Source organism: Podarcis muralis, chromosome 2 (assembly GCF_964188315.1).
Source record: "Podarcis muralis chromosome 2, rPodMur119.hap1.1, whole genome shotgun sequence".
Classification (NCBI taxonomy): domain Eukaryota; kingdom Metazoa; phylum Chordata; class Lepidosauria; order Squamata; family Lacertidae; genus Podarcis; species Podarcis muralis.
In genome coordinates, this window is record NC_135656.1 from 120,931,826 (window position 1) to 121,045,388 (window position 113,563).

The 113,563-nt window shown below is 45.2% G+C and overlaps 10 protein-coding genes and 2 pseudogenes across 10 annotated transcripts in view; 3 read left to right on the forward strand and 9 right to left on the reverse strand.

Moving 5' to 3' along the window:
• Positions 1-6,043: 6,043 nt before the first annotated feature.
• Positions 6,044-18,198, forward strand: LOC114591173 (vomeronasal type-2 receptor 26-like). Its single transcript, XM_077923454.1, has 3 exons — positions 6,044-6,798; positions 12,275-12,401; positions 16,941-18,198. The coding sequence occupies exons 1-3, from the start codon at positions 6,481-6,483 to the stop codon at positions 17,840-17,842; spliced, it is 1,347 nt and encodes a 448-aa protein (XP_077779580.1). The 5' UTR covers positions 6,044-6,480; the 3' UTR covers positions 17,843-18,198.
• Positions 18,199-22,141: 3,943 nt separating this feature from the next.
• On the reverse strand, positions 22,142-36,583 carry LOC114591174 (uncharacterized). Its single transcript, XM_077923221.1, has 6 exons — positions 36,532-36,583; positions 32,691-33,281; positions 30,215-30,320; positions 29,631-29,713; positions 28,718-28,844; positions 22,142-26,251 (listed from the first exon to the last, which is right to left on the reverse strand). Exons 2-6 carry the CDS (start codon positions 33,087-33,089, stop codon positions 24,984-24,986), a joined length of 1,983 nt encoding a protein of 660 aa, XP_077779347.1. The 5' UTR covers positions 33,090-33,281; positions 36,532-36,583; the 3' UTR covers positions 22,142-24,983.
• A 3,233-nt stretch (positions 36,584-39,816) lies between these two features.
• On the reverse strand, positions 39,817-44,434 carry LOC144326792 (vomeronasal type-2 receptor 26-like). Its single transcript, XM_077923631.1, has 4 exons — positions 44,423-44,434; positions 43,214-43,363; positions 42,778-42,904; positions 39,817-40,727 (listed from the first exon to the last, which is right to left on the reverse strand). Exons 1-4 carry the CDS (start codon positions 44,432-44,434, stop codon positions 39,817-39,819), a joined length of 1,200 nt encoding a protein of 399 aa, XP_077779757.1.
• A 7-nt stretch (positions 44,435-44,441) lies between these two features.
• LOC144326793 (vomeronasal type-2 receptor 26-like) lies at positions 44,442-48,189 on the reverse strand (annotated as a pseudogene).
• Positions 48,190-52,413: 4,224 nt separating this feature from the next.
• On the reverse strand, positions 52,414-54,455 carry LOC144326794 (vomeronasal type-2 receptor 26-like). The gene is made up of 2 exons (XM_077923632.1): positions 54,332-54,455; positions 52,414-53,324 (listed from the first exon to the last, which is right to left on the reverse strand). The coding sequence occupies exons 1-2, from the start codon at positions 54,453-54,455 to the stop codon at positions 52,414-52,416; spliced, it is 1,035 nt and encodes a 344-aa protein (XP_077779758.1).
• Positions 54,456-57,473: 3,018 nt separating this feature from the next.
• Positions 57,474-60,555, reverse strand: LOC144326795 (vomeronasal type-2 receptor 26-like). The gene is made up of 3 exons (XM_077923633.1): positions 60,529-60,555; positions 57,760-58,545; positions 57,474-57,671 (listed from the first exon to the last, which is right to left on the reverse strand). The coding sequence occupies exons 1-3, from the start codon at positions 60,553-60,555 to the stop codon at positions 57,474-57,476; spliced, it is 1,011 nt and encodes a 336-aa protein (XP_077779759.1).
• A 6,700-nt stretch (positions 60,556-67,255) lies between these two features.
• Positions 67,256-72,962, reverse strand: LOC144326796 (vomeronasal type-2 receptor 26-like). Its single transcript, XM_077923634.1, has 4 exons — positions 72,896-72,962; positions 71,742-71,974; positions 69,862-69,988; positions 67,256-68,157 (listed from the first exon to the last, which is right to left on the reverse strand). Exons 1-4 carry the CDS (start codon positions 72,960-72,962, stop codon positions 67,256-67,258), a joined length of 1,329 nt encoding a protein of 442 aa, XP_077779760.1.
• A 1,330-nt stretch (positions 72,963-74,292) lies between these two features.
• On the reverse strand, positions 74,293-76,727 carry LOC144326677 (vomeronasal type-2 receptor 26-like). The gene is made up of 2 exons (XM_077923382.1): positions 76,701-76,727; positions 74,293-75,123 (listed from the first exon to the last, which is right to left on the reverse strand). Exons 1-2 carry the CDS (start codon positions 76,725-76,727, stop codon positions 74,293-74,295), a joined length of 858 nt encoding a protein of 285 aa, XP_077779508.1.
• Positions 76,728-83,386: 6,659 nt separating this feature from the next.
• On the reverse strand, positions 83,387-85,599 carry LOC144326797 (vomeronasal type-2 receptor 26-like). The gene is made up of 2 exons (XM_077923635.1): positions 85,560-85,599; positions 83,387-84,288 (listed from the first exon to the last, which is right to left on the reverse strand). Exons 1-2 carry the CDS (start codon positions 85,597-85,599, stop codon positions 83,387-83,389), a joined length of 942 nt encoding a protein of 313 aa, XP_077779761.1.
• A 1,778-nt stretch (positions 85,600-87,377) lies between these two features.
• Positions 87,378-89,882, reverse strand: LOC144326798 (vomeronasal type-2 receptor 26-like). Its single transcript, XM_077923637.1, has 3 exons — positions 89,856-89,882; positions 88,278-89,081; positions 87,378-87,398 (listed from the first exon to the last, which is right to left on the reverse strand). The coding sequence occupies exons 1-3, from the start codon at positions 89,880-89,882 to the stop codon at positions 87,378-87,380; spliced, it is 852 nt and encodes a 283-aa protein (XP_077779763.1).
• A 10,635-nt stretch (positions 89,883-100,517) lies between these two features.
• On the forward strand, positions 100,518-107,474 carry LOC144326799 (vomeronasal type-2 receptor 26-like; annotated as a pseudogene).
• Positions 107,475-111,846: 4,372 nt separating this feature from the next.
• Positions 111,847-113,563, forward strand: part of LOC144326800 (vomeronasal type-2 receptor 26-like) — a 4,472-nt gene continuing 2,755 nt past the window's right edge. Inside the window, exons 1-2 of the mRNA XM_077923638.1 lie at positions 111,847-111,855; positions 113,119-113,358. Of these exons, the coding sequence (XP_077779764.1) occupies positions 111,847-111,855; positions 113,119-113,358 (249 nt within the window). The remainder of the gene's footprint in view (positions 111,856-113,118; positions 113,359-113,563) is intronic.

Here is a 113,563-nt window from a genome sequence, read left to right on the forward strand (position 1 = left end):
TCCCCCTAGAAAAGGGGGGGGGGCATTGGGAGAGGATCCTTAACTTCGCCGAGAGAAAGACTGTACAGGAGCAGAGCGGAAATAGGGGAAATACAGGACAAACTGTCCTGTATTTAATCAATACAGGACACAACATTTTACATAAAAATAACATAAAAATGGAATGTGGGTGGCGCTGTGGGTTAAACCACAGAGCTTAGGAGTTGCTGATCAGAATGTCGGCGGTTCGAATCCCCGCACTCCCTCTACTTGGGACTGGTCTTCCGAGATGTCCTTCCAGAGAAGGCTGAATGAAGTATCTGGTCAGGGGTGCTTTATGTCCCCAAACCTAAATTCCCTTGTGTGGTGCCTTCTGAGGTAGAAATTCTGCTGGACCCACTATCAGTAAGGCGAGTCTCACGTATGCAAGGGTACGGCTTGACTGCAAAGCTTGCAGGAACTAGTTTAAGAGGAACCTAACAATGTTATGGGACGCGGGTGGTACTGGTTGTCTAAACCACAGAGCCTAGGGCTTGCTGATCAGAAGGTTTGTGGTTCGAACTCCCCTTGCTCAGTCCCAGCTCCTGCCAACCTAGCAGTTCGAAAGCACGTCAAAGTGCAAGTAGATAAATAGGTACCGCTCCGGCAGGAAGGTAAACGGCGTTTCTGTGCGCTGCTCTGGTTCGCCAGAAGCGGCTTAGTCATGGTGGCCACATGACCCGGAAGCTGTACTTCCTCAGCCAATAAAGCAAGATGAGTGCCGTAGCCCCAGAGTTGGCCACGACTGGACCTAATGGTCAGGGTCTCCTTTACCTTTAAGGGACAATCCTAGAATCATAGAATCATAGAGTTGGAATAGACCACAAGGGCCATCGAGTCCAACCCCCTGCCAAGCAGGAAACACCATCAGAGCACTCCTGACATATGGTTGTCAAGCCTCTGCTTAAAGACCTCCAAAGAAGGAGACTCCACCACACTCCTTGGCAGCAAATCCCACTGTCGAACAGCTCTTACTGTCAGGAAGTTCTTCCTAATGTTTAGGTAGAATCTTCTTGTCCTGTTTTATACAAGATGGGTGGCAGCCCTAAACCTGACCCTTTTAAGCTTTGCTTTATTATGGGTCCGATCAGCGCTTTTTCCTAGGGAAAAAGATGCCAGAAATGCCCCTCCCCACAAGTTTTCAGAACTTTGGACTTGCCACAAGGATACCTGCTGAATGAGAACACATCAAGACTGTTGAAATTAGGGATGCACAAGTTATCAATTAAAAAATACATATACGGCTGCCTTTCCCAACGCTTCTAATATTGGAAACCTCCATCTCATTGCCTCTCTGTCTGTCTGAGACCAGCTTCCCCTGCTTTTTGCACCACGGCGAAGCAGTCAACCAGCATTTTAATAATAATTATTATATTATTATTTTTATTCTTTAAAAATCTTTCACAGGTGGGTTAGTTTTTCGTATCCCCCCCCCATTCAGTTCCAGTAAACTTCCCTATGCTCCCCACCCCCATCCCAAAATTGTCCCGTGGAAGAGTTTAGAGCTCATTGCTGAGTTTTCACAAACATGTTTTCCTCCAGTCAGGCACCTGTGTATGGCGCCGCAGAGATTTGGCACAGGTAATTCTTCCAGTTCATAATTATGGAAATCATGGTGATTTATTCCTCTTCCTGCCAAAGCCCAAGGGTCACATTTGATGCTGGTAACAGAAACATCAGAATTGGAAGCAATTTTCTTGCACCAAAATAGCAGAGAATGGTGCATAAATATATCCTGTACCTCCAAGAACTTAGGCTGGGGTTTGAGGCAGGCAGGGATGCTGCCACTGCAGTTTAATATCAGATTTAATATCAGAAGCACCGGCTAGACTCCATCTGAATTAGCACTGGCCACAACTTTGGTCTTGTGAGTCTCTTTTGACTTCTTCGTAGAGAACAGGACAAAGGAAAGTGGGTGATTGTAGCAAAAATGCCCACCCCAATATTGCTGCTGCTCCTGCTCCCCTGTGTAGCCTGTGGGGTGCTGCAGGTAAAATGCCCATTGAATTTAGTGACAGATCAATACGATCCTATGAATTATTACAGAGCAGGTGACCACCTCATCGGCGGGATCACATCTACGGTCAATCCTATTGTCCAGCCAAGCAATTTCTCCCAGACTCCTGTGATCCACATTAAAATGTAAGTAACAATGCAGTGATGAAAGGGAGCATGGCTATTTCCTGACAGGTGTCCTTGATAAATCCAAGTTTCTCCCGATGTTCCCCCTGATTTGCCAACCAGGTATGATTCTAAACACTCACAGACATCATCATCTAGTTCCAAGCATGCTTTATTCACCAGCTGGTAAGGTTTATTTAAACAGTATCATAGGCGCCGACTCCATGGGGCCTGAGGGGGCCCGAGCCCCCTCAAAAATTCATTTGGGGGGGCTCTGCCCCCCCAATAATTTAAGAAAATTATTTGGGGGGCACGAGTCCAGAGGGCCCAGCCGCGTCGTGCCCTCGGCCCGCCCCTATTGTCAGAGGCTCAGCGTGGAAGTGTTAACAAAGTTTCAGAGGGGGGAGCGAGTGGGGGGGACGCGGGGAGGGGAGGGGGTCCCCGCTTCTCCGGCCGCCTTGCAGAAGCGGCCACCGCCCGGCGGCTCTGCCTTTGCTCGCAGGCCTGCCTGGGGGCTCCCTCGGCTCCAGCGCTGAGCTGGTGGCCCCGATCCCGGGAGCAAAGAGGCGTCGCGGGAGCAGCTAGGCCTGCGCCAGGGCTCTGACCCGACAGCTTCTCCGGCTCCCCAAGCCGAGGACAGCTTCGGCTGTGAAGCTGCGCCTTCCGGGCTGGCCCCTTCTCGGCTGGGCCTCGCCTCTCCAGCTCCCGGTATGTGTGCTCCGCGGTGGTCCCCGCTCCTTCCAGACCCTTCCACCGCCCCCTGCCAAACTGGCTGTAGATACAAGAAGGGCAGCTGGGGTGGGCTATAGAGGACACTGCCTCCCCCTGCAGGGCTCATCTCTGGCAATTGGCTCAAGGAGCCCCCTGAGTTTTGGCATTGTCTCTCCGCCCCCCCCCCCCCCCCGCTTCTCTCCAGGAGCTTTATGGAGCCGCCTGGATCGGGTCTGCTTTGGAGGAGGGGAGCCTTCCTTGACCAGCATGGGCCCCCCCAATATTTTTTATAAGTCGGCGCCCCTGAACAGTATACAGTGGTACCTTGGGTTACATACGCTTAAGGTTACATACGCTTTAGGTTACAGACTCCGCTAACCCAGAAATAGTGCTTCAGGTTAAGAACTTTGCTTCAGGATGAGAACAGAAATTGTGCTCCGGTGGCACGGCGGCAGCAGGAGGCCCCATTAGCTAAAGTGGTGCTGTTGCAAGGATTTTTAAGGTACCAGTGACCAACTCAAATAGAGTCCAAGAATTGACAGACGCAGCAGTGGAGAAAAAGAAAGTGAGATTTATTGCTGAGCAATAATTGACCCAGTGGAATCCTTTCCAAAAGACTGGGCCCCGAGCCCTATCGCCCAGGGGCTTTTTATACCTGAGCACATACATCACAGATCATGACATAAAGGTAAAGGTACCCCTGCCCGTACGGGCCAGTCGTGTCCGACTCGAGGGTTGTGCGCCCATCTCACTTAAGAGGCCGGGGGCCAGCGCTGTCCGGAGACACTTCCGGGTCACATGGCCAGCGTGACAAAGCTGCATCTGGCGAGCCAGCGCAGCACACGGAAATGCCGTTTACCTTCCCGCCAGTAAGCGGTCCCTATTTATCTACTTGCACCTGGGGGTGCTTTCGAACTGCTAGGTTGGCAGGCGCTGGTACCGAGCAATGGGAGCGCACCCCGCCGCGGGGATTCGAACCGCCGACCTTTCAATCGGCAAGTCCTACGCACTGAGGCTTTTACCCACAGCGCCACCCATGACATAATAGGATACAATTGCGAACGGCAGCAAAATAAGCCAATGAGCGCATACAAGCCTTGCTCCTGACCGTACAAAGAGTTCTCTCCCAACTTCTGCTTTTTGGTTTGAACACCAGTCCAACCTTTCCCCCAGATTTTATGGTAAGAAATAGAAACTTAAGGCAAAAAGGAACTTTAACAGTTACTCCAATGCGGCCATCTGTTACTGGGACATTCTGTGGTTAGCACCTTCCTGTTTCACTGCTCAGACCTTCTGTGGACAAGGGGGGAAATGTGCCAGCACATCAGATTTATCGCTTCCCTTCTTGTTCAGTGAGATAGGGAGAGAGCAAGGAGGTACTGGGACAAAGTTCACCTTGCAGATTTAAGCAATTTGCTTTTAAGCTAAGCAGAAGCTTTCATGATTCAAACATGGATTATAAAATCATTGTAAAAATATCTGGTTATATATGGATATATATGAATATATTAATATATTGATAACTGATAACTGATTATATGGATAACTGATTATATGAAGAGCATAAGGGTAAAATTCCTCCAGGTCCTGCTTCAGTGCTTCAGGTTAAGAACAGTTTCAGGCTAAGAACGGACCTCCGGAACGAATTAAGTACTTAACCTGAGGCACCACTGTACTATGATAACAGATTAAAAAAAGAACTAGGCTATTCCCCGCCCCTAGCATAATTTTAATATAAAGGAGTAAAAAACAACAACAATGCTTCTGGCTTTCAAACAATGTAATCCAAGACAGACTAAAGTGGTTTGTCTTTAGTTAAACTGCATGTAACTGCCTAGTAAAATATTCCTGCGTCTGTTTTGATTGAAGCTGTAGGGACTGCCTTCTACCAGGTAAGAGCCCTTGGTCTATATCACCTGTGACAGTCTACTCTCACTGGCAGAAACTGTTTGGGGTCTCCTACAGTCGTAATCTTTTACATCTCCTTCCACCCAGTTCTTTTTAAGTGGAAGTGCTGTGGACGCAGCCTGGCACCTTCTGCATGGAAAAACTTGTGCTTTGCCACGGAGGGTCCCTCCAAATGGGTGCATTCTGCAACATGTCACTGATACAGTATTAGTGCTTCTCTAATGATGTTGTGTGGGACGCGGGTGACACTGTGGGTTAAACCACAGAGCCTAAGGGCTTGTCGATCAGAAGGTGGGCAGTTCGAATCTCCGTGACGTGGTGAGCTCCCGTTGCTCGGTCCCTGCTCCTGCCAACCTAGCAGTTCGAAAGCACATCAGAGTGCAAGTAGATAAATAAGTACTGCTCCGGCGAGAAGGTAAACGGCGTTTCTGTGCGCTGCTCTGGTTCGCCAGAAGTGGCTTAGTCATGCTGACCACATGACCCGGAAGCTGTACGCCGGCTCCCTCGGCCAGTAAAGCGAGATGAGCGCCACGACTCCAGAGTTGGTCACGACTGGACCTAATGGTCAGGGGTCCCTTTACCTTTAATGATGTTGCATTATTGCCATCATACCTGAAGGAGCATCTCCACCCTCACCGTTCTGCCTGGACACTGAGGTCCAGCTCCAAGGGCCTTCTGGCGGTTCCCTCATTGCAAGAAGTGATGTCACAGGGAACCAGGCAGAGGGCCTTCTCGGTAGTGGCACCTGCCCTGTGGAATGCCCTCCCATCAGATATCAAGGAAGTAAACAACTATCTGACTTTTAGAAGACATCTGAAGGCAGCCCTGTTTAGGGAAATTTTTAATGTTTGATGTATTTATCGTGTTTTTAATATTCTATTGGGAGCCGCCCAGAGCAGCTGGGGAAACCCAGCCAGATGGGCAGGGTATAAATAAATAAATTATTATTATTATTATTATTATTATTATTATTATTATTATTATTATTATCTCTTTTTTACAATAATATTTATTATTTTCCATACACAAACATAACAGAAGAAAGAACCAACAATAATAAAGAAAAAAGAATGAAACGGAAAAAGGAAAAAGAACATATAACGTAAAATACATCAAATCACCACATAAACAAAAACTTAATTAATTAATCGAAATCCATCTTCATAAACATATTACTTGACTTCCTCAAATCTCTTCCATCTGTGTTTCTTATAAATTATATATAGCAGTTTCCAATATCATTATTTCATATCACAGTCATAGTCCTATTTCCTAACTTTTCTTATCGTACATTTTCTTATTTATTTATTTAATCCCAATTTAATCCTAGGCCTAAGTGATTCTTTCTAGTGATTACATATCTTTAATATTTATTATTATCATCTCGATGGGCACCCTTGCACTATATAGCACATCAAATGTGAGGTTAAATAACAACACAACACACACACACACGATTTGTGGCAAGCACGTTACAGGGTTTCAGCAGGAAGTGACAGGACGTGCAGCGATTGGAATGGAAGCCGTATGTGTACCCCCGAAACGTTACCAGTCACAAGCAGTATTGAAGGGCATTACGTACCAATATAAAGCTATAGGGCTTCTGACTCTGATGGAGCATGAGAATCATTCTAAGATTAATCTCAAGAGGTTTCCAATCGCCTGGAAATACCCTTCATGTTGCAGAATAAGGAATAGTTTCGTTAAAGAGAGGGTGATACTATGATGCCGTGTATTCTTCCTTGCAGAAGACGGGAAACAAATTTACTCGACAATCTGGCATTCCTTTTTGCCATTCATGAGATCAACCAGGATCCCAGGATCTTGCCCAACATCACCCTGGGTTACAACATCTTTGAGAACTATTACAATGCAAGAATCACATACGATGCCATGGCAGACCTATTATCTACCGGGAATGCAAATATTCCAAACTACAGGTGTGGAAGGCAGAATGACCTGCTGGCTGTCCTTGAAGGGGCTGACTCTGAGCTATCTGTCCATATTTCAAACATGTTGGGCATCTACAAAATTCCACAGGTGTGAATTGTGTTACATTTTGCTTTAAAAGGTCCTTGGCTGTAAAGGAGATAAAACTTCTGCTCACCTCTCTAGCGCTTTCTCTCTCTCTCTCTCTCTCTCTCTCTCTCTCTCTCTCTCTGTGTGTGTGTGTGTGTGTGTGTTTTAAAGTATTCTACCAGTTTATAGGCTGTGTTGAATTTCCCTCCCCTCACAATATTGAGGTACAGAAGCTGCTACGTCTTCTTTATCAACTCAAATATGCACCAGTGTGGACTAATGAGATTAAATTCAAAATGATAATATGTGGACAAGGGAGAAAACAGCCACACTTTGTCTGATGTGATGATCTTGCCTTCTTATCCTTGCAGTGTAATAACAATAACAATAACAATAACAATAACAATAACAATATTTATACCCTGCCCATCTGGCTGGGTTTCCCCAGCCACTCTGGGCGGCTTCCAACAGAACACTAAAATACAATAACCTATTAAACATTAAAAGCTTCCCTAAACAGGGCTGCCTTCAGATGTCTTCTAAAAGTTTGGTAGTTATTTTTCTCTTTGACATCTGGTGGGAGGGCATTCCACAGGGTGGGCACCACTACCGAGAAGGCCCCCTTCCTGGTTCCCTGTAACTTGGCTTCTCGTAGCGAGGAAACCGCCAGAAGGCCCTCGGCGCTGGACCTCAGTGTCCAGGCAGAACGATGGAGGTGGAGACGCTCCTTCAGGTATACTTCAGGAATATGAATATTAAGTATTCATTCACCCTAATCACATGCACTCTTCAGTTTATTAGTAAGTTTAGCTCAACAGGTTTCTGAGCTTTGCCCTGAAAACAAAGCGAAACATTCATCTCTTACGTTCCTTACCAGGTTAGTTACAGTTTTGTCTCCCATGACCGCAATGATAAAACTCAGTTCCCTTTTTTCTACCGGATGCTCCCAAAAGATGAATACCAATACACAGGGATTGTCAAGTTGCTCCTGCATTTCAGATGGACGTGGGTCAGTCTCTTTGCCCCAGAAAATGACAACGGAGAAAAGTTCCTGAGTGCCTTGACACCTATACTTGCCGCAAATGATATTTGTGTTGCCGTCTCACAGAGATTCCCAGAACTGATTGTGCCTGACTTGTCAATGACCCTCGATTCAGCTCTCCCATGGAAAGAAGTCAACGTATTTGTTTACTATGCAGAAACCCGCTCTTTCTACAATGGGATATACCTCATAAATATAATACTCAAACTGTTTATACAGCCTATTGACGGGAAGGTTTGGATCACAACAGCTTTGTGGGACCTCACCTCAACATTGTCTGACAGCAAGTTTCTCTTCCAGCACAGCCACTGGTTTTTTTCCTTCTTAATCCATACAAAGTATATTCCAAAACATGACCATTTCAAGCTGAGTCACGTCACTCCTTACTTGAAGAAGGCGTTCCATTGTTTCTTTAAGAAGCATGTGTTGTCTGTGAAAGAACGGGAAAGATGTGAACAGAAATTGCCCCTGGATATGCTCGCACCAGCTCTCTCCCAAGACAACTACAATGCTTACAGGAGTATCCATGCCCTGGCGCATGCCTTAAATGCTGCATATTCATCCAGATTCAAGCGGGTGATGTTGATTGAAGGAAGCAAGGTGGGACTTCAGAAGCTGCAAGCATGGCAGGTATGACCTTTTATCTCCACTGAAAACGATAAAATTGCTCCAATATGGAACTATGGAGTTTGGAATCATAGTGTTGGGAGGAGGTTGTAGGCCTCTTGCACTTTGGAGGAAACTCAGATTGAGAGCATTCCCCACAGATGGTGGTCCAGTCTCACCTTGAAGACCTCGGGAGAATCTGGCAACTCTCCCAGACTCCCGGGCTGTTTACCGGTTGATCTACTCTGGCTGCCATCCCAGACAGTCCAGGCAGACCTTGATAGGCGACATTTCCCAGCGTGGAAAATGCACACCCCCTTCTACCCCTTCGCAGGGGAAAGAAGAATAGTCAGAAAGTCCTTCTACATTCTGTTTATTTCTGACATTACAGCACTACAAGAAAACATGTCCGATCACTTCAGTCTCCTTCCAGCAAGTGACAAAGACTTCCTTTACATACGCAACAGGAAGGTCTCATATTACACACAGAACACAGCTTTGAGTAGCCTGTGAACTTCCGGGAAGATTCTTTCCCACAGCTAGTCACATCATGTGATGTTTTCACCAAGCTGCCAGTCTGCAGCTGCGTTGTATCCATATCGTAACAGGGAGAGCCAGCAGTTGTAATATACAGTTACTGGCTCACACTTGTGTGCATGACAGGGCTAACCTGGGGCCTCAGCCCGCTAGCAGAGTGAGTGTGGCTTTTCAGGCTCTCAGCAGACTCTGCTTCCCCCTTTCTCAGTCTCTTTTGTCTTTGTGCTTCCTGGATCATGAAGGAGCCATGTGGACATGGCTACCTGTAAATGGACGGAATCTCTCTAAAATGAGATTTTATAGCCCGCATCTTTGCTAACCCAAGTATTGCATGATCCGTTAGTAAGGAATAATAATGAATAATAAATTTATTATTTATACCCCACCCATCTGGCAGGAAACAACGTGCTTTCCTTTTAGTTGTTTGGAACCTTTCTCATCTTCATTTTACTGCCAGTAGTCATTTCTTGTAGCTTCAAGAAGCCCTAGGAGTAAAATATTCACCTAATTGCAAAGCTAAGTCTCTGTGATTTATTCTATCCTAGGTTTTCGTGTGGATGGGGGCAGATGTAAATCTAACCATGTTTTAATATGCTTGCAGCTATCACCACTGTGCTAACTCTGCTATGAGAGAGTAATAGTCTTTCATACCTCTCTCTTAAGCTCCTCCTAATGTTCAACCAAACCTCCCTCTGCATAACTATAGTCCTGCCCTTTGGGTATGCCCTATCAATTACCTCATCATTGTGGAGAAAGATACCTATGTCACATCACCACCATGCCCACTCATAGGCAAAAGCTCTTTATACCTCTCCTCTGTTCATAATATAAAGGAAGCTGGGAGTCTGTCAGGCTTCAGGGAATTGACTTTCTCCCCACTTTGGCAGTAGATAAGCAGAACAAGGGGAGAGGAGTCTTCTTACCAGTTAGAAGCTGTAACGATCACAGCAAGAGAAGAAAGAGTCCATTTCCTAGGAATGAAGGTGCTCCCAATTAAGGTTTCCACCCACTTCCTCCCTAGTCACCCATGTCACTACCACATCTTGTAACCTGATCGCTCAACCACTGTGCTTTCTGTGCTGCCACCTTACCAGCTCTTCTTGACCTTGGGCTGAGTGGATGAACGCTTTCTAGAGAAAGTGATCCTGTTAACTCTCTCTCTCCCAGTGCTTCTCCTTCTTGTTGTTGTTTAGTCGTGTCCGACTCTTTGTGACCCCCATGGACCAGAGCACGCCAGGTACTCCTGTCTTCCACTGCCTCCCGCAGTTTGGTCAGGCTCATGTTTGTAGCTTCGAGAACACTGTCCAACCAGCTTCTCCTTCTAGCTATTCCCCATCCAGTACTTCCCAGCTTCTGCCTTCTGAACTATGTCCCTCTGCAAACCACTGTTTCAAATCTATACTGTCCTCCTGCTCATGGAAAGATTCAGGATCCTGATCAGGAGCAAGGGGGGGGGGAGGCTCCCACCATTCCTCCTCAGTGCAGCCCTCAGCACGGTCCCTGACAGTGTCCACTCTTGGCACCCAATGAAATGTTGGCAAGTTTAAGCATTAATGTTCTGCATAAGAGAGGCCTGGCCTGTACAAACAGGAAGAGTCTTGTGTGCAGTGTGAACTTTTGTGAGATATTTAATGGGCATCATAGGAAGTATTAGTAAACACCCATGGGTGCCACTGATTTGAATGTCAGCCTTTCCCAAATTGCAAAGCAGAATGTAGGGATTCAAAAATGGACCGCGGGTTGTTGTTTTAATAGATGCATATAAGCAAAAGATGGAGTACAATTCCAGAAGGATAGGACACTCACTTCTCCTTTTCTCTCTGTCATTCTAGTTTCACCATTTTCTGAGAAGCTTTGGATCTTACAATACTTCCCTGGATGGAGTGTATTTGGATGGAGACAGGGAACTGTCAGCCAATTTCGATATTCTGAATTGGGTTGTGTGGCCCAACACTTCAGTAGCTTCACGGAGAATTGGGAGTCTAGAGCGACAGGCATTCCCAGACAAAAGTTTCAGTGTTGATGAAGATGCGGCCATGTGGTTGAGGGGGCTTAACCGGGTGAGGAAAGCCATAGAATTTAGAAATATAGATTACTGTATAAAATATGTTTGGGATGGTTTCTTTGCCCCTTAATCGCACGTACTAAATGCTTTCAGAACACTGTCTCTTATTTGGAAGGGCACCTTGTGATGCTCTCACTCTATAGAAGTGAAGATCAGGGCTCATCTCATCCTTAGACACATTATAGGTATTTTGATGGCAACATTATGCTACTGACACCCTCCACCAATGTTCTACAAAATACTGGGTTTTATGCCCTGTTGCAGGGTGGATTTGATTTAAATCAAATTGATCTAAATCATGATTTAAATCACAATTTAAAACCCTAGTCAGTAAGACTAGATTTAATTCCCCCCCCCCCCAGAAAAACTCATTCTTGCTGGTATAATCTTAATATTTACAACCAGATGAAGGTTTCGTTTTTGGAATATTAAATTTTCAGAGTAGTTTTTACAGTTATATCAAAAATTACTGATTTGGTTATACTATTAGAAATACATAGACAGCTATGAAATTATTGTGAAGTTTAATAAGTTAACTGTTTGTATTTGGACAACATTCTGCTGTAATTTATCCATGTTTGTTAACTGATGTGGTTAAACAATTAAAAAAACAACTTAGACAGTTTTAGCTAAAAGGTGCAAGGAGATAGAATAATAATATATTAAGGATGGAATAACAAATAAAGTTAATAACGCAACAATAACAAAAATAGTAGGCAAAGAAGATCACACACGGGTGGAGGGAAGTACTGGGCTGTGGGGGAGGGAGGTGAAGGGATTAATTGAAATTGTTAAAGATTGGTATAGGATTTAAGAGATTTAAATTTTTATAAAGATTCTATAAGGAAAGCAGCAAGAAATATCAAGTAAAGGTATCAGAGAGGAGATCAGTGTAAATGAAAACACGAGACTTACGGTTTTGTTGCATATGCTTTTATTTTGGAGTTGTCTGTTTATTTTGGAGTTGTTTGTTGTAAAGAATGCATATTATGTGAATAAAATAATATAGGATTAAGGAAGGGGGACCCAAAAACAAACCATAGGGCTAAATGTTACCTATCAATGATTCTGGGGATGGTGCTAAATAGACATGGTTAAAGAAGGGACGAGTCACCACCACTTGCTCATGAAAGCAGGCCTGGAAGCAGAGGGGTGACTGTTTGGTTTTCAAGTCTCCGACTCAGTTCTGTAGCTTTCCAACACACCCCAAACATTTCCCCCTCAATGTTCCTTCTCTTTATGGTCAGCCGCTGCCCTCTTCAAGGTGCACCAGAAGCTGCCCTCCTGGGTACGTCAAAGTGATTCAAGAAGGGAAGCCGCTTTGCTGCTATGCGTGTTCTCTGTGTCCTGAAGGGACCATCTCCGCTCAGGAAGGTAAGCGGGGATTATTTACAGATTGTTCTCTTTTGAAAGAAAACTACATGAAAATGATGTATAGATGGTATATAACACCAGTACAGATATAAAACTGGGTCAAATATATGTTGGAAATAAAAAGAAAAGGAAGGGACCTTTTACCATATGTGGTGGGAGTGCAGAGAAGTTAAAAATTTCTGGGAAATGATATACGAATTGAAAAAAATGTCTAAAATGACATTTGTAAAAAAACCAGAAGCATTTTTGTTAGGGATTGTAGGACAAGACCTGTCAAGGAAAACAAAGAATTTATTTATGTATGCTACAACAGCAGCAAGAGTCTTGATAGCGCAAGGATGGAAGAATGAAGAAACCCCGACAAAAGAACAGTGGCAAGAGAAATTGATGAACTATGCAGAACTGGCAAAATTGACATACAAATTGCGAGATAAGGACAACTGTGACTTTAAAGAAGAATGGGAACTTTTTACAAATTACTTAAAAAGACAACAAAATGAACTGGACTCCTTGGCAGGTTTTGAATAAACATTCACAAATTTAGTGAGGGTCAACATATTAGATAGATAATACAGGGATGCATACAATTTTACAATATGCAGAGAACAACATGAGTTGAGAAATCAGAGAGAGGAGCTGAGGGAAGTCTTTTTTGGGGGGGAGGAAGGGTTTGTTGGGGAGGTGGGAGAGAGAGAAAAAGGGGGGAAATAATGAAGATGATTTGTTTTGATAATTTGTTATGTTGAAATTATTACTAAAAATTTTATATATATATATATATATATATATATATATATATATATATATATATACACATATTTGCTTTCGTAGATTTTCACGGGTACAGGAATGCAGGTTTTGGTGTCCTCGGGTGTCTTCCCGTGTAAAAGCCTAGACACCCCAACTTTTACACGGGAAGACACCCGAGGACACCAAAACCTGCATATACACATATATATATATGCAGGTTTTGGTGTCCTCGGGTGTCTTCCCGTGTAAAAGATGGGGTGTCTAGGCGACGTTTCGACGAGGTCTCACTCGTCATCTTCAGGCTGGTGCTTTCGGCTTCTTGTTACTGGAACAGAGCAGGATCTCAGTGTTTGAGTTCCTATAAATACTGTTGAGGAGGTGTGTTGTATAGCCTCCAATGTTCTGGGCAGAGAGGAAGTTCCCAGGCTAGTGTGCCTTTTCTTCTTTTGTTCCTTAATTACTTGAGGGAGTTCAAGAGGTCAAGACACAAAGGCCTTAGCAACTAATCCACACCTAATGACCCACCTAAGTGGTACTCAGGATATCACTCAAGAAATCACTCAAGATATCCCTCAAGTAATTAAGGAACAAAAGAAGAAAAGGCACACTAGCCTGGGAACTTCCTCTCTGCCCAGAACATTGGAGGCTATACAACACACCTCCTCAACAGTATTTATAGGAACTCAAACACTGAGATCCTGCTCTGTTCCAGTAACAAGAAGCCGAAAGCACCAGCCTGAAGATGACGAGTGAGACCTCGTCGAAACGTCGCCTAGACACCCCATCTTTTACACGGGAAGACACCCGAGGACACCAAAACCTGCATTCCTGTACCCGTGAAAATCTACGAAAGCATATATATATATATATACATACATACACACACACACACACACACACACACACACACACACACACACACACACAGTGGTGCCTCGCAAGACAAAATTAATTCGTTCCGCGAGTTTTGTCGTCTTGCGATTTTTTTCGTCTTGCGAAGCACGGTGTCAGGAAAGTTTTGGAAAAGCTTCAAAAATCACCAAAGTCTTTAAAAACCTCAAAAAAGGCTACCACACCACGTTCTATGAGTTGCTCCTCGAAGTCAAGTCGCAACTGTATTAATGGTGTTAAGAAAAAGGAAACAAACTTGCAAGACGTTTCCGTCTTGCGAAGCAAGCCCATAGGGAAAATCGTATTGCGAAGCAGCTCAAAAAACAAAAAAACCCTTTCGTCTAGAGAGTTTTTTGACTTGCGAGGCATTCGTCTTGTGAGGTACCACTGTATGGAAGGTAAGGGGGGATTGCAGAGGAAAACGTATGTAAGAATCTGCCTTTCACTACATCAGATCATTAGCCCATCTTGCTGCGTATTGACTGACAGCTGCTCTCCAGACCATGTGTGGAGATGCTGAGGACTGAATTGGGGCCTTTCTTCATGCAGAGTGGATACTATGGCCCTCACTCCCCAAATAAGCAGCACCAGCATGTGCTAACTGTCAGTGTTGTCTAAAAACAGACTTGAAATGATCCTTTCGTAGTTCTTATCATTTTATTATTTAATCTCTATACCGCCCTGTACCCGAAGGTCTCAAGGCGGTTCACACAAAAGACCACACACATCAAAGCAACAACCCAACAACCTCCCCAGCCCAAAAAAGAGGCAGCATTCAAAAAAGGGTATAATAATGATGATGATGATGATGATGATAATAATAATAATAATAATAATAATAATAATAATAATAATAATAATAATAATAATATTTATACCCCGCCCTCCCCGGCCAGAGCCAGGCTCAGGGCGGCTAACAAGAGTAAAATTACAGTAAAAACATAATAGGGGGAAAACCAATTTAAAATACAGGTTAAAATGCAATTTAAAATGCAGCCTCATCAAAACCATAAGGGGAGGAGAACATAAGGGTCAGACTGAGTCCGAACCAAAGGCCAGGTGGAACAGCTCTGTCTTGCAGGCCCTGAGGAAAGATGTCAAGTCCTGCAGAGCCCTAGCGTCTTGTGACAGAGCGTTCCACCAAGTTGAGGCCAGGACTGAAAAGGCCCTGGCTCTAGTTGAGACTAATCTAATCACCGTGCAACTTGGGACCTCCAAAATGTTGTCATTTGTGGACCTTAAGGTCCTCCACGGGGCCTACCAGGAGAGGTGGTCCCATAGGTACGTGGGTATGTAGATCGGGTCAGGCAAAGGCCTGGTTAAAGAGGAATGTTTTTGCCTGTCCCCTAAATGTGTATCATGAAGGCGCCAGGCGAATCTCCCTGAGGAGAGCATTCCACAGACTGGGAGCCGCTGCAGAGAAGGCCCGTTCTCGTGTTGCCACCCTTCGCACCTCTTGAGGAGGCACACGAAGAAGGACCTCAGATGATGATAGGGTACCGTATTTTTCGCACCATAGGACGCACTTTTTCCCTCCTAAAAAGCAAGGGAAAATGTGTGTGCGTCCTATGGAGCGAATGCAGACTTTCGCTGAAGCCTGGAGAGTGAGCGGACCACTGCGCTAATCCCGAAGCTTGGGGCGTGCGGAGCTCAGTGCGCCCCAAGCTTCTGGGTGCCGGCAAGGTCTCCGCTAGCCCTGGGAGACCTTGCCGGCGCCCAGAAGCTTGGGGCGCGCTGAGCTCCGCACGCCCCAAGCTTCGGGATTAGCGCTCCGTTAGCCGTGTCTAGGCTGTGGATAGCAGCCTGCTTCCCGGAGCATCGGGCGCCCTGAAAGCAGAGCTCCCGGCGCTTCGGGAACACATCCGCAGCGTGGGGAGCCCTGCAAGAGTTCCCCACAGGGCTCCCCACGCTGCGGATAGCAGCCTGCTGCCTGGTGGGTGGGGCGCCCTGAAGCAGAGCGCCCCTCGCGCCGGGCAGACATCCGCGGCATGCGGAGCCCTGCAGGAATTCCCCACAGGGCTCCCCACGCTGCGGATAGCAGCCTGCTGCCTGGCGGGCGGAACGCCCTGAAGCAGAGCGCCCCTCGCGCCAGGCAGACATTCGCAGAGTGGGGAGCCCTGCAAGAGTTCCCCACAGGGCTCCCCACGCTGCGGATAGCAGCCTGCTGCCTGGTGGGTGGGGCGCCCTGAAGCAGAGCGCCCCTCGCGCCAGGCAGACATCCGCAGAGTGGGGAGCCTTGCAGGAGTTCCCCGCAGGGCTCCCCACGCTGCGGATAGTAGCCTGCCGCCCGGCACGAGGGGCGCCCTGAAGCAGAGCGCCCCTCTCGCCGGGCAGACATCCGCAGCGTGGGGAGCCTTGCAGGAGTTTCCTGCAGGGCTCCCCACGCTGCGGATAGCAGCCTGCCGCCCGGCGGGTGGGGCGCCCTGAAGCAGAGCGCCCCGCGCGCCAGGCAGACATCAGCCAGCCCCACAAGCTCGGGGGACAGCAGGGAGGCGCAGCGCCACTATCCCGCTGTTCCTCGACCTGGTCGGTTTCCCTGACCTGCTTTTGGGGGGGGGGGGGAAATAAAGGGAATTTCCCCCCCTTTATTTCCCCCCAAAAAAACTAGGTGCGTCCTATGGTCCGGTGCGTCCAATCGTGCGAAAAATACGGTAGGTTCATATGGAAAGAGGCGGTCCTTGAGGTATGTGGTCCTGAGCCGTTTAAGGCTTTATAGGTCAAAATTAGCACTTTGAGTTAAGCCTGGGAAATAATTGGTAGCCAGTGCTCCCTCCCCAAATAGAAGAACCAGCACATGCTGTTAGTGTTGTCTAAAAATAGACTTGAAATGATGCTTGAGAACTGATGTGTACGTAAAGTATGTGTTGGGGATATTGAAGTCACTCTTGCTCTTTTCAGATGCCAACCACTGCACTGAATGTTCAGAAGATCAGTATCCAAACAAGGATCAAGATCAATGTGTGCCCAAGATTATCATCTTCCTATCCTTTAACAAATATTTGGGGATTCTCTTGGCTTCTGTTGCAATATACTTGACCTTTACCACAGGATTTATTTTAGGAATCTTCATTAAGTACAAAGAAACTCCTATTGTCAAAGCCAACAACCGGGACCTCTCCTACATTCTCCTCATCTCCCTCCTGCTTTCCTTTTTGTCCTCCTTCCTCTTCATCGGCCGGCCAAGAAGAGCAACCTGTCTTCTCCGACAAACAGCCTTCAGCATCATCTTCTCTGTTGCCGTCTCTTCTGTGTTGGCAAAAACCATCACTGTGGTGCTGGCCTTCCTGGCCACCAAGCCAGGGAACAAGATGAGGAGATGGCTGGGGAAAAGCCTGGCCAACTCCATTGTCCTTTCCTGTTCCAGTGTCCAAGTGGTCATCTGCACCATCTGGCTGGGCATGTCTCCCCCTTTCCCGGACTCTGACATGCACTCCCAGCCCCGAGAGATCACCCTGCAGTGTAATGAAGGGTCTGCTGCCATGTTTTATGGTTCCCTTGGCTACATGGGCTTCCTGTCTGCCATCTGCTTCACAGTGGCTTTCCTAGCCAGGAAGCTTCCTGGAGTCTTCAATGAAGCCAAACTGATCACCTTCAGCATGCTGGTCTTCTGCAGTGTTTGGGTGTCCTTTGTTCCCACCTACCTGAGCACCAAGGGGAAATACATGGTAGCCGTGCAGGTCTTCTCTATCTTGGCCTCCAGTGCAGGGCTTCTGGGCTGCATCTTCATTCCCAAGTGCTACATCATTATATTGAGACCTGATCTGAATACGAAGGAGCATCTGACCACAAAAATGAAATAAGGCATCTGATTTTGTATTTTTTTTCTTTAAATGAACTGTCATTGAATCTTTGTTTCAAGAAAGATAAACAGATAAAGATGCCAAAATGATATTCACATTGAGAACCAGCATGGATAGTCAGACATACTGCTTCTGTAGGACATAGTTATCATGACTGGCAGTGACTATTTGCTTAATTTCCTTCTGAAGCCATACTGTCTGTCTGTCTGTCTGTCTGTCTGTCTGTCTGTCTGTCTATCTCTATCATCTATCTATCTATCTATCTATCTATCTATCTATCTATCTATCATCTATCTATCTATCTATCTATCTATCTATCTATCTATCTATCTATCATCTATCTATCTATCTATCTATCTATCATCTATCTATCTATCATCTATCATCTATCATCTATCTATCTATATCTATCTATCTATCTATCTATCTATCTATCTATCATCTATCTATCTATCATCTATCTATCTATCTATCTATCTATCTATCTATCATCTATCTATATCTATCTATCTATCTATCTATCTATCTATCTATCTATCTATCATCTATCTATCTATCTATCTATCTATCATCTATCTATCATCTATCTATCTATCTATCTATCTATCTATCATCTATCTATCTATCATCTATCTATCTATCTATCTATCATCTATCTATCTATCTATCTATCTATCTATCTATCTCTATCATCTATCTATCTATCATCTATCTATATCTATCTATCATCTATCTATCTATCTATCTATCATCTATCTATCTATCTATCTATCTATCTATCTATCTATCTATCTATCTAATGTATAGCAAAAAGAAGAGAGATTATCTGGTGATATTCAATTAAGCTTTACTCAGAGTTTACTCATTGAAATTAACAGATGTAACTTAGTCACACTCATTAATTTCAATGAGTTGCACATTAGCTTAAAACACCTGAAATTTCAGATATACCAAATAAACCGTATCCTGTTTCTTTTTATCTTGAACAATAATTTAACCAGAAGTAGCTATCCTCTCAAATTTTGATGATTAATATCCAGCCCAGTAGCAAAACCCCCCAACCCACTTGCCTTGTGAGTGAAGGCAATGGGCAAAGGGAGTGAAGCCAAACCATTGGAGAGTTACAGCACCTGCTGTGGCTGTAGAGACCAATACAGGAGAGACATGTTTTGTTGCACCTGGGGCAGATGCAAGCATCAGGTTGCGCTGATGCCCAGATCACAAGAGAACACAGAAACCTTGTAAGATGCAGGATGCTGCTGGAGTTGGCCAAATGCAGGCGACAAAAAGCCCAACACCCCTCGTGACAACCAAATGAAAGTGATTATTGGGACATGAACAACTCTGCTTGCAAACATATATAAAAATTACAAAACAGAAGTTGTCCAAGGTTGTGGCCAGTGAAACGCCTACTGAAGAAAATTAAACCATACTGAGGACCTATCTATGCTATAAACCTACAGCACTATTTAACCATCCAGTTTTCTGGCTGGCTGGCTAGAACCCAGAAAACTGCAGCATTCTGTTGACCATCAGTCAAATTACCTATATGAATTGTGAATAATCATTCCACCCAAATATTTGTGAGGCCTTCACGGGTGACTCCCATCAGATGCTGTGATCCTCTCTTCATGGTCTGGATTACTTCCACCTACCAGGACCTTTCAGTAGTTGCATGAGCTTGTCCTTCAGTTGCTTCTGCTGAGGGAGGTTTGAGACAAGCCACAGGGCCTTTTCGGTTGTGGCTCCCCACTTGCAGAATGCTACCAGTGAAGTCCACCTGGCACCATTTTAGTGCCTGGCAAGACTTTTCTGTATTTGATGGATTAGGATGATTTGTCTACTTATGGTATTTTCGTTGCTCTTTCACTGGGCTTCACGTTACTTTTTTATTGTAATGCTTTTCAGATCTTATGCTTTCAAATTCTGTAAGTCACTTGGATATATTTTTTTTAATGTGTCAGCTGATCAGTACATTGAGTGGATAACCCCCCCCCCCATCAATTGTTCATTTCCCCCCCTTCCCAACACATCTTAGCTTTGGCCTTCCATATTTGCTCTTCAACAGGGGCACCACTGACACCCCAAGCTTGACTAAGATATTAATTCCAGAGTCAGGGAAGCAGCAAAAAGGAAGTGGCAGGTGTTGGGATATTCCGTTCCACCTTAAGGGGCAGGCATGAGACTGTTGTGTGTCACATGTCTGTTTACACTCCAGCACAGCTTGCTGGGAACTTCCGTTTGTGTATAGCTATTGCTTATGCCGGCTTGCTTTGGACATGAAAGGGATCAGACATGTTTTCCTTTTGTCCTGATGCTGAATAAACTGCTTGTAAAATGCTCATACATACTCTCCCGACACTTCTGTTGCGTAGCGTTATCTCTGCTGATTAGAGCGTGCCCTGGCAGAAATGACCGGCAGAATCCGAGACCAGGGAAGAGAGACAGTGGAAGAAGATTGGAAGAAATTTAAGGACTATCTTAAGAAACATTGTAAAATTAATGTTAGAATGACGCTGGATTAGAAAATATGTGGTTTACAGTGGTAATGGTTAAGTATAGAAATGAAAGGTTAAAAATCTAAATGGAAAATAAGGGAGAGGATTTGCTGAATTAACAATTGGAAATTAGAATACAGATAGGGGAGGTATGAGGAAGTCGGGGAAGTAAGTTACATGAAAATAAGGGTTTGAAATTATACATGTTTTTGTTTGTTCTTTTGTTTTGTTTTGTTTGTTATATAAATTTGGAAAATTTTAATAATAATCTTTAAAAAAAAAGTAGAGCGTGCCCTAGCTTTTGAAGTTTGGGTTGCTGATTCATGCGGCACCAAGGACTGGAGTTCATCCGGTACACCGGCCGGTGGGATGGAGCCAGATGGGGACCTGCCAATTGCCCCCGCTTCCTTGGTTGTATGCCAACAGCAGGGCCTTCCCTATTGTTACGGTTAATAAGAAAAGAAGTCCAGTGCCCTCCTTGGCAAGCACACCAGGGAGTCATACACACAAGTAGTGGTAACTACTATTTCTTTATTTTCATACAGCCACACCTGCACACATCAGGCAGTGGAACCCATAGATCCACACAGTGGCGTAGCGTGGGTTGTCAGCACCCGGGGCAAGGCAAGTAATTTGCGCCCTCTAACCCGTGGATTTTAGCACTCGAGTGTGAGCGCCCCCCCCCCCAGATGTTGCGGCTGGCCCCCCCTGACCCCCACACTATGCCACTGGGGCTGGGGGCGAGCGAAGGAGCCAAGGACCCCCCCCCCAAAGGCTCAGCAGGAATTTATTAAATTTATTATTTGCAGAGCCCCCGCGGGCCGAGGCAGCCGAAGCCCCCTCCCCTCGGGCGCCTCCCCGCCCCCTCCTCTCCTTGGGCTGTAGGTGGAGCCCGCGCTCCGAGGCGCTCCAGATCCGGGCTTGGCGAGCGCCTCTCCTCCTCCCGGCCGGGTCCGGGGGCTTCCAGCCACGCTCCGTCCTCGCCCCCCCCCCCACGGCTGAGACTTGCACTGAGAGCCGGAGCCAGTGGCGCCCCTTCTGCCGGGAGACCCTCGCCCGCCCGCCGGCTTCCTCTCGGAGGGTTTTGGGGAGCGCGGGGTGCGGCGAGGCCCCTCGGAGCTCTCCTCCCTCCCAGTCGGCAGAAGCAGCCGCCGCCTATGGCTGGGCCGAGGGGATGGCGTCGGCGTCGGGGTGCGGAGGCTGCCCGTGCCCGGCCAGGCGTCAGTGGCGGCGCCGGTGCTGCTGCAGCGGCTGCTCCTCCTGTGAGCAGTGAGTGGAGCGCTGCGGCAGCGGCGGCGGCGGGGGGCGCGTGCGCGCTAGGGTGCAAGGCTGGCAGTGGCGGCGGGGAGCCCGGCGGACGAAGGAACTTGTCCCTTCCCTCTGGACTCGCGCCCCCCCAGATGTTGCGCCCGGTGCGGCCAGCACCCCTGGCACCCCCCACGCTACGCCACTGGATCCACATACACAGCAAAAAGACATGAACTTGCCTTGTGAGTAGGGGCAGAGACAGCTGTATTTGTTCCTCTGGGCTTCTTCTGTCAACAACCTTTACCCCCTCCTGGGCCAGTTTCTACAGTCTATTGCAACGTCTAGCTGCCCAAATCTGGCTAACCTCATTTATTAGAAGCCCAAAGGTAAACTGCAGTCGCATCCATAGTGAAGATTTAAAGCACAGAACTTTTCCCAAAGAATCCTGGGAAGTTTAGTTTGTTATGGGTATGGGGAATTGTAGCTCTGGGAGGGGACAACGACAGTAGCCAAGATTCTTGGGGGGAGAACATGGCTGCTGAAGTGGAATAAATACGCTTTAAATGTGTCTTTATTTCATTAACATTTAAAAAGAACCCCTCAATGTGGTTTACAAAAATAATAAAACCACGATAATACCATTTTTAAACAAGTTAAAAACAACAGTTCAAACCCTTCAAGAATAACTGAGATCATGTATAGTGTATATGTGTGGCTCCCAATTGCTGGTCTGCGTAACCAACCCAAGACTGTGTCCCCCCCCCCCCCAATTCAAGATCAGGTGCCTGGTCGGAAGATGTACCCCCCAGTTTTGCATGGGGAAATGTTGGAGGGTATGGTGGCACCATTCACATAACGAAAACTACCACAAAAATACCAACATTTTAAAAAGCAGGAGGTCCGTGGCTTGGCTTTTGAAAAACGGGGGGTCCACAGCACTTCTCTAATTGGGAACCACCAGTGTATAGGTAAAGGTCCAGTCGTGGCCGACTCTGGGGTTGCAGCGCTCATCTCACTTTACTGGCCGAGGGAGCCAGTGTACAGCTTTCAGGTCATGTGGCCAGCATGACTAAGCCGCTTCTGGTGAACCAGAGAAGGGCACAGAAACGCCGTTTACCTTCCTGCCGGAGCGGTACCTATTTATCTACTTGAACTTTGACGTGCTTTCAAATTGCTAGGTTGGCAGGATCAGGGACTAAGCAACGGGGATTCGAACCGCCGACCTTCTGATCGGCAAGTCCTAGGCTCTGTGGTTTAACCCACAGCGCCACCCACGTATTTATCATGTGTATATACCACCAGCGTATATCATGTGTCAATATATGGTGTTGATGCGACCTTGGGCTCAGACCAAAACCTTCCCCCACCCCCAGAAGTGGTTCTAGAGTTTGCCCTCCCTGTTGCAAGCCCTATTGCCCCAATCCCCTTTCAAGCTTGGGTCCCCAGATGATGATGTTCTACAACTCCCACCATCCTCAGCTATCTTGGCCAATGATCAGAGATGATGGGAGTTGTCACCAAAGGCTAAAGAGCACTGCTTACTGACGCGAGAGTTTTCAGTAACTTCTTTCCTTACTCCATTTCCACAGTGAGGATCTTTAGGTATACAGACAGATACAAAGGATTTCTCCAGCGAACGAGATGAGCCCTCGATTTATAAATACATATATATATATATATGATGGAAGGCAGCACCAAAATTTGCTACGTGGCCCTGGATTTTAAGTATTGGCCTCAACTGTTACCTTCTAAGTAAAATCTTCAACTTTCCTATGTACACAGTATGAGCATATACCAATTTTAAGCATTTGGCCCCATCTCCAAGAATGCACACATACATGAGAGTCAAACTACGACCCACTACCATGGTTCAACTTGGAGATCTGTGAGACCAATGGGGTGATCGCTGTACCATTATCTTGGGCCGATTCCAAGATCTTGGGATGCATCCCCCAAAACTTCTGTCGTCCTCTTGGAGATGCAGGGACCAGAAATATATATGGTTCTCCAAAGGGTGTATTTTGCAGAGGCCCGTTTCTCCATGAACAATTGGAGGGCTCACCAACAACAGCTGCAGTCCCTAAAACTCACTGAAGATGCTTGCTCAGTAAGCTTTCGACAGCTGAAAGAATCTTCGCCAAGCCAAAACATAGATGGAGACTAGAACACAAGACACAGTTTCTCACAAGAGGAGCAGCTTTGCTGGGTCTGGTGTTGTGGCAATTGTCCATTGGACCAGATGCCCATCCAATCTTTCTCCATGCTCTGTATACAAACAGGTACACAAAAAATGCCAGTAGTCCCCCGAGCAAAACAATATGGTAGAAGTTCAAACACTGTTGGGTGGGAGTCAACTCAATGACTTGACAAAGTAGATTGACAAAGTTTCTTTTCTTTGCCCAGGACAGATTATCTTCATGGTAGAAAGGATCCATCCACCACAGGTGATTAAGTTTATTCAACAGAGGTAACCTCGAGAGAGCCTGTCCACAAATTATTTATTCAGTTTCAATCCTGCTCTTCTTCTCTGCGTAAACTGCCCTTCGCTTACCACCCAGATGCATTCCGTCCACCGATAAACTTTGATGCTACGACGAAACATTCTGACATTTTAGGGAATTTGCACGTGTAGATTCTTTGTCGCTTAGCAGGGCCTGTTTAGTTAGGAAAAAGCTCTAGTCTAGTTCACTTATTACTACAGTTATTTATACGCCATATCTCTCTGTATGCAAGGCAGCTTACAAATAACATCAAAATACATTTTAAAAAAAGAAAACCCACAGCAAACAATATACAGCGGTACCTCAGGTTACAGACGCTTCAGGTTACAGACTCCGCTAACCCAGATATAGTACCTCGGGTTAAGAGCTTCAGGATGAGAGCAGAAATTGTGTGGCGGCGGCGAGGCGGCAGTGGGAGGCCCCATTAGCTAAAGTGGTGCTTCAGGCTAAGAACAGATTCAGGTTAAGAACGGACCTCCAGAACGAATTAAGTTCTTAACCCGAGGTACCACTGTAAACATATCGTTAAGTCACCAGTATCCTTCCCTGGGGTCCATCAAATGCAGAAGAAGCTGGTCCTGAGGTCTTCTCCTCCCTCCCTCTCTCCCGGGACTCTTCTAGAGAAAAGAAGATGCTAGAGGATGATGGCATATTTTTATATATATGTATATGATGTTGTTTGGATGTGAATCATCTGAGGCAACTCCTCTCAAGTCCTTTCTCCACTGCAAACACTTCTAGCATCCAAAGCATCCTTCTGTAGCGAATTCTTTACTTTGGGAAAGAACCATTTCCACCCGGTTTTCAAACGGCTTCTACACTTCAGTGGATTCTACGGTACAAGAAACCGGTGCTCTTGTGTGGAGATCCTTCCACACGTTTCGAGCATTTGCGTCAAGGGTGGGACATGTTTTCCAGCCAGAGGGTCATATCCCCTCCAGGGCAGCCTTCTGGCAGGGGTGTCACAGGACCAGAGGCAAAAGCAACCAGAGCAACGGACGGTTTCACTTCGTTGTGGGTTCTCTGATGATAAGTAAGGCTGTTGCTGTGACTGAAGGTCCTTTCACACTCTGAGCATTTGTATGGTTTCTCCCCTGTGTGTATTCTTTCGTGTCTAGTAAGGGTTGTCCACTGACTGAAGCTCTTGCCACACTTGGAACATTCATATGGCTTCTCTCCCGTGTGGGTTCTTTGGTGGCTCGTCACGTGAATCTTCTGGCTGAAGCTTTTCCCGCACTCTGGGCATTTGTACGGTTTCTCTCCGGTGTGGATTCTGAGGTGTATAGCGAGGGTTTGGCTGCAACTGAAGCTTTTCCCACACTCCGAGCATTTATAGGGTCTCTCGCCTGTGTGGGTTCTTTGATGGTGGGTAAGACCGGTGCTGTAGGTGAAGCTCTTTCCACACTCAAAGCATGTAAATGGTTTTTCGCCCGTGTGGGTTCTTTGATGATTTATGACGTGTATCTTCTGGCTGAAGCTCTTCCCGCACTCGGGACATTTGTACGGTTTCTCCCCAGTGTGGATTCTGTGGTGCAAAGCAAGGGTTTGGCTACAGTTGAAGTTCTTCCCACACTCCGAGCATTTGTATGGTTTCTCGCCCGTGTGGGTTCTTCGGTGATAAGTAAGGCCGGTGCTATGACTGAAGCTCTTCCCGCACTCCGAGCACGAAAACGGTTTTTCTCCCGTGTGGGTCCTCTGATGGTCTGTGACGTGCGTCTTCCGCTTGAAGCTCTTCCCACACTCCAAACATCTATACGGCTTCTCGTCGGTTTGGAATGTCTGATGATAAAGAAGGTCCTCGCTGTCGCAGAAACCCTTTTCGGTGGAGAAACATTTAAATGGTTTCTCCCCCGTGTGGATTCTCTGATGATCAGTAAGGCTGCTGCTCTGACTGAACCTCTTCCCGCACACTGAGCATTTGTACGGCTGCTCGGCTATTTGCACTCTTTGAGATGCGCTAAGACTCGGTATCTCGCTTGCAATCGTTGCGTGTTGAGGGGAGGTGTTCCTTGTGTTTTTCGCTGTGTCGCATTCATCTTTTAGCTTTGGGATTTCACACACGTCTGCGTCTTCAGAGATGAAAGATTTCCCCCTCAGCTTCTGTCTTGCCTCAGGTTTCCTCCTCTGCTGTTCAGGCTCCTTCTCGCTCCAACTTCCATAACCTGAAATAACAAAGAAGGGGGCCTGATCAGGGTGGAACAGATTCTCAGATCAGAGAATACAAGAAGCAATATATTAAGTGAATACAAGTACCATCTACAGTGGTACCTTGGTTCTCAAACTTAATCTGTGCCGGGAGTCCGTTCGGCTCCTGAAACCATTCGAAAACCAAGGCGCGGCTTCCGATTGGCTGCAGGAGCTTCCTGCACTCAAACGGAAGCTGCATCAGAAGTTCGGCTTCCGAAAAACGTTTGCAAACCAGAACACTTACTTCCGGGTTTGCGGTGTTCAGGAGCCAATTTGTTTGGGAGCTAAGCTGTTCGAGTACCAAGGTACGACTGTACTGAGATTTCTGCTGTCCATCACAAAATGCCCCCCCCACTGCCTTGCCCCCACCCTCCAGCCCTAAGCCATGACTTTGAGCACAGCAGAAGCAGCTGACAAGAGAGGAGTTCAGGGATATTAAAAAAATAATTTTATAAGTTGTGTGTCCTTGTTTCTCAATTTTACATGGTGGTGTATATTTTGAGGTATTTTATGCACTGGCTTGCCATTATTTTCATTGATTATAGTTTAGCAATTCTTTATTGTAATTGCTGTTACAGGTAGGTAGCCATGTTGGTCTGCCGTAGTCGGAAAAAAATTAAAAAATTCCTTCCAGTAGCAGCTACTGGAAGGAATTTTTATCTTATAGTAATTGATAAGTGTAAACTGTTTAATTATTATTTGCTGAGATTTAACTTCGCTGTTTACTGTTACAGTCTAATGGGTGATTGAATATCACTTTATTCGATATAAGTTGTTCATTTCAAGGTTATTGTGGCTTTTTTTGGTATCAGATCAGATTGTTATCACATGTGTGATGTTCTCTGTCTGTTTTGTTGTCTGCTTGTAAGCCACCTTGGATATAGTAATACGGTGGCACCTCGGGTTAAGTACTTCATTCGTTCTGGAGGTCCATTCTTAACCTGAAACTGTTCTTAACCTGAAGCACCATTTTAGCTAATGGGGCCTCCTGCTGCCGCCGCGCCGCCGGAGCCCGATTTCTGTTCTCATCCTGAAGCAAAGTTCTTAACCTGAAGCTCTATTTCTGGGTTAGCAGAGTCTGTAACCTGAAGCATCTGTAACTCAAGGTACCACTGTATAGAAAAGCAGGGCACAAATTAAAAGTGAAATGAAATGAACTATTAAGTAGCCCCTGTTGACTAGCATTAACCGGAAACTGAAGTGCATAGAGAAAGTATGAGGAACACTGCTGGGTATTCTCACAGCTACTTTGAGATAGTCATAGAATCAGAGTTGGAAGGGAACCTGAGGATCATCTAGTCCAACTGCCCTCCAACGCAGGAATATGCAGCTGCCCTATATGGGAATCAAACCTCCAACCTTGGTGTTATCAGCACCACGCTCTAACCAACTGAGCTATCCAGGCTTGATGCTGGGGAACTAAACAGGGATCCTGAGAGCAGATACTTTTCCACTGAGCTAGGAAAGCTACCTTATTTATGCACACCTGGTCAGACGATACAATACAATACAATAATCTTTATTGTCATTGTCCCATACAGAACGAAATTGAAAAAATCTACATCAGACATTCAAAAACCAACAAGCCTGCTATCTCAGCTATCCCAGCCTGGTTAGCCCCCTAAAAACTCTGATACCCCATAATTAAATACAATATACTCCCATAAGTAAAGGGACCATTAGGTCCAGTCGTGGCTGACTCTGGGGTTGCGGCGCTCATCTCGCTTTACTGGCCGAGGGAGCTGGCGTACAGCTTCCGGGTCATGTAGTCAGAATGACTAAGCTGCTTATGGCGAACCAGAGCAGCGCACGGAAACGCCGTTTACCTTCCCGCCGGAAGTATTTATCTATTTGCACTTTGACGTGCTTTCGAACTGCTAGGTTGGCAGGAGCAGGGACCGAGCAATGGGAGCTCACCCCATCACGGGGATTCGAACTGCCAACCTTCTGATCGGCAAGTCCTAGGCTCTGTGGTTTAACCCACAGCGCCACCCGCGTCCCTATATACTCCCATAGAGACCACCTTACACTGCGTTTAAAACCAAAATCGCATTTGGATAGAAACTGTTTCTCAGGCGGCTAGTCCTAGTCTTTATAACCCTGTACCTTCTTCCAGAAGGCAGAAGCTGAAAGAGATCATTTCTGGGGTGCGCACTATCCTGCACTATGTCTGCAGCTTTCTTATGGCACCTGGAAGCGTAGATTTGATCCAAGGTGGGAAGAGTGCACCCAACTATTTTCTCCGCAGTCTTTACAACCCGGGACAGCATTGTTTTTCCCCTGACCATTGGTCAGTCCCGCTCAGTGCTCTCTAAACTGACTGGCAATGGCTACTGTTGAGTTACGAGCTTTCCTGGACAGATGGGCATAAATATAGATGAAGAGCTGCAGCAATTCCAGCGTCCCGGACCTAACAGGCAAGGCCAAAGAGGGAACCTTACCCAGAGAAGCCAGGTTCCAGTAGTTCTCCTCCATGACTTCCCTGTGCAGAGCCCTCTGGCTCGGATCCAACAGAGCCCACTCCTCCTCCGTGAAATGCACAGCCACCGCCTCAAAGGGCACTGGGTCCTGGAAAAATAATAATAATAATAAATTTTTATTTATACCCCGCCCTTCCTGGTTCAGAAAACTGGGCTCAGGGCGGCTAACAACAAATCTAAAACACTTAATTGATGCAACAAAATACAGCATAAAATGCAGTATAAAATGTGAATCACAATAAATTCAGAATTCAAAATTCAATTTAAGGGGAAAATCCATCCAATAAACATTAGATGATCACCAGGGCTAGCTGGCTAAATTAGCCCTATTTGGGCCAGCGAGGAGACCAGGGGAGAATTAGCTGTGGGATCCCAGAGCGGGTAATCTTTATAAAAAAGAAGGGGGAGGGAAGGAAGGGGAATAAAAGATCAGGCTAAGTTCAAATTGAAAGCCAGGCAGAAAAGCTCCATCTTACAGGCCCTGCGGAAGGAAGCTAAATCCTGCAGGGCCCTGGTCTCATGGGACAGAGCATTCCACCAGGTCGGAGCCATCACCAAAAAGGCCCTGGCCCTGGTAGAGGATAGTCTGACTTCCTTAGGGCCCGGGACCTCTAAACTATGATTATTCATGGACCTTAAGTTACCATGCACAGCTAAGGCAGCAACCCGAAAAAAGAGAAGAAAAAAGACTGCAGAGGCTGGAGGCTCTGTTGCAAACCCCAGAGCTTTCCTTGTGGTGTTCAGAGCCTTCAAGATGGGGGGCATCTTAAACAGAAGTGATGGGGGAAGGCAGGTTCTTTCAGGACCACGGAGAGCTGCAGAGGAGTCACCTGGGTTGTGCCTGGCTCAGTTCTCTGGTGATTCCATCTCCTACCTGGTCAAGTGACTGTGAAGCAACTGTTTCCACTCCATCACAATAAGAAGGCCTAATTGACATCTCCATGGTGGTTCTGCCACCTGTGAGGGATACAAAAGAAGCAAGGAGGCAGGGTGAATAAAAATCAATGATTTTTTAAAAAATAAATTTTAAAATCAGATTATTATTTTTTAATTCGTCCTTATTGATTTAAAATATCATCTTACATATACTTTACAAATAGTTACAGCAAAATTAAACACAAAAATATAAAAGAAAAAAGATAAAGAAAATAAAAATAACAAAGCAAAGAAGAATTAATGATAAGAGATGAACATTGGCTATAACATCCTGTAAATCAGATTTTAAAAAAATAAAATGCTTGTGGAGGAAAAATCCTTCCAAAGATAGTTTTCTGTTTAAGTTATGTTATAGCACAAAAGCTATTCATCAGGAAATAAGGTTTTGTTTTTAATTATGTGGCATGAGGCTTTATATGAAATGTTTAATTTTTTGGGTAAACGAATTACATCAATCCACTCACAATTTCAGAGGGACTAAAGAGCGACCAAGTGGAAATAATATTTTGCATTTGTTCTTACCCAGTAAGGTTTCAGCAACTGGCGGTGCGCCATTAAATGGTAACAGCCCAAGTCTGCTGCCCATTGCAGCTCCCTCTCCCTCCGTGGCTCCTCCTGCTAACAGCTCCTGAATCCAAAATAATAATAATAATAATAATAATAATAATAATAATAATAATAATTTAGTATTTATACCCCACCCATCTGGCTGGGTTTCCCCAGCCACGGCTTCCAACAAAATATTAAAATACAATAGTCCGTCAAACATTAAAAGCTTCCCTAAACAGCTGCCTTCAGGTGAAACAACAAGAAGTAGCAAAGGAAGTAGAGGACAATGGAGCAGGGGAAAGGGGTGGAGTCCTAAAAATACAAGCGGCTGCTGGATCAGGCCAGCCTCCTGGTCTCACAATGCACAGATGACCCAAGAGCAACAGCACTCTCTCTACTTGGGACTGGTCTTCCGAGATGTCCTTCCAGAGAAGGCTGAATGAAGTATCTGGTCAGGGGTGCTTTATGTCCCCAGACCTAAATTCCCTTGCGTGGTGCCTTCTGAGGTAGAAATTCTGCTGGACCCACTATCAGTAAGGCGAGTCTCACGTACGTAAGGGTACGGCTTGACTGCAAGGCTTGCAAGAACTAGTTTAAGAGGAACCTAACAATGTTATGGACGTGGGTGGCGCTGGTGGTCTAAACCACAGAGCCTAGAAGGTTGGCGGTTCGAATCCCCGCGATGGGGTGAGCTCCTGTTACTCGGTCCCTGCTCCTGCCAACCTAGCAGTTCGAAAGCACGTCAAAGTGCAAGTAGATAAATAGGTACCGCTCTGGCGGGAAGGTAAAGGGTGTTTCCGTGCGCTGCTCTGGCTCGCCAGAAGCGGCTTAGTCATGCTGGCCACATGACCTGGAAGCTGTACACCGGCTCCCTCGGCCAATAAAGCGAGAGGAGCGCCGCAACCCCAGAGTCGGTCACGACTGGACCTAATGGTCAGGGGTCCCTTTACCTTTAACAATGTTAAGAGTGAAAACCAATTCCAGATAAGGTGCAAGGAGGCCTCTGCACATATGGGAGGGGAACCCCCACTCATGGTTTGAGTAAGAGTTTCTAAGGACTGTGGTTGGATGAGAGATGGTGGCACTGCAGAAGATGGTTGGGGAGAATGAACAGCTAAGACAACATATATTTCCTACACAGGGGTGAAAGCAAATGGCTATTCTCCCACAGACTCTGTCTGGTAAGGCACTGAAGTTTGAATAATTGGGAATCTGGTTTGAGCCTGCATACTGAACCTCCAAAGGGAATTTTCTCCAATACTTCCCTCCCTCTATGCGAGTGAAATCCTTGCATTTCCACCCCCATCGTCCAGCCCTGTCACTGAGGTCCAGATCCGAGGGTCTTCTGGTGGTTCCCTCACTGCGAAAAGTGAAATTACAGGGAACCAGGCAGAGGACCTTCTCGGTGGTGGTGCCTGCCCTATGGAACTTCCTCCTGTCAGATGTCAAGGAGATAAACAACTATATGACTTTTAGAAGACATCTGAAGGCAGCCGTGTTTTTTTATGTTTGGTGTTTTATTGTGTAGTAGTAGTAATAATAATAATTTATTTATACCCCGCCCATCTGGCTGGGCTTCCCCAGCCACTCTGGACGGCTTCCAACAAAATATTAAAATACTGTAATACATCAAACATTAAAAGCTTCCCTAAACAGGGCTGCCTTCAGATGCCTTCTAAAAGTCTGGCAGTTCTTGTTCTCTTTGACATCTGGTGGGAGGGCGTTCCACAGGGCGGGCGTCACTACCGAGAAGGCCCTCTGCCTGGTTCCCAGGCCCTCGGCGCTGGACCTCAGCGTCCGGGCTGAACAATGGGGGTGGAGACGCTCCCTCAGGTATACTGGACTGAGGCCGTTTAGGGCTTTAAAGGTCAGCACCAACACTTTGAATTGTGCTCGGAAACGTACTGGGAGCCAATGTAGGTTTTTCAAGACTGGTGTTATGTGGTCTCGGCAGCCGCTCCCAGTCACCAGTCTAGCTGCCGCATTCTGGATTAGTTGTAGTTTATGGGTCACCTTCAAAGGAGCCCCACATAGAGCTCATTGCAGTAGTCCAAGCAAGAGGTAACCAGAGCATGCACCACTCTAGCAAGACAGTCCATGGGCAGGTAGGGTCTCAGCCTGTGTACCAGGTGGAACTGGTAAACAGCTGCCCTCGACACAGAATTGACCTGCGCCTCCATGGACAGCTGAGAGTCCAAAATGACTCCCAGGCTGTGCGCCTGGTCCTTCAGGGGCACAGTTACCCCATTCAGGACCAGGGTGTCTTCCATACCTGCCTGCCTCCTGTCCCCCAAAACAGTACTTCTGTCTTGTCAGGATTCAACCTCAACCTGTTAGCCACCATCCATCCTCCAACCGACATATATTTTGCCGGAAGCCGCCCAGAGTGACTGTGGCAACCCAGTCGGATGGGCAGCACCTAAATAATAAAATTGTTGCTGCGGCTCACCCGTTGCTCTGCCTCCTGGCTCATGAGGAAACCTTCCGCCAGGGCCACCGCCTGGGAGCAGGTCTCCGCTCCACACTCCCTCACCCAGCTCTCCATCTCCGGGGGGAGGACAGCCAGGAACTTCTCCAGGACCACCAGCTCCAGCATCTGAGCTTTGGTGCGCTGTTCTGGCTTCAGCCACTGATGGCAAAGATGGTGGAGTCGGCTGCAAACCTCCCGGGGGCCCTCAGCTTCCTGGTAGCAGAACTGGTGAAAGCGCCATTGCTGTTCGTCTGAGCTGCTGTAGGCCTCGCTCAGGAGCTTGCACACTGTTTTTACCCAGAAGGCTCCACTGCCTCTGGCCTGGGTGATCTGGAAGTGTCTTTGGGCTTTGGTCCCAGCTGAATCATCCTCTTCCATCTCCAATTTGTAATCGGAGGAAGGGTCTCTTTGCTCCGAGTTGGTCCAAGGCCACTTTCGTCCACAGCTGCTCCTGAATTGAGTGACGGCTGCCCTGCTTAGCCACCCAAAGGCTAACACGTCTTTCTTGTTTCAAGAAGAGGCTTTCGGAGCAAAAATCTGGCCGTTCCTTGCAATCTGCCAGAGCTTCTCCTGTGGGGAAAGGGGAAATGAGATGAGACCATAAGAATCAGAGACAGCCAAGAAAAGATGGCCATTCTGAGTTGTTTCAACCAAGTCCTACTCAAATCAGTCCTACTGAAATCAGTAAACAAAAGTTAGTCGTGTCCATTGACTTCAACAGGCCTACTATGAAAACTTGTCGTTCTAAAACAGCTTCTGACATGGATGGTAGCTGCAGCTAGGATTTGAACAGCCGAACAGTGGAAAACCCTGGAAAATCTACTTTTGTCTTTGTAGATGTCTCTGGACTTCAGGTACTGTAGAAAATGCTATACTTCTGGTTGACCTTTTCTGAACCTATTCAATACCCTTTTTTTTGCAGTGAGGAACATACACAGTACAGTGGTACCTTGGGTTAAGAACTTAATTTGTTCCGGAGATCTGTTCTTAACCTGAAACTGTTCTTAACCTGAGGTACCACTTTAGCTAATGGGGCCTCCTGCTGCCGCTGCGCCACCACCGCACGATTTCTGTTCTCATCCTGAAGCAAAGTTCTTAACCCGAGGTACTATTTCTGGGTTAGCAGAGTCTGTAACCTGAAGCGTCTGTAACCTGAAGCATCTGTAACCTGAGGTACCACTGTATTCCAAACATGGCCACACCATAGATTTGTATAATGGGCATTATGAGATGGGCAGTTTTATTTTCAATTTCTTTCCTAATGATCCCCAGCACCAAATTCACCATTTTCAAAGCTGCTGCACACCTCCACGGGACCCCCTTAAAATGTCTGTTCACTTCGGTCAAGGATAGATCGTTACTGCTGCGTAAAATCCAGATATTTATATAAACTTCAAAGCCAGTACACTGCAGCCTGGAAGCCTACCCAACGACCAAATGCAATGGGGGAAATCTCAGAGTAGTTAAACTTAAACAACTATGTTAAAGAGGGAGCCAAAATATATAAAAAAAGAACTCAGTAAGAATTGATGTAAAAAAAAAAAAAGGAACTAGGAAGATCTGGGGACGTGCAAAAGATGTTACAGAGGTTTACTAAGAATACAGCCCTGTGGCTGCGTGACTATAGTTTATCCCTCACAGCACTACAATTCACGAACTACAGTTCCCAGTGTAAACGCAGATGAAGGTTGCACAGGCTGATGAAGTCTCTGCAAAGTGCTAGAGGCTTCAGGTCGCACACCTGGGGTTCTGGGGCAAAGAAGAAATGGCCTCTCCCGATACTGGAAAGCCATAAACCCCGGCTGATGCCCATCTCAAGCCTTAAGCCTGGAGGGCTCAATTTGTTAAAGCGTGGTGGTGAAAATGCTCAGGCTGCAGGTTCGATCCCTATAGGATAGCTACAACTAATACAGAATGCGGCAGCTAGACTGGTGACTGGGAATGGTCGCTGAGACCATATCACACCGATCCTGAAAGACCTACATTGGCTCCGAGGGCCTTCTGGCGGTTCCCTCTCTGCGAGAAGTGAGGTTACAGGGAACCAGGCAGAGGGCCTTCTCGGTGGTGGCACCCGCCCTGTGGAACGCCCTCCCACCAGATGTCAAAGAGAAAAACAACTACCAGACTTTTAGAAGACATCTGAAGGCAGCCCTGTTTATGGAAGTTTTTAATGTTTGATCTTTTATTGTGTTTTTAATCTTTTGTTGGGAGCCTCCCAGAGTGGCTGGGGAAACCCAGCCAGATGAGTGGGGTATAAATAATAAAGTATTATTATTATTATTATTATTATTATTATTATTATTATTATTATTATTCCTGCATTGCAGGGTGTTGAACTAGACGATCCTCAGGGTGCCTTCAAACTCTGATTGTATGGCGCAGGTTCCTCCTTGGCAGAAATAAAATATAAAGACGGCAAACCTAGGAACACCGGAAGTGACCTTATGCCAAGACAGATCATTGGTCCACCATATGACTTACTCTGACTTGCAGTAGCTCTGCAGAGTTTCAGACAGGTAGGGGACATTTGCAGACCTACCGAAATTAAAAGACACCTGCTTCTTGGGAGAAAAGCGATGACAAACCTAGACAGCATCTTAAAAAGCAGAGACATCACCTTGCCAACAAAGGTCCGTATAGTTAAAGCCATGGTTTTCCCAGTAGTGATGTATGGAAGTGAGAGCTGGACCATAAAGAAGGCTGATCGCCAAAGAATGGATGCTTTTGAATTATGGTGCTGGAGGAGACTCTTGAGAGTCCCATGGACTGCAAAAAGATCAAATGCATCCATTCTTAAGGAAATCAGCCCTGAGTGCTCACTGGAAGGACAGATCGTGAAGCTGAGGCTCCAAGACTTTGGCCACCTCATGAGAAGAGAAGACTCCCTGGAAAAGACCCTGATGTTGGGAAAGAGAAGGAGAAGGGGACGACAGAGGGCGAGATGGTTGGACAGTGTTCTCGAAGCTACAAACATGAGTCTGGCCAAACTGCGGGAGGCAGCGGAAGACAGGAATGCCTGGTGTGCTCTGGTCCAGGGGGTCACAAAGAGTCCGACGTGACTAAACAACAACAACAACTACTGGAGAAGTCGGGGATTGAACCAGGGACGTTGTGCATGCAAAACAAGATGCTCTGGCTCCGCAGATTAAACAGGGACATATTCCTTTTTCAAAGCAAACCACTGGCCTGTTTAGCTTAAGATTCAAGCTGGGCAAAATTATTCTGCATCCAACAGTACTAGCCACGACGACTATGCTCTGCCTGCACAGCTGGAAGCATCAATGCTTCTGAGTTGCAGGAACTGCAGGGGTCGGGCTGCTCTCTTGTGCTTGCATCCTGCTGGCGGGTTTCCCATCATAATGGTCAGCCGCTGTGAGAACAGGATGCGGGACTTAGACGGGCCATTGGTCCAGCAACCTCGTCTTACGTGGCTGGGAGGCAGGCAATGCAACCCAGCAGGATAGCCGTGGGGAAGGAATCGGGGGGTCTTTAGCAACCAAAGGAACCCCTCCCTGGCATTTCTCGACGTACCTAAAAGCAAAATTCGCTCTCTCTCTCTCCCCCCCCCCCCCGGATTCTGGTGCACCGCTGCCTCCCCCATGCGCCCACCCGAATCTCCGCAGCTTCTAATTTTTGCAAAAACTGAGATGCCTCCCCCTTCAGACCCCGGCCTGGCTTGCAATTGCAAAGGGTGGTGCAATGCAAAGAATGCAACCCCGGGCGTAGTATTCTCGCCCCCCCCCACCCCCGTTCCCTATTCCATTTTTGCAAACCCGAATTCTCTCCAGCTCCTCACCTGGGCGGGGGGCGGGGGACTTACGAGAAGGCCGTTTTCCCACGTGCATTCGTTACGGGGTCGTAGAGATAGGAAAGGGCAGCGAGGTACCGAGTTCACTTCCGGTTCCCATTCAAACGCCCGACCTCCACCGCCACCCCTCCAAGTGTGGGTGGCTGGGTGGGTGGGTGGGTGGGAGATCGGCTGTATTTGCAGCCTTAGCTCTATGGCCGCGTTCGAAAGGGAACCTGAAGTGTCGCTGCAGGTGGTTTGCATTTTGCAGCAATGCAAATAAGGAGCGCCGCTTAATTTAAGGCAATTTTGCAAGGGAAAGGGGGGCACTCGGTGGTCCTCCGGTGGACTTGAGCTCAGTTTCCTAGAGAGGAAGGATATTCAAAAAGCTGTGGGAGGAGGCTGCGGGGGAAATCACAGAATAGATCATAGAATTGTAGTATTGGGGTGGGTGTGTGTGTGTGTGTCCTGAGGATCAACGCAGGACTATGCGGCTGTCCCATATGGGGATCGAACCTGCAACCTTGACATTATCAGCACCATAGTTCTCGGTCTCGTGGGATCGCCTGGCCAAAAAGGGTGGGCGGTTGAGGCTGGTGCAATATTGGGGAGGAGCAATATTGCAAGGAGGAGATAGGGATTTGCTTTTGGGGCATAGCTGTCAACTTTTTCCTTTTTTTTAAAGGGAAATTCCCTTATTCCGAATAGGATTCCTTGCAAGAAAAGGGAAAAGCTGACAGCTATGTTTTGGGGTAAAAAAAGAGTAAACACACACACACACACACACACACACACACACCTCGATTCCATGTCAGATATTTTGCAAATTACACACCCGCCCCCCCAAATAACCAGATGCAAGGTTTACATTGAACCATGGGTGGAGTTCAAATGATCTGAGCTCGGGTTCTTAAGAGAGAGGGATGACATTTTTTAATAAAAAATGTGGGAAGGGGGATACTGTTTTAAACAAAATCTCCCCTTTCCCCCTAATGGGGTGTCCAAGAGCCCATATAGAGTCCTTACGTGGGTTCCCTATTGGTAGGAGAAAATAACAAGAGGCCAACCAGAGAATATTGAGAAGCAAAGCAGCTAGTAAGCCTGATCTTTATTAAAGTTGTTGCAACAGGGTGCTCCCCTCACACGCAGGAAAGGAGGAGGACCTCAAACAATGGTGCGGAGGAGGACCCAGAACCAAGGCGTGCCCGCCCTTAGATAGACATTTGGAGCTCAAGACCACCCCTCCATACAACATACATACACCACAGAACGGGTGTAACCCAAGACCACCCCCCACAAACATCATACCTACATCACAGAAAAGGCGGTCTACAACAGAAATTTGAATGTTGTTGTTTTCCTGTCTGCCAGGTTATCTGATAATGCCTTATCTGATTGCCTTTCCTGGTAGTCTGGCCATTTCTTTGAGATGGTGATTTCCCAATTCCTGAGACAATGGGAAGGTTCCCTCACCCGCTCCCTCCTCGCAGAGAAAACATTTGGTCAGTTTGGGAGTCAACATGGTTTCAGGACTGTATTCCTGTGCTGCTCCAGACATGTGGTCCACATATCTATGTACTTTTTGGTTGGTACATTTATGAACATCTATTATATATATAAGACCTTAATTTTTTTATTACAATACAAAATAGATAGACGAGCCTTCTCCTATATTCCTGCATTGCAGGGGGTTAGACTAGGTGACTCTCCCAACTCTACAATTTTACAATAAAGGTAAAGGTAAAGGTACCCCTGCCCGTATGGGCCAGTCTTGCCAGACTCTAGGGTTGTGCGCCCATCTCACTCTATAGGCCGGGGGCCAGCGCTGTCCGGAGACACTTCCGGGTCACGTGGCCAGTGTGACGAAGCTACTCTGGTGAGCCAGAGCCGCACACGGAAACGCCGTTTACCTTCCCGCTAGTAAGCGGTCCCTATTTATTTACTTGCACCCAGGGGTGCTTTCGAACTGCTAGGTTGGCAGGCGCTGGGACCGAGCAGCGGGAGCGCACCCCGCAGCGGGGATTCGAACCGCCGACCATACTGTGATACAAATGTAACAAATAAATGCAAATACCTTTTGGGGTTTGGGTTTTTGGAAGACGCCTGTGCGTGAATTAGCTTTATGTGTGTAGATCAGTGCATGGTGACCAACGCACAGTCTTTGCAGTAAGGCTCTGTTCCGATTGCATGAGTAATCACGAGGACCAGTAGATTCTTATCTGCTGTAGACTTCATCCGCCTTCACAGCCGTTGTAACATGCCACTCTTCCGCCCGTTCTGCCATTGAGGACTTCTTGGATCATTCTTTGTCTAGCTTATGGTTACCAGATTTTTTCCAATGAATCCGGGGACACTTTTTTGTTTTAAGCTGAGTAGCAACACGGAGTCAGCAGTGGGGATGGTGAGGCAAAAGACCCTGGGCCCAAGCACACATGCATATTGTATAAAGGTGCAAAGCCCTTCTTTCGCACCCTGTGAAACATAAATGCGCGGAGGTTTTTTTAAAAAAATTGGCAATGTGCCTGTGACCCCCGAGCCTTCCCTGATCTCCTTCCCCCTTCACCCTTTGTTTTGACAGATTAGGGGAGGCTCGGGAGTCACGGGCGGGTGGCTGTTGCCCAGGAGGGGCCAGCCTGGTAGTGCAGTTGGCTCTGGCTGCCTTCAGGAGCTGCTCGCTGCTGTGGTGCAGGAAAAATGGTGGGTTCCATGGCAGCGAGCAACTCTTGAAGCCAGCCAGAGCCAATTGTGCTAACAGGCTGGCTCTGGGCCGCTGAAGCGGCTGCTGACATGTTTCCCAGGGACAGATCTGCAAATCTGGGGACATTCTGGGGACAGAATTTGTCCAGGGACAGATTTGCAAATCTGGGGACTGTCCCCGGGAACCGGGGATGTCTGGTAACCCTAGTCTAGCTCCTCCCCTTTGACCTTACTACCTTGGGTGACTCTGCTGGGAGTACAAGATTTCCAACACCTTTGCTCACAAGGGTCATAGGAACTTGCAAGCCCAATGAAGCTGATGATCCAGCGAGTGAGGCTTGATCCAATGACATGGTTCAGCTGCTTTAGGAAGGCAGCTACACATTAGAGGAAATACAGAACTGTGGGAATCAGGCTATGATAAAGCAATATGTAAAAAACAAAACAAAACAAAACAAAACCAAACAAAGCAAAGTCATTATGCTTTGATTTCCATCATTCATGATTTAGTGAAAGGAAGAGATTTAAATCTAAGAAGCTACATCATGAAAACAAATATATGGGTTTCATTACTGGTGTGCTGGGCATCTCTTGCCAAAACTGAAAATAATAGTTCAACGTTCAGGTACCATTTTTTGTTTTTGTTGTGAGGTGTTCCTTTGTGTTCAGATCAGGCCTCAGTACAATAATGTAGCACTTGGGGATGAAGATGCAGCCCAAAAGCCCAGCACTGGAGGCCAAGATGGAGAAGACCTGAATGGCTACCATGTACTTCCCCTTGGTGCTCAGGTAGGTGGGCACAAAGGAAACCCAAACACTGCAGAAGACCAGCATGCTGAAGGTGATCAGCTTGGCTTCATTGAAGGCCCCAGGCAGCTTCCTGGCTAGGAAAGCCACCACGAAGCAGATAGCAGCCAGGAAGCCCATGTAGCCAAGGGAACCATAAAATATGGCCACAGACCCTTCATTGCACTGCAGGATGATCTCTCGGGGCTGGGAGTGCATGTCAGACTCCGGGAAAGGGGGAGACATGCCCAGCCAGATGGTACAGATGAGAACTTGGACACAGGAACAGGAAATGACAATGGAGTTGGCCAGACTTTTCCCCAGCCATCTCCTCACCCTGTTTCCTGGCTTGGTGGCCAGGAAGGCCAGCACCACAGTGATGGTTTTGGCCAACACAGAAGACACAGCAACTGAGAAGATGATGCTGAAGGCCGTTTGTCGGAGAAGGCAGGTCAATTTCCTTGGCTGGCCAATGAAGAGGAAGGAGGACAAAAAGGAAAGCAGGAGAGAGATGAGGAGGATGAAGGAGAGGTCCCGGTTGTTGGCTTTGACTATGGGTGTTTCTTTGTATTTAATGAAGATTCCTAAGATGATGCCTGTTGAGAAAGACAAGAAGAGGGAAATAGAAGCCAAGAGGATCCCCAAATAGTCTTCATAGGATAGGAAACTGGTAGCCTTGGGGATACATTTTTCTTGGTCCTTGTTTGGATGATGATCTCCTGGGCATTTTGGGCAGTGGTCTGCATCTGAAGGGAAGAGGAGATGCTTTGGTAGCAATAATAATAATAATAATAATAATAATAATAATAATAATAATAATAATTTATTTATTTATATCCCGCCCATCTGGCTGGGTTTCCCCAGCCACTCTGGGCGGCTTCCAACTGAATATTAAAAACAGTACAGCATCAGACATTAAAAACTTCCCTAAAGAGGGCTGCCTTCAGTTGTCTTTTAAAAGTAAAATAGTTGTTTATTGCCTTGACATCTGCTGGGAGGGCGTTCCACAGGGCAGGCGCCACTACCAAGAAGGCCCTCTGTCTGGTTCCCTGTAACCTTACTTCTCGCAATGAGGGAACCGCCAGAAGGCCCTCGGCACTGCACCCCAGTGTCCGGGCTGAACGATGGGGGTGGAGACGCTCCTTCAGGTATACAGGACCGAGGCCGTTTAGGGCTTTAAAGGTCAGCACCAACACTTTGAATTGTGCTCGGAAACGTACTGGGAGCCAATGCAGATCTCTAGCTATCATAAAGCTTGTAATTATGGGTGCTAGTCTGGATTTTTTATATGGTTTATCTTCATGGATCAGCACAGCTGACAAAAGTTTAATTTTGCATCCCTCATGAGCTATGTTTAACCTCAGTGCATCTCCCATCCTATATGTGATCTGATGAAATAGGTAACATCCTGAACCTAACAGCTATAGAAGCTCTTATCCTTGTATTTGCTAGGAAGATCTGGTTATTAGCCCCTGTAAGCAGGAATCAGACATCAGATAGCCAGTGAAGGTCATTTATAAGACAAGTTTATGATTTAAGAACTTATATTCTTAACTTAGAACATTGGTGTTCTATGAACCAACCATAAACCATTGGGATAGGTGAGCTGATAAGCAGATACCGGGAATTCCTTAGGAGTTTGCACGGTGTCATTCCTTAATTTATTTTTATTTGTTTGTTTATTTATTTATTGAATTTAAACCCCACATTTATCTCCATGTCACTCCACAACAACCCTGTGAGGTAGGGTTAGGCTAAGAGGCAGTGTTGGCCCAGGGTCACCCAATGAGTTTCATTGTAGAGTGGGGATTTGAACCCCAGTTTCTCCCAGCTCCTAGTTCAATACTCTGACCACAACAACCAGCTTCCTTTCCCAAGGATACCTGTGCACCGTGAGTGCAGGGAGCTTCTGGTGCCTGGTGTTCGTTCATCTGATAGGCAAACGGAACATAGCCCACCGTTTGAGAGATGCTGAGTTAGGGGGCTTAACATTACAGAAGCCAATGCTGGTCTTGTAGTAAGGTGAAAGCTTACTGGGAAATGATACATAATGAAATGAAAAGGATGTTTAAAACAACCTTTGTAAAAAAAAACCCAGAAGCTTTTCTTTTGCGAATTATAGGGACAGAACTACCTAAACTGTAAAGGTAAAAGGTAAAGGACCCCTAGACAGTTAAGTCCAGTCAAAGCCGACTATGGGGTTGCGGTGCTCATCTCACTTAACTGTATAGAAACTTATTCATGTATGCTACTACAGCAGCCGAGAATGCTACTTGGCACTAAATGGAAAGAAGCAGAAGTCGCAGCAAAGGAAGAATGGAATACAAAAACGTATGGAATATGCAGAAATGGAGAAACTTACTGGAAGAATAAGAAATCAAGATAACAAACTTTTTTTATAAAAGAATGGAAATGGTTTACTGAATATTTACAGATAAGAACATTGGTAGGATTATTGTAACAGTCTGCAAATTCATAATAGTATTTATTTAAAGAAGATGCATAAATGAGCAAATTAAGTTAATTTGGAGATGCAGAAGATATTAAAAAATAAATTTAAGGAAACGCAGAAAGAGGGGGAAGGAAGTCAGGTTTTGAAATGTCAAAATGACTGTTAAATTAGTGAATTGTATACCTGCAAAGTATAAATATTTTTTTTAAAAAAACATTACAGAAGCCAAGCAAGGGTCCATATTCTGAAAAATGTCTTTAGTGTCTTCATAGTACGTGTCTGAGTGAAGCTTTGCCCTGTCTATGCTCTCCCAATGAGTTTCCTTTTCTCCTGAGATCACCCACCTTCCGAAATGGAGACTGTCCCTTCTGCACACGGAACACAAGCATAGCAGCAAACCGGCTGTCCTTCTTGAGACACCTTGACGTATCCAGGGCGACAGCTGCTGGAACATCTGGAGCGAGGCACGGTCTAGCCATCCAGAGATGGTGCATCAAGAAAAAGTGTTAGGGGTCTGGGAGTGAATTGGGGCCCCAGGAAGATAATTGCCCCCCACCCCACACCTGTATGCTGTTTGAGCTTCAGCTTTCAGGTGTTTGGTGTGAGCTTGCCCCTCCTTCCAAAGCAAATGGATTTAATAATAATAATAATAATAATAATAATAATAATAATAATAATGACACAGATGATAATATGCTCTACCTCATTAAACCATAAGGGCCACACAATGGCTTCTGGGTTAATGATGAGCTTTAAATGTGAGGCTGCCTGTCTCTCTACACTCCCGACTTTCACTCTGCCGCGAGACTCGTTGGGAAACAGCACCCAGTTCACAATGTCATAGTCGGCTGCCAGCTCCCCATTCTCATCCGAATACAATCCACCCCTGGAGGTGTTAAACGACTGGGCTTCTCTTAAGTAGGGGTGAAGCTGGAATGATAGAGAAAACATAGAAGAAGAAGAAGAAGAAGAAGAAGAAGAAGAAGAAGAAGAAGAAGAGGAGGAGGAGAAGTTTGGATATGATATCCCGCTTTATCACTCCGCGAAGGAGTCTCAAAGCGGCTAACATTCTCCTTTCCCTTCCTCCCCCACAACAAACACTCTGTGAGGTGAGTGGGGCTGAGAGACTTCAAAGAAGTGTGACTAGCTCAAGGTCACCCAGCAGCTGCATGTGGAGGAGCGGAGAAGCGAACCCGGTTCACCAGATTACGAGTCTACCGCTCTTAACCACTACACCACACTGGCTCTCGCCACACTGGAGGCTCATTGAATATCCCAGCCCTGCTCATTTTGCAGTCTAATCGCCTGTGAATTGGGCCACTGCACTTCTGGACTCAAAGGTGCTTAGATTTGCAGAACTGTCACATTGTGGTTTCGTGTGGGAGCCTTTCCTTTGGAACTCCCTGCTTGTTGATATTGGGTGGGTGCGTTCGCTGTATTCCCTTTTTGTTCTAGTTAGTAAGCAGTATATAAATTGTGTAAATTAATAAATATCTTATTAGAGAGAAGATATGTGAGAATTATGTGTAGATCCACCTTTCCGTCAATGCGGAAAGCCTATGGAGTGGGACCCAGGAGAGCCAGAGGGTGAACATTAATTTCACTTAAGAAATTTGGATCTCTTAGGACACCAGGGAAGACAACTGAACAGAGAGGTGAGCATCTTCTGGTGTCACCAGTGCAAGCTAAATGCTTGACCTGCAACAGGAGACTTACAAACTGAATTTGCCTCAGCAACGAGCAAACATTTTGCTAGGGCTGCCATATCTCCAGGTTTTCCCTGACACGTCCGGGAATGACTCAGAAAAATGGCATTCAGGCGGATTTTTGCTGAATCAGCAAAATGTCTGGGAAAACCTGGACATATGGCAAGTTTATATATATAAAAAAAATTCTGAAAAAATCAAAGGAAACCCCCAAAATGATTTTTTTTGGGGGGAGGGGGAGATGTTCCTTCAAAAAGCCCAACTACTCTGTCCAGACTTTCACCTCTGGGAACATGGCAACCCTACATTTTGCATATGGGGCAACAGATTGCAATTTGCAGTGCTGTTGCAAAAGGAAAGGGGAATACCTGCCATGGCTGCAGCTTTTGAAGTCCCAGACTGTTTGTCCTCCCCACCATCAACATCTGTTTGGATCTGGAGGAATATGCCGAGTTTAAGGAAAGTGCCACAGCCTGGACACCGTTGTAAGTAATGTAATTGTCTTGAGACACAACTCTTTCGATCTCCTCTTGGGGGAGAACCTCCAGGTTCTCCTTCTCTGTGCATCTTGTCCATACTTCAGTTGACAGCACATCCTCTGAACATGAACAACGGAAAGAATTATCCCAAAACTCGTTTGTTTCACTGGACCATACCTCATAGAAGTCATGCTTTGCCCCCTTTCTGGCCTTCCTTACTAAGGACAAAGAACCATGGATTTGCATGAAGGAATCGGTATCGTAAGAGAAAATGATGTTCGTGTTCCTAAAATCTGTAGTGATCCAAACTTTCCTCCTAGCTAGCTTCCGTTGCAACACAATGATTGGGCCAAATTCATAATCAGAGCCCCCACAATAAACAAACACACTGACTTGTTGCCACATGGCAGGGAGCTCATGCCATAAGTACTTTTCCACTAGAGTCTTTTGTAGTATTCTTTCCACAAAGGCAACACAAATCCCACTGTGGATCATCGGAGGTGTGAAGGCATTCACGAAGCTTTCTCCAGCGTCGTTGTCCGGAGCAAATATTCCGATCCACGTCCATCCAAACTGCAGGAGCAGCTTGATAATCCCCAGGTACTGGGTTACTTCCTTTGGGACCATCCGGGACCAAAGGGGAACTGGATTTGATCATGAAGAGCAAAGCCATGACTTATCTGGTTAGGTAAGGAAGTGAAAGTTTGTTTTCAGGGGAATTGTGGCACTTTTGTTAACCTAGAAGTATTAAGAGCCAGGAAGAAGCTGGAAGAGATTGATCTTTGTCAAGTCCTTGTCAATATGAGGGAGGGTGGAGAAAATCTCCAGAAGTGGACTGAGCCCCAAATTGACCCATAGTTTGCTTGTTTATGTGAAGTGGTCTTGCTTACAGCAAGTTTCTGTGGATCAGCCTATGATCTTAACAGCCTGCTAACTGGGCACTGCTAAAATGTGCATTCACTCAGCTGTAGGTATTTCTACTAGGTCTTCCTATATGAGAGATGTGTTTGAATTACCTTAATACCTACCATAATAAGGAGAAAATCCAAAACTATGGTTATGAAGCAATGGGAGTTCTTAAATGATTATTTACAAAACCAGGGCTCGACTACAAAAATCTGGTTGTGTTTAGAATAATCTTGTGCGTAATATAAAAAATACAAAGTGAGACATTAAGGAAATCCAAAGGGAAAATATGAAGAACAGAGGATCTGATGAACGGATTATTAAAAACGCGTGAGGTAAACGGTGGAAGTCTTTTTTTAAAAAACAACAACACTTTATTTAAGGACAAGATGAAATTATACAATTGAATATAAATATAGATGGGAAACGGCTATGTATTGTGAGTACTTATCTACTTTTAAAAATTTTCACCTATGATCTTTTTCTTTTACTTCTTTATTTTTTCTTTGTTCTTTTTTCTGAAATCTTACCTTTCATTTCACTCCTTTATTGTGAATAGCATTTTAAGGTAAAGGTAAAGGTACCCCTGCCCATACGGGCCAGTCTTGACAGACTCTAGGGTTGTGCGCCCATCTCACTCTATAGGCCGGGGGCCAGCGCTGTCCGGAGACACTTCCGGGTCACGTGGCCAGCGTGACATCGCTGCTCTGGCGAGCCAGAGCCGCACACGGAAACGCCGTTTACCTTCCCGCTAGTAAGCGGTCCCTATTTATCTACTTGCACCCGGGGGTGCTTTCGAACTGCTAGGTTGGCAGGCGCTGGGACCGAACAACGGGAGCGCACCCCGCCACGGGGATTCGAACCGCCGACCTTTCGATCGGCAAGCCCTAGGCGCTGAGGCTTTTACCCACAGCGCCACCCGCGTCCCATGAATAGCATTTTATAGAGGTATAAAGGTAAAGGTACCCCTGCCCATACGGGCCAGTCTTGCCAGACTCTAGGGTTGTGCGCCCATCTCACTCAAGAGGCCGGGGGCCAGCGCTGTCCGGAGACACTTCCGGGTCACGTGGCCAGCGTGACATCGCTGCTCTGGCGAGCCAGAGCCGCACACGGAAACGCCGTTTACCTTCCCGCTTGTAAGCGGTCCCTATTTATCTACTTGCACCCGGGGGTGCTTTCGAACTGCTAGGTTGGCAGGCGCTGGGACCGAACAGCGGGAGCGCACCCCGCCGCAGGGATTCGAACCGCCGACCTTTCGATCGGCAAGCCCTAGGCACTGAGGCTTTTACCCACAGCGCCACCTGCGTCCCTTATAGAGGTATAAATAATTGTAAATATGAATAGCATTTTATAGAGGTATAAATAATTGTAACTATGAAAAGAGACAAAATATTCTCTAATTTTTTCCCCCTTGGTTATATGTATTTTCTTTTTCTTTTGTATTTTCTTTTGTTGTAAATATGTATGTTTTCTAATTTGTACTTAATAAAAATAAAAAAAAATTAAATAAAAAAATAAAAAAATGAATTACCTTAAAAGACTGAACAAAATGAGGCCACATCAGGAGTCCTGTGTCCAGTTCTGGACTTTTTGCTGTGTCCAGAAACTGTCACCTTATGGAGCTGTGATACCACCATGTTTCATCTGAGCAATCTTTGCTTCATAACAGACGAATGCTCCATGAAACCATCTTTTCTGCAATGGACTCTGCACATGTGCTGAAAACCAAGGCTCTGCTCAAGCATGTAAAATTAAACCACTTTTTGATGTTTATTAAAGACTTGGATCTTTTGTCCTGCCCTTCTCTACCCCCCTACCCTGAAACTCAAAGTCTTTTTACTAAATAAACTCCCTTTACATAAAATTACAATAGACTTCATTCTTTTCAGAGAGGCATTTCTCTAGCATTTCTCCCCAGAATCCTTTAACATGTGCTGGATTGCCCCTTGCAATCAATGAAGTATTGTTGTTCCGTATCCTCTGGGCTTTAGGAAAGTAAAACTGAATCTCCTTCTTACTAATTTTAGAGTAGTCCTAGAGAAAAGAAGTAGAACCTGCCCCTCCCCAGCAAATGCAACCTAGGTCAGGCATAGGCAAACATGGCCCTCCAGATGTTTTGAGACTACAATCCCCATCATCCCTGACCACTGGTCCTGTTAGCTAGGGATGATGGGAGTTGTAGTCCCAAAACATCTGGAAGAAGAGTAGAAGAGTTTGGATTTGATATCCCGCTTTATCACTACCCTAAGGAGTCTCAAAGCGGCTAACATTCTTTCCCTTCCTCCCCCACAACAAACACTCTGTGAGGTGAGTGGGGCTGAGAGACTTCAGAGAAGTGTGACTGGCCCAAGGTCACCCAGCAGCTGCATGTGGAGGAGGGGAGAAGCGAACCCAGTTCCCCAGATTGCAAGACTACCGCTCTTAACCACTGCACCACACTGGCTCTCACACCGGAGGGCCGAGTTTGCCTATGCCTGACCTAGGGTGTCCCAAGACAGATTTAGCCTTTAAAAAAACATTTTCTGGGAAACTTTTCAAAGAGTTGGAAGGGAGCTCAAGATCATCTGTTCTAACCCTCTTCGAATGTATATAATCTACGACTGTAGCATCCTTCACAACTGGCGATCCTAGTTCCTACCTGTGGGGTTTTGTAGATGTCTGACATGCTTGCAATCTGGATGAAGATATCCGATTCAGCCCCTTCAATAACAGCCAAGAGGTTCTTCTGTTGTCCACAGTTATAGTTTGGAATATTCTTTACCCCTCCAGAATGGCCATCAAGGATGGCATCAGAAGTAAGTCTGCCATCATAGAAGCTGTCAAAGAGGTTGTATCCCAGGGTGATGTTGGGTAAAACTGTGGGATTTTGATTGATCTCCTGAACAGCTAGCAAGAAGGACAGGATATGCCAATATCTCGTAGAACCGAACCTGCAAACAAAGAAACCAATAGTACTGATAGACTGCCGTTCTCCTTTCAGTGAACACAAAATATCACATTATTTCCCTTATCAATCTAAAGGCCTTTACACAAATCTTAAAATAGCTCATCCCCAAATATTGGTCTGTATTGTTTTTATGGGGCGTGTACTGTGGTTGCAAGTTAGATATTACTTTGCCATTTAAGAGAAAATGGAGAGTTTACTGTTTCTGATGGGAAGCCCATTGCCTTCAAAGATCAAAATCAAACGCAATTTAAAGAGATGTGAAATGTTAGGAAACTGCTCATCTCGGCTGCTTCCAAGCGGGAAAATACCTAAACACCCCGCAAGCAAATCAGCATGAATATAGATATAATAAATGCTCATTGTTGTCCACCAACAAATTAGAAAGAATCCACAATGAAGACATAATATAACAGGAAGCTAAGCTTTGTACAGGCAAATGAAGGCGAACGCTAAGTAACAAGGTTGCCTGAAGGAACTACTGGAATCAAAATAAGGACAGAATTTGACCAGATGGACCAGAAAATAGAGGTTGTCCCTTGTACTTGGGGACAGCCAGGATACAGATATGGCAGCATAAAATCCATCAATACATAGGTACCTACAGAATAAACCTGGTTAAGGGGTGCCGGGAGAAGATGTATGGTTCAACTAAACCACCTTTTGATGAGATGATTCCACTAATGAGATGGTTTCCTGTCCTGTAATAATTTGCAGGCTGATTTGGATAACGAGGCAGGAATACTTGGCAGTACTCTGTCCTGTGTCCGTGGACTGCCTGGGGCATTAGCAGCAACAGCAGCAACAGCAGCAGAGATACCATTCTAGCAGTGCCTGTGCCAGTCGCCTTCATCATGGCAGCAATGACGTCAAGGACACAGCTGGATTCCTGCCATGGATTCATATCTAAAGTCAGGAGGAGAAAGCTTCCCAATGGCCTTTCCTCGATCTCAGATCAGACTCCCACTGGCACAGGACTTAATCTTTTCCCCCAAGAAATTTGTTGGAGGAACTGAAGATGGAGGAAGGGGGTTAGCCAAGCAAGCCAGTTGCTAATGTCAGCTGATTAGTCAGTGAGGGAGTCTTGTGAAATGACTCAAAGTCTGGGCTATGTCATGCAATTGCTGGAGCAATAGAATTACTTTCTACTTGTATATATCTGTATCTGCAAACACCACAAGCTGTATGTATATATCAGTGTCTGCAACTGCATTGCTGAAGCCTGATCTTCTGCAGCAATAAACTATTGAGAACCTACAGCTGCCTCTGTGTGGTGAATGGAGCTGGGGGCAACTTCCGCAGCATGGGTACCTCACCCTTAGAATCTCAACAGTATTTATGTCACAGTTCTTCTTTCTGGCTTGCTGCAGGAAGTCGCCACATGTTGTTCTGGATTCAGATGTTTGTATTATTGGTCTCAGGGGAAATCCCCGGAGCTTTGGCGTGAGGGGAAGAATACACCATTATGATTTTCGTAATTATAGAGGGGAAGAAGGTCCACCTCTACAACCTTCTGGCGCCTCTCCATGGCTCAAGGAAGAGGTGCAGAGCTGGAGGAAAAACATGTTTGTGAGATATCACTGATGGGTCTCCATAGCTGGAGATGGGCCAGCAGCTGAACTTGGCACACTTTGTATTGACGAAATCATTTCATAGAGGCAGGATCCAAATTCTCATTCTCAGCAGCATAGCTAGCCCCTTGGGTGCATGGGGGTGGCGCAAGGCCCCCGTGGGGTGGGGTAGGGCACGCCAGAACCCCAGTGCCTGAGCCCTCTTCTGCCCTGGCACCCTGCAGGCCTGCGTTGCTTTTTCGAGCTGTGAAGAGCCTGCAGGGAGACTGTCTGCTGTCTCCCCCTCAACTGTAGAGTGGCTCAGGGGGTGGCAGTGGGTAGATGCATGCCCCACACTGCCCTTTTGGGCATTGCGGAGCCTGCAGGTGCCTGAGCCACCGCGTCACTCCCAGGAGAGACGCTTGGCTCGGGCACAAGAAGTGCTGTCCCCTGCGGTGTGGTGCCCAGTGGCTCACCTCCTAGCTACGGCTCTGCTCATTCTTTTAGGCTCCATTTGAACTACCACATACCTGCATTGTGCGGTGTGCCCATCCCTCTTCCCTCCCCAAGCAAGCAGTAATGCCTCCCTTCTTCTGAGGTCCAGCTCCGAGGGCCTTCTGGCGGTTCCCTCCCTGCAGTGGCGTAGCGTGGGGGGTGCAGGGGGGGCCGGCCGCACCGGCCGCACCGGGCGCAACATCTGGGGGGGGGGGCGCTCGCCGCCTCCGGAGTCGCCGAAGAGCCTCGGGCGCAGGCTGTAGCAGAGTCCCATGTCTCGCGGAACCGACGAGCTGGCAGCGTCTCTCAGTGCTCGCCGCGGTCCCCGCGCATCAGGGCCGCGGAGGGCGCGCCAGGCAGCCCCTCCTCACAGCCCCGCCGCTGCCGCTGCAGCAGCTGGGCCATGTTGCATTTTCCTCGCCTCTCTGCCCTCCTCCTCCGGGCAAGCGGCGTCATTTGGGCGGCAGCACCCACGGCAACTCGCCTCAGATCACCTGACACGGACCTGCCGCCGCCGCCTTGGCTACCTTACCGTAAATACCCCAGCCCAGGCAGCAGCAAGAAGAAGCTGGCAGCGGCGACAGGTCAGGGGTTAGGGGGCGCAAATTACTTGCCTTGCCCCGGGTGCTGACAACCCATGCTACGCCGCTGCCGCCCTGCGAGAAGTGGGGTTACTGGGAATCAGGCAGAGGGCCTTCTTGGTAGTGGCGCCTGCCCTGTGGAACGCCCTCCCAGCAGATGTCAAGGCAATAAACAACTATTTTACTTTTAAAAGACAACTGAAGGCGGCCCTGTTTAGGGAAGTTTTTAATGTCTGGTGCTGTGTTGTTTTTAATATTTGGTTGGAAGCCGCCCAGAGTGGGCCGGGTATAAATAATAAATAATAATAATAATAATAATAATAATAATAATAATAATAATAATAATAATAATAATAATAATAATAATTATTATTATTATTATTATTATTATTATTATTATTATTATTATTATTATTATTATTTTCATAAGGAGGGAGATTTCACTGTCCTATTGGTCAGAGTAAATCCACCATTTTTGTTGATTATCTGGATTCAATCACACACCATGGATGTTCTGCAGGATATTATCCTGAATATTTTGCAGGTCTGAGGTTGCCTCCTTCTGAATCAGAATATTGCTCCGACTCACCCAGTATTCTTTACCCTAACAGGAAAAGAAATCAAACTTGTCCCTCAAAGCCATAGAACGCACAGTCTCTATGAACAGACGTTGCCTGACTGAAGGAGCAGAGTTAATTGCTGCTTTGTTGTGGATTTTAAGAAAAATTAATGTACAGCCAAATATTAGTAGATCTGCCTCATCTAAATGTATATCTCCCCAGACAATCAGTATGTCAGCATATTTCGCAGTGAATCTGCTGATATTTTAGTAGGCCTGAGAACACTGAAATAGGTTCAGGGTTTACCCTACCAAAGAGGGTCTAGGCTACGCCAGTTCTTCGAGCCAATGAGATCAACAGTGTGTGGAAAAAGCACAGGTTTATTCAAGCTGCAACTCAAATTGGCCCAGTGGAATTTCTCCAAAGAGTGAACAAAAAGCATACCTTTCAAGGCACTTTCATAGCATTATTTACATGATTACTTCATGCCTGATCCTTTCTACAGGGCTGCCGTCAGATGTCTTCTAAAAGTTGTATAGTTATTTATCTCCTTGACATCTGATGGGAGGGCGTTCCGCAGGATGGGTGCCACTACTGAGAAGGCATGTGGTATGGAAAAAGAACAGGGAACCTGAAAATCTTTTAGGAAGCAGGAGGTTCTGTATCTTTTTGAGAATTTTTTTTTTGCCTCCAATGGAAGCCAGGATTCTGGACCCTTTCCTTTCCTTAGAAAACGGTCCCTTTCTTTAGAACTAAGTATCAGATGCCATCTTTTGTTTTTGTTGAGAGGTGCTCTTTTGTATTCAGATCAGGCCTCAGCACAATAATGTAGCATTTGGGGATGAAGATGCAGCCCAGAAGCCCAGCACTGGAGGCCAAGATGGAGAAGACCTGAACAGCTACCATGTATTTCCCCTTGGTGCTCAGGTAGGTGGGCACAAAGGACACCCAAACACTGCAGAAGACCAGCATGCTGAAGGTGATCAGCTTGGCTTCATTGAAGGCCCCAGGCAGCTTCCTGGCCAGGAAAGCCACCGTGAAGCAGATGGCAGCCAGGAAGCCCATGTAGCCAAGGACAGTGTAAAACATCGCAGCTGATCCTTCGTTACATTGCAGGATGATCTCCCCAGCCTGGGAGTGCTTATCAGAATCAGGGAAAGGAGGAGAGATCCCTAGCCAGATGGTGCAGATGAAAAGTTGGACACTGGAACAGGAAATGACAATGGCGTTGGCAAAGGTCTTCCCCAGCCATCTCCTCACCCTGTTCCCTGGCTTAGTGGCCAGGAAGGCCAGCACTACGGTGATGGTTTTGGCCAAGAGAGAAGACACAGCAACTGAGAAGATGATGCTGAAGGCCGTTTGTCGGAGGAGGCAGGTTGTGTTCATTGGCTGACCAATGAACAGGAATGAAGATGAAAAAGAGAGTACGAGGAAGATGAGGAGGATGTAGGAGAGGTCCTGGTTGTTGGCTTTGACCATCGGAGTTTCCTTGTATTTAATGAAGATTCCTAAAACAAATACTGTGGTTATGGACAAGAATAGGGCAAAGGAAGCTAGGATGAGGCCCAAAGGTTCGGTGTAGGCAAGGAAAGTGGTGACCTTGGGGACACACTGATCTTGGTCCTTGTTTGGATGCTGATCATCTGGACATTTGGTGCAACAGCCTGCATCTGAAAGGAAGAGGAGCAAATTTAGTAGCCGTAACATAAATAAGAGAATCAGGCCTGTATCGTTACAGATTAGCATGTCCAAATCCCATTTAAAACAGAGGGGGATTAGAATCACAAAAGGTTATATTTGCTGTGGGCAGCATCCCCCAAACTATCTCTCCTGCAGTGTGCATTCCAAGGCAATTAAAAAGAAAAAAAACTAACATAATAATAATAATTCTATAATTCACACTTTCTTTAATTAAACATTACACCATGGCATAAGACACCATGACACCAACATTTTCAAATTTGTACAGTTCTCACTTATATAAATCATAAATTTACTCCATTCTTTTTGGTACTTTGTCTCCTCCTGATTGCGAATTCTGTGTGTCAATTTAGCCATCTCAGCGTATTCAGCCAACTTTATCTGCCATTCTCCTATCGTCGGCATCTCCTATTGCTTCCACTTTTGAGCTATCAAAACTCTAGCTGCTGTTGTTGCATACAGATATAGTCTTTGATCTATCTTCTTAATATCTTCTCCCACCGAACCTAGCAAGAATTCTCCCGGCTTTTTGGGAAAACTATACTTAAACCCTGGGACGCGAGTGGCGCTGTGGGTAAATGCCTCAGCGCCTAGGGCTTGCCGATCGAAAGGTCGGTGGTTTGAATCCCCGTGGCGGGGTGCGCTCCCGTTGCTCGGTCCCAGCGCCTGCCAACCTAGCAGTTCAAAAGCACTCCCGGGTGCAAGTAGATAAATAGGGACCGCTTACTGGCGGGAAGGTAAACGGCGTTTCCGTGTGCGTCTCTGGCTCGCCAGAGCAGCGATGTCACGCTGGCCACGTGACCCGGAAGTGTCTTCGGACAGCACTGGCCCCCGGCCTCTTGAGTGAGATGGGCGCACAACCCTAGAGTCTGGCAAGACTGGCCCGTACAGGCAGGGGTACCTTTACCTTTTACCTTTTATACTTAAACCTATTTCTGTTCGCCCAAGGAATGCCCTCCCCCCTGGAGTCACCCACCTTCCTGGATGGAGATTGTCCCTTCCGTACATGAAGCACAAGCATAGCAGCAAATGGGCTTTCCTTCTTGAACCACTTTGGCGTATCCAGGTCGACAGCTTTCGGTACACCTGGAGCGAGGCATTGTCTAACCGTAAAGTGAAGGAGCATTGAAGGGAAATTGTTAGGGTATGGAAGTGAGTCATAGGGTTTGGAATGACCCTAATGGATTCCCCTCCCTCCCCCTCCCTTCTATGTAAATATTGTTGATGCTCTAATGCATGGCTTAGAAAGTACTTTGGCGTACATAATTTTGCTGCTCCAATTATGGCAGAGCAGAGGGCCAAGGAAAGATCATGTGTCTGATACTAAGCTAGGAGAGGAAATAGTTGTTAAGAAAAGGGAATATGTCCCCCCTCTAGGGCCCGGGGGGGGGGGGGGCTGGGTGGTTTCCAGGAAGGCTGATCGATTGCCAAATGACTGATATACAGTGGTACCTCGGGTTAAGTACTTAATTCATTCTGGAGGTCCGTTCTTAACCTGAAACCTTTCTTAACCTGAGGTACCACTTTAGCTAATGGGGCCTCCTGCTGCCGCCGCGCTGCCAGAGCACAATTTCTGTTCTCATCCTGAAGCAAAGTTCTTAACATGAGGTAATATTTCTGGGTTAGAGGAGTCTGTAACCTGAAGCGTATGTAACCTGAAGCGCATGTAACCCAGGGTACCACTGTACTGCAATACAGCAAACAGTCTGCTTAATAATTATGAAGAACAGTTCAATAAGGTGGAAGCTACTGTATTTCTAAATCTTAAAAGGAAGGTTTGGACAACAACTTGGATGGGAAGGATTAACAATTTGGGAGTTGCCACGACATTAATTTTCAGAGAGTTGGATAACAGCCTGGACTGGAATGGAGCCAGATGAAGCTGCGCTAGTAAACAAACAAACAAACAAACAAACAAAAACAGTTGAAAAAGTATATTACACAAACAAATCTGTATTTGACGGACGAAAGGTTATATGATTTCTGACATGATTGAGGATCACAGAGCCAGAGACAAGAAAGTTTGGAGAGTTGAAATCGAGATGTGGAAATATGGAAATATCGACGAGAGGCAGGACTGAGATTTGGACATGCTTGAAGGTTCAGACTATGAGAAGCCGTAAAATTAATAATTATAATTCGGAAGATAATTTGACGATTTTTATTTATTTTATTTAATTTTTTTTTTGATTATGATTTGATATGCTAGTTGGATGTCTTTTATTGGAAAATTAATAAAAACGATCTAACAAAAAAGAAAGAAAGAAAGAAAGAAAGAAAGAAAGAAAGAAAGAAAGAAAGAAAAGGGAATATGTGGCAGTTTTATTTGGAATCCAGTGTCCAGTTGCCACTCAGATCATGCACATATTACATTAAAAAACACAGCTCACACAACTCTGTATGCAATTATATAGAAATTTCCAAAGACAAAATGTAAAAATAAGTTTCCGTTTCTTTAAATATAGCTTTTACATAATGTATGCAATACCAAAATCAGGTTCAGGTACAATATGGGATGTCTTGAAAACCAAAGTTCCATCCAAATGTTCCTTTATTCAATAAAGAGAAAAGAATGTCTACAAGTGTACTTGTTGCTAAGGGATAACCCACGGACTGGGAAAAACTGCCCACATTACTGGGAGTGTTGTGGCATTGCTCTCAATCACTCAAACCACAGTGGCAGTGGTCCAGGCATGTGAAATCCCAAGTGGAACAATGAGATCACTGGATGGAAATCCCTGTTTCGAATGTATTCGTCCAGTCGGTCCAGACATCAGAACACATGCTCAAGTAGATAACTCAGCTACATAAACTTGAAAAGGCTCTCTGCTCATTCTATAATCCCTGAGATCAGCCCTAGACTAGTGCGAAAATTAATCGGATAAGAATAAGTTCATTTTCTGGATCATACGGAACAAACCCTGTAAGTTATTTGAGCTTAATAGATGCCACAAAGGGACAGGCACACAATTCATTCTGCCTACCTTGTTAAAATGTGAAGGCCAGACAATGGCTTCTGGGTTAATGGTGAGCTTTAAATGTGAGCCCGCCTGTCTCTCTACACTCCCGACTTTCACTCTGCCACGAGACTCGTTGGGAAACAGCACCCAGTTCACAATATCATAGTCAGCTGCCAGCTCCCCATTTTCATCCGAATACAATCCACCTCTGGAGGAGTTAAACAACTGGACTTTCCTTAAGAAATGATGAAGCTGGGATGACAGAGCAAACACGTGCATTAAGAAAGCACTGAAGCCAGTTGTATATTGCACTTCCCCCCTTTATTATTATTATTATTATTATTATTATTATTATTATTATTATTATTATTTAATTTATTTATTTAACATAATTATTACAAAATATAAGCAAAATATTGCAAATACATACATACATACATACATATTTCAGATAAACACACACATAAAAAAGAAAAGAGAAAAAAAGAAGAAAAGAAGAAAGAGGAAAAAATAGAGACAGAAAAGAAGGAAAGTTGGAAGAATTTCTTCCAAATTTATTCTACAAATATCTCAATATGAAAATATTAATAAAATTTCATTGATTGACTTCCATCACTTACACTGCACTTCCTATATACATTTTAAGCAAGATTGTATCTGTTATTCTGTATTTTTCCCATACAATCTCACACAAATATTCTAATCAATAAGTTTTCTAAATCTTTCATAAATCTAAACACAACCAATACTTTACATTTAATCTTTGTCTACATAAATAATCATTTAAACATTTCCATTGTTTCTGGATTATATTTTTTGGTTTTTGCCTTATCAAATCAGTCAACTTTGCTAATTCCAAGTATTCTCATAATTTATTCAGCCATTCTTCTTTGGTTGGAAATAATTTCCTTTCCAATTATTGGCTATTAACATTCTTGCTGCTGCTGTCACGTACAAGAAAATATTAATTTTGTCATTCGGGATGTCTCCATTCAAAATTCCTAATAAATATGATTCTGCTCTTTTGTTATGTGATGTTTTGATTAGCTTTTTAATTTCTAATGTATCATATTCCAATATTTCTTAACTTCCAGACATGGCCACCACATATGGTATAAGGTTCCAATCATTCTGTTACACCTCCAACACTCTAATATCCTATGAATTGGGACCTGTGTCACATTTGGACTCATAGTGATTGACTGCTGTTGACTTTCCACAGTCAAATCTGAGATTCATTCCCCCCACTTTCTCCTTCAACATTTTGGAGATCAGCAGAGCCAGCTTCATCACGTATAAAAACTCAGTGTGAACCCTAAGGTCAAATTCTAATGTCAGGTAGGGTGAAGTCATCCACTTGAATCAACACATTTGGGGCACCATTTAAATGAAGGACAGTGATTCCAGAATTAGACAGTAGGTTGCAATTAACAAAAGGGAATACCTGCCATGGCTGCAGTCTTCCATGTCCCCAACTTTCTCCTCTACTCATCTGTTTGGATCTGGATGAATATGCCGAGTTTAAGGCAAGTGCCACAACTTGGATGCTGTGGTAAGTAATGTAGCTGTCTTGAGACAGGGCCCTTTCAATCTCCTCCTGGGGGAGAATCTCCAGTTTCTCTTTCTCTGTGCATCTTGTCCAGCCTTTCATGGGCAGCACATTCTCTGGACATGAACAGTGAAATGACTTCTCCCAAAATTGTTGTATTTTGTCAGAGAATGGCTCATAGTGGTCACATTTTGTCCATTTTCTAGTCTTCATGGTGAAGGACAAAGAACCATGGGTGTACATGAAGAAATCAATATCGTAACTCAAATTCATGTTGATGTCCGGAAAAGCTGTTGTGATCCAGACTTTACCCCCAGCTTGTAAATTTTCAAATATTTCTTGTATGTGGAAAATTGGCACAAAATCATAAGACGAGTCCCCATAATAAACATATACATTGACTTGTCTCCACCTGGCAGGTAGTTCATTCATGTGGTACGCTGTCTCGTGTTGTATTCTTTCTGAGAAGGCAAAACAAATTCTACTGCTAGTCATCAACGGTGTCAAGGCATTCAAGAACCTTTCTCCATTGTCATTGTCTGGAGCAAAGATTCCAATCCACGTCCATCCAAACTGAAGGAGAAGTTGGATAATCCCCTTGTACTGGATTTCTTCCTTTGGGATCATCCGGTAGACAAAAGGGAACTGAGTTTTATCATCAAGAGCAAAGCCATAACTGACCTAGTGAGGAAATAAAGAATACCAGGTATTTGTTCATAAGAAACAAAAACCTGAAAGAGCTTGACCTATTAGCTGAGGATGAGTTATTGGTAACCTTTCACTTCAACAACAGATAAAGTGGAAGTATCTTTGAGGACACCACTATGAGGGCTGAACCTCCTCCTTACCTTCACTGAGCCCAGTGTAAATGGTGGTTTTAAGCCTATATATTGTTCTTCTTCAGAGACGTGGGTTAAACCACAGAGCCTAGGACTTGCTGATCAGAAGGTCAATGGTTCAAATCCCCGCTACGGGGTGAGCTCCCATTGCTCGGTCCCTGCTCCTGCCAACCTAGCAGTTCGAAAGCACGTCAAAGTGCAAGTAGATAAGTAGGTACCGCTCCAGCGGGAAGGTAAACGGCATTTCCGTGCGCTGCTCTGGTTCGCCAGAAGCGGCTTAGTCCTGCTGGCCACATGACCCGGAAGCTGTACCCCGGCTCCCTTGGCCAATAAAGCGAGATGAGTGCCACAACCCCAGAGTCGGTCGCGACTGGACCTAATGGTCAGGGGTCCCTTTGCCTTTATTGTTCTTCTTCAGGACACTAGGGTGTGTGTGTGTGTGTGTGTGTGTGTGTGTCCAGAGAGAAGGGGGGAAAGTGTCTTGAATACTTAGGAGAAACATCACTTTTATGAGATGGTATTGAATATAATTAAAAAATCTGCTAAACTAAGGCATAGGCTTGTGGATGGATAGAGACTTTGCGCCGGTGTTTCAAGCGGTGTTGATTATCATTCAGAATCAAGTAGGAGTATTATAAAACATGTACCGGTAACTTTATTTATACAAGCTTTCTTTCAACTCCTAACTCTCTCTGACCCTCCTGGTCTGTCTATATATACTTTTTGTGTTGAGTAACTTCCTGGTTGTGCCTGGTTGTGCCAAGGCACAGTCTGACCCCCCCCCTCCTTCTGTAATCCTCATTGAACTCTAGCCCAATGGTTATGCCATTAATTTGATTCTGAATTGATTTTAGAATGTATTTTAATTAATTGACTGTGATTTGATGTAAATTGTGCTATTTTTACAGTTGTTAGCCGCTCTGAGCCCAGCTTTGGCTGGGGAGGGCGGGATAAAAATATTATTATTATTATTATTATTATTATTATTATTATTATTATTATTATTATTATTATTATCTTGGGGCTTCTCTCTTCATCTGGTGTCCTCACCCTTTACTTAGTTCCACATATGTTTATGCAGGGTGGACAAGGTTTGTTTATTTAAAAATCTCTTTGGATGATCGTTCTGGTTTTTATTTATTAACATTCTTATTTTTGTGTCTGTGAAATAACTTTTCATGACAAAAACAAAAAATATATAACACCATAAACTTATGAGTAACATTAAGAGCATTGATTAAATCTCTCCTGTGCTGTAAAACATTTGTTCTTCTTACAAATTACAGACCTCCAAGCCAGACTGAAGACTTGGGTGATGCCTTCCTAGAGCATTCAAAAAGGAGAGATACAGTAGTAATGGGAGACTTCAACTATCCCAATATCTGTTGGAACTCAAACTCTGCCGAGAATGTAAGGTCCAACCAATGCTTCCATTGCCCCACTCACAATTTCCTTTCCAAGAAGGTGGAAGAAACAACAAGGGGATCATCTATCTTGGACTTGGCTCTCACTAGCAGGGAGGAACTGCTCCATGAATTGGCAAGTATTGAGAAGCTTGGGGGTTGTGGAATCATCATGTTCCTGGGTTTCATTATACAGAGGAAAGGGATATGCACTCTTGACGAGGAAGGATGATTTCAAAAAGCTTATGGAACTACTGGGTGAAAGCCCAGAGAAGGGAGTCCAAGATGGATGGAAGCTTCTTACAGCTGAAATATTGAAGGCACAAATACAGACAATTCCATCAAGAAATAAAAGTGGGAGGCATTGAAAGAAACCATCCACTATTATGGAATCTCCAATAGGTGGTCATCCAAGTCCATACCTGTGGGATTTTGTAAATATCTGCCATGCTTGAAATCTGGATAGAGATGTCAGATTCAGCCCTTTCAATGACAGTCAATGCATTCTTCCTTGTTCCACAGAAATAGTTTGGAATACTCTTTCCTCCAGTAGAACGCAGGTTTAGCATGGCTGTGGAAACCAGTCTGCCATCAAAATAGGTGTCAAAGAGGTTGTATCCGAGGGTGATGTTGGGTAAGAGATTGGGCTCCTGATTGATTTCATGAATGGCAAATAAGAAGGACAGGACATGCCAGTATCTTGTAGGAGAAGTTCTGCAAGCAAGCAAGCAAGCAAGCAAGCAAGCAAGCAAACAAACAAACAAACAAGCAGTTATGACAACCTCCCATTTTTCTCTCAGTGAAAACAAGATGCCACGTTCTTTCTTTAATAAAGGAAGAGTATAATGGAATATATGCTGTTTTGCTTTATTAGAGAAGCGTAGAAAGCAAGTACAAGAATTACGACATGATAATAAGGAGGCTGACATTGCAGGACATTGTGGAAGGACGTGTGGATCCAGAATTGGCCCCCACAGTCACTTATGGACTCATTGTTAAAACTGTGTTTATGGAAGACAATCTTACTCGGCTACGAGTGATTGCCAAAGAATAATAATAATATAAAACCTTTCAAAATTAACCTTTATATCATTGCAATTTATACTTTATCCAGTTCTAATTACACTCATTACAAAATATCTCAAAAAATTAAATTAATATAGAAAGATAGAAAATTTCTCATTACAAGCCTTCAGACCACCTTGCTAGTGATGTTAATTGCTTACAATGATCTTTCAGATATCGTATAAATTTGCTCTAGTCCTTTAGAAATACTTGATCGTGCTGGTTTCAGATTTTTCCTGTCAGCTTCACCAGTTCTGAAAAGTCCATCATCTTCATCTGCCACTCTTCATTCATTGGTACTTCTTGTTTCCATTTTTGGGATAAAAGAATTATTGCTGCAGTTGTTGCATACATAAATGGTATTTTATCTTCCCTTGGTATCTCGTCACCCACTATGCCCAATAGAAAGGCTTCTGTTTTTTTAACAAAAGTATTTTTAAACATTTTATATAACTCATTATATACCATTTCCCAGAAAGCCTTTACCTCTTTGCAAGTCCACATGTGGTAGAAGATACCTTCCCTTTCTTTACATTCCCAACACTTATTGGTTCTTGTCTTGTACATTTTAGCAAGTTTAGCTGGTGTTAAATATCAACCTAGAGCCTGTTTCTAGCTTCTGGCTCACACACCTCAACCTGGGCTTTCATCTTTCTACCTACCAGCCAGTTGTTTTCTGGCATGAAGCCTCCTCCTTTGTTACCTGAATGAGCCATACTTAGTGGGTCATTATCAAGAAACTAGAGGGACGTGGTTGGTGCTGTGGGTTAAACCACAGAGCCTAGGACTTGCTGATCAGAAGGTTGATGGTTCAAATCCCCACGACGGGGTGAGCTCCCGTTGCTCGGTCCCTGCTCCTGCCAACCCAGCAGTTTGAAAGCACGTCACGTGCAAGTAGATAAATAGGTACCGCTCCGGCGGGAAGGTAAACGGCCTTTTCCTTGTGCTGCTCTGGTTCGCCAGAAGCAGCTTAGTCATGCTGGCCACGTGACCCAGAAGCTGTACGCCGGCTCCCTCGTCCCTCGGCCAATAAAGTGAGATGAGCACCGCAACCCCAGAGTCGGCCACGACTGGACCTAATGGTCAGGGATCCCTTTACCTATCAAGAAACTGGCCTGGCTGCCTAACACCTTTTCCCCAACTCACACCAATATAGTCTGTCACCCCCTGTTAGCTGAGGTCAGTCACAATGCAGGTGGGGCAGAATTAACTCCTTCAGCATGTAGTTACTTACTCAAGAATCCCAATGAAAGGTGGCTGGGAGAAGGCATAGGGTCCCAATACAGCAAGTTTTGGAGAGATGACTCCACTCACAAGGTAGTCCCCTAACCTATAATAATTCACTGGTTCCTGTGAATACAAGGAGAGATTGAACGAGCATTTTGCCTTCTGCATCCCCCAGACTGCCTGGCACAGGAGCAGTGATATCATTCTAGCAGCACCAGAGACAGTCACCGCCATTCGGACCAGCCATGAATTCAGATTTAAAGGCAGTGAAAGAAACTGGCATAGACCCAGCCTGCCCCAAATCTCACCTCAGGCTTATTAATAAACAATATCTATTTATAATTTTGAGGAGGATTTATGTTACTTTGCTATCCATGTGATAAGCTGCATCATACGACCCTTGATGGTGATGTTTCGATTACTGAGCTCTGGAGAAATCCCTGGAGTTTTGGTTTCAGGAGAAGAATAAATCACTATAATTTCCATAATTATATGAGAAATAAAGTTTACCACTGCAACTCCCAGGTCTGTCTGTGTGGTTCATTGAACAGGAAAAACATGTTTGCAAGAAATCGCTGACATCGTTTCAGAGTTTGGGCCAGCGACGGGTTGTGTGACTGAACTTTGCAAACTTTGAAATGAAGAAACAGTTGCAGAAGAGGCAAGATTGAAATGGTCTTACTTTTAGGCTATATATGAACGGGGAAGGGGGATTCATCCCTCTCCTGCTACCCTGCCCGGCCACTATGCAGAAACACTTATCGTGTCTGTTGGGTAGCCCCATTTCACTGTCCTGCCTGTCAGCAGAAGACCAGCTTTTTCTTGTGGGATGATGAGCGTATGGGTTGGAAGTCTGGCCAACTGTGTGCAGGCCTTACCAGTGTTTATTGTAGCTACTTCTTCGGCAATCACTCATAGCCAAGTAAGATTGTCTTCTATATGTCCGTAAGTGACGGTGGAGGCCAATCAAGTTCCCCAATGAAACATACAGCTTCTCTAATTAAGTAACCCAAGAAAGAGAAACCTGAGGAACAAAGGCAAGGCTTGTACCAACTCACAAACGGTGTCTAAAAGGGGAAATTATCATGTATGGAGGAGGAAGATGATTTCCTTTGACTCAATACACAACATCTTTCTTGTGAGCTGGCTGACCTCACCCCATTCCTTTAATCAATGGCAGAGGCCCACATCCTGAGGGAGCAGCTAGCCAATACACCAGTCGAGAGTGGGGGGGATCCCCTCCCCCCCAAACTTGGAGGTCCAAGCGTGTCAGAGAACAAAGGAGATGAGTGGGGTGGGGAGGGACTTCCCATTGGCGTGCTTCTTGCTGTGGAAGTGAGGCGGAGCCAGAGTAAGCAACTGATATCCTTACGGAGGGTTGCCTGTTTGTGCTTGCAACATAATGCTGTAATAAAAGGAATATAAATCTACCAAATGCTCATAAATTCTTATCGGTGAGCTACCAGAAGGAAGAGGGGAACTCCCGTACTTGACAACAGACCTCATTTCAGACCTCTTCCAACTGGATTCTCTTTATTTATTCCTCACTTCACCCCTACTTTTCTGGCTATATCCATCCTCCCTCCCCTTTAATTTATCCTGTGTTGCGTTCCAAAAGCAAGGAAGGATTGCACCCTGATTAATAAAATACACATGAGGCTTGACCAGCAAGACTCTGGGAGGAGTGCCAATAATAATCTCTCCACCCCTTGGCCCAGGTCGTTTTATTCACAAAAGAACTTTTTACACAGTGTTCGTAAGAACCAACCAGATTTCCTTTGAACATTTCAAAAAAAAACCCACGTGGGACAAAGTCAGATCAGAAGAAATCCTTTTAACTACAAAGAAACTATTTCCTACTTGAGTATGCATACGTGGTTAAGCTAAATAAACAAGAACCAAGGAGGAATGCATTTACCATCTCCGTGTAAACTGTGTTTCTGGCCCTTAAGATCTATCTAAAGATTAACAAAACTAACAAAAGCTAAATCAAAGCTACCTTCTATCTTTATGGCTCAGGATGCCTGGTGAACAACTGGCCTGTGTTTAGAATGCTTATACGTCCCTGTCAGGCGTAGAGAAAGAAAATGGCAGAGGTGCAGAGGCTTGTGGGATTCGGTCAGAAATGATTGTCAATGACTCAAACCCAGTTAAGCAATGCTTTCATCGTGACACAATGGCTGGTTCCATTTTTTATAATCCCTCATAGCAATCCCACCTGACCCCCACAATCCTGGTCCTTTTCTCCTTGAGTCTTCCACCATGTTGCTGCCAGCAGAGCGTGACTGAGGCCCGGTCTGCAATGTGAGCCCTTCTCTCTGATTCTAATGCCTCCTCCTCACTCACAGTTGCAGAGGAAAATTGGCCCCTGGCGTTACCATGGAGGCGACCTAAGCTAGAGCTGCAAGCTCTTCATTATGCCATAATGTATGATGTCACAAGCAGCATAAGCTCTGCTCATGTTCTCAGAAATAAAAGCTGCCACTTTTCTTGCTGGCAGAGCTCTTGTGCGGCTAGTGAGTGCCTCAGAGGCATCGTTACTCGCAGGCAATCATCATTAGATTTGCACGCTATGAAAAGGTTCCTCAGGAGAACTGCTCTCTGTCAGTCAGCCACTAAAACTACAGGAGGCTAACAAGAAAGAAAGAAAACGAAGGAGCATAGCAGACCACAGATTATATATCCATTGACAGCCTTGTGGTCAGTTTGGCATTTCTGCGCCACCAGGTTGTATTTTGAACTTGGCAGAAAATGCAAAGAGCAAAACTGCACCCCATTTGAAACTTGAGATAAGGGTCATGATTCCTGACTGGCTCTCTCCTCTCCTATTTCTATCCTATAGATCCTCTCCTGTGCCTGTCTGATTTGACCAGTTTGCCTGCCTTTTCACCATTATTAACTGTAATGCTACTGGATTATTAGGCAGGCAACAGGGTAGGGTTATGTGGGACTAAGTGGTTAGGGGACAATGAATGAGACTAGTTTGTGATGAATGTTAATGTCCAGTTTTACTGTTTCCCCGTCATGACTCCCAGGCTAGCTGCTTGGAGAAATCAGAGACACAGAGAGCTTCTGCTAGCTCTTTTATTTAAATCAACAGGATACACATAGAGACTATGGATTATGCTCTCTTCAGTCTCGAGACATTGCTCAGAGTGCCTGCTCCACCCCCATTGTGGCACTTCCTAGCTTCCAAAACCCTCCTTACTGTCTACAGTGGCTAGCAATGGAATATTTCTGTCTCTGTTTAGCCTTCTGCTCTAAGATATGAAGGAATCGCCTGGTCTGTGGAGAAGGAGGAGGTTCCACCAGGCTTTCAAGTGATGTAGTGTCCACTGTCTGAGTACTGTTTCTCTGACTTCTGAGTCCTGTCCCTGTTCAGAACTAGAGCATCTGCTGGTTCCTCATCTCCCATTATTTCTCAGCTCTTTGTTTCTTCTTCTGGGGGGTGTCCTGTTTGTCACCACCACCAATCTGGGTCCATTGTATCCCCATTTTCCTCCTGCTTGGAGGCTTCTTGAGGTGGAAGTCTCCACCACTACTCCTCACCTGCCCAGTCCCTGACACCCCTGAAATTCCCACAGAAACATGCAGAACTTTCCCCTCTGGCATTTAAGTCAATCCAGTTCAGTCAACTGAACCTCAGGATTTCCCCTCCAAAATGTATCCTCAGAGCATGGGCATCCTACTTCTGGACTGGTTCTTTCTCCTCTCAGCTGCTCTCCATTCGGCTTATCTCACCCATTTGTTATTATTTTATTTAAAATATTTCTCACCCTCCATTTCCAGCGCCCGAGTCTTCAAAGAAAGAATTCTGCACTAACAAAACAGTGGAAGAAGGGAAGGCCATGTCCCCTGCAGAAGGTACTTTGACTGCAGGAATGTAGAAATGGAGCCCTCAGAAAAATTGAACGAAGGTGCTTCCTCCCCAGCAACTAGTCCAGGCAGAAGACATGAGAGGGATCCGGAGAGGGAAGAGAAAGCATTTAGAAATGTCAGTTGGCCTCTCTTGTCTTGGCACAGAAGACTAAGATAAATTTGCACAGGACCTAGAAAGTGGGGATAATTTTCTTAGGAACATAGGAAGCTGCCGTGTACTGTTGAATCATTAGTCCATCTAGGTCTATTGTGTCTACACAGGTGGACAGGGGTTCTTTTCAGCCAGGGGACATTCACCCAGCCCAACCTGAAATGCCAAGGATTCAACCTGGACCCACTGTTCAACCACTGAGCTACAGCCCTTCCCTGTTGGAAGAGATTGCTGAGAATTCCATTCCTCCCATGCCTTAGATGTGTGGGATTGTTACATGTCACATGCCTGTTTACATTCCAGCACTGATTATTGGAGTCTCGTGAGCGGAAATTGAGATACGCTGTTCCGTTTTGTATTGCTATTGCTTTTGCAGTTCTTTCTCCGAGGAAGAAAGACAGAGAGAGAAGCCATGTTTTTCTTTGTTCTGTTACGTTTGATTTAATTTGCAATAAATTAGGCTTAGATGTTACTCCTCAAGGCTAAGCTTCTGTTTGAACTCTGCTTGTCGTGTGCTCATGTCCTTGGATATGGGCCACATTAGCGTGACAGGACACCGGAGTGATGAATCCTGGGCGACACTGCGTTGGGGGGGAGGCACCGGCCTCGGCATTATCACCCAACAGGGATATCAATATCCTCTCCTGAGCTGTCACAACTTTTTGGTTTATGTTTCAATTCTTTCCTCCATGTAGAAAAAGTAATATCAGTACCAATTCACAAACTATATCTGGTGGAGAAGAAGGGTGCATTCAGTAGCATTACACATAGTATTATCCTTAAAAGCTGTAACTCCTCCTTCCTAAATATTTTACGAATTAGATGCCTCATTTAATTTTCATTGTGAGATGCTCCTTTGTATTCAGATCAGGTCTCAGCACAATAATGTAGCACTTGGGAAGGAAGATGCAGCCCAGAAGCCCAGCACTGGAGGCCAAAATAGAGAAGATCTGCACGGCTACCATGTACTTCCCCTTGGTGCTCAGGTAGGTGGGAACAAAGGACACCCAAACACTGCAGAAGACCAGCATGCTGAAGGTGATCAGCTTGGCTTCATTGAAGGCCCCAGGCAGCTTCCTGGCTAGAAAAGCCACTGTGAAGCAGATGGCAGCCAGGAAGCCCATGTAGCTGAGGGCAGTGTAAAACATGGCAACAAACCCTTCATTGCATTGCAGGATGATCTCTCCAGGCTGGGAGTGCATGTCAGAGTCAGGGAATGGAGGAGAGATGCCCAGCCAGATGGTGCAGATGAGAACTTGTACACTGGAACAGGATATGATAATGGAATTGGCCAGACTTTTCCCCAGCCATCTTCTCACCTTGTTCCCTGGCTTTGTAGCCAGGAAGGCCAGCACCACTGTGATGGTTTTTGCCAACACAGAAGAAACAGCAACTGAGAAGATGACGCTGAAGGCTGTTTGTCGGAGAAGACAGGTCACTTTCCTTGGGCGGCCGATGAAAAGGAAGGAGGACAAAAAAGAAAGCAAGAGAGATACAAGAAGTATGTAGGAGAGGTCTCGGTTATTGGCTTTGACTATGGAAGTGTCCATGTATTTAATAAAGATGGCAAAAACAAAACCCGTGGTTAAGGAGAGGAATAGGGCAAAAGATGCCAATGTGATCCCCAAAGAGTCTTCATAGGCAAGAAAGGTGATAACCTTGGAGACACATTGATTTTGGTGCTCATTTGGGTGCTGATCTTCTGGACATGTGGTGCAATAGTCTGCATCTGAAAGTAAAAGGAGAGCATTCAGTAGTCCTAACAGGAAGCTTAGAACAGTAATATTATTTATTCTGTTACATTCCGTAATATATATGTTTCAGCATGATAGTTTATACTCCAGAATATTCATCCGTCCCAATCATATATAAGGTAGGGTGGGAATGAAATCAGCAGCATCCATAAGACCAACTCTGTGCTTTCTGTCCTGAAGTTATTTCTTTCATCTCACATTATCCAATTCATCGAGAAACAAGTTATCACACTTTCTTTCTGCAGGACCTATGTCAGGAGTCCAGGTTCCCAGCTTGATAACATAGTAAGCATAGGTAATTAAAAAGCAGGATTTATTGCAAAAACAAACAGATAGCTCCGAGCAGCTCTAACGAAGCCACTGACATTACCATTCAAGATGACCCTTCTAAAGACTCCTTCCTATGTCTACAGAAAATATTGAACCGTCGCCCCTTACATCTCTTGTTTTGCTTCCTGTCTAGCAGCCCTCCCATTCGCCGCAGACTTGGACTTATGGGATCAGCTCCAGCCTCTTCCTTTTCCAACAAACTATCTCTGTGTCTGTTCATGCTTGTTTGAGCTTCCTGGGAGCTTTGGCTGTGTTCCAGCCTGCTCTCAGTCGTTCCCTTGGCAACCGGCATTCCAATGTCCGAAGGAGGTGCACCGGGCACTGGCCGCTGTTCAGCCTGCATAAGATCTAACCCTCTCTGTTCTGCAGCCAGCTGTAAAGTTCCACTAGGAGCTGGCTCATTCCTGACAACCTATTTGAGATAGCTGGAAATGCCTGAGAACAACAATCACACACTCTTTCTAGGCATTGTGATTCAGACTTCCCATTTTGGGCAAAAGATACTGATCCAATTGTGACAGTCGCCTGCACTGAAGATGGGTACTGAGTAACATGACCAAATTTATTCATGTGTTAATAGATACACCTCTCACTGTTATTAAGACAGGAGAGTGCTAGAATTAACTCTTTGTGGTAGTGCTTATGATTAAGCAGCAGTAAAATATAGTACTTCTGTGAACACTGTCCAGTGTCCACTCATTCCCTACCCAGAGGTTCAACGTATGAGGAAGCACCTCTTAAATAAAACTAATTTGTTTATTTGTTTACACTCCATCATGGTTTATTTTTTATTTTTTTAAATTTAACATAATTGTTACAAAATATAAGCAAAACACAAGTACATACACACATATACACTTCAAATAAGCACATATACATGAAAATAGGAACAAAAGAGAAAAAGAAGAAACGAAAAAAGAAGAAAAAATAAAGAAAAAAAGAAGAAGTAGAAAAGTTGGAAGAATTTCTTCCAAATTTATTCTACAAATATCTCAATATGAAAATAATAAAATTTCATTGACTGACTTCCGTCGCTTACACTGCACTTCCTATATACATTTTAAGCAAGATTGTATCTGTTATTCCGTATTTTTCCCATACAATTTCGATCATGGTTTAAAGCACGATGGTTTCACAACTGAGGAACAAAATTTAGGACTCGCCCAGAATTCATGTTGTTCCACATTTCTACACTCCCCCCCCCCCCAATCCCTGTGCTTTCTGTGAGGAAACCTGCATTTTAGCATTGAATCAGAGCAAATGACAATCGCCGACTGGGAAAGTGTGGACATGTGCCTAAGAAAGCATGGGGCAAAAAAGTAAATGTAGACGAGCCCTGAGTCACCCACCTTCCTGAGTGGAGATTGTCCCTGCAGCACACGGATCACAAACATAACAGCAAACTGGTTGTCCTTCTTGAACCAACTTGGCATATCCAGGGCGACAGCTTTCAGTACACCTGGCGCGAGGCACGGTCTGCCAATTAAGTGAAGGAGCATCAAGGGGAAAGGGTTAGAGATGTGAAAGTGAGTCATAAGGTGTAGAAGGACCCTACTCCCTCCATTACAGGTAAATACTGTTAGAATTCCTGCTCCATGATTGCAGTCACAGGATTTTTGTCTTTCACATGACGGTATGTTTTGACTCCACAGAGTGGGAAGTGACGGAAACAGGATGTTTGTGTTACTGTGTTCTGTGATGTGGGACTATTGTCCTTTGTTCTTTTCCTCTTTGCTGTCTGATGCTAGAGAGAGAGGGAGCCATGTTGCAGTGCTCCGTGTGTTTTTATATGTAAATAAAGTAGATTAGCCAAAATGCTGAGTTGCTGAGTTCTGTCACACATGATGCACAAACACTGCAGATCCCTAAGTGTGCCAATGTCTGTTGGCATCGGTCGCTGTCATGTTCGGGCTGAAGAAAGCTTTTGAAGCTCCTGAACGATTGACCAGGAGGGAGGGAACATGCCAGTCGGGCATGTGTCCCTGCCAGGGTCCTACTCGAGTGTAGGCTGAACTCCTGACAACTACTGTTGATGCACAAGTTTCTAGTTTGAAGCAACTCTGGTGTATATAATTTTGATGCTCCAACAATGGCAGAGCAGGGGAAAGATCACAGGCCTGATGATAAACTAGGAGAGGAAACAGCTGTTAAGAAAAGGAAATCTGCAAAGTTTTTATTGGCACTGGGTGAATGGCACAGAGCCAGAGGGTGATTGGTGACATTATGCAGATGAATGTCAGGATGTCAGTCAGATCATGGAAACTTTCCATTAAAGATGTTAAACAAGGACGGTTGGATGGATGGACTGATATGTGTTATCATATTATTGTTGTTATATAAAGGTAAAGGTAAAGGACGCCTGGATGGTTAAGACCAGTCAAAGGCGACTATGGGGTTGTGGTGCTCATCTCGCTTTCAGGCCAAGGGAGCCAGTGTTGGTCCTCAGACATTTTTCTGAATCATGTGGCCAGCATGACTAAACCGCTTCTGGAGCAACGGGACACTGCGACGAGTGCCAGAGCGCACGGAAACACCATTTACCTTCCCGCCGCAAAGGTACCTATTTATCTACTTGCACTGGCATGCTTTCAAACTGCTAGTTTGGCAGGAACTGGGACAGAGCAATGGGAGCTCACCCCATCGCGGGGATTCGAACCGCCAACCTTCTGATCGGCAAGTCCAACGCCACCCGCGTTGTTATATATTCCAGCACCAATCAAGCCAGGATGCCATTGGGTTTTATGCAATTTTGCATTATATTATATATGTATAATATACTGCTCACTCACTTAAACATTATTCACATATTTAAAATGCATACTTTAAAAGGCTGGGTTTTCTTAAAAGTGACTAATGGGGGGGGGACTGTTGGGGACATTGTATAGGACCCCACTCCAGCATGCAGTTTCTGCTCTAATTTTAAGGGTGTGTGTGTGTAGGGAGTGATAGAAAATGACCACATTTTATATATTTATTTCATTAAGTATTTATTTATTTTGTAAAATGTGTACACCTCTTAAATGTAAAAAAACCCCACCGCCCTCAAAGTGGTTTTCCAATTCAAATTAATTTTCTGTTTATGCTGAGAATTGGGGAGGGAGGCCTTTGAAATCAGCCCTAGATTAGACTGCAAATGAATTGCGTAGCAATAATTTCCTGTATAATATAAATTATCTGAGTTTAACAAATGTCACAGGGTAATAAAGCACACATAAATCTGTGCCCCTACCTCTTTAAACTGCAAGGGCCACACGATGGCTTCTGTGTTAATGGTGAGCTTTAAATCAGAGGCTGCCTGTCTCTCTACGCTCCCGACTTTCACTCTGCCTTGAGACTTATTGAGAAACAGCACCCAGTTCACAATGTCATAGTCAGCTGCCAGCTCCCCATTCTCATCTGAATAGAGTCCACCCCTGGAGGTGTTAAACAACTGGACGTTTCTTAAGAAAGGGTGGAGCTGGACTGACAGGAGAAAAAGAAGAATGAATAATACCCGGAAGCTTATGAAGAATTAATAATACCTGGAAGCTTATGAATTAGGTTCACAGAATCAAATAATCATAGAATTGTAAGGTTGGAAGGGACCCTAAGGGTCATTTGGAACGTGTCCAGAGGAGGGCAACCAAAATGGTCAAAGGCCTGGAAACGATGCCTTATGAGGAACGGCTAAGGGAGCTGGGCATGTTTAGCCTGGAGAAGAGGAGGTTAAGGGGTGATATGATAGCCATGTTCAAATATATAAAAGGATGTCATATAGAGGAGGGAGAAAGGTTGTTTTCTGCTGCTCCAGAGAAGCGGACACAGAGCAATGGATCCAAACTACAAGAAAGAAGATTCCACCTAAACAGTTTTTTCCTGACAGTAAGAGCTGTTTGACAGTGGAATTTGCTGCCAAGGAGTGTGGTGGAGTCTCCGTCTTTGGAGATCTTTAAGCAGAGGCTTGACAACCATATGTCAGGAGTGCTCTGATGGTGTTTCCTGCTTGGCAGGGGGTTGGACTCGATGGCCCTTGTGGTCTCTTCCAACTCTATGATTCTATGATTCTATTCTATTATTTAGCCCAACCCCCTGCAATGCAGGAATCTCAGCTAAAGCATCCGTGACAAATGGGCACCCAACCTCTGCTTAAAAACCTCCAAGGAACGTGAGTCCACAACCTCCTGGGGGAGACCACTCCACTGCCAAACAGCTCTTACTGTTAGAAAGTTTTTTCTTGATGTTTCCCTGGAATCTCCTTTCTTGTAGCTTGAAGCCATTGGTTCAAGTCCTACCCCACAGGAGAAAACAAGCCAGCTCCCTATTCCACGATGGGACAGCCCTTGAGATACTTGAAACTGGCTCTCGTATCTCCTCTCAGCCTCCTCTTTCCCAGGCTAAACAGACCCAGCTCCATCCATTGCTCCTTATAAGGCACGGTTTCCAAACCATTGGTCATCTTGGTTGTCCTCATCTTGGGTCAGTGCACATCTGGACTCATAGGAATCAATTGCTGTTGGCTTTCCACAGTCATACATTCTTAAGTCCTCCCTTTCTCCTGCCAGACTTTGTAAATGAGCAGAGCTAGGATCATTACATGCACAAGCTCATTGTGCACCCTTCAGGGAATTATGCAAGCAGAGCCATACCTTACAGTTAGACAAAATGAGGTGGGCCATTTGAAGCAGAAGATTTGGGGCACAGCAACTTCACAGTACTCTTATTGATCCAGAAGGCCACTGGATCTTTAAGAATACTGTGAAGTTGCTGTGCCCCCAATCTTTTGCTTCAAGTGCTCCTCTCTTCCTTTGTCTGCTGCTTCTGCCTACTCTGTAAGAGCATAAGATAAGAAGAGCCTTGGCCTCTCTTGTAGGTGTTCCTTTGGGTAGGCTGGATCTGTTTTTGCTGCTGCTGTTGGTGACCATTCTGAGGTCCAGCGCCGAGGGCCTTCTGGCAGTTCCCTCACTGCGAGAAGCTAAGCTACAGGGAACCAGGCAGAGGGCCTTCTCGGTAGTGGCACCCGCCCTGTGGAACGCCCTCCCACCAGATGCCAAAGAGATAAACAACTACCTGACATTTAGAAGACATCTGAAGGCAACCTTGTTCAGGGAAGTTTTTAATGTGTGACATTTTAATGTATTTTTAATCTTTGTTGGAAGCCGCCCAGAGAAGCTGGGGAGACCCAGCCAGATGGGCGGGGTACAAATAAATTATTATTATTATTATTATTATTATTATTATTATTATTATTATTATTATTAGCTGAGCCCAACTCAGTCCCTCTGTCTCTCCTTCCGTCTTGGATTCAGCTGGCCCTGAAAATTGGCTGCCCACCTCCTCAGTCACCAAAGGAACTGCACACTCAGAAGATGGAATAGTGACTGATTCACATGATTCTCCCCTTCTGTGACATCTGGCAACAATGGGGGTTGGAACCTCTCATAATTCACTGCTTGGGCCCTCCTAATGACTCAGTTTCCTTTTTTCCCACCTTTGTTCTGAAATTCCTCTAATCTTGATTTCACCCTCTGAACTGCCCTTGAACCGTTCTCGTAATAAACGTTATTTTATACTTGCTTAGAATGAATCGAATTTGCCATTTTTCTGCCCATTCATTTCATTTGGGGAAAAAACTTTTTGGAGAGCTCTTCACAATCCCTCTTACTTTTAACCACCCAGAACAATTGGGTATCCTCAGTACATTTAGTTTGCTCACTTTTCACGCACAACTCTAGATGATTTATGGACAAGTTAAAAAGAAGGGCACATAAAACTGATCTGTGAGGAGACACCACTTTCTACACTCATGTTGCAAAAGGAGAATACTGTACCTGCCAGGGCTGTAGTCTTCCATGTCCCCAACTGTCTCCTCTACTCATCATCAGCATCTGTTTGGATCTGTACGAATAGGCAGAACTTAAGGCAAGTGCCACAGTTTGGATGCTGCTATAAGTAACGTAGCTGTCTTGAGACAGGGCCCTTTCAATCTCCTCTTGGGGAAGAATCTCCAGTTTCTCTTTCTCTGTGCATCTTGTCCAGCCTTTCATGGGCAACACATTCTCTGGACATAAACAGTGAAATGATTTATTCCAGAACCATAGTGTTCTGCCAGACCGTGGCTTATAGTAGTCATATTTTGTCCGTTTTCTAGTCTTCATTATGAAGGACAAAGAACCATGGGTGTACATGAAAGTATCCATATCATGAGACAAGTTCATGTTTATGTCCGGAAAGGCTGTTGTGATCCAAACTTTTCCCCCAGGTTGTATCTTTTCAAATATGCTTTGGACCTTAATGATGATGCCAAATTTATTGGAAGAGTCTCCCTTGTAGACAAATACATTGACTTTTCTCCACATGATAGGTGGTTCATTCAGCATGGCGATTTGGTATAGATTCTGATAAACTATTTTTTCTGAGAAGGCAACACAAATTCCATTGGTGAGCATCAGAGGTGTTATGGAACTTATGAACCTTTCTCCATTATAATTGTCTGGAGCAAAGATTCCAATCCACGTCCATCCAAAATGCAGGAGGAGTTGGACAATCCCCAGGTACTGGGTTTTCTCCTTTGGCATCATCCGATAGGCAAAAGGGAACTGAGTTTTATCATGAAGAGGAAAGCCATAACTCACCTAGTGAGAAAAAGGAAGAATATCAGATGTATGTTAATAACAAGCAAAAAGAGGCCATGTCAGTGAGAGGAATGCATCACACTCCATCAAAAGAATGAGGTTGATGGACTTCCATTTCATGCGGCTCAATGTGGTGCCTTCCATAGTTCCAGTTACAGATAGGTAGCCGTGTTGGTCTGCCATAGTCAAAACAAAAAAAATTCTTCCAGTAGCACCTTGGTATCTGAAGAAGTGTGCATGCACACGAAAGCTCATACCAAGAACTAACTTAGTTGGTCTTTAAGGTGCTACTGGAAGGAATTTTTTTGTTTCATCAAAAGAATGTTAAAGACAGTGCTTTACTTTCTCCTCATAAATGAGGTGGTGTTGGGAAGCTCAATAAAAATATTCCCAGTACAGTGGTACCTCAGGTTACATACGCTTCAGGTTACAGACTCCGCTAACCCAGAAATAGTACCTTGGGTTAAGAACTTTGCTACAGGATGGGAACAGAAATCGTGCTCTGGTGGCACAGTGGCAGCAGGAGGCCCCATTAGCTAAAGTGGTGTTTCAGGTTAAGAACAGTTTCAGGTTAAGTACGGACCTGTGGAATGAATTAAGTACTTAACCTGAGGTACCACTGTATGCAGCTGTTGTGCAAATGACCAACTCCATGTTGGGCATTTTTATGGAAGGATTCAAAATGAAAACTGTCAACATCGTAACACATGTTATTACTGTACTTCAAGAAGGTTATTGTAGAATTAGGAAAAGCGCTAAAAAGGTTAACAAAAGTGATCTAAGGTTTGGAGCAGGGTTTCCCAAACTTGAGTCTCCAGCTGTTTTTGGACTACAATTTCCATTATCCCTAGCTAGCAGGACCAGTGGTCAGGGATGATGGGAACTGTAGTCCAAAAAAAAAAAGTTGGAGACCCAAGCTTGGGAAATCCTGGTTTGGAGCAACTCTCTTATGGGGAAAGGTTACAATTTTTTCAGATCTTTTTAGTTTAGCAGAGGAGACATGATAGAGTTGTAAAAGTATTCATGGTGTGGAGAAAGGATAAAAAGACCCTTTTCTCTGTATCCCATAAAACTAGGACTTAAGGCCATCCAATGAACCTGAATGTTGGAGGATTTAGAATGCTTCTTCACAGTGAATAGTCAAACTGTGGACTTGCCCGCACAAGATGTAAATATGTCCACAAATTGGACATATTTCAGAGAGGAGTAGCTAGACTCAGGGGGTATAAGACTACCAATGATCCCTAGCCAGAGGGCAGTCTACCTCTGAATTCCAGTTGTTGGGAATCAAAAGTAGGAAGAGTGATGTTGCACTCTGGTCCAATTGCGGGCTTCCTGAAAGTGGCATCTGGTAGACTGCTCTGGAAGCAGGATGCTGGAATAGATGGACCTATAACCTGATGCAGATACTTATGCTCTTAAGGCATCTTCAGACAAGATTGCACCTATTGTAAATAGTTTTAAGGGAATCCTTCCAAAAACGGAGAATCCTAGAATAGGAAGGGAGCTCAGGGTTCACATAGTCTAATCGGTCCACTACTGTTGCATCCCTGACTGCTGGCCATCCCAGTCCCTACCTGTGGGATTTTGTAGATGCCCAACATGCTAGAAACATGGGTAGAAATGTCCGATTCAGCCCCTTCAATAACAGCCAAGAGGTTCTTGCGACTTCCACAGTTGTAGTTTGGGATATTCATTTCCCCACCAGAATGCCCGTCCAGCAGGGCACTGGAAACCACTCTGCCATCGAAATAGGTTTCAAAGAGGTTGTAGCCCAAGGTGATGTTGGTTAAAATCAAGGGATCCTGATTAATCTCCTGAACAGCAAACAAGAAGGACAGAATGTGCCAGTACTTCTCTTCAGAGATACTGCAAAGCATCAAATAAAACACTTGTGACAGGCTGCCATCATCCATTCAGTGAAAACAAAATGCCATATTCTTTCTAAAGGCCTTCTCAGGTACATACACCTCAAACCAGGGTAAGGTAAAGGTAAAGGGACCCCTGACCATTAGGTCCTGTCATGGCCGACTCTGGGGTTGCGGCGCTCATCTCGCTTTATTGGCCGAGGGAGCCGGCGTACAGCTTCCGGGTCATGTGGCCAGCATGACTAAGCCGCTTCTGGCGAACCAGAGCAGCACACGGAAACACCATTTACCTTTCCACCGGAGCGGTACCTATTTATCTAATTGCACTTTGACGTGCTTTCGAACTGCTAGGTTGGCAGGAGCAGGGACTGAGCAACGGGAGCTCACCCCGTCACGGGGATTCAAACCGCTGACCTTCTGATCGGCAAGCCCTAGGCTCTGTGGTTTAACACACAGTGCCACCCACATCCCCAAAACAGGGTATCTCTGGGTAATTCTTTCTATGTTTTTGTTGGGGGAGAGATACAGTTCCTGGCTACAAGTTGGATAGTTATTTGCCGCTTTTGAAAAACAGCAGAGAGGTTATTGTTCACAGCCTTTAAAGAACAAAATCAACTTTTTTTTAGAGGTTTGTGGTTTGGAAGCTGATCAAAGCATGTGTTAAGAAGATGTGGTTTTATACATCTTCCTATGTTGAAAATGAATGTTCATCCTTTACACTGGGTAAGAGAAACAGGCACTTGTTAACTTGTTCATATACAATCTATAGATTTAGGACTGAGCAGTGAAGTGGCCAAGTTTGCTGATGATGGTAGATTCTTCAGGGTCAGTACCACAAAAAGAAATTGTGAAGATCTCCAAAGGACCTAACAAATCTGAAAGAATGCTTGATAAAGCCCAGATATCGTCTGAGTGTTGCTTAAGCTTTGTACAAGCAAGCCACAATGAATGTCGGATAAACAACTCATCTGAAACGAGGAGCCATCACACTCAATATCGGGAGATAACCTGGCTAGGAGTACCAGAAAACAAGAGCTGTCCTTGGTACCTGGGATCAGTCAAAGCACAGGTGGGGCGGTGTTCAATCCTGGTACATTCTTAAGGAAATCAGCCCTGAGTGCTCACTGGAAGGACAGATCCTGAAGCTGAGGCTCCAAGACTTTGGCCACCTCACGAGAAGAGAAGACTCCCTGGAAAAGACCCTGACGTTGGGAAAGATGGAGGGCACAAGGAGAAGGGGACGACAGAGGACGAGATGGTTGGACAGTGTTCTCGAAGCTACGAACATGAGTTTGACCAAGCTGCGGGGGGCAGTGGAAGACTGGCATGCTTTGGTCCATGGGGTCACGAAGAGTTGGACATGACTAAACGACTAAACAACAAATACAACTTACTCACGAGGCCTGATTAATGGAGGTTGAGAGAAGATGTATTCATCAAACACAGCAGCTTTGGGTGAGATGATTCCGCTAATGAGATGGTCCCCTGCCCTGTAATAATTCACTGGTTCATTCTGAAGCCAGATCAGATCCACAGAGCATCTACCCCGCTGTGTCCCACAGGCAGCCTGTGGCATTAGCAGCAGCAGCTGCAGAAGCAGGAGTGATATCATCCTAGCAATGTCAGTGGCAAGTGTCCTTCCTTATGACATCAGTGACACAACTCAATACATGGATTCAGACCTAAAGGTAGGGAGAGGAAATTTCCCATGTGCACAGTCTCTGTCTGCCCTCCATCCCAGGCTCTCAGTGGCACGAGATATACTTATTATCTTGAGAAGGGTAGGACAGGAGGTATTTATGTCACAGTTATTCTCACAAGCTCGTTGCAAGAAGTTACATCACATTGCCCATGATTGTGATGCTTAGAATATAGGTCTCAGGGGAAATTCCTAGAGCTTTGGTGTGAAGAGAGGAATTAATCATTATGATTGTGATAATTATAAAGGGGAATAAGTTTCCCATTTGCTACCTCTTGGGCTCTCTGCATGGTGCAATGAGCAGGTGGAGAGCTAGAGAGAAAACGTGTTTCTGAGAAATCACCAATAGGGCTTCATTGTCTGCCATGGACCAGTGAGGGAGCAGGTGAACTTGGAAAACGTTGTGGCAATGAAACACTTTCACATTAGGCAGGATGAAAATGTTATTTGTTTTAGACTAGTGGTTCCCAACCTTTTTTTGGCCATGCCCCACCTAAAGGTAAAAGGACCCCTGACCATTAGGTCCAGTCGTGGCCAACTCTGGGGTTGCGACACTCATCTCGCTTTATTGGCCGAGGGAGCCAGCGTACAGCTTCTGGGTCATGTGGCCAGCATGACTAAGCCGCTTCTGACGAACCAGAGCAGTGCACAGAAACACCGTTTACCTTCCCGCTGGAGCAGTACCTATTTATCTACTTGCACTTTGACATGCTTTCGGACTGCTAGGTTGGCAGGAGCAGGGACCGAGCAACGGGAGCTCACCCCGTCGCAGGGATTCGAACCGCCGACCTTATGATCAGCAAGTCCTAGGCTCTGTGGTTTAACCCACAGCGCCACCTGCGTCCCCACCTAAGCACTTCTAAAATCCTGATTCCCCACCTGAGCACCTCTAAAATCCTGATTCCCAACCGATATGTATTTCTTATTACAGTGGTACCTTGGGTTAAGTACTTAATTCATTCTGGAGGTCCATTCTTAACCTGAAACTGTTCTTAACCTGAGGTAAAACTTTAGATAATGGGGTCTCCCGATGCTGCTGCGCCACCGCCGCATGATTTCTGTTCTCATCCTGAAGCAAAGTTCTTAACCCAAGGTACTATTTCTGGGTTAGCGGAGTCTGTAACCTGAAGCGTATGTAACCCGAGGTACCACTGTATTCAAATGTGAACTTCTATTCGTGCAGAGGAAGCCTAAAAGGCCATTAACTTGGTGTAATTTATTCTCGAATTGCCCCCCTTAAAAATCAAATAGCCCCCCTGAACCATCACCCATATGCTTACCTGGGGGGCAGTCATCCCTCCCCACCATGCAAAAACTCTTTTGTTGTCTGCTGATAGCCCCATTTCCTACCAGTCATTATAAGACACCAAGTTTGTTAATAATCCTTCTCTTGTAAAGCACATATTGTGAATTGGTTAGTTGCTCCTCAATAATCTGCACCTCTGCAGTTGCCTTCTGCTTAATCATGCTGTTTTCTAATAGGGAAAAAATTCTGAAGAAATTTGCAGAGAATGATCACTGGGGCTGGCCGATAGATCATCCAATACCGGTTTGAAGTCCATGTCATGATATCAGTTTCATAATTTTTGACCTGGCAATATATCGCAAATCATGGTGTGTGTGTGTGTGTGTGTGTGTGTGTGTGTGTGTGTGTGTGTGATGCAAAAATCACAATGTAGGAGAAACTGTGAAGCTGGCAAATGCTTCTCTTGAGTTCTGCATCCCCTGTTAAGTCTGCCGGCTCATCTCTCATCTCTCCCCTGCCTTCTGCAGTGGGCAGCAATTTAAAAGAGCAGGCGCTGGGAAAAATCATGATGCGGAAAAAAACCATGAAGCCAACCAATGCCTCTGTATAGCTCCATCCTTATTTCAGACACCGTGATATATCGCAGTGTTAACTGGTGATATACTGCAATGTTGAAAACCAGATATTGTGCAGCCCCACTGTTTGCCTCTACATAGCTCCACCTTTATTTCAGACATTGTGATATATCACAATGTTAAGTTGTTGATATATTGCGATGTTGAAAACCAGATATCAACCAGCCCTAATGCTCACAGGCTCCTTATCGGTACATCTTGTCAAGGACACTGCAGCTGTTTATACATTTGTGTACCCTTCACATATAATGGGTTGTATCCAGTGCAAGTAGACTCAGTGAAAATTATCAACATGACAAAGCTAGGAAGTCATCATGATGTTCTGTAGGGTCCAAGTCGTTTAGGGCTCTGCTTGTTAAGATCAGAACTTCAATGGGAAAATTTAACTATGGGCAAACAATGGACCCGGTAGAACATTTTGGGGCCATTTGCTCCAGAGGACACAAAACTGCCAGCAGATGCACCTCTACATGTTCTGGAAAACTTCTGAACACTTTTCAAGGACATCCATTCCTATACAAAAGCCATTACAGCCATCAAGCTCTAAGGTTATGAAGACACGGCAGTGTCCTTGTAAAGGAGGAGGCAATATCAGATGAAACTTTATGGAGGTATTGGGAGATAGTTCTTAGAATATTAGAACTGTAGAGTTAAAAGGGTCCAGTGATTCCATTATGGCACCCTGAAAATAACCTACCTCCTCAGCTACTTCTATCCAGATGCTAACTCTTCTGACAGGGTCTTACCTGCCCTGCTTTCATCAATGATCAGGGGTTTTTTAAATGAAATTACCTAAATATACATAAGTTTGCAGAACTGAGTATGTTAGGAATCAGATGCTTCACTTCATTTTCATCATGAGATTCTCCTTCGGATTCAGATCAGGCCTAAGCACAATAATGTAGCACTTGGGAAGGAAGATGCAGCCCAGAAGCCCAGCACTGGAGGCCAAGATAGAGAAGACCTGCACGGCTACCATGTATTTCCCCTTGGTGCTCAGGTAGGTGAGCACAAAGGAAGCCCAAACATTGCACCAAACCAGCATGCTGAAAGTGATAATCTTGGCTTCATTGAAGGCAGCTTCCTGGCCAGGAAAGCCATTCTGAAGCAGATGGCAACCAGGAGGCCCATGTAGCCGAGGGCACTGTAAAACATGGCAACAGCTCCTTCATTACATATCAGGATTAAATGGAGTTGGCCAGACTCTCCCCCAGCCATTTCCTAGTGTTTCTAGTGCTTTGGCTTCTGTCACAGTGTTCCATGCGCTGCAAGCGATTTAGGCATGCTGGCCACATGACCTGGAAAGTGGTCTGCAGGCAAACGTCCAGGGGTCCTTTACCTACCAGACCACCTTAATAATCATTCTGGTGTCAATCACACACCTGTTACTGTGCTGCCATCCTTCAGACATCTCATGGAGGAGGCACACAAAGAAGGGCCTGCTGATAATAGCAAAATGTATCTCGTGAAGAAGTATTATTACGTGTTAAGGAGCAGGGCATGCTCAGTATGACTATGAAAACTGGATGCAATATTTTTATTTTTATGAGTATAACATCCTCCATCCGTAGATCTTAGGACAGTTCTAAAAAACACAAAATACATAATAGAAATAGGAACGAAAACCAATAATCCCCCCTCCCACAACACATTCAAAAGGGCATGGGACATCAATCAGCCCTAGGCCTGGTTGAAGAGGAAGGTTTTTGCCTAGCACCTAAATTATAAATAATGAAGGCGCAAGGCGAACCTCCCTGGGGAGGGTATTCCTCAAATGAGGAGCCATCACAGAAAAGGCCCGTTCTCTTGTTGCCACCATCTGGACCTCTCCTGGAGGAGCCACATGAAGAAGGGCTTCAGATGATGAGAGATGGTCCATGAAGTATTGTGATCCTGAGCCTTTTAATGCTCAGTATCATCACTTAATGCTGTAAGTCCTCATCTCTCCTCTCCTCCTCTGATTAAGGGATTCCTTTTCAAATCCCCTGCCGAGCTACTTTTCTCCAGTTTCTCCCTCCTCTGCCAGGGAAAAAGGAGCATCTATCATCATCATCATCAAACCTTTTATTGGCATCACATACAAACAGGAGCATCTTGTCGGGAATCAAGCCCTTCTTATGAGAAGCTGGCAGCAGTCCCAGGCACCCGGCTTGAGTTCCCTGTTGACCTTCCTGGCTGTATTCCCCAGCAGACGCAGGCAAGGTCTCGATCGGCGATTCTTCTCAAACGTGAGAAGAACACATCCCTCTTTCCTGCCTCCCCAGGCAGGGGAAAGAGATAGACAGAAACGTATTTACATGCTTTTATTTCTGTCTTTGCAGCGTTACAGAAAACATGACTGCACTCTTCAAAATCCAGCAGTCGACTCACAAACTCCTCCTGTACTTCCTGTACAGCTCATATTACACTCAGAAGTAATTCCGGTGCTGCGCACTGTGAAATGACTGCCCCTCTGTTCCCACAGCAGTCCCAACATTCCCATCATGTTTACACTACAGGCTAGGACTTTGCAGCTGCATTGCTTCATTATCGTAACACATCTATCTTCTGACATGCTTGCATCGAGTAAATTGGACAGTGGCCTGACCCCACACATTTCATCAACAGCCCATCAATTGAACAGGGTTTAAGAAAGAAATATTTTAAAGTCAAATCTATTCACAGAACTGAAAGTTTTGAGAATAAGAGGCTTCCTTTAGTTAACATCATAATTTAATGGTGAATAAAGGGCTTGGGTCCAGTTTGTGGCTTCTCAGCTTAACAGAACTGCTTACTAAAAATGGCTGCTAACATGAACATCAAAGAATAAGATGTCTCACTTCAATTTCATTGCGAGATGCTCCTTTGTATTCAGATCAGCTCTCAGCACAATAATGTAGCACTTGGGAATGAAGATGCAGCCCAGAAGCCCAGCACTGGAGGCCAACATAGAGAAGACCTGCACGGCTACCATGTATTTCCCCTTGGTGCTCAGGTAGGTGGGCACAAAGGACACCCAAACGCTGCAGAAGACCAGCATGCTGAAGGTGATCAGCTTGGCCTCATTGAAGGATCCTGGAAGCTTTCTGGCTAGGAAAGCCACCGTGAAGCAGATGGCAGCCAGGAAGCCCATGTAGTTGAGGGAACCATAAAACATGGGAACAGACCCTTCATTGCATTGCAGGATGATCTCTCCAGGCTGGGAGTGCATGTCAGACTCTGGGAATGGGGGAGAGGTACTCAGCCAGATGGTGCAGATGACAACTTGGACACTGGAACAGGAAATGATAATAGAGTTGGCCAGACTCTTCCCCAGCCATCTTCTCACCTTGTTCCCTGGCTTTGTAGCCAGGAAGGCCAGCACCACCGTGATGGTTTTTGCCAACACAGAAGAAACAGCAACTGAGAAGATGACACTGAAGGCTGTTTGTCGGAGAAGGCAGGTCACTTTCCTTGGGCAGCCGATGAAAAGGAAGGAGGACAAGAAGGAAAGCAAGAGAGATACAAGAAGTATGTAGGAGAGGTCTCGGTTATTGGCTTTGACTATGGGAGTTTCCATGTATTTAATAAAGATGGCAAAAACAAAACCTGTAGTTAAGGAGAGGAATAGGGCAAAAGATGCCAATGTGATCCCCAAAGAGTCTTCATAGGCAAGAAAGGTCATAACCTTGGGGACACATTGATTTCGGTGCTTGTTTGGGTGCTGATCGTCTGCACATGTGGTGCAATAGTCTGCATCTGAAAGGAAGATAAGAGAATTCAGTGGTCCTAATGTGTTCTGCCATTCTATCCATTCTTAAGGAAATCAGCCCTGAGTGCTCACTGGAAGGACAGATCTTGAAGCTGAGGCTCCAATACTTTGGTCACCTCATGAGAAGAGAAGACTCCCTGGAGAAGACCCTGATGTTGGGAAAGATGGAGGGCACAAGGAGAAGGGGGCGACAGAGGACGAGATGGTTGGACAATGTTCTCGAAGCTACAAACATGAGTCTGGCCAAACTGCGGGAGGCAGTGGAAGACAGGAGTGCCTGGCGTGCTCTGGTCCATGGGGTCACGAAGAGTCGGACACGACCAAACGACTAAACAACAACAACAATGTCTTCTGCTACATTCGAAAACATCTACGCTTGAAAATCCAGTTCAACTGTGGAACGAACTCCCCTTTTTTGGAGGTTTTCAAGCAGAGGTTGGATGGCCATCTTTCATGGATGCTTTAGTTGATGTTAGGAAATCAAGCCTTTATCAGGAGAAACTGGCCACTCTCCAGGCACCCGGCTTGATCTCCTGATGACCTCCCTGTCTGCATTCCCAAGCAGGATACAGGCTAGGTCGCGATCGGCGATCCTCCTCAACGTGAGAAGAACACACCACTCTTCCCTGCTCTCCCCAGGCAGGGGAAAGAGACAGAAAAGTATTTACATGCCTTTATTTCTGTCTTTGCAGCATTACAGAGAAACACGTCTGCTCTGTTCAAACTCCAACAGCAGAGAGACACAAACTCCACCTCCTGTACTTCCTGTACAGCTCATATTACACTCTGAGCTAAATCCGGTGCTTTGCACTGTGAATAGACTGTCCCTCTGTTTCCCACGGAACAGTCCCAACATTCCCATTATGTTTTGCCTTCATGCTAGCAGCTGCTCGCGGCCGCATTGCTTCTATATCGTAACAGTTGAGATTCCTTTATTTGCAGGTGGTTGGTTGGCATCCCTTCTAACCCTGATTCTATGATTCTCCTTGTGCCCTTTTACATTTACATTTTGTTTATACAGTGGTACCTCAGGTTACAGACGCTTCAGGTTACAGACTCCGCTAACCCAGAAATAGTACCTCAGGTTAAGAACTTTACTTCAGGATGAGAACAGAAATTGTGCGGTGGCGGCGGGAGGCCCCATTAGCTAAAGGGGTTCCTCAGGTTAAGAACGGTTTCAGGTTAAGAACGGACCTCCAGAACGAATTAAATTCTTAGCCCGAGGTACCACCTTATAACACATTCCCTCTCTAACTACCCTTCTCTTTATTCCCTGTATTTTCTGATGGTTTTAACATGCTGGCCTCTTATATTTCTGAGTAAATCTCTATTCATATTCTCCCAAAGAATGCCTGTATATCACCCACTGGTGCCACCACCAGGCCTGCAGTTTGAGAAATCCTGCTTTTTGGAACTTAACATCACAGTAGCCAAGAATGGTTTCACATTCCAAAGACGTATTTAGGATCTTCACAGATAATCTCTGCTGAGCAAATCTTCAGCCTATCTTTGATTCCCCAAGGAATGCCTTCTCCCCTTGAGTCACGCACCTTCCTGAGTGGAGATTGTCCCTTCAGCACACAGAGCACAAGCATAGCAGCAAACCGGTTGTCCTTCTTGAACTACCTTGGCATATCCAGGGCGACAGCTTTCAGTACACCTGGCGCAAGGCACAATCTGACAATAGAGTGAAGGAGCATCAAGGGGAAATGGTTAGAGATGTGGAATTGAGTCATGAGGTGTGGAAGGACCCTAACCCCGCCCCCTTTATAGGTAAATACTGCTGATGCATAAGTATCTAGTTTAGAAACAACTTTTGCTGTCCCAGCAATGGCAGAGCAGAGGAAATATCACAGGCCTGATGATAAACTAGGACAGGAACAGGTGTTAAGAAAAGGGAATCTGTGCAGTTTTTATTGGCACTGGGTCTAGGGCACAGAGCCAGAGAGTGATTGATGACTTTTTTAAAAAAAGATATTTATTAAAGTTTCAACATTTTACAAAAATAAGAAAAAAAGAAAAAAGAAAATACAAAGTAAAAACAGTTAAAAACAAATCAGTTTTTCCAAATCTTATCTTTCATTTGCTTGTTTCCCTGACCTCCTCACACCTCCCTTTTTTGTATTCCAGTTCAATTAGTTAGTTCAGCAAATCCTTTCCCTTTTTGATTTTATCTTAATCTTTTATCTTAATATATTATAGCTTTATATTATCACCTGTTAACAAACCATTTTATATATTCCTTTATAACATTGCTACTAAAAACCGCTTAACTTCAATCCAACATCATTCTAACATTCATTAATTTTGGAGGGTGATTGATGACTTTATGCAGAGAAATGTCTGGATGTCGGAGCATGGAAACTTTTCATTAAAAATGTTAAACAAGGATGGTCAGGGATGCATGTTATTAGTTATTGTTGCAGCATTTTTCACCACCAATCAAATCAGGATGCCACTGGGATTTTGCAGATTTATATCATACAGAATTATACTGCTCACTCACACACAAAAACACTATTTGCCCTAGTTTATTTTCACATATTTATAAAGCTTTTAAAAAGGGCTTTATTTTTATAAAGTGACTCATGGGGAAACTAAGTTGGGGAGAGTGTATGGGACCCCACCCCACTCCAGCATGCAGTTGGAGCTCCAACATGGCGGGAAATTACCAAATTTTCCATTTCAAATCAACTTTCCCAATAGAGTTTATGGTGCGAATTTGGGTGCGGCAGGTGAGGCCTAAATTATAGTCCGCATATGAATTAAATTAAATAATTTCCAGGATCATATAGATAAACCCTGTATATAATTTGGGTTTAATAAATCTCAGAGGGAAAGAAGCACATAAAAAATTCCTTTACCTCTTGAAACTGCAAGGGCCACACAATGGTTTCTGGGTTAATGGTGAGCTTTAAATGTGAGGCTGCCTGTCTCTCTACACTCCCGACTTTCACTCTGCCACGAGACCCATTGGGAAACAGCACCCAGTTCACAATATCATAGTCCGCTGCCAGGTCTCCATTCTCATCCGAATACAATCCGCCCCTGGAGGTGTTAAACAACTGGACGTTTCTTAAGAAAGGGTGGAGCTGGACTGACAGGAGAAAAACAGAACTGAGAAAACATGGAAGTCTATTGATCTCTTTTCACTTTTCACTCTAGTCTCCTCCATATATATATATATATATATATATATATATATATATATATATAGTTTTATTGGATTTTACATTTTTATCATATTACAACATATCAGATCATCAAAATCGTACCTACGGGACCGCCTCTCCTGGCATGTCCCACAGAGGAACTTACAGTCTTCAAACAAAAACATCTTGAACGTCCCAGGCCGCAGAGAGGTTAGGCTGGCCTCAACCAGAGCCAGGGCTTTTTCAGCTGTGGCTCCGATCTGGTGGAACGCTCTGTCACAAGAGACTAGGGCCCTGCGGGACTTGACATCTTTCCTCAGGGCCTGCAAGACAGAGCTGTTCCACCAGGACGTTGGCCAGGGCACAGCCTGACTCCCTCCTTTGGCAATTCTCACAGAACTCTAGCCTAATTGGTTGCCATTAATCTGATTTGAATTAATTTTATAATGAAATGATTTTAGAATGTGTATCATTTTATTGTTGTTAGCCGCTCTGAGCCTGGCTTCGGCTGGGGAGGGCGGGATATAAATAAAATATTATTATTATTATTAAAATCAACAAGATACACCCCCCCAAAAGAAAAATCAGAAGTTGAGGGAAGTCAGAGGGGGAGGGTGGAAATTGGGGGAAAGCTGAGTTGCATTCTTAATTTATCACTAGAGAATGATGACTGGACCATGGAATGTCTTCTGATGCCACCAAAGCAAGCCAAATAGCATTGGAGAATCACACGTTAGATATGCCTTGGATATGCTATCACGGGTGAGGCAATTGGATTGGATTCTGGGTGCAGGACAAGGATTCAAGGGGGCGGGGAGGAATACCTGCCATGGCTGCAGACGTTCAAGTCCCCACCTGTCCTCTCTACCCATCATCAACACCTGCTTGAATCTGGAAGAATAGGCAGAATTTAAGGCAAGTGCCACGGCTTGGACACTGCTGTACGTAATGTAGCTGTCTTGGGACAGGGCCCTTTCAACCTCCTCTTGGGGAAGAACCTCCAGTTTCGCTTTCTCTGTGCATCTTATCCAACCTTTCATGGGCAATACAGCCTCCGAACATAAACAATGAAATGATTCATCCCAAAATCGTAGTGTTGTGCCCGACCATGGCTTATAGTATTCATATTTTGTCCATTTTCTGGTCTTCATTATGAAAGACAAAGAACCATGGATATACTTGAAGGTATTAATATCATAAGATAAGTTCATGTTGATGTCCTGAAAAGCTGTTGTGATCCAGACTTTCCCCCAAATTTGTACCCTTTTAAGTATCCTTTGTACCATGATGATTGGGTCAAATCGATTGGAAGCGTCCCCGTAGTAGACAGAGACATTGACTTTTCTCCACATAACAGGTGGCTTCCTCAGTATTAAAATCTGGTACAGAGTCCTTTGTTGTATTTTTTCTGAGAAGGCAACACAGATTCCATTGCTGATCATCATAGGTGTTAAGGAACTTAAGAACCTTTCTCCACTGTCATTGTCTGGAGCAAAGAGGCCGATCCATGTCCATCCGAAATGCAAGAGCAACTTGACAATCCCCCGGTACTGAATTTCTTCTTTGGGAACCATTTGGTAGGCAAAAGGGAACTGAGTTTTATCAGTAAGAGCAAAACCATAACTGAGCTGCGAGGAAAGGAAGAATATCAGATATATGTTAATAACAAGCAAAAAAGGGACTGACTAGACAAGGAGGAGGCTATCAATGATTACTAGCCGCAAGGACCATGTTCTTCCTCCACTGTTGAAGGCACCATGGTCTTGAAAGCCAGTTGTTGGGAATCAAAAGTTGTAAGAGTGGCTTTTCACTCAGACTGCACTTGCAGACTTCCCAGAAGTGGTTTCTGTTCGGCTGAAAATGGGATGCTAGACTAGACTGACTTATAGGCTGAAACAGCTTCAGGGTGTTTCTCATGTTCTTAGGACACCTCAGGCTATTATAAATAATTTTAAGAGATTCCTTCAAAAAATGGAGAGTACTAGTCATTCTTAAGGAAATAAGCCCTGAGGGCTCACTGGAAGGACAGATCCTGAAGCTCACTGGAAGGACAGATCCTCCAATACGTTGGCCACCTCATGAGAAGAGAAGACTCCCTGGAAAAGACCCTGATGTTGGGAAAGATGGAGGGCACAAGGAGAAGGGGATGATGGAGGGCACAAGGAGAAGGGGATGACAGTCGGATAGTGTTCTCGAAGCTACCAGCATGAGTTTGACTAAACTGCGGGAGGCAGTGGAAGACAGAAGTGCCTGGCATGCTTTGGTCCATGGGATCACGAAGAGTCAGACACGACTAAACGACTAAACAACAACAACAGAGTCGAAGCGGAGCTCAGAGGTCCCTCTAATGCAGGAAATCCACCACTGTAGCTTCCCTGACTGGTGACTATCCCAGTCCCTACCTGTGGGATTTTGAAGATGCCCGACATGCAAGAAACATGGGTAGAAATGTCCGATTCAGCCCCTTCAATAACAGCCAAGAGGTTCTTGCGTCTTCCACAGTTGTAGTTTGGAATATTGCTTTCCCCACCAGAATGCCCATCCAGCATTGCATTCGAAACCACTCTGCCTTCGAAATAGGTTTCAAAGAGGTTGTAGCCCAAAGTGGTGTTGGGTAAAAGTGAAGGATCCAGATTAAACTCCTGAACAGCAAGCAAGAAAGACAGGATGTGCCAGTACTTCTGTTCTGAGATACTGCAAAACATTAAATACAGCAGTTGTGACAGGCTGCTGTTCTCCAGTCATTGTGGGTGGGGGATGGGAGGGATGCCAAATTCTTTCTTTTTATAAATCGGAAGCCTTTCCAGGCACCATACGCTTCGAAACAGTGCATCCTCAAATAATTATTCCTATGTTTTTATTGGGGGACAGATACAGACCCTGGTTGCAAGTTGGATATTATTTTGCCACTTCCTTAAAACATTGTAGAGTTTATAGTTTGGGATAGAAGGTCCGCAGCCTTCAAAGAACAGAACCAAATATATTTCAGAAGTTTGTGATTTGCTTGGAAGCTGATCAAAGGATGTTATGGATTTGCCGGGTTCCACTTAACTGGGAGTGATCTCCATTTTGCTTATTGGGACTTACTTCTAAGTGGCTGACCACAGAGTAATGTAACTTTCACCCTTAGTTATGGGCAATGGAGTCCTTAGCTCAGCCTTTCTCAACCTGTGGGTTCCCAGATGTTGTTGAACTACAACTCCCATCACCCCTAGCTAGCAAGGCCAGAGCTCAGGGATGATGGGAGTTGTAGTCCAACAACATCTGGGGACCTACAGGTTGAGACCGCCATGGAAACAGACCACCAGAAGGCCTTAAAGACTTCTTGAGCCATTTCCCTGCATCTCCCTTCTGGCAGTGAAATTCGCTGACAGCCACAGCAGTGAGGGGGATGTCTTAAGGATGTGGTGGGTTTATGCTTGGCAACCAAAGAAGAAATCTTCAGTCTGCACTGCCTTTGCCTTAGCAGAGTATAGATTGCTAGGATCAAGGTTGCATATATCATTATAAAAAAGATCTCTTTGAGAGAACCACTGTCTCCTCACTCTCAATACACAAGCTGAGCCACATCTGGGAGACTAACTCATGAAAGTTATCAACAGCTAACTGATATAATAATAATAATAATAATAATAATAATAATAATAATAATAATAATAATAATTTATTTATACCCCAACTTCTCGGTTCAGAAAACTGGGCTCAGGGCAGCTAACAACAAATTTAAAACACTTAATTGATACAACAACAAAAACAGCATAAAATGCAGTATAAAACGTGAATAACAATAAATTCAGAATTCAAAAATCAATTTAGGGGGAAATCCATCCAATAAACATGAGATGATCACCAGGGCTAGCTGGCTAAATTAGTCCTATTTGGGCCAGTGAGGAGACCAGGGGAGAGTTAGCTGTGGGATCCCAGAGCGGGTAATCTTTATAAAAAGGTGAGGGGGAGAGAAGAAAAGGAAGGGGAATAAAAGATCAGGCTAAGTTCAGATTGAAAGCCATGCGGAATAGCTCTGTCTTACAGGCCCTGTGGAAGGAAGCTAAATCCTGCAGGGCCCTGGTCTCCACCAGGTTGGAGCCATCACTGAGAAGGCCCTGGCCCTGGTGGAAGATAATCTGACTTCCTTAGGGCCCGGGACCTCTAAACTATGATTATTCATGGACCTTAAGGTCCTCTGCGGGACATACCAGGAGAGGCGGTCCCATAAATTCGAGGGCCCTAAGCCACAAAGAGCTTTAAAGGTCAAAACCAGCACCTTAAACCTGACCCAATACTTCACCGGGATCCAGTGCAACTGGTAAAGCACTGGGTGAATATGCTGCCATGTCAGGGACCCTGTGAGGAGCCTCGCTGCAGTATTCTGCACCCACTGGTGTTTCTGGGACAGTTTCAAGGGCAGCCTCGCATAGAGCGAATTACAGTAGTTGATGTTTCTTTCCAGCAATCAAGTGGCTTATAGTTACTTACTCGGTAATCACGGTTAATGGGGGCCGAGAGAAGTTGTATGGTTTAAATAAAGCAGTTTTTGGTGAGATGATCCCACAAATGAGATGGTCCCCTGCCCTGTAATAATTCACTGGCTCATTTTGAAGACGCATCAGATTCACAGAGCATTTCCCTGCCTGAGTCCCACAGACAGCCTCAGGCATAAGCAGCAGCAGCAGTGATATCATCCTAGCAGTGACCATGATAGGCAGTGACTTCAGTAGCACACCTGGGCTCTAGCCATGGATTCAGAGCTAAAGCTAGCAATAAAAAGCTTCCCACCTTCACAGTCCCTGCCTGCCCTGAACCTCAGACCAGGCTCTTGGTGATGCTTAACCTTTTTAGAAGCATTTATGGCATCAATCTTCCTTCAAGCTTCTTACAAGATGTGGACTCATTTTCTCCTTGATTCTGAAGTTTAGGTTATTGGTCTCAGGGGAAATCCTACAAGATTTGGTGCGAGTAGAGGAATACATCACTATGATTTTGATAATTATACAGGGGAAGAAGTTTCCTGTCTGCAACCTCGTGGACTCTCTGCTTGGCTCACTGGGCAGGTGCGGAGTTGGAGAGAAAACATGTTTGTGATTCGAGGACCCGATCCCCGCTTGGGGAATAAAGACACGTGGACACAGTATGTAAGGTTAATGGGTAAGGAAAAGGCCACAACTTTATTGATTACAGCATGTGAGAAGGTATTGGCTTAGGCATTGGACCATGGAACATTAGACTCCACCCACTCAGAGAGGGGTGAGCCCAAAGGGGGTTTATTCACCAGAAGGTGGAGCCTGTTGCTGCTAATACAACTATAGGCTCTCTCCTGATGTCACCGAGGGTCGTGCCATGGCCCCCCGCCACACGGGCATCGGACAGGATCCACGACCGCCAGATTCCTTTAGCGGAATACCCAAAATTGTCAGGGAAGGTGATGGCCACACCTTGCCCCCCGAAACACCAACAACACATTCCAATGCCTAACCGCCAAATACCACGAAAGTTGTGACGGTTGCTACAATGTAGGCGGAAAAAAACCAAGAGGCCGGGCCAATTTAGCCAATTGGAAAAAACTCCTACCAGGCTCCCTGGTTAAACAGGGCGACCAACCAGAGGTCCATAGCAAAGTCTCAGGAAAAGCTAGTCTAAAGGGAGTGGAGGGTGGGTGACTCGAAGAAAATGTGTGTGCAATGGTGGGGATGGCTAGCGCGGCCACATTTGAACGGCAAGCCACGCCCCCGCCGAGCTTCCCTATTGGGTGCCCAACCGGGGAGGGCGCGCCAGCCCTGGAGTTGAAGCAGGGGGCGGAGCGCCCCCTGCATGACGCAGGAATCGTCTCCCACTCACAACCCCTCCCCTCCGGGAGGAGGAGAGGCTTTTTGAGAAATCACCAACAGGGTTTCATGGTCGAGATGGGCCAGTGGACCTGGCAAATTTCGCAATGAAGGAAACACTTTCGAAAGCTTACCGTATTTTTCGCCCCATAGGACGCACCACCCCATAGGACGCACCTAGTTTTTTTTTGGGGGGGGGGAAATAAAGAAAAAATAATAATTCCCCCCCCCCAGGCACGGGGCAGGCGCGGGGGAAGCCCAAGCTTCCCCCGACCCCAGCCCCCAGAACAGGCTGCTGCCCCAAGCTTTGCGTGCCCAGCGGGACCTCCCGCAGGGCGTGTGAGGCTTGCGGACATCTGCCCGAAGCGGGGGGGGGGGTGGTCCGCAGCTCGCCCCCTGCTTCGGGATGCAGGCTGCCGCCCCAAGCCTTGCGCGCCCGGTGGGGCCTCCCGCCGGGCGCGCAAGGCTTGCCGACATCTGCCCAAAGCAGGGGGCGGGCTCCGCAGCTCGCCCCATGCTTCGGGCTGCAGGCTGCCGCCCGCAAGCCTTGCCCGCAAGCCTTGGCCTCCCGCCAGACGCGTGAACTTGCGGATGGCTTCCTGAAGCCTGGAGAGCGAGAGGGGTCGGTGCGCACCGACGCCTCTCGCTCTCCAGGCTTCAGCGAAAGCCTGCATTCACCCCATAGGACGCACACACGTTTCCCCTTCATTTTTGGAGGGGAAAAAGTGCATCCTATAGGGCGAAAAATACAGTACTTTGGCGATCAGGGGCATACTCTTAGTAACCAACTTTGGTTACTGTAATACAGCTATAGGAATACAGATACAGGAAAGTACAATAACAAATATCTCCTGGCAGAAATAGAACAATCCTTGTAAAACAACAAATATGTTTTTTTATATCTGACGAAAACAAAGAAAGAAAAACAGTAACTTCGAACTGTGTGTGGAAAAAATTGTAGAAGTAATAATACAATGAGTCTAATCAGAAGCCAAATGTGTTTGTTTGTTTTGTTTTTTTGTTTTTTGTTTTTTGCCTTCCCCTCCTTCCGCCTCCCCTTCTTCTTTCCTCTTCTCTTTTCTTTTTTCTGCCTCCTTTCTTGTTTTTTCTCTTTTTGATATGTTAAGAAAGAGATAAAGAGGTAAAAGTGTAATATGAAAACTTCAGTAAGTTGAAAGTGATGTGTAATTTTTCTATTACTATTTATATATTGTTAAAATTGGTTAATTGTAATGAATTGATGTAGCAACTACTGTGTTTTTCCCCCTTTGTTATTGTTGAATTCTAAATAAAGTATTATTTTTTTTTTAAAAAAAGATATAGGAAAGTACGCAAAGCCAACTTCATTCTTGGTTCCAGCGATGCCGACTTGAATAAAATACAGTGGTACTTCGGGTTACATACGCTTCAGGTTACATACGCTTCAGGTTACAGACGCCACTAACGCAGAAATAGTACCTCGGGTTAAGAACTTTGCTTCAGGATGAGAACAGAAATTGTGTGGTGGCGGTGTGGCAGCAGCGGAGGCCCCATTAGCTAAAGTGGTGCTTCAGGTTAAGAACAGTTTCAGGTTAAGAACAGACCTCCGGAACGAATTAAGTACTTAACCCTAGGTACCACTGTATTGGGGTGGTGGTGGTAGGTAAGCCCTACATAATTATGTAAGCCCTACATAATTGATCACAAGATGCAGTGCACACACACACCATTTGAATGGCAACGCCCATCAATTTTGGAGGGGCAGCCTCAAATATTTCATTGGGGGCCCGAAGGGACCTCGGCCCCTAGGCGTTGACCCCTATGCCAGGTTCCCATTCATACAACAACAGGACCCAGGGGGAGGAATTGCTCTACTGTTTCCGTAGCTCTACGGTGCCCTGTCCCCAGTTCCCTTGCAAGCAGCCACAGTTTGAAATGGAACCTGAAGTGCCGCTGCAGTTTCAGAGGTGAAAATGATGGCACTTTAATTAAGGACACTTTGCAGGGAAAGGAGCGGGGGCGACTTTCCTTCTCCTGCCCTTCAGTGCTCCAACTGCTAAATTAAATGCAAATGAGTCCTTAGCTAAATGGGGTGCTGGGGGTTGAATCTGATGCTTGGAGGGGACAGAAAGTCCAAAAGGTGGGGAGGTTTGCTTGTGAGCTATGCGAGAGCCACAGGAGTTTGTGGCGGGGAGTGATACATACAATCTAGTTGCAAACTGCCCCCTCAACCGCTTCGTGATTTCCGTTTATGTACTAAGCTTGGATCCTAGAACAATAGGCAGGTAGGATTCTAGAATGCAACAACTGATTGGCCTGCAGGAGAAGACCAATCAGGCTCCAGGAGGGAAGCAGAATCAGCCAATCAGATGGGACTCATTGTGTAAATAATGTATGTAAATGTATGTAAAGGCCTGAGGTTTGGGGGAATTCAATCACTGTTTTACAAGCTGCAATTGGTAAAGGTAAAGGTAAAGGGACCCCTGACTGTTAGGTCCAGTTGTGGACAACTCTGGGGTTGCGGCGCTCATCTTGCTTTATTGGCCGAGGGAGCCAGCGTACAGCTTCCGGGTCATGTGGCCAGCATGACTAAGCAGCTTCAGGCAAACCAGAGCAGCACACAGAAACAGTGTTTACCTTCCCGCCAGAGCGGTACCTATTTATCTACTTGCACTTTGATGTGCTTTTGAACTGCTAGGTAGGGAGGAGCAGGGACCGAGCAATGGGAGCTCACCCCGTTGTGGGGATTTGAACCACCGACCTTCTGATCGGCAAGCCCTAGGCTCTGTGGTTTAACCCACAGCGCCACTCGCATGAAATCACTGCAGGACTCTGAGTATATTTCATTTCCATTCCTCGATCCTTTTTAACCCTCTCCCACCATCCCCTGTTCTTTCTTTATCTTGAAAGGGTTTTTCTTCCCCAACCCACCCCTCATTTTGCAAGTTCCCCTCACCTCTCCCCCAGAGGACCTCCAAAGGCATTTTGCACTCCAAATAACTCCAAAAGTTTAGTGAGAGAGAACATATCTTGGTGGTTCTGCTTCAAACTATGCTTGTTCTTCTGTATTCTAAGTTTAATAATGCTTTCCACCAGTTTTCCTGGAGCAGACACTAAGCTAACTGGCCTATGAATTTCCAGACATTCCCCACTCCCTCAAATCATTTCCTGTTGTTGTTGTTTAGTCGTTTAGTCATGTCCGACTCTTCGTGACCCCATGGACCAGAACACGCCAGGCACTCCTGTCTTCCACTGCATCCCGCAGTTTGGTCAAACTCATGCTGGTAGCTTCGAGAACACTGTCCAACCATCTCGTCCTTTGTCGTCCCCTTCTCCTTGTGCCCTCCATCGTTCCCAACATCAGGGTCTTTTCCAGGGAGCCTTCTCTTCTCATGAGGTGGCCAAAGTATTGGAGCCTCAGCTTCAGGATCTGTCCTTCCAGTGAGCACTCAGGGCTGATTTCCTTCAGAATGGATGCGTTTGATCTTCTTGCAGTCCATGGGACTCTCAAGAGTCTCCTCCAGCACCATAATTCAAAAGCATTAATTCTTTGGTGATCAGCCTTCTTTATGGTCCAGCTCTCACTTCCATACATCACTACTGGGAAAATCATTTCCTAGAAAGTGCTATTATATCGGCCGCTATTCAGTTGTAAAGTATGGGGACCAATTTCAGGAGGAAAACTTCATTGGGTTTGGTAACTCTGCTTGCATGATATCAAATAGTGCATACGAATGCTGACGTTGGGAAAAGAAGTTCATTCAAAGTAGGCATCTTCACTTGTATCAGGAATATTGCCGTAAAATAAACAATTATTGTTATTTTTTTTTTAAAAAATGTTCCTAGTTGTCATTTTGAAAGCACTGAAAGATCATGTATTGCTGCAGAATTAGCTAAATTAACGGCAAAAATTAGACAACAGGGTGATGAAACATTTCAAAAAGAATGGGAAAAATTTATGTTGTATATAGGAAAGATAATGTGAAATAATGGAACCAGCAGAACTGAAATAAACCTCATAATGTGAAATACAAATAAATTTACTGGATAATAAAAATAATAAGAAGCAAAATGTATAACATGACTAATGTAACTAATAGTAGTGGCAAATGAATATAGATAGACAAGAAGAATTGTGTAAATAGGATTTATTTGTGTACAAATACTCTATGGACAAATATGGAAGAAGAACAATAATATGCAAAATGGATAAAGGCAATGCGAAATAGTCAGATGCGATACAAAAAGCCAGAAAAAGGAAGGAGGGAAGTCAGCTCTCAAGAGCAAGTATAAATGTAAAATGTAATACAATATGTGTGTGGAGTATGTAACTGAAAAACCAATAAAGATTATTTTAAAAAGGAAATAATGGAAAAAAGAAAGATCATGTATTGTTTTGGAAAGTACAAATAAGTTAACTTTGCCTTTTCTGTATATCTCCTGTATTTTTCGCTCCATAAAATGCACCAGACCATAAGGCACGCCTAGTTTTGGGAGGAGGAAAACAAGAAAAAAAAATTCTGAATCCCAGAAGCCAGAACAGCAAGAGGGATCTGGCTTCTGGGATAGCCTGGGATAGCCTCTGGCTGTTCTGGCTTCTGGGATAGCTGCTCCCCCTGCCCAAAGTGCAAGTAGATAAATAGGTACCGCTCTATTAGGTCCAGTCGCGGACGACTCTGGGGTTGCGGCGCTCATCTCGCTTTATTGGCCGAGGGAGCTGGCGTACAGCTTCCGGGTCATGTGGCCAGCATGACTAAGCCGCTTCTGGCGAACCAGAGGAGCGCACGGAAATGCTGTTTACCTTCCCGCCGGAACGGTACCTATTTATCTACTTGCACTTTGACGTGCTTTCGAACTGCTAAGTCAGCAGGAGCAGGGACCGAGCAATGGGAGCTCACCCCGTCGCTGGGATTCGAACTGCCAACCTTCTGATTGGCAAGCCCTAGGCTCTGTGGTTTAACCCACAGCGCCACCCGTGTCCCCGTATGCATATGTGTGATAGTTCAAATAGAGCCTAAAAGAAAGAGCATTTTGATTCTACCCATTATGAAACTATTTCATCATTAGAAAGTTTGCAAAGTTCACCAGAATCCTCAATGTCTTAATCCAGACTATGAAGCTATGTTGCTCATTTCTCACAGACATGTTTTTCCTCCAGTTCTGCACCTGCTCAGTGAGCCACACATAGTCCAGGAGGTTTCAGAGAGGAGCTTTCTTCCCCTTTATAATTATCAAAATCATAGTGATATATTCCTCCCCTCGCACAAAAGTGCCAGGGATTTCCCCAGAGGCAAATAATTGAAAAGGAGAAAATAAGGCAACTTCTTGTAACAAGCTTGAAGGAACAGCTGGCCCATAAATGCCTCCTCTCCTATACTTCTCAAAACAACAAGTCATGGTCCATGGAAAACCTGGTCTACGATTGAGGATAGGAAGGGGCTGTGCAGGTGGGCAGTTTCCTCTCACTACCCTGAGAGGCTGGACCCCTGTTGTTCTGTCACAAGGAAGGACATTGTCACTGGCGTCGCTAGGATGATATCACTGCTGCTGCTGCTACTGCTGTTGTTAATGCCCCAGGCAGTCTGTGGGAACGGTCCCTCAAGTCCCTTCAGGCATCGAAACAAACCACTGAATTATTACAGGGCAGGGGACCATGTCATTGGTGGGATCATCTCACCCAAACCTGCTTTCTTTGAACCATACATCTTCTCTAAGCCCCCATCAACAAAGCTTCTTGAGTAAGTACATGTGTGTTTCAGATGGATCTAATGTTGCCCCATTGGCACTCCGAATGCTCCCAGGTATACAAAGTTTAGGCAATGCTGAAATTAGATCAAGTCTTTATTGAGCATTACAGGGTTACAGACACTTCAGGTTACAGATGCTTCAGGTTACAGACTCCGCTAACCCAGAAATAGTACCTCGGGTTAAGAACTTTGCTTCAGGATGAGAACATAAATCACGCGGTGGTGGCGGCAGCGGGAGACCCCGTTAGCTAAAGTAGTACCTCAGGTTAAGAACAGTTTCAGGTTAAGAACGGACCTCCAGAACGAATTAAGTTCTTAACCCGAGGTACCACTGTATACTACATCTTAGATAATTTTTCATTATCTGGAATGGAAGGAAATTGTTTAAACAAATAATTGTCTTCTCATATTTCACTTTTTCTGTAAGTTTCTTTTTTATATCTTCAGTAGTTAATACAAACAGTATCCTACACCTTTCATGAAATGTTCGCAGTATTCAGATCAAAATTGTCCAAATATTGTAATCGTTTTCATGTATTGTATTGTGCTTTTACTGTGTTAGATATTTGTCATTTTCTACCTTTAAAATTGTCATGTGACAATAAGTGTTGCTTCTGCATTCATCTCCATTAACGTGGGGATATTTAGACACCTTCACATCGGTCCTTTGTTCATCCAATGTGTTTCACTGCCTTCTGCTGTCACATTCTAGAATGCAAAAAGTCCATTTCTTTTTAAGAATTTGGATTTGTTGTGGCAGGACAACAGGGTCCTTTAATCCATTTCAGTTGCACAAACCCCAAGTTCTCAAATCCCTCCAGCCATATAGTGACAGTCCACAGCAGCGTTTCTCTCAGTGCTTATTGTAACTTTCAGGGGGTTAGCTCAAAGTATTTTCTGCTGCAAAAACATGAGCAATCTTTCAGCAGCTTTCAAGCCTTTCACAAAACTTGAAAATGCAGTTGATTTTGTTATTTGAAGACTGTGGACTTTTCATCATGAAAAATAACCTTTCAATTTTTCTCTGAATTGGTGAGTTAATATCTGCTTTGCAACAAGGGAAGGTCTCCCACCCTCAGTAAAAAAATTACAGAGCATTTTTTTGGGGTGGGGGGAAGGAGATACAAAAAATTGAGACTGATGTTGCCCAGAAAAGTCCTTTGATTAATAAAAATAAAGAATTTGGCATTCTCTTTTCATTGAATGGAGAATGGCGGCCTGGTCACAACTGTTGTGTTTGCTGGTTTGCAGTTTGGCTCCAACGATGTATTGGCACATTCTGTCCTTCTTGTTTGCTGTTCAGGAGATGAATCTGGATCTCGGGATGCTACCCAACATCACCCTAGGCTACAGCCTCTTTGAAACCTATTTTAATGGCAGACTGGTTTCCAATGCAATGCTAGACATGCATTCTGGTGGGGAAAGCCATCTTCCAAACTATAACTGCGGACGGCGGAAGAACCTCTTGGCTGTTTTTGAAAGGGCTGAACCTGACAACTCCATCCAGATTTCAAGCATGTTGGGCATGTACAAAATCCCACAGGTAATAATAATAATAATAATAATAATAATAATAATAATAATAATAATAATTTTTATTTATACCCCGCCCTCCCCAGCCAAGGCTGGGCTCAGGGCGGCTTACAAGCAATAATAAAAACAAGTTGAATGATTACAACTTAAAAACAAAATTAAAATACAACATTAAAATAATGGAACATTAAAATATTAAAATGTAGCCTCATCGCAGGAGGAGAAGGAAAAGAAAAAAGAAAGAGAAGGAGGGAATCAAATTGGCTCCAAGCCAAAGGCCAGGCGGAACAACTCTGTCTTACAGGCCCTGCGGAAAGAAATCAGATCCTGCAGGGCCCTGGTCTCATGAGACAGAGCGTTCCACCAGGCCGGAGCCAGCGTTGAAAAGGCCCTGGCTCTGGTTGAGGCTAATTTAACTTCCTTAGGGCCTGGGACCACTAGGGTGTTGCTATTTATGGACCTTGAGGCTCTCCGTGGGGCATACCAGGAGAGGCGGTCCCGTAGGCACGAGGGTCCTAGGCTGTGAAGGGCTTTAAAGATCAAAAGCAGCACCTTAAATCTGACCCTGTACTCCACCAGGAGCCAGTGCAGCTTGAAAAGCACTGGGTGAATATGCTCCCATGGCAGAGACCCCGTGAGGAGCCTCGCTGCAGCATTCTGCACCCACTGGAGTTTCTGTGACAGCTTCAAGGGCAGCCCCACGTAGAGCGAATTACAGTAGTCAAGCCTGGAGGTGACCGTCGCATGGATCACTGTGGCCAGGTCGGGGAGGTAGGGACTGGAATGCCTCCCTGTCAAATATACTAGAGTGGTGGATTGCCAGTATGTGCAGGGGATTAGACTCCATGACCACGTAGCTCTCTCCCAACTCTGCCATTCACCTTTTAGGAACGGATGGTCCTAAAAAGACCTACAATAAGGTGAATCTAGCCTGAGATTCCCCAGGAACATCAGAAGCACAGAAGGGCTTGATCACATCAAAGGACCAGTTAGCCCAGCATCTTGTTTTCAGATGAGCTCACCTGATGCCTCTTCTGGAAAGCCTGCAATCAGGACGCTCTTCACAATTTTGCTTCCTAGCAGCTAACATTCAGAGGCTTCCAGCCTCTGAAAGTGGAGGGAAAATGTGGTCATTGTGGGTAGAAAAGATTGAATGCCTTATCCTACCTGAATTTATCTTATCCTTTTTGAAAACCATCAGAGTTGGTAAAAATCACTACAGTTTGTGGGGGCCACAAAGAAAATGTCAAGAAAGCTTCAATCTAGTTTATAGTAACATGGTACAATTTGTTTGACATTACAATGGTTACTATTATATATGGTGGTTATAATAGTCATTAATGACTTTTCCAGTTTATAAATGTATTAGTGAACATTTTTGCACCCCCAATGCAGCATATTTATACATCTAATTACTGACACAATTTCACCATCCATTCACTATGCTAGTTTATCATGTGTTTTTATAGTTAGGTCCAAGACAATCTCAAAAAGTGAGGTTTCTCCTAAGCATCCAAAACACATCTTTATATATCACTAGGTGTGTGTGTGTGTGTGTGTGTGTGTGTGTGTGTGTGTGTGTGTCTGTCTGTCTGTCTGTCTGCCTGCATGTGTATGTGTGTGTGTATACACCCCCAACAGCCTAGTATTTTTACAATATATACATATTTTGTCACATAGCTATATATTTCTCCACAACCTAATATTCTGAAGAAAGAGAATATCTGGACCTAAATCAGCCTCTACTCTTCCTCACCAGGTCAGCTATGGCTCTTCTCATAATGATAAAACTCAGTTCCCTTTTGTCTACCAGATGATCCCCAAGGAGGAAATCCAGTACCTGGGGATTGTCAAGTTGCTCCTGCATTTTGGATGGACATGGATTGGTCTCTTTGCTTCAGACAATGACAGTGGAGAAAGGTTTTTGAATGCCTTGAGACCTCTGATGATGAGTAGCGGAATCTGTGTCGCCTTCTCAGAAAGAGCGGAACGTGAGACTCTATATGCAGAGTTCATGGAGAGGAAGCCAACTGTCATGTGGATAAAAGTCACTGTATTTGTCTTCTACGGGGACTCTCGCTATGAATTTACTCCAATATTTGTGATACAAGAAATTCTTGAAAAGATACAAACTGGGGGGAAAGTTTGGATTACAACAGCTTTTCAAGACCTCAACAGACTTTTGGACTACGATATTAAGCACTTTATGTACACCCATGGTTCTTTGTCCTTCACAATGAAGACCAGAAGATGGACAAAACATGACTACTTTGAGCCATGGTCTGAAAGGACAATACAATTTTGGGATGAATCATTTCACTGTTTATGTTCCAAGGATGTCTTGCCCGTGAAACAATGGATAAGGTGCACAGAGAAAGAGAAACTGGAGATTCTTCCCCAGGAGGAGATTGAAAGGGCCCTGTCTCAAGACAGCTATATTACTTACAACAGCGTCCAAGCTGTGGCACATGCCTTAAATTCTGCCTATTCTTCCAGATCCAAACAGATGCTGATGATGGGCAGAGGAGACATGGGGACATGGAAGACTGCAGCCCTGGCAGGTACGCTTATCTCTTTCGTAACACCACTGCAAATGAGTAATCCATTCTTCAACTCTGGAATCAATGTCCTTCACTTAGGCATCATCTAAGATTAATAAAGATTATTTTATTGATTTATGATAAGAATATGTAAAATTATCCGCTGTCTTGAGGGACATCTTTGGGAGATAAGAAAAGGGTAAGGATCAAACCCCAAACAAATTGGAGTGGAATTCCTAAGATGGTTTGATGGCATCTTGTATGCCTCCATCCTTCCGGCAACCTCTGCAGCCAAGCTGGTGCCAAATGTATTGCATTGCATTCCATTGGACTACATCAGTGAGGCGGAAATGGTCTTGCCATCTGGGCAGCCTAGGACCTCCAGTCACACTGCCCCAGATTGTGCCCCAGAGTAGGTCGCTTTAGTGCTGCTAATGCAACAAAAGACAGGAGAAAGCAGTTACCAGTTACCAGTCTCTGCAGCCACAGCAGGCGCTGTGATTCTCCAGCCATTTCACTTCACCCCTGGAGGTGCACTCTATTGTCTCTCAAGACAGACGGATGCCCACAACAAAACGTGAGATTCGTGACTGGGAATTCAGAAGGCTCTTGTGTTACCTTAACTGCATTGTTTTTTCTTGCCATTCCAGCTTCACCCTTTCTTAAGAAGCGTCCAGCTGTTTAACACCTCCAGGGGCGGACTCTATTCAGATGAGAATGGGGACCTGGCAGCAGATTATGATATTGTGAATTGGGTGCTGTTTCGTAATCGGTCTCGTGGAAGAGTGAAAGTTGGGAGTGTAGAGAGACAGGCATCTTCAGATCTAAAACTCACCATTAACACAGAAGCCATTGTGTGGCCCTGGCAGTTTAAGCAGGTAGGGGAGATGAATGAAGTGTGCTCCCTCCCTGCTTTTCATCTGTGAAGCTGAAATCATTTATACTATTTACAGGATACTGAAACAGGAAATTATTTTTATCCAATTCCTGTAAACCCAATCTAGAGTTCATCTGTAACCATCCCCACAATTCCTATCCCAAACACTCCTTTCTTGAGTGAATCAACTACACCACTTTGTGCTTCAATGCCAGGTTCAAACATGTGATAACAGCATGAAACATTTGTCACTCCATTCATCCAACAGCCCTTGTTTCACATCTTTAATGCAGAATTCACGCAATCTGAGCAGCATCCACACTCAGCTTCAGAAAGTCACTAGAAACACTCTAGCTCATGACCTGCAACAGGTGTGCCAAAAAACCGTCCATACAGTACAATCCCTTTGGTTAACAAGTACTTCCTGTTCCAGCTTAGCATGTGATCTTTCCTTGGCCCTCTGCTCTGAAATTATCAGAGCAGAAAAATTATATATAGCAGAATAGTTTGTAAGCACAAAGAGTATTTGCCAGCCAGTGTGGTGTAGTGGTTAAGAGCGGTAGTCTCGTAATCTGGTGAACCGGGTTCGCGTCTCCGCTCCTCCACATGCAGCTGCTGGGTGACCTTGGGCCAGTCACACTTCTCTGAAGTCTCTCAGCCCCACTCACCTCACAGAGTGTTTGTTGTGGGGGAGGAAGGGAAAGGAGAATGTTAGCCGCTTTGAGACTCCTTTGGGTAGTGATAAAGCGGGGTATCAAATCCAAACTCTTCTTCTTCTAAAAGTGGCTGTTTATGGAAACCTCTTCCAAACCCCATGATTCATTTCCACACCTCTAACACTTTCTTCTTGATGCCTCTTCACCTTTGTTTAGACTATGCCTCATGCCAGGTGTACCGAAAGCTGTCAACCTGGATACGCCAAGGTGGTTCAAGAAGGGCAGCCCATTTGCTGCTACGCTTGTGCTCTCTGTGCAGAAGGGACCATCTCCACTCAGGAAGGTGGGTGATTCAGAGGGAAAGGGCATCCCTTGGGAGAATATAAATAGTGCAGAGATTCAAACACCGATAAAAAGGTCTGATCTTTAAAGCCCTAAATGGCCTTGTTCCAGTATACCTGAAGGAGCGTATCCACCCCCATCGTTCTGCCTGGACACTGAGATCCAGCGCCGAGGGCCTTCAGGTGGTTCCCTTGCTGTGAGAAGCCAAGCTACAGGGAACCAGGCAGAGGGCCTTCTCGGTAGTGGCACCCGCCCTGTGGAACGTCCTCCCACCAGATGTCAAAGAGAAAAACAACCACCAGACTTTTAGAAGACATCTGAAGGCAGCCCTGTTTAGGGAAGCTTTTAATGTTTAATAGACTATTGTATTTTAATATTCTGTTGGAAGACGCCCAGAGTGGCTGGGGAAACCCAGCCAAATGGGTGGGGTATTAATAATAATAATAATAATAATAATAATAATAATAATAATAATAATAATAATATTCACATTGGGGGAAGGCACCAAGGATATCAAGGGAGTTAAGGGAAACATTTTTAGCAAGGAAAGTTGTTACAGAAAGAAAAAGTGAACACATGAAGCTCACAGAGGAGAGTTGGAACACGGAGGCAGTACAGAGGAGCCAAGTTACAGTGTACAAAGTGAGAATGTAAGGTGAAGGATTTGAATTCTGGTGCTGGAGGAGACTCTTGAGAGTTCCATGGACTGCAAGAAGATCAAACACATCCATTCTTAAGGAGATCAGCCCTGAGTGCTCACTGGAAGGACAGATCGTGAAGCTGAGGCTCCAAGACTTTGGCCACCTCATGAGAAGAGAAGGCTCCCTGGAAAAGACCCTGATGTTGGGAAAGATGGAGGGCACAAGGAGAAGGGGACGACAGAGGACGAGATAGTGGGACAGTGTTCTCGAAGCTACCAGCATGAGTTTGACCAAACTGCGGGAGGCAGTGGAAGACAGAAGTGCCTGGCGTGCTCTGGTCCATGGGGTCATGAAGAGTCGGACACGACTAAATGACTAAACAACAACAACAAGGTGAAGGACAGAAGAAGGTTGGAGATTAAGGCAAAATGCTGAGGCACATGGAGGATGGAGGAAAATAAAGACATTTCTCCATTTAGAGTCCTTTGGTCAATATATTCTGCCTTAAAAGAAAGGATGTGCCATAATGTCTAGAAAGAGAGTGTTCATCCCCAGCTTGAGAAAAGGTGAGCTGTGGAACTCCTTCCCCCTTGGAAAGAATGCTGCAATTTGTGCAACGTGTCCCAGTCATTTCCAGATCTTCTGAACAGGCTCTTGGAAGAAAAGGGGTGAGAATCCCAGTCACAAAGATTGGGTTAATATGAGATGAAAGATTTGACCTTGGAAGGAAAACTACAGGAGAGAAAAGAGAGAGAGGATCTGATGGATGCTGCCCACAACATGTGCATCCTTTTTGTGACTTTAATTCCATGCTGCTTTTTATATAAGATCTCAAAAGATATAAGATTGTTTTTGCTCAGCTGATTCTAGAATATAAACTCTCTCTCTCAAATGGATATGACATAAAATGCAATAGAAAAAGTAATAGTATGTTTATAAGCTTCCCCTTAAGACTACCTGAAGCATCCCTTCTTCCTTTCAGATGCAAACCACTGCACCAAATGTCCAGAAGATCAACATCCAAACAAGGAGCAAGATCAATGCATCTCCAAGATTATCACCTTCCTTGCTCATAAGGAACCTTTGGGGATCACGCTTGGTTTCTTTGCCCTATTCTTGTTCTTAACTACGTGCTTCATTTTGGGGGTCTACATAAAATATATGGAAACTCCCATAGTCAAAGCCAACAACAGAGACCTTTCCTACATACTCCTTGTATCTCTCATGCTTTCATTTTTGTCCTCTTTTCTGTTCATTGGTCGGCCAAAGAAAGCAACCTGCCTCCTCCGACAAACAGCCTTCAGCATCATCTTCTCAGTTGCTGTTTCATCTGTGTTAGCAAAAACCATCACGGTGGTGCTGGCCTTCCTGGCCACTAAGCCAGGGAACAAGGTGAGAAGATGGCTGGGGAAGAGTCTGGCCAACTCCATTATCATTTCCTGTTCCAGTGTCCAGGTTCTCCTCTGCACCATCTGGATAGGGATTTCTCCCCCATTCCCAGACACTGATATGCACTCCCAACCTGCAGAGATTATCCTGCAATGTAATGTAGGGTCTTCTGCCATGTTTTATGGTGCCCTGGGCTACATGGGCTTCCTGGCAGGCATCTGCTTCACGGTGGCATTCCTAGCCAGGAATCTGCCAGCAGCCTTCAATGAAGCCAAGCTGATCACCTTCAGCATGCTGGTTTTCTGCAGTGTTTGGTTGTCCTTTGTTCCCACCTACCTGAGCACCAAGGGGAAATACATGGTTGCTGTGCAGGTCTTCTCTATGTTGGCCTCCAGTGCTGGGCTTCTGGGCTGCATCTTCATCCCAAAGTGCTACATTATTGTGCTGAGGCCTCACCTGAATACAAAGGAGCATCTCACAATGAAAACAAAGTGAGACGCTTGAGTCTATTATGTTCAAATTAGCTGCCCTGTTTAGTGAGCAATCCACTTATATAGATATGCTACAACCTGATCCTGAGCCTTTGATTTGCCATTAAATTATAAGGAATTGTGTGATAATCAACTCCGGAAATCGACTTGTCAAGATGTTTTACACTATTGTTACTTTACACTGGAAAGCAGTCTACCTATTTTTTAATTTTCTCATAATTCATAATTTCTGAATAAATATGCCATCCATGCTGCTTCCAGGTCCTTTGTGTGTTTTTATTCTCTTGCAACCCGTGACTTACTCAAAATGTTGTGTTTTCTCAAAAGCTCTCCTGTGCAGTTTTTGCCAGTGGGGTTGGAAGCATCCATCAAGAGAGAGTGAGCAGATATCCCTTCCAGGAGGAAAGTGAAGTAACTTAATTGTAGAGCACCTGCTTTCCATATAGATGGTCCCAGGTTAAATCCCCAGCATCTCCAGTTGGGACTGGGTGAATGTCTCCTGTTTAAAACCCTGGAGGACCACTACCCATCAGTGTAGACCCTATGGAGCTAGTTCAGAGTTTCCCAAACTTGGGTCTCCAGCTGTTTTGGGACTACAGCTCCCATCATCCCTAGCTAGCAGGACCAGTGGTCAAGGAATATGGGAACTGTAGTCCAATGTTTTCGAGGTTACCAGCATGAGTTTGACCAAACTGCGGGAAGTAGTGGAGGACAGAGGTGCCTGCCGTGCTCTGGTCCATAGGGTCACGAAGAGTTGGACACGACTAAACGACTAAACAACAACAACAACAAGTCCAAAAACAGCTGGAGACCCATGTTTCGGAAACCCTGAGCTAGATGGACTAATAGCCTGATTCAGTATCCTGCGGGTTCCTGTGTTCCTAAAAACAGGATCCTCACTTGTTACTTTCTGTACACATTTCTCTGGATATTTCCTGCAGAGGCTCAGGTAAGCAAAGGGCCAGTGTGGTGTAGTGGTTAAGAGCGGTAGATTCGTAATCTGGGGAACCGGGTTCGCGTCTCCGCTTCTCCATATGCAGTTGCTGGGTGACTTTGGGCTAGTCACACTTCTCTGAAATCTCTTAGCCTCATTCACCTCACAGAGTGTTTGTTGTGGGGGAGGAAGGGAAAGGAGAATGTTAGCCGCTTTGAGACTCCTTTGGGTAGTGATAAAGCGGGATATCAAATCCAAACTCTTCTACATGAGACTCCTTTGAGTAGTGATAAAACGGGATGTTGTTGTTGTTTAGTCTTTTAGTCATGTCCGACTCTTTGTGACCCCCTGGACCAGAGCACGCCAGGCACTCCTGTCTTCCACTGCCTCCCACAGTTTGGTCAGACTCATGCTAGTGATTCCCATCAAGTATTAGCACCCGGACTCTGGCATTTGCCAAGGCAAGGTCAAACTCTCCCGGAGCAGAGAGACATCAGAGAACTGCTGATATTCAATTACTCCACACCCTATATCTCTATATCACCAGGAAGAACTGTAAGGACCTGGGAATCACGCTAACCTTGCCTCATAACTCTACGGAGCCTCGAAGGAGGCAAAGCAAAATCCATGGGAGGGAAGGAAGACACTCTTGAGAGTCCCATGGACTGCAAGAAGATCAAACCTCTCCATTCTTAAGGAAATTAGCCTTGAGTGCTCACTGGAAGGACAGATCCTGAAGCTGAGGCTCCAATACTTTGGCCACCTCGTGAGAAGAGGAGACTCCCTGGAAAAGACCATGATGTTGGGAAAGACTGAGGGCACAAGGAGAAGGGGATGACAGAGGACGAGATGGTTGGATAGTGTTCTTGAAGCTACCAGCATGAGTTTGACCAAACTGCAGGAGGCAGTGGAAGACAGGAGTGCCTGGTGTGCTCTGGTCCATGGGGCCACATATCTTTAGATATGTTGCAAGCCGCCCAAAGTGGCTGAGACAACCCAATCAGATGGGCAGGATATAACAATAACAGTAACAATACTGGCCTCGGTCCAGTATATCTGAAGGAGCGTCTCCACCCCCACTGTTCTACCTGGACACTGAGGTCCAGCGCTGAGGGCCTTCTGGTGGTTCCCTCACCACGAGAAGCCAAGTTACAGGGAACCAGGCAGAGGGGCTTCTTGGTAGTGCCACCCGCCCTGTGGAACGCCCTCCCACCAGATGTCAAACAGAACAACAACTACCAGACTTTTAGAAGACATCTGAAGGCAGTCCTCTTTAGGGAAGCTTTTAATGTTTGATGCATTACATTATTTTAATATTTTGTTGGAAGCCGCCCAGAGTGGCTCGGGAAGCCCAGCCAGATGGGTGGGGCATAAATATATTATTATTATTATTATTATTATTATTATTATTATTATTATTATTATTATTCAGTAACAATAACAATAATAATTTCATCGGAAAAAAATGTTGGAGGATATGTAAACATACTGGTAACACAAGAAAAAAATCTTATGCTGACTGATAGGAGAGTGAAATAGTACCACATAAGGAGATGTTTTTGTACATTGATGGGGGGGGGATGGTGCTCCCATATTTCATGTGTGATCTTTCAAATATATCCTCAAAACTACAAGTATTTTCACCCATAGTCTTATGGAAGCCTCTCTTCAATACAATGTTGGCCAAATGCAGCTGAAGCCTCACTGGCCCTTCTCAGGATACAGAACCTCATCGGTGAGTTCTCACAAACATGTTTTTTCTTCCAGCTCTGAACCTGTTCCTTGAGCCACACAAGGAATCCAAGACGTTTCAGAGGTGAAACTTCCTCCCCTTTTATAATTATGAAAAATCATAGTAATCTATTCCTCTCCTCACAACCAAATCTCCAGGGACTTCCCATAAGACCAATAACTGAAACATCAAAATCAAGGGAAGCATGACGTAACCATTTCGTAAACAGAATAACTGTGGCTTAAATACCTCCTATTAATGAAATGATGAATAAGACTTGTGCTGATGAGAACCTGGTCAGAGACTTGGCTTGTTTTTGCTGCCTTGAAAGCTGCACCCAAGCCTGGACTCCAGTTGTGCAACTAAAGCTTCTATTGCTGTGGCAAGAGGCTGTCACTGCCATCTCTAGAATGATATCTGCGCTCCTGCTCCTGCTGCTCCTAATGCCCCATGGAGCCTGTGGGATGCAGGAGGCAAAATGCTTCTCGAATCCACCCAAGCATCGGAATAAACCAATGAATTATTACAGGCCAGGAGAGTACCTTGTTGGCGGCGTCATATCTACAAAAAGCGCTACCTTTGAATCATACAACTTCTCCCAGCACCCCTCCACCAGGCTTGAAGAGTGAGTAGCTACGTGCTGATGGGTTTATTGTTGCCCCACCTTCACCCTTGACTCTTCCCACCTTCCAGTGCAGCCCAAAGCAGATTGCATTTCCCTGTTTCCCTGGGTCAAACCCTCCCCTTACGTTTAACCTGAGTTTAGTGAACACAAAAACGGAATCTTGAGCACAGCCGGTCAGTTCATGACCTGCATCCAGGGAGATTCACACAGTTTCGTGTGGTGATAATGCGTTAAGGAGCAACTCGGTTTTCTAGAATAATTTCGACCGAAATAACCAATAACATTCCTGCTTTCAGATCTTGTGATAAGAAGCAGTCTGTAGCTAACGTGGGTCTTTTGGGGGGAGGGAGGGAGGTGTCTAAAAGCAAATACCAACACACAGCTTCTCCCTCTATCCCCAGCATAACTGCCTAGCAGAAAAGCTCCAGGTGTTGCTGGATGTGTGTTCAAAACACCCCTGTTCTTTAGCAAGAAGAACCAATTTCACTGTGCAATTGAGGATTTGGAGAGAGGGGAAGGGACAGTGAGGGGTCAAGCAGTGTTCGTTGGCATGAGGGTCAAGTTACTGGGTGGAATTAAAAGTAGAGTGGTGCCCCGCAAGACGAATGCCTCGCAAGACGGAAAACCCGCTAGACGAAAGGGTTTTCCGTTTTTGAGTTGCTTCGCAAGACGAATTTCCCTATGGGCTTGCTTCGCAAGACGAAAACGTCTTGCGAGTCTTGTGATTTTTTTCGCTCCCCCCCTTTTTCTAAGCAGCTAATAGCCTTTTAGCCGCTAAGCCGCTAAGCCTTTAATAGCCGCTAAGCCGCTAAACCGCTAATAGCGCTAAGCCGCTAAGCCGCTAATAGGGTTGCTTCGCAAGACGAAAAAACCGCTAGACGAAGAGACTCGCGGAACGGATTATTTTCGTCTTGCAAGGCACCACTGTAGTGCTAAGGAGGTCAATCAGTTAGTGCACGTACTTTTGCTTTCCTGACGGAACAATCTCTCCTCCCTTCCTCCCACCCCAGGCATTTCTGGGGGTTCTCCCACCCCAAGCTGATTGTTGCAGGGTTGCACACAGTGGGGAGTAGATGGGAAGCCCCATGGCTCAAGTGAGGCTCTTTGCACTTGCTCCTGCTGGTGCAACTATTGAGTTGAACCCAACCCCTAAAAATATTTTCTGCTGGTATTTTGGAAGGCATGTGAGGTTTTTTTGGGTGCTCTGTTTTGTAACTTCCAGTCCGAAGAAACCTCCTCAAAGGTACTGGTAGAATGAGTCTCCCTGGTCTGACACTGCTCCTCAAGACTAAGGCGAGAATGGTTCTCTCAGGGAAGAGAAATGACTGACAACTCTCTTTCTGCAGCAAAAGGCAACATTTTCCTTTATGCCTAAGCAGGATGGCAATTTAAAATAACATTTCCCAGCTGGAAACTACCACTGGCAACTTTCCCGCAACACCCACCATCAGTGCAAGCTGATTTATGAAGCCTCCAAGGCAAAATCTATGCTATGCTTACATGAGTACAGTGTAACCTGGAAACTCCATTTGATTCCAGAGATATTTTTAGTTCCCAGCACTAACCCCACTGCATCCCCAACACACACACACAAATCCACTGTGGCCATCAGCTAATTTCACTGGAAGACTCAAGGCATAGCTGCCAACATTTCCCCCTTTTTAAGGGAAATTCCCTTATTCCGAATAGGATTCCTCGCAAGAAAAGGGAAAAGTTGACAGCTATGAGTCAAGGCAAGGGCACATGAAGTCCTTGAAGGTCCCTGATGGTTTCCTCCACTGAAATCCTTGTTTCATTCAAGGGCTGGAATACATATCACCAGTCAAAGCAAAATTTACATTTATTGACTCATATTGCAATATTCAGAAGCCCCAATGAGCTCATGGAGCTTACACCAAGGTAGGTGGGTATAGGGTGGCAGTCTTTTCCTTTCCAATACAAAGGTTGAGAATTCAGTTTCAGCACTCAGTTCCATGCAGTCAGATCTTTTTTTAAAGCAGACAAGCTACAGCTACCTTTTATCACTTTTCTAATGCTGAATTAATATATATTACGCATTTAATATGGTTCTTTGAAGGCTGGTGCAGGCTTACTCCTGAAAGCAATAACCTTCCCCATTTTTGTTCCTAACTGGACCTTCACTTTGGAACCCTCCTCACCATCAATACAACCATGAAGATCATTATCTGGGGATAACTTACTGTGATATTTATGCTGCAGGCGCTTAGATGCATTAAAAGTTTAACATGCTAGAGACAGGAGCATGGCAGTGTGTCACTCACAAATGCTGTTTCTTTGATGGTAGTGAGTCTACTCCAAATTACTGGCACATCCTGTCCTTCTTGTTTGCTGTTCAGGAGATCAACCAGGATCCCAGGATCTTGCCCAACTTCACCCTGGGATACAACCTATTTGACACCTATTATGATGGCCGACTGGTTTCCAATGCCATGTTAGATATGCATTCCAGTAGGGAGAACAATATTCCAAACTATAACTGTGGAAGACGCAAGAACCTCTTGACTGTTATTGAAGGGGCTGAATCAGACATCTCCACCCAGATTTCTAGCATATTGGGCCTCTACAAAATCCCACAGGTAGGGAATGGGATGGCCACCAATTAGGGATGCATCAGTAGTGGATGTTCTGCATGGGGAAGGGGAGTTCCTTCCAACTCTATGATGATCCTTTTTTGAAGGATTCCCCTAAAATGATTTACAACAGACATTAGCATACTTGCCTTCTTGTTGTGTGGATGCTTTAATTCACCTTCCTGCTGTGTTACTGGGGTTGAGATGATCT

Coding starts and splice junctions, on each gene's coding strand:
- LOC144326798 (XM_077923637.1), bottom strand. CDS start 89,882: ATGTCGGGCATCTTCAAAATCCCACAG. Junction 89,082..89,855: donor GCATCTTCAAAATCCCACAG/GTAGGGACTGGG, acceptor CTTTCCTCGCAG/CTCAGTTATGGTTTTGCTCT. Junction 87,399..88,277: donor AACGTCTGCAGCCATGGCAG/GTATTCCTCCCC, acceptor TTCTCCTGTCAG/TCCAGCTCCACCCTTTCTTA.
- LOC114591174 (XM_077923221.1), bottom strand. CDS start 33,089: ATGGAAGAGGATGATTCAGCTGGGACCAAAGCCCAAAGACACTTCCAG. Junction 30,321..32,690: donor GCCAGGAGGCAGAGCAACGG/GTGAGCCGCAGC, acceptor TTTTGGATTCAG/GAGCTGTTAGCAGGAGGAGC. Junction 29,714..30,214: donor AGTTGCTGAAACCTTACTGG/GTAAGAACAAAT, acceptor TATCCCTCACAG/GTGGCAGAACCACCATGGAG.
- LOC114591173 (XM_077923454.1), top strand. CDS start 6,481: ATGATGCCGTGTATTCTTCCTTGCAGAAGACGGGAAACAAATTTACTC. Junction 6,799..12,274: donor GCATCTACAAAATTCCACAG/GTGTGAATTGTG, acceptor CTTTATGGTCAG/CCGCTGCCCTCTTCAAGGTG. Junction 12,402..16,940: donor GACCATCTCCGCTCAGGAAG/GTAAGCGGGGAT, acceptor TGCTCTTTTCAG/ATGCCAACCACTGCACTGAA.
- LOC144326794 (XM_077923632.1), bottom strand. CDS start 54,455: ATGCCTCGCTCCAGGTGTACCGAAAGCTGTCGACCTGGATACGCCAAA. Junction 53,325..54,331: donor GACAATCTCCATCCAGGAAG/GTGGGTGACTCC, acceptor TCTTCCTTTCAG/ATGCAGGCTGTTGCACCAAA.
- LOC144326796 (XM_077923634.1), bottom strand. CDS start 72,962: ATGAGGACAACCAAGATGACCAATGGTTTGGAAACCGTGCCTTATAAG. Junction 71,975..72,895: donor GGAGCAATGGATGGAGCTGG/GTCTGTTTAGCC, acceptor TTCTCCTGTCAG/TCCAGCTCCACCCTTTCTTA. Junction 68,158..69,861: donor GACAATCTCCACTCAGGAAG/GTGGGTGACTCA, acceptor TTTTACTTTCAG/ATGCAGACTATTGCACCACA.
- LOC144326792 (XM_077923631.1), bottom strand. Junction 42,905..43,213: donor GCAGAGTGAAAGTCGGGAGT/GTAGAGAGACAG, acceptor CTGGATGGCTAG/ACCGTGCCTCGCTCCAGATG. Junction 40,728..42,777: donor GACAGTCTCCATTTCGGAAG/GTGGGTGATCTC, acceptor TCTTCCCTTCAG/ATGCAGACCACTGCCCAAAA.
- LOC144326795 (XM_077923633.1), bottom strand. CDS start 60,555: ATGGCAGATATTTACAAAATCCCACAG. Junction 58,546..60,528: donor ATATTTACAAAATCCCACAG/GTATGGACTTGG, acceptor TTTCCTCACTAG/GTCAGTTATGGCTTTGCTCT. Junction 57,672..57,759: donor GAAGACTGCAGCCATGGCAG/GTATTCCCTTTT, acceptor TGTTGATTCAAG/TGGATGACTTCACCCTACCT.
- LOC144326797 (XM_077923635.1), bottom strand. CDS start 85,599: ATGTTAAAACCATCAGAAAATACAGGGAATAAAGAGAAGG. Junction 84,289..85,559: donor TACAGGGAATAAAGAGAAGG/GTAGTTAGAGAG, acceptor TCTTCCTTTCAG/ATGCAGACTATTGCACCACA.
- LOC144326677 (XM_077923382.1), bottom strand. CDS start 76,727: ATGTTGGGCATCTACAAAATCCCACAG. Junction 75,124..76,700: donor GCATCTACAAAATCCCACAG/GTAGGGACTGGG, acceptor TTTTCTCACTAG/GTGAGTTATGGCTTTCCTCT.